This window comes from Schistosoma haematobium, chromosome 1 (genome assembly GCF_000699445.3).
Source record: "Schistosoma haematobium chromosome 1, whole genome shotgun sequence".
In the NCBI taxonomy this organism is placed as follows: Eukaryota; Metazoa; Platyhelminthes; class Trematoda; order Strigeidida; family Schistosomatidae; genus Schistosoma; species Schistosoma haematobium.
In genome coordinates this window covers 74,939,470-75,060,378 of record NC_067196.1, presented here as the reverse complement: position 1 = coordinate 75,060,378, position 120,909 = coordinate 74,939,470, and the positions used below count along the sequence as shown (strand labels likewise).

The 120,909-nt window shown below is 35.6% G+C and overlaps 3 protein-coding genes across 5 annotated transcripts; 2 read left to right on the top strand and 1 right to left on the bottom strand.

The window, feature by feature from the left end:
• The first annotated feature begins 12,714 nt into the window (after positions 1-12,714).
• Positions 12,715-42,332, top strand: SLC7A4_1 (Cationic amino acid transporter 4). Its single transcript, XM_051209682.1, has 11 exons — positions 12,715-13,023; positions 13,065-13,101; positions 13,149-13,964; positions 24,380-24,531; positions 27,052-27,233; positions 28,678-29,359; positions 31,575-31,796; positions 32,861-33,181; positions 35,439-35,547; positions 36,773-38,306; positions 41,766-42,332. Exons 3-10 carry the CDS (start codon positions 13,799-13,801, stop codon positions 36,919-36,921), a joined length of 1,983 nt encoding a protein of 660 aa, XP_051075143.1. The 5' UTR covers positions 12,715-13,023; positions 13,065-13,101; positions 13,149-13,798; the 3' UTR covers positions 36,922-38,306; positions 41,766-42,332.
• A 5,243-nt stretch (positions 42,333-47,575) lies between these two features.
• Positions 47,576-82,178, bottom strand: MS3_00002116 (uncharacterized protein). Of its 2 annotated transcripts, XM_051209681.1 has the most exons (14): positions 82,105-82,178; positions 81,920-82,059; positions 75,690-75,839; positions 74,302-74,481; positions 73,065-73,250; positions 71,306-71,494; positions 67,969-68,094; positions 67,014-67,064; positions 59,541-59,582; positions 57,382-57,595; positions 54,711-54,840; positions 51,557-51,716; positions 50,879-50,917; positions 49,028-49,798 (listed from the first exon to the last, which is right to left on the bottom strand). In XM_051209681.1, exons 1-14 carry the CDS (start codon positions 82,118-82,120, stop codon positions 49,655-49,657), a joined length of 1,767 nt encoding a protein of 588 aa, XP_051075141.1. In that variant the 5' UTR covers positions 82,121-82,178; the 3' UTR covers positions 49,028-49,654. The 2 variants fall into 2 exon arrangements, with proteins under 2 accessions (XP_051075142.1, XP_051075141.1); XM_051209680.1 differs by lacking the exons at positions 67,014-67,064; positions 67,969-68,094; positions 71,306-71,494; ... (3 more) ...; positions 81,920-82,059; positions 82,105-82,178 and having other exon boundaries at positions 47,576-49,798; positions 59,326-63,811.
• A 24,302-nt stretch (positions 82,179-106,480) lies between these two features.
• On the top strand, positions 106,481-114,991 carry EEF1A1_1 (Elongation factor 1-alpha 1). 2 transcript variants are annotated; one of them, XM_051209677.1, is made up of 2 exons: positions 106,481-106,746; positions 106,781-114,991. In XM_051209677.1, the coding sequence occupies exons 1-2, from the start codon at positions 106,603-106,605 to the stop codon at positions 108,032-108,034; spliced, it is 1,398 nt and encodes a 465-aa protein (XP_051075139.1). In that variant the 5' UTR covers positions 106,481-106,602; the 3' UTR covers positions 108,035-114,991. The 2 variants fall into 2 exon arrangements, with proteins under 2 accessions (XP_051075139.1, XP_051075140.1); XM_051209678.1 differs by having other exon boundaries at positions 106,481-108,076.
• The last annotated feature ends 5,918 nt before the right edge of the window (positions 114,992-120,909 follow it).

Sequence of the window (120,909 nt, the reverse complement as noted above, 5' to 3'; positions counted from 1 at the left end):
GTCACTCTAATCCACTGATTTTCCAAACATTTTGGTTTAAGTTGCTAGTCAATATCACTGCTGTTTCCCCAGGCCATTTGGATATCATACCGAGCCAATTCAGGGTGGATATCATTTTGGTGTTTAACTAACTCTTTTGATTGTTCCTGAAATATATTCTTGACTTTTTCATTATTAAGTTGAACTTTGAGAGACTTTCTTGCTATAGCTTTTCTACATTCAGTCTGACTCCTACAAATACGTGCTCGAACTAAAGCATCACCTGAGTCTAAACATGTGCTCCAGAATGAGTGATATTCCTCAATAGAGAAACGAAATCTGTTTAAGTCCATCGATGAGTCAATTGTGGAGGTCGTTACGTCAAATGACGTTTCTCCTAATGTTTAAATTTGTTGTTTGCAAAAATAGACTGTTATCACAGCATAGTTGCCGCAGACGATCACTATTATCTGTTTGCTGAGCCGCGACACCATAAGATCCGTATAAGTACCTTCTGGTTTGGTTTATTCTATCTGCTTGAGCATTGAAACCACTATTACTATATCAGAGCACTTAGCTTTTTGACGAACTTTGAATAGTTTAATATAAAATCCATCAATAACTTCGTCCGAGCTGTAGTCATTGGGTGAGTAAACAGAGACAAAGAAAAAGCAACAACATACGTTCCCGTATTTCTGAGTTTGTACCGTCCTGTTTAGCTGAACGACGAACAAGCGATTGTGTATTGGGATCCAGTCTCGAAGAGCCTGTTCTGCCTTAGAACTTAATGTTATACCTACACTAGAGAGGTCACAGGAATTAAAAGCTCTAACATGTAATCTATAGTCTGTTTTCAGGAGAACAGAAATAACACTTTGTGAGCTCGAATTATTAGCAGTGATGGAGTGCGGGGTAAGTTGTGATGATAGGACAATTATTAAAAGGTGGGGGATTCTGTCGTAAACAAGATGATCGTAGTAATTACTGCTTTTGTTGTTCCGTGCTCTCTAGTTCCGTCTGATTTTTTCTAGTTGTAGATTATTATAATCAATCCATTGTGGCACCGGAAATGATCACACATACACCGCTAACATATCAACAGAATGTCCACCTAAAGATTAGAGGTTTCCGGCTGATGCCTTTCATTCCAGTAATACATGTGAAAAATGTATTACCTAAACAAACAATCTATTAGCATTAACATATACATTTTAAAGTTGATTTTGCAAATGGTCTTGCGAATTAATTCTCTAATGATTTCCTTCTACATAAACACTTGTAAATCAATAATTAATTGTGTTTTTTTGAAACTCACCATGATTTTTCATTTATTTCGATTACTTGAAAAATCATTATCACTTAGTTAAGTGTAAAATATTTAAGGAATTAATAATCGAGTAATATAGGAAAATAGGTATTTACAATTGACTGATTACTGGGTGGTGATCAATTTCATGTATGTCAGGTTCTTCTCAATGCAGATCGAATCCTATCGACGAAGTTTCGATGTGGCAATGTGGCTGGGTGACACGGGATCGAATCCGTCAGAGAGTATCAGTTCCCTCAAGATTATAGGTACACATTGCTGACGAGTGCCAAGTAGAACGAAGCATAGGTCCAAGATTTCCTGTCAACTACCCTCAACCACCATCTTATAGGAAAATAAGTATATTTGTCTGCTTTATCAGAAATCAAAAGGTGCAAATACAAATGGTTCCATCGATAAATCAATAAAACAGAGAAATAAAAAATCTATCGATACTTATTAACACATGACCAAATTGAAAACTATCTGGTCCGAATATGAGAGGGAATCAAAATAAGAAGAATTATTGAAATCACTTATCCCAATGGAATATAAACGAAACAACATTAATTAAAAACTCCGCCTGTAGCTCTTCTAGAGTTACTGCCGGTCCCAAGCCCGGGTAAAGGAGGAGGGTTGGGCATGGAGTTAGCGACTCAATCCCGTAGGAAACTAACTCGCTAAAAAACGTTAACCAGAAAAAATAATTCAAACCATTTAAACCCTGCCCTGGGAGTTAGAAGGTCTTCATTTAGAAGAATTATTACGCTTCATGGTGAAAGCCGAGTTCCTTCGAAAGTCATTGGGGTGATGCCCCTTCTGACAACCAGAGCAACCATTAATTTAGGTACATGGAATGCTCGTATAATGTGGGAGGCTGGAAGACTAATCCAAGTTACTGCAGAAATGAAAAGACACAATCTGGAGGTACTTGGAATCAGTGAAGCACATCGGACGCAGGTTGGACAACAAAGGCTAAATACGGGAGAGATGCTGCTATACTCTGATCACGAAAATAAAAATGCTCCACACACTCAGGGAGTTGCTCTAATGTTGTCCAAAGTAGCACGAAATGCACTTGTAGGATGGGAATTTCACGGATCAAGAATCATCAAAGCATCATTCAAAACAAAAAAGGAGGGGATCACAATGAATATTATCCAACGTTATGCACCCACCAATGATAGCAACGACGACATTAAAGATCAATTCCACGAGCGGCTGCAGTCAATCATTGAGAAATGCCCAAGAAAGGACCTCACCATTCTGATGGGAGATTTAAACGCCAAAGTCGGAATAGACAACACCGGATATGAAGATATTATGGGACGAGATGGACTGGGAGAAAGAAACGAAAATGGAGAAAGATTCGCAAATCTATATGCATTCAACAAATTGGTCATAGGAGGCACAATATTTCCACACAAACGTATACACAAAGCTACTTGAATCTCACGGGACCACACTACAAAGAACCAGATAGATCATATCTTCATCAATAAAAAATTCCGAAGGACAATAGAAGATGTGAGAACCAGGAGAGGAGCTGACGTAGCTTCAGATCACCACCTAGTTGTGGCCAATTTAAAACTGAAGCTAAAGAAGAACTGGACAACTGGACAAACAGCACTACAAAGGTTCAATATAGCCTTCCTTCGAGATACTAACAAATTCAACGAATTCAAGATAGCTCTCAACAACAGGTTCCAGGCCTTACAAGATCTACTGAAGGAAGAAGAAACTACTATGGAGGACAACTGGGAAGGCATCAAGGAAGCATTGACTTCAACGTGTCAAGAGGTTCTGGGTCTAAAGAAACACCATCATAAGGAATGGATCTCTACAGAAACACTGGACAAGATCAAAGAAAGGAAGAACAAGAAGGCAGCAATAAACAACAGCCGAACACGAGTAGAGAAAGTCCAAGCACAAGCTGAATACATAGAAGCAAACAAACAAGTGAAGAGGAGCATTAGAGCCGACAAGAAGAAATACGTGGAAGAACTAGCAACGACGGTGTAAAAGCTGCAAGGGAAGGAAATATGAAACAGCTTTACGATACAACGACGAAAATAACAGGGAAATACAGTAAACCAGAGAGACCGGTCAAGGACAAATAAGGCAGGCCAATCAATGAAACTCAACAACAGCGGAACAGATGGGTAGAGTAATTCAAGAAACTCCTGAGTAGGCCGGCTCCAATGAATCCACCGGACATCGAAGCAGCACACACAGATCTTCCCATAGACGTCAACCCATCAACGACGGAAGAAATCAGAATAGCCATCAGACAAATCAAGAGCGGGAAAGCAGCAGGTCCTGACAATATACCAGCTGAAGCACTGAAGTCAGACATCGAAGTAACTACAAGTATGCCTCACCTTCTATTCAAAAAGATTTGGGAGGAGGAACAAGTGCCGATGGACTGGAAAGAAGGACACCTCGTCAAGATTCCAAAGAAAGGAGATTTGAGCAAATGTGAGAACTACAGAGGCATTACACTACTGTCAGTACCAGGGAAGGTCTATAACAGAGTGTTGCTGAACAGGATGAAAGACTCAGTAGATGCCCAACGTCGAGATCAACAAGCTGGATTCCGTAAGGATCGGTCGTGCACAGACCAAATTGCAACACTACGGATCATCGTCGAACAATCAATTGAGTGAAACTCGTCACTATACATCAACTTCATTGATTATGAGAAGGCATTTTACAGTGTAGACAAGAGGACGTTATGGAAACTTCTTCGACACTACGGAGTTCCTGAGAAGATTGTCAACATTATCGGGAACTCATACGACGGACTACAATGCAAAGTCGTGCATGGAAGACAGCTGACAGATGCATTCCAAGTAAAGATCCGAGACAGACAAGGCTGTCAACTCTCTCCCTTCCTCTTTCTTCTGGTGGTCGACTGGATTATGAAGACCTGTAAATTTGTGAGAAAGCACGGCATACAATCGACAGCTGAGAATCAATTAGACGATTCGGACTTCGCAGATGACCAAGCCCTTCTATCGCATACACACGAACTAATGCAGATAAAGATAGCCAGTGTAGCAGCAGTCTCTGCATCGGTAGGCCTCAACATACACAAAGGGAAAACCAAGGTCCTCAAACAAAACACGGAGAACAGCAATCCAATCACTCTTGATGGCGAAACTCTGGAAGATGTAGAATCCTTCACATACCTGGGAAGCATCATTGATGAACAAGGAGGCTCAGATGCAGATGTAAAGGCGAGGATTGGCAAAGCAAGGGTCGCATTCCTACAACTGAAGAACATATGGAACTCAAAACAACTATCTGTCAACCAATATCAAAGTGAGAATCTTCAATACGAATGTCAAGACAGTCAGTTCTACTGTACGGAGCTGAAACGTGGAGAACTACAACAACCATCATCAAGAAGGTGCAAGTATTTATAAATAGCTGTCTACTCAAAAAACTCAACATCGATTGGCTGGATACCATCAGAAACAGCCTTTTGTGGGAGATAACTAACCAGCTTCCAGCTGAAGAGGAAATTAGGAAAAGACGATTGAAATGGATAGGACATACATTACACAAATCGTCAAACTGCATCACGAGACAAGCCCTAACTTGAAATCCTGAAGGAAGGCGGAAAAGAGGAAGGTGAAAGAACACATTACGTCGGGAAATAGAAGCAAATATGCAAAGGATGAATAACAACTGGAAAGGATTGCTCAGGACAAGGTTGGATGGAGAATGCTGGTGAGTGGCCTATGTTTCTTCACGCGGAGTAACAGGCGTAAATAAGTAACTGAGGTTGTGTACCGGAGTAAACATCAACTCTGGAATGCAGGTACATCCAGCCAACGAGTCCCAAATAGGATGGAACGCGCATGCTGAATTCCACCGCTAGCCACTATCCATCTTTTATTTGTCGATAACTGCATTACGTTTTACCAATTTTTCTTTCAGTTGATGAAATGACAGTTATGTGCTGTGAAATATCTTTAGCGGTAATATGTGAATCTGATTTGTTGTCATATTTGGTAAAATAGATTAGTCTAAACTATCTTTACCTTATTTATTTGTATTTTTTCGTAAGCTGGATAAACATGGAATATTAAGATTCTAACTTCGATCAAATATACTGTGATGGACGTGGACCTCTGAGAATCGCTAAACTAGGATAAAACAACTGTTCTGTAGCTCTTAGCTTGTAAGAGATATACAGCTGAACTTGGTCAATGAAATAAACCTTCTATAAATAGTCAGTTGTTTGTTTTCGCTACATTTGATTTCGTTTTATGCATAACCACTTTTCAACTTGAAAATTCAAAGGTTACCAATTTGACTAATGAAAACTACTCTTAGAATTAAACATATTTATATATATTATTTAAAAACTTGATAAAATGAAAATGGCATGCATTGCAGACCATAAAGTTTTCAATGGGAGATACCAAAACCTGAAGCACATAACGATATTATTAAAACATTCTTGGATTTATTTCCTGAATACTCTGATTTGGTATCATAAATTTATCCTAATTAATTAGTCAGACTCGACAAATATCCTGTACCAGGACATCCGTGAAATCTGTGAGTGCAGTAGTTATATGCACACTCAAAATATCTGACTAGTTTGCAACCAGCTAAACGCCAGATAGACAGTTAACCAATACTTCTAGTCCTAATTCATATTTAATATTATGATCCAAGTGAAATACAGTCTGAATAACAAGTTACAAAAGTCTGTTATTCTTAGAATTTGAAATACCTTTAGCTAAATTTAATTTACACATGTAATATTGCTTGTTTAACCGTGATATTGTAAACTCATATTCAATTTAGAATATAACTTCCTATCACTTTATAAATCAATCCGCCTCTATCACATCCCACAGTACCGAGTGGTGAAATCCAAGATATGAATTCCATCCTATTTAGCACACTTTAGCTGAATATTAATACAGCCCAACCTTGGAGTTTCTATTGGTTCTGTAACACAGTATCCACTGATTTAAAAGTGAAAGTGGGTATATAAGCTTTAATTCTAAAACTACTTACATCTATTCAACACTCTTATGGATACCTTTCTAGAGATGGGTACTGAATTCAAGTTTCACTGGTAATTCGAACACAAATTCTACCGCATACAGCTCACAACTTACTAACGAAATGAAGAACTAATTTTAAAATTTTACTGTTACTTATAATTAAAACATCATTAAGATAAAGCCTTAGATCCTATAGAGACATACAAGTAAAAAGTCATATAAAACTGACCTAACTACAGGAGACTGGAAGTTTAATTACTGATTTCTCATAACCCATTAAAAAGTCAACTTTACCATTTCTGATTTCAATTCCAAACAACTGGTTTGTTATTCATTTTGTCAAAAAATTTCACTGAAATTTACTGAGTTATATATAAGAAAATACTATTTCTCCAAAAACAAAAAAAATTCTTTTTTCACTGATTGAAATCATGAGTCAATTGAAGCTTGACCACCATGGAATACTTAGAAGCATTGGACGGCCGTTTCGTCCTAGTATGGGACTCCTCAGAAGTGCGCATCCACTATCCCGCACCCCCCTTCGAGATTCGAACCCAGGACCTATCAGTCACATGCCAGGTGCTTAACCAACTAGATCACTGAGCCAGCATCCAACGGTGTTATTGTCTAACTTCAACCAATCCACAAAGTTACGCCACCGTACACCATTTTCTTCAGTGAGTTGATATCTCACAACAGACCTGGTTGAACTCCACTGGTAATGGCTTCTCACTAGAACTCCAGGAGTACCTGTTGAAGTCAGTCACTAGTGAGCAGATGATTATTATCTGATAATTCTTTTTTGTCAAACTTATACTGAATAGAAAATTTGACAAAAAATACAACAACAAAACAATTTATATACTTATCTCCAAAACAGATTTTTTGAAAAAAACAAACAAACAAACATCAATGTATCCCTTGACCTAATCAATTTTACAATCCTGTAAATAATAAATTGAAACTATTTACTGACTAAACTTTTTTTTTAAAACTACGCATATCATATTAGAGAAACAAGCACATGAAAAATAGCAACTATTGAATAAACTAACAAACTTCATTGAATTAGCCAAAATCATTAACGTTTTGTTTTTCTCTCTCTTTCAGGTCAGTTCTTTTTTTATGACGGTATATTCTAAACATAAAACTTTAGAAAAAAAATTTTTTTTTTGGAAAATGTTTAACAAAAGATGATCAGAAATACTTTTACATTCTGTAACATAATTATGACATATTTTAAAGTAACCAGTAACTTATTAAATACTATGCAAATATTTTGATTGAAACTATATAAGAAACAACAACAACAAAACAAAAAGGAACTAATGAGAAGTGAAAGTTAATATTTGAAAATAATGATTACAAAAATCAATCATACCATATAAAACTTATACAATTCGATAATGTTGATTATGTAACTGTGATCGACTATTATTTATTTTTTTAATAACAGAAGGGGGGGGTTGTGGATATTATAGTAATTTTAATAGTTGAGATTATGAGTTAATTGAAGCTAAACCAGTATAGAAAACCTGGAAGCATTGGACGGCTGTTTCATTCTATTATGGGACTTCTCAACAGTGCATATACACGACCTCACCTCGAGAGATTCATATCCAGGACCTATCGGTCTCGCGCGCCAACACTTAACCTCTAGACCACGGAGCTGGCATCTAACCAATGCTTCCGGGTTTTCATGGTGGCCTAGCTTCAAGTGACTTATGATCTCAACTATGAAAATTATTTTTTTCTTTAAAATTTCTCTGAATAATATTAATAAATCAACCACTAAATTATTCGAAATGTTAATAAACAATATTTTCAACTTACTATATAAGAACTTTTTTCTAAAGTAAACCAACAATTGATTGTATGAATAAATTGTTTGACAAAAATCGTTGTATGAACTATCTATCTATTTTCACAACGAGAAACTCAGAAGACAGTTTTTAATCAACAAACTAACTGAAGTCTAAGTAGAAATGATTTTTTCAAATATATTCTGAACTGAATATCAACTGTTCAGTGAATTCTTAATCAATATGATTATCACCTTCAATGTCGTTTCTTATTGCTAGTGCTAAGTTATTTAGCTTTTAGCTATAGATGGTATTAAGGGTGAAAACTTTCCTTAGGATCTACGATACACCAGTAAGGTTCAATCCTGTGTTCAGAAACTGATTAGTAAGAATTACAGTAACATTATTCATAACTCTTGTTTAGATACACTGTGTATCAGTTAAGCATAACAATAGACTAGTAATGACTTGCAAAATTCTATAAAATTCTCTTTTCTCAGGTCCAATAAATTGAGTTCATTTTGATGTCACTAGTTTTTAAATATAATAAAGTACTTTAAATCTAAATACATAGACAAAAGTGTGTTTTATAAGCACTTTAATACGACATAGCAGGTGACAATTATCAACTGTGGTGAAACCATCACTAACGACACAACCATCATGAGCTTGTAAGAAACGGAAAGTAATTTCAATTCATTATTCAATTTATTATCCAAAATAAAGATAAAGAACGATTTCGCTCATTTTCTTCAAAGTAAGTGAAAAAACTCACCTTAAGGAAGCTCGGCCATTTCAAATGACCTTCATTATACGGAGTCCCATACTAGGACGAAACGGCCGTCCAGTGCTTCCAGGTTTTGCAGAGTTGTCTAGCATAGATCGAATTATGAATTCAACCATTAAATTGTTTCCACTTCTTGATTATACAGTACATATTCAATAAAAATAATTTCAGTTCAGTGATTTTCTGTGTATCATCTACTTTCTGTCTACCGAAAAAAAGAAGCCTCCAGAATTCATTGCAACCTGTATAAAATTTAGCTAGGAATTCCTTACTGATATTGTCAAACTACTCATAGATAGCTTTTATCAATTTCGGAAAAAAGCAAATTGAATCTTTTGTCTATCAGACAGAAATTGTTGTTCAAAATTTGGGAAACTAAAAAATTCATAGTGGGACTCGTCAATATACACCAACATCATTGATTATGAAAAGGCGTTTGACAGTATGTATAGGTGAAAATTATGGAGACTTCCTCGACATTATGGAGTTCCTGAGAAGATTGTCAACATTATCCGGAACTCATACGACGGACTACAATGCAAAGTCGTGCATGGAAGACAGCTGACAGATGCATTCCAAGTAAAGATCCGAGACAGACAAGGCTGTCAACTCTCTCCCTTCCTCTTTCTTCTGGTGGTCGACTGGATTATGAAGACCTGTAAATTTGTGAGAAAGCACGGCATACAATCGACAGCTGAGAATCAATTAGACGATTCGGACTTCGCAGATGACCAAGCCCTTCTATCGCATACACACGAACTAATGCAGATAAAGATAGCCAGTGTAGCAGCAGTCTCTGCATCAGTAGGCCTCAACATACACAAAGGGAAAACCAAGGTCCTCAAACAAAACACGGAGAACAGCAATCCAATCACTCTTGATGGCGAAACTCTGGAAGATGTAGAATCCTTCACATACCTGGGAAGCATCATTGATGAACAAGGAGGCTCAGATGCAGATGTAAAGGCGAGGATTGGCAAAGCAAGGGTCGCATTCCTACAACTGAAGAACATATGGAACTCAAAACAACTATCTGTCAACCAATATCAAAGTGAGAATCTTCAATACGAATGTCAAGACAGTCAGTTCTACTGTACGGAGCTGAAACGTGGAGAACTACAACAACCATCATCAAGAAGGTGCAAGTATTTATAAATAGCTGTCTACTCAAAAAACTCAACATCGATTGGCTGGATACCATCAGAAACAGCCTTTTGTGGGAGATAACTAACCAGCTTCCAGCTGAAGAGGAAGTTAGGAAAAGACGATTGAAATGGATAGGACATACATTACACAAATCGTCAAACTGCATCACGAGACAAGCCCTAACTTGAAATCCTGAAGGAAGGCGGAAAAGAGGAAGGTCAAAGAGCACATTACGTCGAGAAATGGAAGCAGATATGAAAAGGATGAATAACAACTGGAAGGAGCTGGAAAGGATTGCTTGGGACAGGGTTGGATGGAGAATGCTGGTGAGTGGCCTATGCTCCTTCACAAGGAGTAACAGGCGTACGTAAGTAGGTAATATTAATTAAAACCAATAAAATTTCTAACATTAGACTATACAGTAGAATTGAAATTCATGTACCAAGTTTAAAAATAACTAATCATCCCTTTCTTTCATCATTCAAATGTAATCACTATGAAAATGAAATTAAAATAGAGGTTATCTATGTTGAATTGATATATGTTTTTATATCTGAATATGCATTCGTGAGACAAATACATATAATAGTGGGATAATACAGTGTATTTTAATGTACTCTATTGAGTTCTCTTAAGTATAGTATATGGGTGATATTCAAGAGTTTTGTTTCGCTAATACATTTTCAAGTCATTTTTTTATCATCATTATCTATAAGCTACTAAAAAGTGTACAATTGAGATTTTATGAATATATTATCATACTACTACTCAGTAGTTGACTTAAATAACACTAATTTCTCTATTCGATCATGGTTCTTAATATTTCATTTAATATATGCAATATATGGTGGAAAGTAAATAATTTTCTCCTCTGAAGTCATCAAATAGTTCAAAGTCTTGTAGAAATCAATTTGACAGAGAGATCAAAACGTCAATAATGTATAAAGATCGATAGCGAAAGTACTTTTTCTACTTAAAGTATTTAGGATTTGAATGACACCTGGTACGATGCCCGAAAATTGGGCTTTACAATCAGATCATGATTGATTGGAGAATAAAGAACCCACAAGCTAATTTTCTCCAGTCACCTATGACGTTTTATCATACTTATTTTGTGTTAATATTCTGTAAATAAGCAAGTTATTTTATTGCATCGACTATTTTTGCTAGTGGTCTTGTTTTTTATTTCAAATAATTGAATGTTAAATTCAATGATGAGGTCTCGCGAACAAACAACAGTCGGTCGCACTATATCATTTATCAACTTTCATTCCGCTTGTTGATTTCAAAATTAGAAAATACGTTCATGAAATCATCAAAAACCTTGTAGTGTCAGTTACTATGTTAAGCCCATATAACTTATTCTAGTTTCTGGACAAACCATTTTATCCATCCTCCTCAGGCTACATTTTGACCTTATTAATTATTGACTTATCAACCTTGACTGTTTTTGTGTAAGCTTATATGTCTCCATTTCTTATCTAAATCATCACATGTCTGTAACTTGCTTTTATCTGACCATAAATATCGATTAACGCTTGATTAAATGGTGTTGGCTTATACGCCTACTCCACTATGCGTCATTTGGCGTCGCTTCTCTTTATCTATCTATCTTCTTCGCTTCCTTTGTTCCGTTTCGCTGATTATCTGTGCCGATCAACGGTAGTACAAAAAGTACGTATTCAAAACTCCATTCTCGTAGCTGACTTATTTAATCCCGTTATTCACTAACGCGACCTAAGTCGATGATTTTATGCGAGGATTGGTGATATTTATATTTCAACAGCAATTAGAAACAATGAAACTAAAGTCCGATCTCGGGCCACTAAAACCTCCTCCATCACACACTAAATGCAAAATTGGGGAAAGTTATGGGAGATTGACAGCAGAACGTTGTAACAAACTGTTTGTTGGGGCATCTCATTCTTCCAATTGTCTCTCTTGTCCAAGTTTATAATGTTCTGTTCTTTCCTTTATTCTTGGACGTATGTGTCATTGATGTACCAGAGTCAAATCATGAGTACTTAATAAAATATTTATTTCAATTAATAAATTGCTGTTATACTTCCATGGTTACAAAGGTAATAATAATTTGATGCATAGCTACAAAAATATTATTTTCACATCGATTCAGTTTTCTAACTTGTGTTCAAATAGTGTTATCAGTGACACAGTTTCGAATACATTATTCAAGAACTAAATAAATTCAAGGTTATAAACACATTCATGTAATCAGTGAATTCTATTAAAACCAGACTTGTCAACGTGCGTAAACATGTTACCACAGTTGTTGTTATTACATTAGATCGGATTAATTCAAGGGGATAGGTATATTTGTTAAATAATATATTCAGCTTACGACTAACACTACACATGACAGCTAACTTAATTTACAAAATAAATTTGGATAGTTAATCACCTTAGAAATAAGGTTGCTGAGTGATCTAAACATATACAGGTTGGTACTTGAATGAAATAAAAAAAGCCTACAAATAACTTCTATAAGTGAGTAAATCATTATTCACTTTTGTCTACAAATGATCAGTTATATTGGATAGATAATGGAATAATGTACACAAACTATCAATATGTAAACATAAACCTCACTATTACTTATGTTTATTTCTATTAAAAAATTAACATTTTACTATTTAACGGTGCTGCTCCAAGACTATGATGCTTCCGTCTTATATAGCTACTGAAATTTTAAATATATAAAGATTATGACTTGTATATGTTAGGAAAATATAGCTAATGATTTAGGTAAAAAAAGGTTTTGATGAAGTTTTCTTCTCTGAGCTGGGTGGTTTGGTCGTGGAGCTTTTATCGTTCTTCTGAACGACATCACCAGCACAAAATCCACCACCTTAAAAAAGGTTACTATTAACCGTATATAAACTTTCATTAACTAAATTTTCATGACAGACAAAAAATGATACTGGAAACATGGGTCGTAAATTACAGAACGTTCATGTAAGTTCTATCATTTTCATCAATTTATTTTAGCGAATAAGAACCACTAGTCTAATGAATAAATGGATGTTTTAAATAGTAAACGAAGATTTCATCTATGTTTATTTCTTTTATCGTAAAAATAGAAAAATATATTTGTTTCGTAGCTCTTTGCTCCATTGAATAATATCCTGAAAATACTCTAAATCATAAATTGACTTCATTTATACAATCAGAAATTAGATGTTTTGTCCTGGAGGAACAAGTTTAACAAGCTAGGTTCTACTATCATTACAGTAAGTGATTTAAATCAACCTAAAACTATATTTCTAATGATAAAAAATATATGTACTTTCAAAGGTATACAAAACAAGCCCGTTAAAAATACCACAGACAAAACTTGTTTATTGTCATGTTTCATACAAAAAAAATAATGATTGATAACAATACGTACAAGGAAATGTACAAGCACTCAGGTTCATGTTCATTTCTCTCCAACTAAAAATCAATACTTAAAAAGGCATATAATAATTTGCTTCAAGCACATATGAGGTCAATATGTATATATACTCACTTAAAGTAAACAAGCTATTGTTTCCATTTCATATTATCCAATAAAATTCCGACTTCAAATACACCAATGAAAAGGAAGGGACTGCTTTTAGGAATATTAAAGTTCAATTTATTCAGATAATGTCACATAAACATATTACTGTGTATAAAAAGTGGATCAGATACATATTATTCCCTTATAAACTCTTATTAATTTTCCATCTATCGTTGGCCAAATATATTAATGTCCGATACAAAACATAAAAAATGTGAATGTTGTGAGGAGTATGGAAATGCTGTGGCTTCCGGATTGTTTCGTAAAAAGGAAATAGGACGTGATATGAAAGAACTACTCAAAACTGGTTTAAACCGATGTTTAACAACATTAGATTTAATAGCATATGGATTAGGTGAGTTTTTAGTCTATATACATATCAGTTTTGTGAGATGAATTAAAACAAATATTTACTAAATTGAAAATCGTAAATCTCTCATTCTATGTAACCAGCTACGTCGAAAATTGTTAAAAATCATTAGAAACTCAAGTTTTTAACTCCGCCTGTAGCTCTTCTACTATAACTACCGGTCCCCGAACTGGATAAAGGAAGATGGTTGGGCACGGAGACACCAACCCCATTCAGTAGAAAACAACATTACCAAAAAACGTTAACCAGAAAAAAACAATTAAAAACATTTAAACTATGTCTTCCGAGTTCAAGCATCTTCATCCAGAAGAATTATGACACCTCATGGTGAAACCCGAGATTCTTCGAAAATCATCAGAACGATACTCCTTCAACAACCACAGCTGCAACTAGTATGAGTACATGGAATGCTTGCACAGTGTGTGAGTCAGGGAGGACCAGTCGAAAAGCTACGGAAACGAGGAGATACAACTTCATGGTACTTACAATCAGTACAATCCATTGAAGCCAAACTGAACAGAATAGATTAGATTCGATTCGAGAGAGATGCTGAAGTGCTCTGATCGTGAAGAGGAAAATGCTCCAAACACTCACAGAGTTGCTCTGATGCTATCCAAACAAACACGCAAAGCAATTACAAGATAGCAATCTGATGGATCCACAATCATCGAAGCATCATTGAAAAGAGAGAAGGAGGATATTACAATGAATACTATCCAATGTTGTGCACCCATCAATGATAGAAACGACAACGATGAATATCAGTTTTACGAGAGACTGCAGTCGATCATGGTGAAGTGGTCAGGAAACGACTAACCATACTCACGGTAGATTTAAACACCAACGTCAGAATGGAAAACACCGGATATGAAAATATCATGAGACGACATGGACTGATTAGGAGGAATGAACGAGAATGGTGAGATATCTGCACATTTATGTGCATTCAACAAAATAGTCACCGGTGGCAAAATATTCTCACACAAACGCATACACAAGGTTACATAGATCTCACTGCACCACACTACACAGAATCAGATCGATCATATTTGCATCTCTTGGAAATTCAATAGGTCAATGGAAGATGTGAGAACCAGGAGAGGAGCTGATATAGTTTCACATCACCAATGACCCGGTGACTGCCAGAATGCAACTGAAACTGAATAAGCAATGAACAACTAGAGAAATAGCATTACGAATGTTCAATAGAGCCTTACATTCGACACACTGACAAACCCAACCAATTCATGATAGATCTCAACAACTGGTTCCCAGAATTACAGGATCTACTGGAAGAAGAGGAAACTACAATGGAGAACAGGTGGAAATGTATCAAGCAAACATTAACTCTTATGTGTCGAGAATTGCTGTGCTGTAAGGAGCATCATGGTAAGGAATGGATCTCTATGGAAACCGTGTTTTGTATTCAAGAAAGGAAGAACATGAATATAGTAAATAACAACAGCCGAACAACAACAACAGAGAAATTCAAGTCACAAACTGAATACACAGAAACAAACAAGCAAGTGAAGAAGAACATCAGAACTGACAAACAGAAATACATGGAACACATAGCAATGACAGAGTTAAAATCTGAAAGAGAAGGGTTTTTGAAACAACTATATGACACAACGAAGAAACTGACTGGAGGTTATGGTAAACCAGAAAGACCGGTCAAAGACTAAGTAGGCAGGACAATCACTGACATTCATGGAGAGAGGGACAAGTGGGTAGAGCACTTTGAGCAACTCATGAATAGAACAGCTCCATTCAAACCACTGGACATCAAAGCAGCACACACAGATCTTCCTATAGCCATCACTCCACCAATAATCGGAGAAATATGGATGGCTACCAGAAAAATGGAGCTTGAGAAAGCAGAAGAACCTGATAATATACCAGCTGAAGCAATGAAGTCGTACATAGAAATAACTACAAATATATACCGCGTTCTTTTCAGGAAGATTTGGGATGAAGAACAAGTGCCACCGACTGACTGGAAAGAAGGATACCTCATCAAGATACCAAAGAAAGGTGATCTGAGCAAATGTAACGACTAACTAGAGAAACATCATACTACTATCGGTAGTGGGAAAAGTTTTCAGCAGAGTGGCAGCAGCCCCTACATAAGTATGAAAAACCATCATCCTGAAATACAACACGGAGAACAACAATACAATCACACTTGATGGAGAAACTCTGCAATAGGTGTAAACATTCACGTACCTGTCTGGACAGTATCATCGATGAACGTGGAGGATCTGATACACACGTAGAGACAAGGATTGGCAAAGTAAGGACAGCATCCCTACAGTTGAACAACATATGCAACTCAAAACAACTTCCTCTCAACCAATATCAAAGTCACAATCTTCAATAAGAACGTCAAGACAGTTCTACTGTACGCTGCTGAATCTTCCAGAACTACTACAACCATAATCAAAATGGTACAGGTATTTATAAACAATTGTCTACGTAAGATACTCAATGTATGCTGACTGGTTATCATCAACAACAGTGTACTGTGGCAGAGAAAAAACCAGGTTTGAGCTGAGGAGGAAATTAAGGAATGGCACTAAAGGTGGATAGGAAATACGTTGAAGAAATCATCAAACTGCATCACGAGTCAAGCCCTAACTTGAAATGATGAAATGGAATGGAAAATTGTAAGATCAAATAACACTGTGCGTTGGGATTTGAAAGCAGACATGAAAAGGATGAATAGAAACTATAAAGTATTGTCCAGGACAGAGTTGGATAGAGAATGCTAGTAGTTGACCTATGCCCGTGCACGGGGAGTAACAGGCGTAGGTAAGTAACTACTTAATGTTGTGTTTATCTGACCTCCAACAGTAATAAATATTGTGGCCTTGATAATCCCGTATATTGTTTCTAACATCAGATGAAATCTGTTTACTGTGACAAATCACATTAAACTATGTTTCATTGAATTCGTTTTTACGTTTTCAGGGGTTGTCATCTAAATATAACGTATCTAGTTTTTTTAATGTCTCCTGGCTGTAGCTCATTAGAGATGGTTTGACTGACATTCGAAGCAGATCATTCATATTATTTGCTTGTAGCTGAGAAATAAAATATTTTTGTTAAAATTTGTTCATAGTTACGTGCATAAATCCGTGCAAGGAATGGTGTTATCTATAACCACTTTTATTCATAATGTACTAGATAAAACCGATTATGAATTATCTTTATAAGTATCTCAACATTAAACCTTTTAAAGGCTATGTTGCAGCCTGAAAGTGATTCATAAAGTTTGATGTATACACGCCTAACGAAATTTGTAATCAATAATCCTTATTACATTGTGTGAACAACTTAGGTGTGGCAAACTGACCATCTTAGCTACTTAAATAGAAATCAAACTATATTCAAATAATTGATTGGATACATAAGTATTACAAGTAATGAAAACCTTAACATTGTCTTATCTATTCCGTAAACAAATGGCTATAATATCCACTTAGCTGTATTTCTTACTATCACCACAAGATTGTATGAGTATGTTTGATGTTTATTTATTCCTGTAAACAATTTTATAAAATCTAGAATTTTCATTAAATTAGGTTAAGAAATGTTACTAAACAACTACTAGAATTTCTTTTAATCTGTCTTCATTTTATGATGACTATTCGATAATAATGATACCTTACGAATTATTTACAATCATAATCTCACAAATTCAGTATCCAGGACTCAAATCCCATATAATCTGAGTATTCCTAAAAATAATCGATATCAGAATTAAGGATGTATTTACTTCAAACTTTTATTTTAAACCATACTTAATATAGAAGTACGCAAAATGTCACTTACGTAATAATAAGTTTAATATGAACTATATTCTTGACAAGAATAAAGATTAAGTGAATTAGAAGCTACATAAATTACATTCAAAATCAATCAGTAAGCACTACATATTTTTAGTTAATAATATGAATACTTCTGATTGTTTCTACAACCAAGGTAATGAACGGTCACTCAAAGAAAATCCAATGTTATGAATCATGCATCGTTGAATGAATGAGGTTAAATTTTTTAGTACTATATAACACAGAAAAAATAATTGTTCAGTTTTAATTACTTTATGTAGATTCTGGAATCACAATACTGGTTGATGGAAAACACAAATCTAGTAATTCATTATTTTCATAATTATCTACAGATGTTTCATTTAGATTAAGTGGAGTACCAGTATTATTTATAATTCTTTGATCTTTGCAAACATTTCCACAACCTTCACATTTACTAGTATTAGCTGTTGACATATGTTCGTAAAGTGTTAAGTTATTGAATTGTTAATGACCATCTTCTGGAATCTGAGTGACCTCCGTCCAGTGCTTCCAGGTTTTCTATGGTGGTTTAGCTTCAATTGACTCATAATCTCAACTATTGAAATTAATACAATCTCCACAAAACCCCTTCTGATAATAGTTATGTTATATATTGTTTTTAGAAACAAGTATATATTCATAATTTTATTGTGGTTTAAATGTATTTTGTTTAAAATTCATCTACACACTTTCCTCCAATATCTATCAGCTGTTTTCGTCGTTTTTCTATGTAATGTCATCCAATTGAGTTACGTGATTGAATAAACTGTTTGGTGTAATATAATTAAATTATTCATTGATTAATTAATGTACTTAATCTAGTTTCATTTAGATAGTTTCGCTTTATAACTCTCTACCTTTTGAGAGCCATTTAATATGCTGTCAATAAAAGTGAATGTAGAATCATTGTTAGAAGTTCTTTATTACAAATTCTTTCATGAATTCTATAACTCATTAAAACAAAAACTTCAGTAAAACTTCTGTTTTTTCAAATATTTCTTCCTAAGAAATGTCTTTTCTCAAATCGTTAAATAACTCAATAAATTCGATATATAAACATTTACTTTACAAATGTCATTCAAATTATAAACCCTCATTTATGCTTCGAAAAAAACTTCAACACTGAATTCATATTTTGTTTCTTAAATGAATAAAGTAAAAGACATAAATGTTCTTTCTTCTAATATCTGGGTTTTTTCTTTGTATTTTTTTAAATGATTTTATTTTTCTGAATTTTATTTTCTAAAAATCTTAACTGAATTTGATTACAAATTATATGAGATCATTTGCTTATTCGATCTGGCACATGAAATGACCTTAATTACTCCGTTCATAAATCAACAGGCTGTTCATTTAAAAAAATATTAAAAATTCCCGTCTGATGCATTGGATCGTTGTAATACATGTACTACCTAAACAATTATTGAACTAGTATACTTGAAACTTACTTCTATCACATGTTTGTTCTGTACATCTAATGCTACTATCTATATCAAATTGATCATGCCTGTAAACTGGCGTGAATTCTTTAATTATTATTTTCAGAATATATAAATTATTATTATTATTATTTAAACAAAAAAATGAAATCCAGAACATAGAAATAATACTCTATAGATGAAACAAAAATTTATTTCTGTTTAAATGTATAATCACTATTATATGACAAATCAAGAAAACGGACAACTTTTATTTATTAATATATGGCCACTTGATTAAAGATCTTTTAATCTCCCTCAAAAAATCAATAAGATATCTATAACTATAATAAACTCAATAGAGTTCATAATTCATTGAGATTAATTTCATTTTATTCAGGCAAAATAGTTATATATATATGATATCTTTATTGTCTGTGGTGGGAAAAGTGACTTTATCTGTTTGTTTGCTCTTATGAAGCATTTTATACTGACTAAATAAAGCGTGTTATTTCCGTATTCATATATGACCACCAACTAGCATGGTGATCTAAAGATGAAGGCGAACCAACCAGTAGTTCCAATGCTGATTATCTCGTGAATTCTGATCATCTATCTCCAAAGAAATCTTTATTTTAAAACTATTGATAAAGTTATAAAAGCTAGTTGTTTAGGAAAGCCGGATAAGAAACTTATGCGTATCAAAGGATTTGCCAATTCATAATTTTAAGCCTGATCTTTTTATTTGTAAGCAATTTATCCAATTCGTTATCTTACCACGGTTTTTCTATCTCTTCTCGTATTTCATAACTTACTTTTGACTTGTATTCGTCATCTTTATCTTCTTCATATTCATTAAATGGATGACAACTTTTCCCATCTCTGCTCTATATTTTATTTTCATTCTTATTAAACTTTTGACTGATAGATAACTTAAAAACGTTTTATATTAACTTATAACGGTAAAGCTATAATTTATGGACGACCTTGGGACAGCCCTAAAAGGACCTTGAAACATCCACCTATTTACTATGGATAAGTAAGGGTTATAGATTAGTAAGAGGATTTAGGAATCGGATTAACCGTTGAACGTTGGGGTTAGGATTAAGATTTAATATTTTCATCACGAGCTGACAAAATAGTATTAAGCTAAATCAGTGAATGAATTTCGCACAAAAACCCAAGACCTGCTATTTTAAATCTGATTAGTTCGTCCATAAATTATAATCTCGCCACTTGTAATACTTTTCGGGATACAGTGGACATCTAGAATGCAGTTGGACGATCTAGATTTCGCAGATGATCTGGCCCTTCTATTCCAAACCCAACAACAAATGCAAGAGATGACGACCAGTGTACCAACAGTCTCAGCAACAGTAGGTCTCAATATACACAAAGGGAAAAGCAGAATTCTCCGATACAACACAACATGCACCAATCCAATCACAATTGACAGAGAAGATTTGGAAGATGTAAAAACCATTACATATGTGGGCAGCATCATTGATGAACATGGTGGATCTGATGCAGATGTGAAGGCGCGGATCGGCAAAGCAAGAGCAGCATATTTAAAACTGAGGAACATCTGGAACTCAAAGCAACTGTCAACCAACACCAAGGTCAGGATTTTCAATACAAATGTCAAGACAGTCCTACTGTATGGGGCGGAAACCTGGAAAACTACGAAAGCCATCATCCAGAAAATACAGGTGTTTATTAACAGTTATCTACGCAAAATACTTCGGATCCGTTGGCCGGACACTATTAGCAACAACGTACTGTGGGAGAGAACAGACCAGATTCCAGCGGAGGTAGAAATTAGGAAGAAGAGCTGGAAGTGGATAGGACACACATTGAGGAATGCACCCAACTGCATCACAAGACAAGCCCTCACATGGAATCCTCAAGGCCAAAGGAAAATAGGAAGATCAAAGAACACATTACACCGGTAAATGGAGATAGACATGAGAAAAATGAACAAGGATTGGATGTAACTAGAAAAGAAGGCCCAAGACAGAGTGGGTTGGAGAATGGTCGGCGGCGGCCTATGCTCCATTAGGAGTAACTGGCGTAAGTAAGTAAGTACTTGTAATACTTTTATTAAAGATTCGATAATTTTCTATCTTATTATAGACAATGCAAAAATGACTTCAAATATGATTGTACCAGTTTTCATAAATGATATCATTCAGAAGAAGATATTCTTCGCTTAACTGTCCCACTTTAATATCCTTAGAAGCATTTCATTTAAACTAGTAATAAAAAAATTAACTTTCTAATTCAATCAATAAATGTCGACACGTTTACACATGACAATCTTTATTTTCGTGAAATAGTTAGTATTTGTTTTTCTTTTTTAAATTAACTCATACATGTCTTTCTGAAATGTTTCCAGTAACGTCTTCTTTAGATTTCAAGTGTAATACTATTCACAAGTAAACATTTATGTATATCATCACTGGAATATACATATTACCTAAAAGAAGAATTAAGATGCGTGATGAAAAATAAATAAATAAGTAAATAAAACTTCATTGAGGTTAAAAATAGCATGTTAGCCAGCTTAGTTTAAGTTGTTAGTGAGGCGGACTTACTTTTTTCAGGTTTCCAAGAGCATTGTATTTTCAGCGACCTCACAAATTTTACAACTTAATCCAACATCTAGTGATTAGAATAAGTTAGGACAACTTTTAGCTGTCGTAAGATTTCGATATAACTTTCATTTCAATAACATGATCTACTTGCCATATTTAAGGGACATTCTACAAGCTTGTGAAAATCCTTGCTCAATGTTGTGGATTGAACTGGATGCTTGTTCAAAGACCTAGAACTTGAAGGTTCTCTAACGGTTCATTAAAATACACTGTCGAATAATCTCATACTAGGATGAAATGACTAACCAGTGCTTCCCAGTTTTTAATAGATATCTAACATGGACTAGTTAGTAATATCAGTAAATGTTTCCATAATTAAAAAAACTGTCTCTAATAGTCATTTTATCAGTCTTATTTCACACAATAAAATTTATTCTTGATAGTGTCTAGCTCGTACAATATACTTGGTTGTCATATTAGTCACTGTTGAAAAAGGCTCATTCATATTACTTTTTTTTTTTAAATTTATCAATTAACCCACATATCGAATTGTTGTTGTTGCTGTAGTTGTTGTTGTTGTTGATTAATATTCATTCGGTTTAATAAACTTCATTGATAAACTTCATTCACTTATTGATTTTATTAATATATGAACAACAAAAAATTACAAAATTAATACATTTAATTATCACGTATACCCTTATGTAATAAATTATTATTCATAAATGAGTAAGACAAAAAAAAACTTTTTGTAATATTGATTGTATGTTTTGGTTTAGTTAACTCTATTCCAAGTTGTAATTACTTCTATTTAAGCTACTTTGTTTTACTGGATGAATCGATTTGTGATTTTCATAAAATCATATAACTACTGATTGAGATAACAGATGAAATACGACATTCTGAGGAAGCGTTTGATGCTATGATATATATATATATATATATATATATATATATATATATTGCGAAGTCACTATTAAGCTTACCAGTAGAATATCAGTAAGAAGAAATATGTTTGATTATACTGTTTAGCTTTCAATGGTGGCTGAAACCTACACAATTAATTATTCATTGTAGCCACTAAGCTAGATAACGATGAAGATTTGTTCTCTGAGCTCAGAGAACAAAACTCCAGCAAAATCATCCACTTGAGCTACAAATTTTCTCCACCATCTTAAGCTATATTACATAACACTATAGAACATTGATTTCGGCATGAGATATTTGAAATCGCACAGTAGAAATTTCGAATAAAATATCAATATAGCTTTGTTTCTACCTTATAGCAATTAACTAACTATGAATAACTGACTGACAAATATTCATTATGCTAACTCAAAAATGTTACCTATGAAATGCTCAACAAAAGCTAATTATCTTCACATAACGGGTAGTAATCACTGATATACTAATTAGTAAAATGCTTTCAAATCTTATCATAGGCTAGCTTTCATAGATAATGACAAAATACACTTACTTTTAATGGGAATGATTCTCATCAAATGAAACTGACGGCAGTGGGACATTGAATTCAATGAGTTTAAACAATGTTGTTTGTTTAGTTTCAGTCTAGTTTCTCGACATCCAATTTCTTATATCGGAACATTATGTTCGATTAAGAACAACGTTAATAGTACTTAACATTATTAATTTCGAGATTATAAATTGACAGTAATCTGTCAGTTTTAATTTTGGAGGTATCTTCCATATAACAGTATTTCGTAATGCAAAATCTTTCTGTTTCTATTTAAATCACAAAAATTGTGTACATATATCCGTAACAATAACTGCTTCTCCTCCCCCTTTAATCTTTAATATTTCCTCGACAACTTTAATCCGTAAATATTTTATCTAAATCTAGAGGTGTTTTCATTAAAAGAAATCTTTCATCATAAGATGGCATGAAATGTAGGACTGGTAGATCATGTATTCGAAATAAATTAGCACCAAATTTAAAATCAGAAAGTGGTACATACATAAATTTATCCCCCCACCAAAAATCAAATTTATCCACTAACGGTCTCCTTGACGTACACAAACTAAAATGAGATCTAATTAAATTTGCTTCGTGAAAGTCTATCTGATGTTATATATCAAAACCTGTACAATTGCACGAGTTAGCATGCTAATTTGATGTAATTTGTTTAGGATAAATCGTTTACCAAGCACAAGTTTCTGTGTTAGAGCTAGTAATATTATCCGGCTGCCTAGATCAAAATAGATAGAATAGTATTCAAACCTGTGACCTGTTGAGTGTATGTCAAGTGCCTAAATCATCAATCTACGTCTTCATAGTTACATTATCAAAGGTTGCATGCTTGAAATTTGTACACTTTTATTTTCGAAACATACGTTTTCACCACAACAGCTGTTGCTTAATGAATTAGAGGTCTATATCAACTTATATAGTCGAATACTAAGTTTTGTCATGATCCAAGCTACATATTTTACTTGGGAGATTTGCGACAAATTCTCATTTGACCAGATTTATAAGTTTTACACACCTACAACGGAAACTATTAATTGTTTTTTTCCAGGATCCATGCTTGGCGGGAGTATATACGTACTAACAGGTGCTGTAATGAATAGACGAACTGGGCCTGCAGTATTTTTGGCATATATACTGGCTGGTTGCGTGGCGTTACTTAATTCTCTAAACTATTCTGAATTAGCATGTCGTATACCAAAGGTAAGAAAATTGTCACTTCTAACTTTCCTGAAATTTGCTGGCTGAAACTTTGTAACTGTACTAATTTATCGTCGACTGCTATATTTGACAATTAAACAGATATCATAGCTGATCATAATGAATTGATGATTAGTTTCATGATTCAAATTTGCATTTAAATAAGAGGCTGCTTTTCTGGTCAAAATATAAATAAAGTATTATAACAAGCATTACATTGGCTAGTCTATATAACATCGTTTACAGTACATCAGTTCTTTTATCACTGACAATTTTAGTGATGATTTATCAAGTGAAATCTAATGAACATGATAAATTCAGCCGATCACTACTTATATGCAGTTACACAACTTTCTTAACGATAGACAGTTGAACCTATAGTCATTAAAGTGGTATGTATTGTGATGAATAATTATCGTTGTAAACAAATCATAGGAAACTAATATACAATGAACCATCAATACTCCTTATATCGATTTCATACACCTGAAGAAAATTGAGTAATTTATTAAAAGTACAATTACTAAAAAAATATTATAATATACTTCCATAGGCTATATTTATAAAACTGTAAACACAACTGAGTTAGTCAGTTTTTAAACAGTTAAGTAACTGAGACATTTCTGTCAGTGAATTAATGTCTAATGAAAAATTGTCCTTAAGTAGAATGTGATCAAAACCATGATAATTTGGTCTCAAAATAATCATTGTATTTCAAAATAGCAGTGTATCTTTTCTATCTGTTACAACTCCAAGTTTAGTGTGGTCATGGTCCAATGCCACTACACAGTCACTACAATCCATTTGAAAATGAACCAATAGATTTTTACTGAACAGAAGAATAATAATTCACCTACCATGAGATATGAGTTTTGTGTGTTCAATTACGTGAGAGTTTCAGGATGTATACATCTGAAGAACAAATATCTCTTCAGTACCACAAACTTTAGACTCATATTTTAATGAACTATTGCCTTTGACAACTCCGCCTGGAATCCCTCCGGGGGCTACTACCGGTCCCAAGCCTAGTCCTGGTGATCGGCTGGATCATGAAGACGTCAACATCTGAAGGGAAACACGGTATACAGTGGACATCTAGAATGCAGTTGGACGATCTAGATTTCGCAGATGATCTGGCCCTTCTATTCCAAACCCAACAACAAATGCAAGAGATGACGACCAGTGTACCAACAGTCTCAGCAACAGTAGGTCTCAATATACACAAAGGGAAAAGCAGAATTCTCCGATACAACACAACATGCACCAATCCAATCACAATTGACAGAGAAGATTTGGAAGATGTAAAAACCATTACATATGTGGGCAGCATCATTGATGAACATGGTGGATCTGATGCAGATGTGAAGGCGCGGATCGGCAAAGCAAGAGCAGCATATTTAAAACTGAGGAACATCTGGAACTCAAAACAACTGTCAACCAACACCAAGGTCAGGATTTTCAATACAAATGTCAAGACAGTCCTACTGTATGGGGCGGAAACCTGGAAAACTACGAAAGCCATCATCCAGAAAATACAGGTGTTTATTAACAGTTATCTACGCAAAATACTTCGGATCCGTTGGCCGGACACTATTAGCAACAACGTACTGTGGGAGAGAACAGACCAGATTCCAGCGGAGGTAGAAATTAGGAAGAAGAGCTGGAAGTGGATAGGACACACATTGAGGAATGCACCCAACTGCATCACAAGACAAGCCCTCACATGGAATCCTCAAGGCCAAAGGAAAATAGGAAGATCAAAGAACACATTACACCGGTAAATGGAGATAGACATGAGAAAAATGAACAAGGATTGGATGTAACTAGAAAAGAAGGCCCAGGACAGAGTGGGTTGGAGAATGGTCGGCGGCGGCCTATGCTCCATTAGGAGTAACTGGCGTAAGTAAGTAAGTATTGCCTTTGTCAGAAACTGTACTCGAAATAACATTGTATGAAATGAAAAATAGTGACCTAGCAATTAGAATAAATCGAAAATGTTCATGACATGTGATACGAAAAGTGATAGGAAAAGTTGAATCGAAATTCAACATTATTGAGTGTTAACACTTTTTTCCCGAATTGATTATTATTGAATATATTTTAAAAATTGGAAAATCAATTCTCAATTAGTTGAGAGTTGAAACGAACTAAGAACAATACTGCAATATGTAAAGGTACATGAATTTTTCCCTCCCATTATTATACTCTAGTCTTTACAACGAAATTTTAATGACAAATCAAATATAGAATATTCATATATACATTATATACTGCAAACATTTTAGGTTGTTAGCTAATCTTTAGCATTGATATGGGTTTCTACATGAATTATCATTATTTTCATAATAATAGGTAAGCTGTACATTATTATATAGTTGTATAGTATATGGCAGGTTATTTAGTAATTAATATTACTATTGTTTGTTTTTCTTTATATAATAATGGAGTTCATGAATATGATTTTTGATTGATTCTTTTTTTAATTAACGTTTTGTTACTTTTCACTTTGTTCATCTTATTTAGGCTGGTTCTTCATATACATACATATATTTTATCATGGGTGAATTTCCTGCTTTTATAACTGGATGGGCAATACTACTCGAGTATATACTAGGTATATCACTTGTTGCAAGATGTTGGAGTAGTATGCTTGACAGTCTTGCAGACAATCATATAAGTAAATGGACAATACACAGTGTTGGTAGGTAGGTATACTCTTTATCTAATTTATTTGAAAATTTCCCTAGATTGTTAATTATAATTATAACATTAATTCTGTGAAAAATATACATCTCAGACTAATTCTAGCAAGGCAATTATTTTTTAAAAAATCATGGAGCACTAAACAGTTGTCTCACATTACTGCTCATCAAAACAGGATTATCAAGAATCAAAAACTACACTGTATATATCTTTTGGTAGATTTTATTGCTGAAACTTTACTGAACATATAATGTACATATAACAAATAGCTTCCTTGGGTAGGATGTAAGTACACCTACTTTCACTGCACATCGATTAAAGTAATCTCATAAAAAATACCTTTTCAGTAAGTGGAATAATTGAGAATGTGAACCAATCAATTTTAGACCACTATTGAAAATTTGGAAGCACTGGATGTCCGTTTCGTCCTAGTATGAAACTCTGCTATGTAATTCTAGCGTGATTATCGACTTCGATTTCACTCGAGTCTAAGCATATGTGGGTTGTCCTTCGATTATGCTTGGTTCTATCACCTTTACCTTGAGGTTTCTAAACTGTTATGTCATTTGATAGAAGTTCCAACACCCTGCTAAAATAATCTTACTATTTTCTTGGGACTAAGGTTATTTCCTTGTCTCATCGCCGTAGTAAAATGTCTTCTTTTCTGTTTATTTCATTAGATAGTTTAGCATGGTTCTTACTTAAATTCGGTAACTGTTTCAGTACAATATTGTTATCTAGTTAAATAAACTGTAAAAATGAAGCGATTTTATATGGAGCGTTTTCGTATTTGTGTGTTGTAACTTTAGGAACAAAAGATAATATATCTATTTAAATATATGTAAAGTTCACTGGTGAACAACTGTGTTCATGTTTTTTTTATCTACAGGGAGTATTTTCTAAACTTATATAAGTTAAGATCGTTTTAACAGTTGCATGTTTGTACTTTTAAATCTGCTTCAGACAACTGTAGCAGATACAATCCTCAAATCAAACATGTAAATCAAATGGTGATTCATGTAATAGATGTGATATGCATGCAATATACTTTCTATCTCTATACGAGATTAAATAACGTCTGAGCTACTGCGAGTATGACGTACATGAACTTTAGAGTTTACATAGAAACAGGGCTTTCAAACATTCTGTGCAGCATATTACGTTTCTTCACAGAGCAAATGTCATTCCTCCCTTGGCCAGAAAGAATTTAAGTCTACAACTAATTAATTAAAATTCAAGTGCTTTAACCGTTAAACAATTTCTTATTTTTTTTCGATTGACCTTATTAGTATCTTACTAAGGATTCAAAAAAATGCGGAAACTGTCAATCGGCACTTATAGCTGAATCTAAAGCTTTAAGTACCTTCGAATTGGCTAAGCTATTTATAAATATTTATTAAGATGACTTATCTCTAATGCTATTTGGTTATTTACTTTGTTTTACAGATTATCTCATCCAGGTGGTGTATTAGCTGAACATTATGACTTTGTCGGTGTATTGCTGATTATTATATTGTCGGCTATATCTTGTTGTGGAGTTCGTGGCAGTGCAAAAGTGACAGCAGTTTCAATTTTTGTAAATGTTGGTGTATTAACAGTAACATCAATCTATATGTTTGTATACAGCAAAACAGAATATTTATATATCACTTCACCTAATATTACAGTAGATAAATTATCGCCAAATCCAAACTTTTTACCATTTGGAATACCAGGCTTAATAGGTGGTACAGCAATTTGTTTTAATGTATTCATCGGTTTTGATGCAATATCAACGTGTGCAGAAGAAGCTAAAAATCCTAGTTACAGTCTACCTAGAGCAAATATTGTAGCCGTTATAATTGTAGCAATTTTGACCACACTATCTTCACTAGCACTAACTTTGTATTACCCTTGGTTTCTTATTAGTACCGAGAGTTCATTTTTAAGTGCGTTAAAAGGTAATACGCTAAATGGTGGACCAGAAAATGTACGAACTGGAATGTTTTATTTTGTTGGTGTTGGATCATTAATTGGATTAATTGCCTGTTTAATTACTTCATTAGTTGCTGCACCAAGAATTAGTTATGCTATGGCTCAAGATGGTCTTATTCCGACTATTTGTTCTCATCTTTGTCAACCTTTTAAAGTAATTTTATTATTCATATTATCGATATATATATTTGACGATAATTTGTTTCATTGAAATTCACAAGCCGGTAAACCGTCGAAAACCAGTAGAACACAATATAGTACTTTCTCTCTAAGTGTCCAAAACTAGGGTGGAAGAACAGTTTGATTTTTATCAGTTTCTAGTGGTGCTTAATACGACCTTACTCTTTCATACTTGAACCAATAATATAAATGCTGAGACTCGGTGACCCGATAAGTTGACGCTTATTGACCAACGTGGAAATTCAGTCCCCAAGCCTTAAAGACAACCGATATATTGTTTATTAGGTTGAATCTAAAATTCGGATGATTATATATACAGAATACAGGATCTCAACGCATCATAAATTAGAAATTGCTACATTTACGTAACTACAATATTTACAGCGAAAATGAGAATAAAACGGGTTAATAATTAATTTATAGTGATTTGAAGACAGAAAAATGTATAATAACACCTACTGTTTAAAATAACGATCTTAAATCGAGAACATATAGGCATCGTATAAAATGAATAACTCCACCTATAGCTCTTTTAGGGCGACTGGCAGTCCGAAATCCGAGTAGACGGAGAGAGACGGGCAAGAGGTTAGCATCCCCATTCCGTAGAAGACAGCATTACCAAAAAACGTTAGCCAGAAAAAAACAATTAAAAACATTTAAACTATGTCTTCCGAGTTCAAGCATCTTCATCCAGAAGAATTATGACACCTCATGGTGAAACCCGAGATTCTTCGAAAATCATCAGAACGATACTCCTTCAACAACCACAGCTGCAACTAGTATGGGTACATGGAATGCTTGCACAGTGTGTGAGTCAGGGAGGACCAGTCGAAAAGCTACGGAAACGAGGAGATACAACTTCATGGTACTTACAATCAGTACAATCCATTGAAGCCAAACTGAACAGAATAGATTAGATTCGATTCGAGAGAGATGCTGAAGTGCTCTGATCGTGAAGAGGAAAATGCTCCAAACACTCACAGAGTTGCTCTGATGCTATCCAAACAAACACGCAAAGCAATTACAAGATAGCAATCTGATGGATCCACAATCATCGAAGCATCATTGAAAAGAGAGAAGGAGGATATTACAATGAATACTATCCAATGTTGTGCACCCATCAATGATAGAAACGACAACGATGAATATCAGTTTTACGAGAGACTGCAGTCGATCATGGTGAAGTGGTCAGGAAACGACTAACCATACTCACGGTAGATTTAAACACCAACGTCAGAATGGATAACACCGGATATGAAAATATCACATAGCAATGACAGTGGAAACAGCCACATATGAAGGAAATATGAAACAACTATATGACACGATGAAGAAACTGTTAGGGAAATATAGTAAACCGGAGGAATCGTTCAAGTACAAAGAAGGTGAGACAATCACTGAGATTCAAGTACAGAAGAAACGTTTTTAACAGAGTGTTGCTGAATCGGATGAAGGACTGAATAGACATCCATCTTTGAGACCAACAGATCGGATTCCGTAAGGATGGGTAGTGCACAGACCAAATCGTGACACCACGGATCATCGATGAACAATCAATTGAATGGAACTCGTCACTACACACCAATTCCTTTGACTATAAGAAAGTGTTTGGCTGTGTGAATAGGAAAACACTATGGAAGCTTCTTTGTCACTATGGAATTGTGTGTTGAAAACGCAAATTTACAACTAATGAACACTTAATTTTGACGTTTAAGCATTCCTATGAGAGCTTCTGCAAAAAGCAAAAGAAGTAATAATATGAATTGATTGAAATCACGTTTTATATGTAGAAAATGCGTATAGCGTTTTAAATATGGTTTCCAGCCTTATTACAAAGTCTATACTTCCGCTTATTTTTTTCAGTTATCTGATTCCTGATATTTCCGATGGACTATAGCTTACCGTAAATAAGAATCAGAATAGAATAAGTCAATATCTGAAATTGTATTCATGATGATGTTTAAGTAACCATTTTGGGTTATTTTACATTCCGTAAAACCAAAACTTTTGATCTAATTTCAGGAATACTTGCTCAAATTTTAAAAAAATGCACCTAACTGACAAGTTAATCTCATTTTTAGAAAATGCTAAATAGAAATATGACTGACTGTGAAGGTTAACTTACTCAAAAATATATTGACAAAATACTATTTTAGTACTAAACTTTTCGTCTTATATTTTTATTTTAGACACCTACCATTTCAACAACATTCGTCACAATTATAACAGCCTTACTAACATTGATTTTCAGTGTGGATAGTTTAGCCGATTTTATGAGCTTAGGGACGTTAATCGCTTATTCCATTACTGCAATAGCTATTATATGTATACGTTACAGAAAACAATCTGATAGTCCACAAATATTGACTGAAACTGATCAAATAGAAACAGACAGCATTGAAAAGGATAAGGTAATTAATTTTGTTTGTCTGTTAATAATCTATTAAAATTGATGTCTTACTAGTGTACAAACAAGTTATAAACATGTTGTATAGGATACAAATGTGAATTCTGCTTTCTAGGTTGATTTGCCTATTTTTGATTGATAAATGGTGGAATTAAAGATCAACGTTCCTCGGAATCGTTTATTCAGACAGTTTATTCCAAGGAAAAATGAACAACATCATAAGTTGTATCCTCATATTAACCAGGTACAGGCAGAGATTCATGCATCACTATATCTGTTAGTAATTTCCTGCCAGTAGAGTACTGGCTGTATTTATCTAAAAATTTCAAATATATTTGGATTTTGTAGATTATCCGAAAATATTGTATGGTCAACATTAGTACGCATTAGTACTTGTTGCTGTCAAATCACCCAAACAAATAGATCTGTCTATATTAATATATATGAACTGACTATGCAAATGACTTAATACTGTAGAATAATTTACAGTCATATTATTTTACTTGTGGCTAACAGTAATTTTTGTGAATTGTCCTTGTTGATTTTCTTGTAAAATACTTACCAATCTCACTAACCAGTGCCTACTGACTTACTGTAATGATTAGTATTTATCACAATTAATGAATGTCATGCAGAATTAAATATATTTCCTGAATCTTATTGTAATGAACGAGAACACATGTAAGGACAAGCAATATCCTTTGGTCAAATATGAAAACCATACGTTCAATACTTCATTTATAAATCCTCCATCAATTGTATCAAACTGTATCGTTCCTTCATTACCGTAACAATTACTCTCTGTTCCCATTCTCTTCAACTCAATCTTCCCGACTTGCTGCCAGACCTTCCACTTCTGATGTCAACATAAGTAGCATACACCATAGTATTATTAATTCCAAATGAACAACTACTAGTAATCATTTGCTTTTCTCATGAAATCTAACATGCGATAATACAAGTTTTTTATTATAAATGACCTTTTCAAATGAATTAATTTATTCATCTTAAAAGAGTATTTCGTTTTGATAACATTAGATTTTTGTTGAATTATTACTTTTTTTAAAGCCTGTTAAACAAGTGGAACATTTCAAAAAACGTATTGATAAACCAGGATTTGTAAAATATCGTTATGCTCGTTGTATACCTAATTGTATATTGAAGATTTTCAATTCCGGTTCACCTGGTGATACAGTTGTTATGATCATGGCTACTTATATCGTATTAAATGGTGTTTTAATTATGTGTTTGACAATAGGAGCGAAACATGAATTATGGCCAATATGGAGAATTGTTTGTGTAGTGTTCATTTTAGCATTACTGATATCCTGTATTGTATTGATGAGCATTTTTAAACAATTTGGACCACCTTACAAAGGTTTGTTTCAAGTAAGTTTTTTCACGTTTTAAAATATGATATTGGCATAACTTCAGTGTAACAGAGAAGGGACCTAAACTTCGATGTAGACAATTTAAGTTGATAGACCTTTTAGCTCAGTAGTTATCAAAACATCACCGTTCAACCCCTTATCTTAATTAATAATATCGTTAGCACATTATTGTAAATTGATAAGATGAAAAAGGACACTCACTATGCAAGGATGATAACTTAGTTTGTTTTATGACTTGATTTCATACAAATTTAAAAGTATTTACAGGCTGTGTACTTAGTAAGTGATGTTATCTTTAAAGCTTTGATCAAAGTCCACAAAACAAGAAACTCAGTTTGATCACTTGCGTGGGTAACACTTTATTGCAGAATAACACTGATTGACTCATTATCTCAATCAATAACCCAACAATATACGCAACTCCATACTGATAACATCTTGTGTCAAATTCTAGAATGAGTCAACTCAAATCTTTGATCAACTGATCTTAACAAAAAAAGTGGAAAAAGTTTTATTCTAGAGGACTGAAGAAAACTGCCAACAAAATGACAAATTTAGTTTGTACCCTTGTAAAACTTGATCATTATTTTCTATTTGAAAACTATTGAGAATCTTTACACCTTATTGAGATATTTACGTTAATCATCCGAGGTGATCTTATAAAGGCATCGAAGCTGAATTGTTTAAACCAAATAAGCAATGAAAACATTAGTCATCATTTCCACTTTAAGTAAACCTTGTAGTTCAAATTAAAGAACTTTGTCAATCATATAAAGAGCCTGATTTCATAAATTGTTATGTTCACTAATATACATTCAAAAGATATGGTTAGTAGATGTTGATGGACTTAAATTTTATACATACTAATCAGATTTATGGCGTTAATTTATGTAAAGATAATTAGTCTATTTCCATTAGTAATTAAAATGTGTATATTCAATTTCTAATATGTAGCGGAAATAAGAGTTTCAATTTTTCACACAATTTTCATTTGTGTTACATTTGAACATTTGGTCTTATCAAAGATAATGAGAACTGAATGGTAATCTAATGCTTATCAGACAGTGTGCAGCTAATAATTCCAGTTAGTTACTTATGCAGTAGTTACATATAATATTACTATAAACATAGTCATTATAGAATAACTTATTATGATTGCAATTATGTACTTCCTATGTAAAATTGGATGAAATTTGATAACATATATCTTGAATGATAACTGTAAAATTCATTTTTATGTAGCCTAGTAATGGTAATCTATTTATTGAATAAACACGCAATCAAGCATCAAAAATTATCCATTAAACTATGGAGATTAGAATGATTTTAATCACAGTTATCTAACTGTATCCAGTTAATTAAATGTTTTCCGGACAACTCTTAATGGTTGTTTCAAGAGTATTCAACCATTTATCTCCTTGATCAGTGGACCTAATTACACGAGGATACTTTTGACAACTGAAACTTGTAGTTTCAATAACTTATCTCCTGGTATTGAACGATACGTTTTCATAATTAACAAACGTTCAATAAGCGTCAAATCCTCCAATAGTCAAGTTAGATCAACTGGCAATTTTATTCATAGATTATATGTTGATAAAGAACTATTTAACAGGCGGAATTATTTGAAATAAAACTATATCATTAACGATCTTACCAGCTGAAATTTAATAACTCTAACCTTTCGCTACCTAGTTTGATCCGAACTTTTACAAAAAAATAATCAAAATCAAAATTATCGAAGATATTTTATTGAATGCTTCGATTATTTTTATAGTTTACGTCACGAACTGACCTCACCATTTAAAACTAGGGAGAAATAGACATCTGTTTCATCGTGGTATGGGACTACTCAGCAGTGGGCATCCTGGACCCCACTACAGGGGATCAGATACAAATCTCGGAGCGATGACTTAACCAGCAAATCACTGTGATGGCATCCAATAGTGTGGTAGTGAAAGTAAAATATAACTAGTCGGTGAGCGTGGACGAACAGGCACTTAACCTACTGACTATTAAATATGTGATTTCCTATCCTCTCATTAATTTCCAGTCCGGACTCACTGAGTGTGACTGCTTGTAACTGTGTTGAATAAAGGATTATCTGGTGTTAATCTGGTTCTCTATTCTGGGTCATGAATCTTGGATCTGATATAACATGACTAGTCTCGTTATCCTATAACGTATTATCGTAGTATACCCGAGAAAAAGTTTTCAAACCATCTGTTATATCAGAGTTAATATTTTATTTACAGCTTCCCTATGTTCCGTTCATCCCATGTGCAACGTTAACTATAAACGTATTTTTGATCAGTGAGCTTTCATGGGTTACCTGGATAAGATTTACTATTTGGATAGTAATCGGTAAGTACTTTGTGTGTTGTTTTATAAATACAAGTGTGAGTTTGAAAACCCGTAAACTCTTAGAATGTGGTTAAACTCAGTCATAGAATTCTTCATTCTTAGGAAATTCACTCTAATACCGAACAAAATAACCTAGTATTTCTTAAAAATGCCAAGCGAATATAGCTACCTATTGTAGATAACGACAAGTCATTAGGTGCTAATCAATATTACTTTAATATAACACTAAAATTTGACCATTATTGTAAAGATATCCCATACTTAACCAACTAGTATTATCTGAGCTTCATTTCAAAAGATTATTTTTATTATGGTAAAAACAAACTAATCTTTGATATGAGTTCACTGTAAAATACCTATTTAAAGCTCATCGAGAAAGTGATTTTCGATACGATTAGTACATTGAGGCTAATTAAATAATTAATACATTTTTTTTCAAAATTGACTCTAAAACATTATGTAAATGAGTTGTGATTTAAATGAAATCCCGACGATACAATCAGTATATTAAATTTCGAGTTGCTAATTATGAGAATTGTTTCCAATTTATTTTATTCATGTTGAAATCTTCACTTAATTAACTAACAAATATTTTTTATAGATCATCCCTTCTGTCAGCATATTCTAAATTTCTATCAGTCGACTCACAAAATAATAATTAACATTTCAATGGTTAAGATCATGAGTCAGTAGAAGCTAGACCACCATGGAAAACCTGGGAGCACTGGACGGCCGTTTCGTCCTATTGTGGGACTCCTCAGCAGTGCGCATCCACGATCCTGCCCCCTGCGAGATTCGAACCTAGGACCTACTGGTTTCGCGCGCGAGCACTTAACCACTAGAACACTGAGCTGGTCAGCATCCAACGGTGTTAATGTCTAACTTCAACTAATCCACGAAATTGAGTGACTATGATATCTACAAAACCCATCTGATAATTAACATTTATTAGTGTAATTAAACTTTTGTATAATACAGGTTAATAAACTGGTTAAAAACAGAAAATCTAAGTTGAGAACGTAACTGACACATTTTTCTTCTCAAGTTTGGTTTGAATTTTATAGGCCTTAAATTTTCAAAATTATTCAGTGAAATAAAAAGTCATTTTCAGTAAACAGAAGTCAACTATCGACGATCATTCTTATACATAATTTAGATTGCATAATTTTAAATAATGTATCCTGAAGTTATAGTGAATTTCTTTATTGTTTCATATTTATACAAGGTCTGATACTTTATTTTGGATTTGGAGTAATGAACACATATCGACTATCTAAAGATAATGAAAGTGACAATTCACAAACTTATCTACATGATCCAGACGATGACAAAGAATTCGATAAAACTTACATATCTACAAACAAGGCCACATAAGACGTCCTTTATGAATAGATGGTGATCAAAAAACAGTTGGATTCAAATTTCTTGTATTTTTCTTTTCAAACTTGTTTATCTACTTAATTCCTTTATATTTTACCACAAATATTATGACTTCAACTGAAATTACTCCTACCATCTCATTTGTAGAAACCAAGAAATCGTCATCCTCAGTACTCAATGATGATAAATAATACTTATAGCAAGGCAGTGAATGATACTTTGAAGTTTTGACTTATCAAAAACCACAATCTCTACATTTTATTTTACACATACTACTAAATTTCATAGAACTATGATGGATTGTAAAAAAATTTCTTACTGCTTATTTTTGTGAACAAATTATAATTAATGAAGAGGGATAGATAAACCAAAATTCTCTGAGATTATGAACTATATTATTTATATAATCTATAAATAAATAACAAAAAACTATATTCAGCTTCTAGTATGTTATAAATTTTATTTATGCTGAATCAAATATATACATGTATAATTCCAGAACAATCGACACTTAGTTCTTTGCAATCTCTTCATTTGACTGCTCTTGCGAGGGAAACTATGACAAAACGTCTATACCCTGCATGCGAGGTCGTGAATGCACACTGCAGAAGAGTATCACAATATGACACGGAGGTCAGAAAGTGCGTCCAGGTTTTCATTGGTATTCTGAAATTGATCAGTTTATGAACTCAGTTAAAACGCGACAATGTCCATAACCCTATACCGTGAACGATGATTATTTCTCAGTCCAACAAAAATGACGCAAACAGATCCTCTGCTTCCCGAATCATTTATTCACTTACTTCCCTATATACGCCCGTTAATCCTTGAGGAGGATCATAGGATTATCAACAGCATTCTCCAGCCAACTCTGCCCTGAACAATGCTTTCAAGTTGTTTCCAAGTGCTGTTCATCATCCTCATATCTCCTTCCAATTACCCACGCAGTTTGTCCCTTCGTCTTACTCCTTTCCGTTACACTTCACGATTCGAAGTTAGCACTTGCCTAGTGATGCAGGTTGATTATTTCCTCAATGTGTGTCCTATCCACCTCCAACATCTTTCCCAATTTCCTCCTCAGCTCAAACCTGGTTTGTTCTCTGCCACAGTACACTGTCGCTGGTGATAGTCAGTCAACGGACATTGAGTATCTTACGTAGACAATTGTTTATAAATACCTGTACCATTTTGATTATGGTTGTAGTAGTTCTGGAAGATTCAGCAGCGTACAGTAGAACTGTCTTGACGTTCTTATTGAAGATTGTGACTTTGATATTGGTTGAGAGGAAGTTGTTTTGAGTTGCATATGTTGTTCAACTGTAGGGATGCTGTCCTTACTTTGCCAATCCTTGTCTCTACGTGTGCATCAGATCCTCCACGTTCATCGATGATACTGTCCAGACAGGCACATGAATGTTTACAAATATTGTAGAGCTTCTCCATCAAGTGTGATTGTATTGTTGTTCTCTATGTTGTGTTTGAGTATGTTTCTTCTGCCATCGTTGCAGAGGTTGCTGCTGCTACTACACTACTTGCTTTGACCTGCATTCGTTTGTGTGTATGGGATGGAAAGTGCTAGGTGATCTGTGAAGTTCAAATTGTCTAGTTGCATGCCAGTTGTCCATTGTATTACGTGCTTCCCGTCAGATGTGGAGGTCTTCCTAAGTCAATCGACCACCAGAAGTAATAGAAATGCTAGAGGTAAAGAGTAAGCATCGTTGTCTGACTCCGGTGTTTACTTAGAATATGCCTGTCAGCTGTCCTCCATGCACCACTTTGCAGTGTAGTTCGTCGTGTGAATTCCAGATGATGTTGATGATCTTTCCAAGTACTCATACCATAGTCTCGAAGAAGTTTCCATGCGGTTATTTTGTTCACACTGTCAAACACTTTCTTATAGTCAAAGGAATTGGTGTGTAGTGACGAGTTCCATTCAATTGATTGTTCATCGATGATCCGTGGTGTCACGATTTGGTCTGTGCACTACCCATCCTTACGGAATCCGATCTGTTGGTCTCAAAGATGGATGTCTATTCAGTCCTTCATCCGATTCAGCAACACTCTGTTAAAAACGTTTCTTCTGTACTTGAATCTCAGTGATTGTCTCACCTTCTTTGTGCTTGAACGATTCCTCCGGTTTACTATATTTCCCTAACAGTTTCTTCATCGTGTCATATAGTTGTTTCATATTTCCTTCATATGTGGCTGTTTCCACTGTCATTGCTATGTGATATTTTCATATCCGGTGTTATCCATCCTGACGTTGGTGTTTAAATCTAACGTGAGTATGGTTAGTCGTTTCCTGACCACTTCACCATGATCGACTGCAGTCTCTCGTAAAACTGATATTCATCGTTGTCATTTCTATCATTGATGGGTGCACAACATTGGATAGTATTCATTGTAATATCCTCCTTCTCTCTTTTCAATGATGCTTTGATGATTGTGAATTCATGAGATTGCTATCTTGTAATTGCTTTGCGTGTTTGTTTGGATAGCATCAGAGCAACTCTGTGAGTGTTTGGAGCATTTTCCTCTTCACGATCAGAGCACTTCAGCATCTCTCTCGAATCGAATCTAATCTATTCTGTTCAGTTTGGCTTCAATGGATTGTACTGATTGTAAGTACCATGAAGTTGTATCTCCTCGTTTCCGTAGCTTTTCGACTGGTCCTCCCTGACTCACACACTGTGCAAGCATTCCATGTACCCATACTAGTTGCAGCTGTGGTTGTTGAAGGAGTATCGTTCTGATGATTTTCGAAGAATCTCGGGTTTCACCATGAGGTGTCATAATTCTTCTGGATGAAGATGCTTGAACTCGGAAGACATAGTTTAAATGTTTTTAATTGTTTTTATTCTGGTGAATGTTTTCATCAATGTTTTTTTCCACGGACTGGGGATGCTTATCGTTCGCCCAAGCCTTCTTCTTTGCGAGGGCTAGGGACCGGCAGTTACCGTAGGAGAGCCACAGGCGTAGCTCATTATTAGAGTATATGGCTGAAAATTTTTTGCGGGATAAGCAAATAACTCCAGTTTATTTTTCATTTTCAGTAAATAGATGTTTTAAAATTCTCATTCCTCAACTCGTTTACTTCAGTTTTTACTATAACTATATTTATTAAACGACCAATTTATTTTAAATTACTGAACTTAGAGAACCCAATTAATAATACAATTCTTATAGATTGCTAGTGTACAAACAATCAGAAATAGAAGTTAAGCCTAGGTTTCAGTTTCTGAACGAAAAAAAAAACAGTTTACTTTTAATACCCTTCTTTATCGTAAATTTTCTTTTTTATGTATGCAAGTTCATCAAATAACTTGATTTGTCATGTCACCTAGTTCTGACCTAATTTGCGTTAGCTTTCTAAACCAGTAAAATTAACCAGATACAGTGCATAAATAACTGCTATTCATAGACCTTTATTGTCCAATTTACAGTAGATTTAGAACAGTTAAAATGTGGTAGGTAAATCTCACTATTATATTTATGGTATATACTATAGAGAGGAAGAGAGAGAGAGAGAGTAGGTCCTTTTGTTTCAGCAGTTTATCACATGAATATGAAAACTAATAAAATAAAACATGAATGATAGTTAGTAGTATCTATAAGTTTTCACGTTTATATATGTATAACTTCTTTTTTTCATGTTTAAACTAATCAATTAAATCAATATTTGTGAGATTATTCTCTTGCAAATTATTGAATGATTGTTTATAAGAATAAACGGTCATATGAGCAGGCTTGAAGTTATTATTATTATTACTATTACTTTTATTATTACTATTAATATAATTATCACTATTATTATTATTATTATTATTATTATTATTATTATTATTATTATCGGCTATTGTTTATACTCTTAACAAGTACTTAAAAAGGACTTAATTATAATTTCTTAAACATTGTATTTAAAAATTTATGCGACATTAATTATCGAATGGATACATGAAAAGCGCCGAATTTCATTCATTTAAAGCTAATAGCCCAATCTAAAAATACTGATTTATCTACAAGCTATATAGATAACTATGTTATTCTTAAATATCAAGTGGTTGTTTGTTAAGTTAATCAATGGAATTTACCAGTTCTTTCAAACCTCTAAGAAATTTATCAACTATGTAAACGTTGAAGAATAATTAATTAAGTAATTTTAATAGTTGAGATCACGAGTCAACTAAAGCGAGGGATCGTGGATGCGCATTGCTGAGGAGTCCTACAATAGGATGAAACGGCTGTCCAGTACTTCCAGGTTTTCCATGGTGGTCTAGCTTCAAATGGCTGGTGAATTCAACTGTTAAAATTACTATAATATCCACAAAAACACCTTATATTAATCAACAAATGCTCACAAGTGACTGGCTTCAAAAGGTATTTCCTGGAGTTTTAGTGAGAAGCAGTGACCAATGGAGTTCAACTGGGTCTGTTGTGAGATAGTTACTCACTGTAGCTCACTATTAAAATTACTATAATATTTACAAACACCCTCTGATATTAATTAATTTAGTATTATGTCTTGAAGCATTTGACATGGTGGATACCAGAACATTATGGCATCTTCGTCGACATTGCGATGTACCTGATAAGACTGTTACAATCATACGGAATTATTACAACTGACTATACAGCAAAGCTGTGTATAGAGGGAAGCTGACAAATACATTCCAAGTGAAGATTGGCATCAGACAATGCTACTTACTCTATCTCTCTAGCATTTCTATTACTTCTGGTGGTCGATTGACTTAGGAAGACCTCCACATCTGACGGGAAGCACGTAATACAATGGACAACTGGCATGCAACTAGACAATTTGAACTTCACAGATCACCTAGCACTTTCCATCCCATACACACAAACGAATGCAGGTCAAAGCAAGTAGTGTAGTAGCAGCAGCAACCTCTGCAACGATGGCGGAAGAAACATACTCAAACACAACATAGAGAACAACAATACAATCACACTTGATGGAGAAGCTCTACAATATTTGTAAACATTCATGTGCCTGTCTGGACAGTATCATCGATGAACGTGGAGGATCTGATGCACACGTAGAGACAAGGATTGGCAAAGTAAGGACAGCATCCCTACAGTTGAACAACATATGCAACTCAAAACAACTTCCTCTCAACCAATATCAAAGTCACAATCTTCAATAAGAACGTCAAGACAGTTCTACTGTACGCTGCTGAATCTTCCAGAACTACTACAACCATAATCAAAATGGTACAGGTATTTATAAACAATTGTCTACGTAAGATACTCAATGTCCGTTGACTGACTATCACCAGCGACAGTGTACTGTGGCAGAGAACAAACCAGGTTTGAGCTGAGGAGGAAATTGGGAAAGATGTTGGAGGTGGATAGGACACACATTGAGGAAATAATCAACCTGCATCACTAGGCAAGTGCTAACTTCGAATCGTGAAGTGTAACGGAAAGGAGTAAGACGAAGGGACAAACTGCGTGGGTAATTGGAAGGAGATATGAGGATGATGAATAGCACTTAGAAACAACTCAAAAGGAGAGAGGAAGATAGAGTTCCATGGGGGATCCTAACGTGAGACCTATGCTTTGTTCTTTATACTATTTAAACTTCCGTTTACTTAATGTGTTTATTCATGCTCTTGATGAAGTGACTGACACTGAGTTAAGAAACGTCAGAAAATTACATTTTCCTATCAACTGAGATATGACGATTAATTTATTTTTACTAGTATTCTTCTTACTGTTAGTTTTGTACCATTGGCTACAAATTACGGGAATTTTTAACACATCTAACTGGTAAAAACGATTGTTTATCATGTTTTGTAACTACTCATTTTTTTCAGAGTTTTATGACAGAATTGTTAATAAACAGATAGATTTAAAGGAAGTAGATCCTAAAAAATCATTATTCACTTGGATTTTATAGTACATCAAACTCAGTGATTGTAGGATATATGTTTGTCAATATTTTTAAAACTCAATGTAAAAACAAGAGAGAACTTTAAATGGCAAACAAAACAATCAAATTATTGAAGACAAAAAACCTGAAAAACAAGCAATATAATACATTGTTAGCTGTTGATGAAGTGTTTCAAAACAATAAAACATGAACAAATACATGTTCAATAATTGTTTATTGATTGATCGACAAAATATCGTAGTAGTAGGTATGATATATCTTAACATGTAAACAGTTTCTGGTGTTCATAACATACAAATCTAATCATATCAGATGATGTAATCTCAGCAGCTAAGTAAGACTAAGCAGCATGAACATAAATCCATACATTATTTCAATATTCACTGTAATCTTTAAAATATTATTGCATAGTACTATATTGATTAGAAACATCTAATTGATTATTTCGGTCCAAGGCAAACGTTAGATCATTGTAGCAATCAAATGAATAGCATACCCAAGCTAATCATTATATGAACATACAAATGAATAATGACTGGAACTTACGTATTAGACTGCCGAATACGAATACCTAACAATATATACGGTAGCTGATCTTACTGTCAATTGGATGTGTAACCAGAAAAACGGTAAAACCGAGAAAAAAATCATTGTTGATGGCATAACATGATAAAGAGCGGCCTGCTTGAGCATCTGGGCTACCTGTTCCTGCCATCTAGATATTTCAACAAGTTATCTATTTTTGTTTGTATTAATATATCATTATGTTTATTTATCGCATAACCTATTCTGCTGCGTTTCTGAAAAGTGTACAACCTTTCGTTGTCAAAGTTACAAAAAACTCAATAAGAGACAAGGTGGTTGCTGGCAATATACAACGAAAAGAATGCACATTATTCAGATGTTCATTTGCTGAACTGCTAACATCTAACTGGCGATCACTCAATACTTATCGCCAGGACCGACCAAGAAGAAAGAAACGGAAACTTGGTGAAATTTTTTGCGCTGAGAATTCTATATTGTACCAAAAATATAATATTGAATAAAGCTGATGATAATAAAATAAAGTATTAAATAGAAGGTTTGGATTCATACTTCAGAGCGTTGTTTCTGATCGTCATGTGTAGGAGATGTACGCGAAACCCATCATACTGTTAAATGTTATTTTGTAGACACTATTTATTGAAATTTAAGTTTACACTGAGACTGAATGTTCTCAATCGTAAATTAGGTTGATCCGATTTTCGTTTTCACTATCAGTTTTAACAAGTTCTTATGAATGTCTTGTAGCAATAGAGTAGGAACAGTGTTAAACTGGGTTTGAATTTATATGAACAAAGTTAATCTCCAGAAATATATTTCAGAAGACAATACGAAGCGTTGACTGCAGGTTATTACTACACAGTGCAAGTCACAAGACCAAACATAAGAAGCAAATACTAACAAAAGTGAGAATGCAAACGAATAAGTAGGATTTAAGAAACATAATTATATGAAACAATGAGTTATAGTGAGATTTGAGAAACTAGCATTTAAGCTAATAAGACGAATATGTGCAGGCTGTAACACATGATCAAGCCGACATGATTATAGAAGTATAATATAAATAAAATGTTACTGGCCTAATGACACTGTCCGTTAAACAAGTTAGTTGGATGGCTTGACAAAATTAAATGTATAAAGGCTCCAGTGTACGCGAAGTGTTATGTGATTTAAAATCAAGATTGGATATGCCACCACCAACTCATTTGAATGAAAACTTTGAAAATTGAGAGACCATCGCTCTAGAATATAAAACAAAGTGAACGAACAGTAGATTCGTGATAGGTTGGTGTTTTTTTTTTGTGCACATATTTTTCGTTTTATGAGCATCAATACAACTACCTTTTTGATATTTACCAAACAATAGCCAAGGCCTCAGTTGTTGTTTTGGTTTCACTTAAAACCAGTTATTTCCACTCTCTGAGATTTTTTTTATAAAAATTTCATTTTTAATAGCTTATACATGTTCAGTGCCTAACTAACGTGAATCTTTCGGGTAAACTGGACGAAAGTCCTTGTAAAAAAATAACTGCTTTATTTATTTCTACTTGTGTGAATTAAGTAGTATATTTATATTTCATTAATTTACGTCAGTGTTTGCAAACCGAATTACCAGAAACAAGTTGCTGGACTTCTATTAAGACACATATGTGCAGATTCAAACATTGAAAATGGAGATTTTGGTTTAGTGAATCATTTAAAAAAGAAACCAAACCTCAATATACAAGCAAACTAGATAGGCTCATGACCAATCGTTAATGGTATTTGAAAGAAATTTTTACCGGTTTTTATTGTCCCAATTATAATAAAACTATGGTAATAGAAAAAAAAGTAACACAAGGTATGGGCTAGCATAAAATTGAATTGGTCGACATTGAGATAACAAATAGTCAATGGTTGATAGATATTATGTTGAAACCATTAGTACGTGATCCAATAAAAACAAAAAAAACGCGATCTAGAAAGTTTGTAACTGTTCAAAAGTAATTACAATAGAACACACAACATCAACATGATATTTATTCATTTACATCACTAAAAGTTCACAATTCCGAAAGTAACCATAATAACAGTTTAAAAGTAATGATTTAAATTATTCTGTCATTAATCTGATTTAAGGTGAACTTTTCCTTATTCCAATAATCAAAAAATCAGATTAAAACTTTCTTGAGAAACTGATGAAAATAAGTAATTATTCAGATCAAAAGTTGTGACGATCTTGTGTCTACTTCACATATTATTTGTCGACATTCCCATATTTCAACGTGCTCAACTTCAATACGACCCTTATCAAAGAAATTCGATCAATATTTTATTGACATTATGAACCGATCAATGTTGGACCACGATTGTAAAATTGAAAGCAATGGACGGCTCTTTCATCCTAGTACGAGACTCCTTAGCACTTCGCACCCTTGATTCGACACACGTGACTGAATATCCAGGTGGTTTACTATGATGGATGTTGACGGCTTCAACTGTTAACAGCGGGTAGGTAGACCCATATTTTTCATATAATGATAATAATAATAATTTATATTCCGAAAGTAATAATTACAGAATTCACGCCAGTTTACAGGCATGATCAATTTGATATAAATAGTAAAATTAGATGTACAGAACAAACATGTGATAGAAGAAAGTTTTAAGTATACTAGTTCAGTAATTGTTTAGGTAGTACATGTATTACAACGATCCAATGCATCAGACGGGAATTTTTAATATTTTTTTAAATGAACAGCCTGTTGATTTATGAACGGAGTAATTAAGGTCATTTCGTGTGCCAAATCGAATTAATGACAATTATCTACAACTAGCGAAATTAAAACGAAAACAGAGGGCACGGAACAAAAAAGCAGTAATTACCAAAATATATCAATCAGGTCTAACAAAATGCATGTGTCATGTGACACAGTGATATACTGTTGATGTTATTCAAATTAGTTAAACTTCCTGGGGACGGTGTTAACATAAAGTGACAGCAAGTAGGTGGTTTTACTTAGGGAATACACTAATGAAAATGGCTAAACATTTAAAGTTCCTATAATATCATTTGTGCCATGAAATACATTTACGAGTGTTAGAACATTCAATGCATTTTCAGAGGAGCAGTATGCATCGATGCAGCGAACAAATAATGGGAGTGATTTTATCGTACGGATAGATTGTGGTAGGTTATTCCAGAGTTTAGAAAATTTACAGGTAGAGTAATCCATATAGAGAGATGATTTAGAATAAGTTTTTTTTCACTAGTGACAAGGAATTACGGATGTCGTAATGAGAAGTTTCTGCATATTGAATCACGTGATTGGATGTAAAGGATAGTTTATCAAATAGTTTGGAGAAAAAGATAAGATTTAGTTCGAGGTTACTCTTCCATAAAGGGTCGGGCCCAAGTTTATTACATCTAGAATTATAAGTTAAGGTACAGTCAGCTTCAAGAATACGAAGTGTAAATCGTCTCTGTACTGATTCCAGCCTTAATTTATCTTTTATGCTGAGAATAAACGTGTAATATTCTAGGAGAGGTTGAACACAAACTTTGTACCTGAAAATACGTGACTCATTGTTATGAAGGTTTCGAGTTGTGACCTACAAGACGTTGAGACTTAGAGGTCTGCTTCAATATCTGTTCTGTAAACGACAAGTCCTGGGAGTATCTAAGTCCTAAGTCTACTACTGTATGAAACCTAGATAACACTTCTCCATTTATGGTAAGGTCTAGGTTGAGTGATGTATCGCCGAAGCATATCCATCCACATTTAGCCGTATTAAGCTCCAGTTGCCATTTTAAGCACCACTGTGCTACATTGTTGAGCTCCATGCTGATGCAATTTTGCATATTTTTCAGCTCATGTGGAGAAAATGAATATACTACTTTAGGATCATCTGCATATAGAAGGGACTTACGCACACAAAAACTTTCACAAATATCATTGACCCATATCGCTTTAAGTATAAATTCTAAAGCTATTTATGAGTTATAAACTAGGATTCAACGATATTCAAAAAATATAAATTAGATACCGTGTTATGTGTACCAAGTGAGGAATTAAAATGCATTTACTACTCTCATTTATGCTTTCTTTAGTCATAAAACTAGTGTTGGAACTCTTTATAAACTCTATTCATTGATAAACAAAGACCACCTTAACTAGGAAGAATTGGTCTACAAAGACACATATCTATTTGGTGCCCTCCTGTACCAATGTTTATGTGTTTAAATAAAATAAATCAGAAAAATAAATCTAATCCAAAAGGTGTAACTGGTATCACATGAAAACGATGCTACGTAGTATTGACGATAGCATATCAATTTCATTCAATATGAAAGCGGTTAGTGTTTGTAATTATGATTTCAAATTTGGGTGGAAGCTGGATTAAATAAACCTACAAAATCCCTTACACCAAACATCTGTCTGAAGGACAAAAAAAATAATAGAGTAACAAAGATACGGAGTTTCATCACTGACTACTTCAGAGGATTAAAGATGTTTCTAAATATATGTTATTATGGAACAACAACTTAGTTCTTTTAACATATATAAACCATAAAAGTAATCTTAAAGCATCAGCTTACTTTAGATACACATTTATTTGCCTGTTATTCTTTCAAATATAATGCTTATCACCAATAATATGACTCATATACTCTATTTAAAACATTAATTTGTAAACATTTTCAGTCCATATAATCAGTAATCTAGTGAAACGGGTTCTGTATATAGTTCATCACAAAGAACTCATTCAACCCCCATGATGACAACTTGAAATATCCTAACAGATGTCTTCAAAATAATTAACGCTTATAAACTACTAATTTATAACAACATGTTCAACCGCTTCCTCAACCATGGACAACGTCAAATCCAATCAATCACTAGTAATCTTAACTACAACATGACCTAATCTCATTAACGTACATACAACATTTCTTAGTCGAATATAATTGTCGTGATTATTTCTATTCACATATCTTTGTATAATAATAATTATTATTATTATCATTTTAATATCGATTTCTATGCATTGGTTGTTTGAATCTTCCCATTGATGTTTAGGACTGTAATTTATCAGTTTCTTTTGGCACATATGTATCTCGTGACGATCACCACGATATTTACACCGAGTCACAAACGTTCTCATTATCATTGGTTCAACATCTCTACTACTCTCACAAACAAATGATTCATATACTCACCACTCACCCCACTTTATTAGTCTTCATCGAATTCATACAACTTTATACACAATATACACTAAACATTTGGTCCGATTCGTAATTGCATCAATATTTCTCTCACTCACATTTATTCTCATCATTAATCTCACAATTTCATTTAAAATTCAATATTGGTCACCTCAACATTAACAACTTTATGTTATTCTACTATCCGACATTCACATGCTATAACTTTAAACCACATACTTCACCTTAAATCCGGTCACCCTTTTTGGATTACTAATTTAGACATATATAATTGTAGAACCTGCAAAGGATCTATTGAAAACAATATTTTTCGTTCATATATTAGTGTTTTAATATGATGGGGATTAAAATCGATAAACTAAATGACCCAACACTTTTAAATTTACGAAGAGTAGACCACCTTTTGCATCCTATAAATTCGACCATATTTCACTTACTTTAGTTCTGTAATGAATTAATCACACATTAAATAATTCAGTCCTAACGAACGAAACGGATCTTAATATCCAGGGTGGCATGGATCAGTCACCTGGAAACTGGATGTACATACATCATGTTGGTGAGTCCCGATAAACAGAAAATCTTGGTAACAATAGCATTCCTTCAACTTTCGACAGTTATTCAAGACCTCTATAAGCAACTACAATCATAACAAAATTAGCAGGGAACAAAAAATTAAGCACCGCATATCTCAATATATATATTGTAAAAACTTTCTGCATATCAAACAATTCGAAATAAATGTGACTCATAGCAAAAAGATTAAAAACAGTGTGTAAATAGATCGATTGACAAAACGAAAATCATATTACTTCCCAATTGCCTACTATTCCATAAATTAATAAATAAAATGTAATTTAAGGCCAAATACACTCTGATAGTAGCATAACAACAATCTGGAAAAATATCATTATATTAAATACAAATACTATGGAAGTAGTAATAATAATAATAATATGGATGAATTAGAAAGACAAGATTTAATTGGCGAAAGGTTCTCTTCCTGCTAAGTACTGTTATTTGGCTAAATTATTTTTTTAAAATCCTTTTGTATCGTATAATTTCTAAGAAAGAACCATTGTATTATGGAGAGTTTTCTCATTGGTCGGTCGATTACCGCCCTCACCATTAATAGGAACAGCCGTGGCACCAACGTCAATCACTGAAAGAGATCTATCCATACTCAATGTAACAACTGTTGTAGGAGTCTGATAAGGCAAAAAAACAAGAGTATGAAATAAACAAATAAACATAAAACAAAAGTTATTTGGGGGAAAACGAAAGAGAATCAAACAGTTCGTTGTTTATAGTAGAGACGATTTGAAGCTGAGGTAGTCAGTGTAGTCTAGATTAAAATAGCTATCGACTATCGGTTTAGTGATTTGTTGTGCTATATATATCTATCTCATTAAATGACCATATAATTCCATCTTAGCGACTAAGTAGCGTTTCACTTTCACTTCATTCTTAGAAGAATTGTGAATGAACAATGCTGAAGATTCCTATCATAGAATGGAGCAAGTGTATAGTACTTCTTGATTTCCAATGGTTCTCCATCTGATGTCAATCCGTGATGAAAAATAACTACATACTGATCTTTATCCTCTGAACTAGCTACTTTTATATATGAAGCTTTCAATCTCATTCTCGGCAATATCAGTACACAGTTTAAAGAGCAAAGGCATTGTTCTATGTTATTTAAAAAGTGTCAGTAACAACAAGCAAACACATCCCAAGGTTTCAGAATGGAATGATTCGGAAATTGTAACATAATTTTAGAATAGCGTACTTCGACTTAGAGTCCAGGGTGCACAAACTCCAACGGAGAGTGATCGGATGCACTCCTCAATATCAACAATCAGGAAATATATAAACTCATATAGAATAATCTCACACTATCAGTTATTCAAAGCTAGGCAAACGTATAACTGTCACTTAAGATGCAACGATTATACTGCGCAAAAATTATTCTATTAAGAATGCCCAGTCACAACTAAGACTGGCAGAACAGACTACTAACAAAATCAAGGAAAAAAGCTTCACATAACAGTTTTCGTTGAAGAATTTGTGCCAACAATATATACTACAACAATGAACGCATTAACATTGAAAACAAACTGAAAGAGGGAATGTTATTTCTTCCTATCCAAACAAAGACAGAGAAATGAAAAGCCATAGAAAAACCGAAATCTAAATACGTTCATCAAATGATATTCAAGCGAAAAAGATATAATCCTTGAAAAAACAGACAAAATTATACCATCCAAATGCATACATGATCAACATACCCTTCTTGAACGCCATACATGAATAAATCCGAACCAAATCTAAATATATTAACAAAAATAAACAAAGTAATTTACACTTGAGAATAAATATTATAGAATCTAAAACAAAAGCAAATATGTATTAAAACTGGAAATAGATATAAATATCACTTAGAATTTATTAGATAATACACAATGTAATAGTTAATCAATTAATAATTTCAACAATAGGAACGTTTTAAAAGAATGCCAACTTTTATATTTCAAGTCAAAGTTTAAGCAAATAGTCCAATTCTGAATGTGCTAGTCAAAGTATCTAGTACTAGAGAAAATTAGAAACCTCTTTTCCTGTCATTATCAGTTATTCTGTAGTTTACATTATCCAATGATAATGTTCTTGTACGGGTTAGATAGCTCAATTGTGGATCATATACCATCGTTTAGGACAAAATCATCAATGACTTCCACCAGAGGTTTGTGCTGATGATGTTGTTCAAAAGAACAATGAAAGCTGCCCGACCAAAAAATCCAGCTCAAAGAACTAAACTACATCTAAATTAAAACCGCGTTTCCTAATAGCATTATCCGCAAAAACTTCGAAAAACAGAAACCAAGTACATAAGAATACAACTATTATTATTTATCAATCATTATGTTGAATTGAATTTTTAAAACAGAATAATACACGACAGAACTTACCAAGTAAAATACAAACCCTAAATAACATGCGAATAATAATCCCATGCCTAAATATACTGCCCAATGATGCGGTAGACGTGCTTTAATTACAACACTACCCAAGAATAGATTAATTGACACAACTGCTATGGATATTAAATTAGCAACAATTGAAACCGGACTATAAAGAAGGCAGTAGAAGAAGAAAGAGAAACAATTATAGACATTGAAATGCAAAACACAAACCATTGGTTATATTATGCAAGAAAATGTAGTAAAATTTCAATGAACAGTAAAAAGATGCATGAATGTGACAATTATAAATCATATTGTGAAAAAAACTAAAAAGATTGATTAGCATGCTGTTATGAAGAAAAATTAATGACAAATATTTACAAACAACAGATAACTACATAATAACTGCGATAGGTGACGATGTTCGCGGTGAGGAAATATGACTTAAAACTACAAATGTTAACATTATATATATAATCCGTCATCTACATCTCGTATAAGGATCCAAATACATTTTTAAGGTTTTCCATATTGTTCATAGAGTCAGGTACTCAGGGTTAAGGTTAGGAGGTTACGGTTAGTGTTTCCATTGCGAACTGACATTAGCTACAGTGCAAAAATGCTTTGTAGCCCTACAGATCAATAAATTTCCCGTAAACATTTAAGAGGAGCTACCTTAATTCTGATTAATTGATCCAAAAACTCGGAGTAAGTTAACAAAGTAAGGCAAATACTAGACAATTTTAGATCACTATTTGTTGAAGTATAAAAAGATGTATCAAATCAAACTGTTGATAGCTACATGATGGAAAAGCTGATATTCAGTACTAATCAATATTTGCATGTCAAAGAATCTACTGTACCACGTTATACTGGCAACATTTATTAACGCAAGTTTTCCTCCCATTCAGGAGTAAACAAGAAACTGTACATTTTAATTGTTCGCAGTGACAAGCAATCATTTTAAACTTTTAACAAAATTTGCTCGTTTTGATAAAAATAGACCAGTGAAGGAGGGGAGATGAAAATGTTATTTCATTTGATTCAATATATTACCAAAATCATTATTATAACAGAATAATGGAAAATGAGTTTAATCATTTAGTAAAGACTATAATAAAACTCAGTTACAAATTATCCAGAATGTAAAATAGTTATATGTAGTAGCATGCATTGTTCACCCCTACCTTTTTGTAAACATACGAAAAGGTTAGTTTATGCTTTAAAAGTAACAGAAAATAGGCGTGTATTTTTTTTAAACAAAAAAATCAGAAGACAATAATTGTACAAAAAATAGATTTCATATTCTTAAAAATATGTAGTCGTTCCAATATATACGGGGACTAAGATTGTAGAGACCTTATTTCACAAAATGTATGTAAAATCAACCTTATCTCTTGCGAAACACTGCCCCAGCTGTTCAAATACATTTCTCATATCTCAGTCCCCAATGTTAGAAGCAGCCTTTAAAATCCTCAAAGGTCAGATTCTTTATTTGTCTTATCGTTTCACACTTTATTATCTATCACTTGCTCTGTGATTTCAGCTTGATGTCCGCTTTTGGTTAGATGTCAACAACTTTAAGACTATTTCTAAACATAATTTCTTATCTCTGTGTAATCTACTAGAATGGTATTCACAGATATTTGTTCCATAATTCGGTTCGAAATAAGCAACTGGAAAGCAAAGAGACCAAATATATTTTGTGTTTTCATCAACATGCCCTCTTGAAAACTAATCGCCTTGGTAGTTCAGTTCGTGTATTTACTGGATAGAATATCTATAAACTATCAGAAATGAAGAGTTTACAAATATCCTGACATCTCATACTCGCTTTTTATGGTGATTGAATTTTTCAAAAAGGGATAAATATGGAATCAAGGAAGACTTACTTAAACCTTATCATCAAACAGAAACTACAACTCAATAGTGAGATTATCAACAAAATTCTAACACAGGGCTTAGTTCAGTGAACATCATAGGCTGATCTACTCAGTCAGAAAACGGGGATAACCAAACCTCCATAACAAACATAATATATTATAGTAGTTATTTGCTTTTAGGTTTGAATTATCTAGGACGGAATCAATAGTATTAGCTTAACTGTCGCTTTTCGTTTGGTTTCATAAGAAAATATAAATTTCTACTATCTGGTTAGTTTAGATTTACAATAAAATATTCATGATTATTTACCAACTCGAAATGGTAGTATAAATGTTTAAGCGTATAGTTTCAACCGCTTAGCTTAAGATATGGGCCCAGTTACAAGCAGTTGTTCAGTTTAAACATCCAGATGGTAAGATTGAGTATTATACAATACATGGTTTTAAAAGGAGAATGTATAACAGACACCAGTTTGATACAGGAGTACTGAATCATCTATGAACACGTTGCTCCGAAAAAGTCTTCCTTCAAAATAATCTATACAATCAAAGGAACCGGATCGAAGAGCGGTCGAATCAAAATCGTATGCAGTGTTGAGACGTTAGTGATCCACGTATTCAATCCCAAACGCCGCGTACAAAAACGATAAATCCAACCTCTCATCCTTCCATGGCCTTAATTCTCTTCTCCTGTATGTTTTGGTCTTGTTTCGTCTCATAATTTTTTTACAGTTATTATAATCCTTTACCGATCTTTCATGATTATTCAGTTGTTATTATAACCTTAACGTATCTCAATATTCTTCATATCTGTCAAATGGACAATATTCTATCATATTTCTGATCGGAAGATTATTTTCATCCTCTTATTCTTCTCTAACCCTTCCATCATTACGCGACCTCCTTTTGATATTTAAAATCTCGTATCACTTCATGATGTAACCTCATCTATTTTCCCATATAATTGTATATTTATTAAACGACTATAAATACAAAGATAGAGCTTGAGTATATGATTTGATCGAAAATTTTCTTCACTGAATTTTCATTACTTTCAGACTACATTTATTTAACTATAACTCATTGTATGTAAGTGTCATACATCTTAAACAAAGAACAACGTGCTAGATTTATTATGTTCTCAGAGCTAATCGGCTTAACTATGAAGCTTTTATTGTCCCTCTGGATAACATTGTCAACACATACACTATGGAAAAATACACATAAGATAACAAAGATTCAAGTTCTTTTTGTTAAAAAAAAGTAAAGTAACTTACAGAGAATTTTTAAATTCAGCCATAACTGATCTACTACTAGTGAACGTTAACAATGGAATAACAGCAAATGGCAGTTGAACACTCATTAGTACATTTAAGAAATCATTCATTCCAGATAAATCTTCAATGCCTGTTCCATAGATAATATATACATATATGTATGGTATAAGTAACAAACTACTCATAGATAGATGAATCAAACAATCATCATAAAATATAAATTATTTTATCATCCAGTTTGCCGATAGACTAAATCATACGAATGGTGCCGATAAGTTCATGGTTTCTTTTGATGTAACATCCTTGTTCACCAATATACTACTTTTTGAAACTATTGATATAATTTGTCAGAATTTATGATCTCCTACCTTCACGAGCCCCAGAATTGAAAAAAAACTGCTACTAATGTGCAAAACAGATGTTCAATTCCTATTATATCATCAGTTAAATTTCTATGTAAAATCAGTGAAAGAAGAGTGACTTATTCCATATTGGTTAATCAATGAGTAATAACAACCGTTAACAATACATAAAATTGTAATGTGGCTTTAAGTTTTAGCAGTTTGACACCGTGTACATTGTACTTTAACATCAGGTAGCTGGAGATAGTCAACAGCAAAACCTTGGACCTAGGTTTCGTGTGATTTGGCACCTGTCAGCAAGATATATTTATAACCTTGAGAGAACGAATGATCCCTCAAGAATTGAGGAATTACACAAATATGACATTCTCCACTACTCAGTGATTACTCAGATTTAAATATTTTAGTCGAACAAGAGACTAGTAAGATAATAGTGTGAATTGTAAATAATATCAGACTAGGTGGCTAGGATAGATAGTCCAAGTAGGATGTATGGTAAGGCCTTCTTTTCTATTGAGAGCAGTAGGATTAAGCAATATATGGAACGCTTCAGCTACTCTTCTTTCTTTGTAATTGGAAAAACCTTTTTGTAATATTTTGATGTTTTTGAAATCGATTTGGTGGTGGTTGAAAATGGCGTGAACTGCTATTGACGATTTAATTTGAGGTCTATCCAGTTCTACGGGATGATTAGGTTTCTTTGTGTACCTAATATGTTCTTTGGCACGAGTCAAGATTTCGCGAGATGACTCTTCAATATAGAAGGCATCACAATCGACACAACCTAATTTGTAGACGCAGTTCTGTGTTGACATGAATGAGTTTGTTTTTCTTTTAAGCGAACTAAAGTATTTCGAAGTGTGTTCGTTGGTTTGTAATATACTTTAATTCTGTGTTGTTTTAAGATTCTTTGGAGTCCTTCTGTTGTGCTATGACGGTACGGTAAAACTGCAGTACTAATTCATGGTACTTCATTCGAATTATTATTATCACACAATGAAACGTCAGAAGTTATTAAATTGTGAGATGCGAATTACATTCTTTTGTTCTTTTTGTTTATTCTCTTCTGATGTGATGATCTTCTTAGCTCTTCTAAAAAGATTTAGGGCTAGTGAGATCTTTGTACTGAAAGGATGTGCTGAATTGAAGCCAATATAACGATTAGAGTATGTAAGTTTTCGGTAGATGGATAGATTTAGAATTCCATTTAGATTTATTTTCACTAAGCAATCTAAAAATGGTAGCTCACCATGTTCATTTTCATTCTCGTCCGTGAATTTGATGTGAGATGAAAGTGTATTGATCCGTTTCGAAAAACATCTTAGATTAGTTTTTTTTATAACAACAAATGTATCATCTACATATCTAAGCCAAATTAGTGGTTTAACGTCGTTTGCAAAAATATTTGATTCTATGTGCCATAATCAGGTTGTCTACAATCAGGGACACGAAGGATCCCATTGCTACACCGTTAGTTTGTTTGTATAACGTCCCATTAAGGGTGAATAGAGTAGAATAGAAGCAGAGTTTTAAAGATTTCATGATTAGACTGATGATTAAAGGACATCTGTCAGAAAGAGTATTGTTGTTCTCTAGTAAACCACTCGTGAATTCAAAGTATTTATCAATAGGAATACTAGTGTATAAAGAAACAACATCAAAGCTTACCATAACTTCATTCTTTTTGGTAATTAATTCCGATAATTCTGATTTCAAGTCATATGAATCTTTAATCATATTATGTAAGTTAAGCTGCAGTAGCCTTAATATGTTGCTTAGATATTTCGATAATGCATATGTTTGTGTGTTGGTGAAGTCTACTATAGGTCTTAAAGGGACATCTGGTTTATAAATTTCAGGTAAACCATAAAACCGTGAAGTATTACATCATTCGGGATACAGAGCAAATCTAGAATTTTAACTATAGTTATTTAGTTAAATAATATAATAATAGGAAATAGATTGTATCTACTTTTTCAACTAAATATTAAAACTACCAAGATTAAAATACGACTTAACCAAACAAAAGTACAAATCAACATAAATGGCAGTAAATAGAGATATTATGAAAAAGAATATGTAAAGTTGTTTTTGGCTTCTTGAAATATTCTACTTATCAACAATACACTTCGATAAGCTTACTTGTAATTTTTAACAAAGTCTAATCTATGAAAGCTAGCTGAAAGGAAACCGGTGTGAATAAAGGCCTTGTATTGAACATTTTACATAGCCTACATTAAAATTTAAAATTACGGGCGATTCCGAATGCATGCATAAAAAAGTACTTCACGAATGTATATATAAATTACCTCGGAAAACAGTCGTTAAAATCGTGGGCAAAATAGCTATAGAACGCGTTATTAACACTCGTTGCCAGCGTTTCCATTTTAAGTTTAAAAAACCTTCCATAGCAAACTGTCCAGAATATGTCCCAGTCATTGTAGACGACTGCCCAGCAGCCAATAAACCGATAGCCCAAATGAAAAGACAGGCGAGACCAAACTCACAACCTAGAAATATTCCCTTGATGATAAGATTTGTTTAGAAATAAATCACAAAAGAATATTCATTATAATAAGGGTAGAGAATAGTAAGTAAACTAAATATTTATAATTATAACGGGAGAAAACAGATAAATTAGTTAAGTAAGCGAAGAAAATGTTTAAAGCATCAATTATTTAACATCTTATATACCAAACAGTCTGTACTTTAACGTTTATCTAAATCACTTATCGTTATTATAAACAGTTATTATTTCATGAAAAATTCCTGTTGGATACTAACTGTTCAAAATCGTAATTTAAAGGAGTAGAAAATTTGTAAAATGGATTTCCCCAATTATAAATTTTAATCCATAATGTAGTAATATTGCACATACCCATGCAAGTTAATCTACGTTAGCTAGAAAGTTTTTGCGCTGAAAACTAAGTTGACTAAATAATAAATACAATCAATATTAGTAGTAGATACTGACTACCAATAAAATAACCAATTACACTGTCAATCAGTGCTTTCATTAATTGAGATCGAGTTGTTTTAACCTCATGAAGACCAATTTGAATGATTATAGAACTACTTATTCCAACCATTGGGTTTAATTTCTTTATCAAAGTAACCAATCAGAAAATAAGTATACACATATATGACTATAAAAATAGGAAATCAATATTATTCCTGTAATGACATGTTGAAATATGAAACTAATGTGTATTTTATTATGCAATCAGAATATTTACAAAACTCAACAATCTCATGAATCTACTAATCAAACAGTGAAATACATAACCGTAGTATTAATAGTAGTAACTCATAATATACTATCAATGTAACCATGAAATTGACTGTTGAACTAATGTGATGTAACCAGACTACTATTCTATACTTGCTATGTAAATCGGTAGTAATATTCATCTATAAAAGTAAATATAATTTCAGTAAGAATAACCTGTAAATCTATAGTTGAAGCTCAACTGATTTTTTTAAACAGCTAAATAGATTGAATCAACGTGTTGTATTAGATGTATTCTATCTTCTTTATTCAACAAATAAATTAACGTGGTAAAAAGAATTATTGGATTGCTTAGATCGGAGTGAGTGAACTAGATTTCAACTTATTCTTACTGACCTGCGTAAACAGAAACACTTATTCATAAAAATATGAACCATCAAGATCTGTTCACCTAACTCAAAACACGTTTTCATTTTTCAACCACAATAATGCAACGCTAATGTCACCACGTTTGCAAAACTCAGTCTGACTAAAAGTCCTTCAAACCCAAATACAAATAACCATTCCGATTCAAAATCCAAAACTATGTGTACAAAAGATATATGTTCAACCTCTTCCCCAACCATGGACAACGTCAAATCCAATCAATTACTAGTAATCTTAACTACAGCATGACCTAATCTTTCTAACGTACATACAACATTTCTTAGTCGAATATAATTTCATTTAAAATTCAATATTGGTCACCTCAACATTAACAACTTTATGTTATTCTACTATCCGACATTCACATGCTATAACTTTAAACCACATACTTCACCTTAAATCCGGTCACCCTTTTTGGATTACTAATTTAGACATATATAATTGTAGAACCTGCAGAGGACCTATTGTAAACAATATTCTTCGTTCATATATTAGTGAGATGGGGATTTTTATGCATTTAAGTGAGAATAATAAAGTCAGTTTACAAAGTCACTTTCTGAACACAATAAAAGCGATCAATTTTGTTTACTCAACACACCTATTACGGAATGTGACTTGTTAATTGGATATGTTTGGTTCTTAAATGCCCGTCTCCGATCACATAGTTGAAAGTTGAGTATAAACTATTAAAATCCGTAGAACAATGTGTTTTACATATTGTTCTACAAGATCTCCCCATACACTGATTTCTGTTACAGTATATAACAATATAATCATAAGTGAAGTAATTGTTAGTACAGTAACTCAACTTACTCCTGTGTACAAATCAACACTGTTTGGATCAAAACTAGAAGTCTGGAAAAAAAATTGAAAATACAGTAAATTTGTAAACTACTGTAGATTATGGTGTAACTCGAACGCATGCCAAAATCACAAAATCAACATCAACATTAATAACGTTAATACATAACTACACATACCGTCTCTGCCAAAAATCATTACTTGACATGAAACTGATTAGAAAACTACGAACGACAAGAGTTTAGTGAAAGGCGATTACATGTTATCGACTAAGATATTCAAAATCGGTTAAACAAGAGTCGCACACCGTGGGGCTCAATCACCGCCTACCTCAACGTGTGATGTTTGCCTATCCGAGAGTAGGATGGAAAAATATTGGGGGAGATCAAGCCAAAACGTCGCACCAGTCCGTGAAGTGAATGACTGTTGAAATCAGCCATGTCAACAGATGCATACATCTTGGTTAGAGTTCGCCCAATTATTGTTATCAATGGCTAGAGACGTTGGATGATACGGTCAAAATTCGCCGCAGTGGCATAGATGAATTCACTCACGATCTTTCCTTCAATACAAAGTTCCATAATTATCTTTTTCATTCTGTAAACTCATCCCTCCTCAAATTATATCGTTTATGTTTAATCCTTTATACTACCACTGATACTATAACTATTTATACTACTCTGGAGTTTCTCATGGTAGTTTCATTTCGATGTTCTAATATGATGTTACAATTTGAACCGATACACATACGTGCTAGGTTCTACATTGAGTATGAGTAAGTGAGTACATTGCGAGGTCGTAGATTATAAATAAAGATTTGAAGTAATACAACTTAGAATCAAATTTAATGGCGTAAATTCGTTACCTTTATCTAAATTTTGAGCTAAGTATTACCCAATTTATCTTAGCATTTGATTTCATTAAGTTATTTTGAAAACTAATTTTGAAGCTCACTTTTCTATTACCGTAGACATTACTTTTTTCCTATGTTTTTCATCCCTTGATTTTTCTGTCTCAGAGTAGTGAAGCAACATAGATCGACAAACATTTATGTTCTGTTGAAGATTGTTTACCTTTGACTGATTGATGTGATTGGACAATAAACAACTATTCATAAACCACAGGTCACTATTAACATTCTTACGGGGGGGTTGAATTTTGTTTTAAAGCCTGTTGTATCGTTAAACGCATATCATAATACAGAGCTCAAGAATTCAGTTTACTGATGTACGCAAATGACACTAATATTGATAACAAAAAAGGCAGACTTATAAAGAAATTACACTAAATCGACAATAAAATATAAGTGTTTAATATCATATGTATTTGAGTTCGGGATGTTAGATAGACGATTTAATACAAAGTTAAATACGAAAGCTCAATATAGAAGTTAGATAAAATTAATCTTTATTGCTTGCATAGTATAATTTTTATGGAGATTATTAAATTCTCTCAGTTTGCATCACGGATAGATCTTAGTTAAACGATTATAAATCAGGGAGCATTGGAAAACCGTTTCGTCCTAGTATGGGATTCCTCAGCAGTGGATATCCACGGCCTAGTAGTCAAGAATTGAATCCATGACCTTCATTCTCACTAATGAACACTTAAACTCTAAACCACTGAGCTGGAATGTAATTTATACAACTCTAAGCCCAATCGATTCGCAATATTGTGTGACCACAATCCATTGCCTGATGTGGATAACTGTCTTGCACTGGAGATGGTCGAACCATACTAGCGACGGCTCTTCTTATGAATACGATCCTCCTCCATACCAGTACACTCTAAATATCTGTAACTTACTGTAAAACATATTCTAGTACCAGAAATGCGCAAGTTTCGCCTTTATTTCAAATAAACTTTTGGCAACCTGATCAAACCTAAGGCTCACTAATCTCATCAACTGCACAAATATCAAAATGAATGTTAATATTTTAGAGTTGCTTCGAGTGACTGGTTAACCGGATATACCAGCTTACAATATATCACGAGGTTAGTTAGTGCGAAATGTATGCGGAACTACACAGTGATTAGAACATCATTTTATTGTCTGCCGTCTGGAGAAACGAGAGGCAGTCACAATGCTATTCATCCATTAAATATATTATACGGCAAAAAGCAACTTTATGTGAGTAAAACTGGTTAAACATGTTTGCGAATAAAGAAAAATGATAGCTTGTTACCACTGAAGACTATATCTACTTACATGTTAAGTATGCATACAACCGGGGTTTACTATAATATTGGACAGCTTGTACTAAAAATCCTTAATTGTGATCAAATAAACAGTGCCACATACAGCGATTATTACTATTATTATCTCAAAAAGAAAAGCGCTTATTTATGATCACAATTATATTAAAATCTATTCTCGTCATATGAATACTTAATCGAGTGAAATCTGAAGACTTCTTAACAAACACACATACGAACACAGCGTTGAGGGGTTATACATTAGCACATCAAACAATATAAACCAGACGATTAGAAAAAACAGTGAAACAATTAGCATACAAAGTTGTTTTTATAGTTAGTTTAAACTGAATGTATGTCAAAGTGGAAAAACGCAAAATATACACATATCGATTACTAATTACAATCACGGCTAATGATCAACTTGATAAAATATCGAACGACTCAATAAAGTGGAAATACGAAACTTTTAATAGATTTTAGGGCAGTTCACTAAATGTTTGCTAATATCGAATACTGTTTCTACTCAATAAGTTTTAATACACCCTATAAGTAATAATATATTACTTAAGCTTCTAGAAATTAACAATATTTCCTTCTGATCCTTTATTTGGATTTGCACTTCCTATCATATTCACAGAATTCTATGTATTTCACTAAAAATAAGATGTAACTTATAGTCAAGTGTAGCACAAAACCTTACGTTTTGATGACTAGATTTACGCGTCCTGAAAATATTTCACAGTACTGAGTTCTAATTAAAAATCCGAAGCTTTATTGTTGTATATTTAATTTGGCTTAGAACTTGAATACGCAAATAACTTTGACAATGCCGGTAACGAGACGTATAGAGATCACAAACAAACAAGACAAATTAAACGAAACAGAATATCAAAATCCTTTATTTCCTTCGTTTAAGGTGAACTCAATTATGTTTGTAAACTATCACTTTCATGATGACAAACTCTGTAAGAGGTTATTAAAAATCAGACATGCACCAGATGACCTTTAAGGACCCGGACGAAAGTGGTGAGACGCCTGGATTTCAATCTAAAAGCGTAACTACTGATGCTGCAATGATAAACCAATATACCAACAAAGATTTGGACGATGCAATTGAACTTAAAACAGGAATTCGTCAGATCATTATTTACAACAGTTGAACTGCCTGAGATTAAAATTCTTAAATTCTATGGAACACTTCTCAAATTTTGAACGTTCATGAAACGATTTAAGGTTAATATCGCAGACGGGGATGGTAACGACGCTCAATGACTTATGCACCTATTATACTACTATAAAGAACTTGCTAATTAAGCAACAGAGCATTATGTTTTTGTTGGGATATTCAGGGAAATGTCTCAAAAATTATTCTGTTAGGTCTAACGCTATCCTTGGACTTGAAATGGTGTTATTTTCTTATTGGTCAATATTTATTTCACGTGTCGTTTTCCTACTGGTCAATACTATACAATGTTGTTTTCTATTTTATGGTACGATGTGGTCTGCCTGATTGGTATATAAACAGAGTATGTTTGAAATACAATGATTCATATCTCAGAGGCTGAGACTTGCGTTCTGGACTCAACTGGCTGGGCTAAACAGGGAAATGGGACCAATCAGAACTCTAGGCCGTCCTTACGTGTTTACGCGTCTTTGGTCCGATCGACAAATTCGCCCACTACCCTCTAATCAGCAGCATATCACGTTATAACAGTTTTATTGCCAGAAAATGAGTACATCAAAGTCATGAATACTTGCATAACCAGTTTGACAGGCCGTATGATACTCTAAAGGCATTTCTTGCTGAGCTGTTAATCTATCCATCATTAGAGAAGGACAACGTAACAGAATTAAAGAGCTTAATATGACAAGTGACTAACCGTAAGATAACTTTGTCGTAAATCAAACGAGATGCGAAATACTAACTATGGATAAATAAGTCCGTGATAGTATTGCATGCTAAAGTACAATCTTAGATCGTGAAAATAACATGTTTACACAATAAATAAATTAACATATTCCTAATATCCCAATGAGTAGAAAAATTAAATTTTCTGATGTTTCATGACTCAATGTAAGCCACTTCTTCAGAGAATAAATTATTATTATTATAAATGATATTATAAATATATTAATTTATTTATAACAATCTACACAATGTTCAATTTATTCGAAATCATCAAGTCAAACCTTGGTAATGATACCTAAGTTTACTCAATTCCTCCTATCTCAGCATTTAGCATGAAATTTCGTTATGTTTATTAAAGAAATAATCAATCAATATCTCACAAGAAACATTATTATTATTATTTTCAGAATTTAATATCTATTGAAGTACTTAAAATTTCTAAACAATTCATAATCAACCTATTCATGATAAAGTATTAAAGGTTAACAATTATCTATGTCGGTAGGAAGAAAACAGTTACTAACTAACTGAATAATAAATATAATTCATCTACTTTAAATCATCATTAATTGATTACTTCGCCTATATTAAAAGATAACAGAATAACATATAGGCCATACAAACAAAAAAGCAATATACATAGAAAATTCTTGTACTAACTAAAATTAACTGAGAAAATTATCAATATTAAAATTCATCATAAATGAATAACCTTATTGACTGATAATTTCTGATTACTTTGCTTAATGACGCAACACCTATTCTATTTAGTACTTGTTAAACTTTCGATAACTTTAATTACTCTCAAATAACACCTTTCCGTCTATGAATTTATAGACAATACTTGAAATCTGTTGATAATGTTTGTGACTACTTTGTTAAATTACGCAACATCACTCCATTTCTGTTGTCTTTTACAATCGATATTTGAATGAATTTTAACACTCTTCTATTTCACAGGTTGAAATCATGAGTCAGTTGAAGCTAGACCACCATTGAAAACCTGGAATACTGAATGTAAAAAATTACCTATAAATAGATCGTACAACGTAAGGAAATGGAATTGAAAACATTTTTCCTTGATGAGACGCCTTCATTCTTTGCAGTCTGCACCATTCAACATATGATTTGTTAAGTTAACCAAGATAATTAAGTGAAATGACACAAAGGTATCACCATCTACTGTGTGATTTAGTACATTTTTCATTAACTGATGATATTAAATGTAAGCTGACAAAGAAATTAACATCACATTATCGATGAAAAATTGACCAAATATAGGCAAATATCAACGGGTGTTAGATTTAAAAAGTAGGATACAACGCGGTTAACAAGTTATGATACATTTACACATAAACTGATTATGAAATGCAAGGCCATTACAGAGGGTTTAAACAAAAGCATTAGATATAAACTATAGAAGTAATATGTCGTTGAAAAAATCAGTGACGAATATTATATGTGAAAATTATATTTGAAACAATCACAGCGATTGAAATTTAAATTTTTTTGATCTTGATTTCGATTAGTACCCTGAAGAAGTCCAGACAGGCTTGCTGAACAAAACGTTTGAATTGTTTAGATTTCAATCGCTGAGATTATTCCCAACATAATCTTCACATACAATGACTTTGCCATAATCGGCGCCCAAATTTTGTCAAACTATTCGTCCTAATATTGACGAATATTTGTATAAATCAGTAACAAATAGTTAGACGATTGCCAACAACTGGCAAAAAATGATGTTGACTAACTAGAAAGACTAATTTCATACACATAGTTCCCTTTATTATCTTAAAGAGAGCAAGAACAAAGATTGGTGCAGCATTATATGATTTCATTAGGTTCTCATCAGCTGCTTACAACCTAAAATATTTGAAAATCAACGTTATTACGTATATTGACATACTTATACATAAGAGGGTAACTAAAGATGAATATATGTATCATGATGTAGTGAAGATTTCAGTAGAGTTAATAAGGTTATAAAAAATTTTGTTTCGGATAAATAAAGTTTGAGGGAAAGTTCCAGAACACTGAACTAGTGATTAGAACTCATGGAGTTAACAAACATTAGATGACTGAGTAATGAAGCAAATGAAAATAGATTAATGGTAATAAAGAAAGATATGAATTGCTATCAGTCAGTTATGAATTGAAGAAAAATGATAATGATGTAATTTAAACTTCAGAGAGTTGAAATAATGAATGACGTGATAAATAAAAAAGGAGGGTTTAATATTACCAGGGCAAAGAAAGATTTATTACTGCCTCTTTTTGGATACATAGATCTGCTTCTAGAAGTTTGATTGTTATCGCTTCGGCAAATTTCAAAAAGCCGGGGCTTGATTGTTTGTTAATCACCTTGAAGGACTTCAGTGTATCGACTTCGTGTCCTGTGTCAAGGAGATGTCTTGCGATGGCACTGTTGAATGCTTCTAATCCATTTGATCATAAACTTTTCGGAATATGTTCTTTGAATCGGGCGTAGGCTTTCTTTTCTGTTCTACCAATGTAACTGCCTTGGCAGATACTTGTAAATTTGTATACATAGTTGATGGTAACATGAAAGGGATACCCATAGAACTTTGATTGTGTCAAAGAATATGTTGTTTTGGACAGGACAATCAGTTAAGCTGCAGGATAAGTTCTTTTCAACGCAGTTTCTAGTCCCATATTGATTGATCCTGTGACATCACCTTTGAATTTAAGTTGAATAAAAATAGGCTTTTTATTTGCTGTAGTTTCTTTGAGTTTTTTATCTTCACGTTTTCCATATTTCTCAATAAATTTCAGTAGGTATCCTTTGTTCTTTAAACATTTTTTAACATTCTTAACTTCCTCTTCTAGTGTATCGGCAGTAAATATTATTTCTGTTCTGTGAAACAGTGTTTTGACAAGTGCCTTTTTGTAACTGATTGGACAAAAGCTATTGAAATTGAGATAAACACCATTCCATGTGTCTTTCTTATAAACTGAACATTTAACTATGCCATCCTTCCCTCACTTCATTGAGATATGCTGTAAGCAGCTGATGAGAACCTAATGAAATAAAATGAATTCAGATTATTCTGCGCCAATCTTCGTTCTTGCTCTCTTTTAGAAAGACTCAGTACGCACTCGTATTAAATATCTCCAACTGATATTTAACTTTCAGGCAATCAACTTGAGACTTTGATTTAAAATAATTCCTTTTCAAACATTTCAGTATATTATTCTTCAGGATTTTACAAAAGTCATCAAAAGAAGCGGATATCTCTAAACCATTAGATATTTTAATATCCGTTATTTATACTAAATTCATCTCAACAACATTGCATTAAAAGCTATAAACTTGGGAATATAACAATAATGTAATTGATAAACAAAAAACTTACAGCATTTGTAAAACGAACAGGAATTTTACCTTCAAGTGTGCAATTCTCAATCTAAAAAAGCATACCAGAAATTAAGAACAGGCAGAGTAACTTTGTCAAAGATAAATGGGGTTCATTAACTTAATCAATGGTAAAGTGATAAGTCGAAACAATCTAATTGTTATTAGGCGACTTTTAGGGAAAAAATCTTTAGTTTGACTTATTATTACTGAATAAGGTTGTACATATTTATTGAATATTTAGATATAGTAAACAATGGTTACGTTACTTTACAAGTCCGAATGATACTAACTTGTTAAACAATATAATACCAAGCACACTTAAATCTCACTAAATAAACTTATCATAATTCATAAATATTATGATGAATAAAAGAATGATTATTGCTATATTTGCCATGATCGAAATGTTATACATAACTTTCCAATGAAAGTCAGACCCAACTGTAGACGTTAATTCGACATGATGGTCAAACCTGTTCATTGAAAACGGCCCAACTAAACTACACTGATTTTAATATTTGTCTACTGAGGTCCTACCATACCGCGCAAATCAGCTAGATGGATGTAAGACCACAATTATCAAGTTTCATGTTACATGGTGAAATCGTTTTGTAAACTGTATAAGGATACGGCAACATTATGGGGTTTTTAACGAATAAGCAACCGTTTCAGTAACACAAACTTTTTACAGACAAAGTGGTTTATAAAAGGTCGGGCCTAAAGAATAGTATAACTTAATTTGTCCAACAGATTTTTAGGGCACCGATTAGGTTTGAAAATAATGAAGTTAGTATGATAAGTACTACTCCTAAAAAGGCCGTATGAAACTGGCCTCAAATTGTTGTTGGTCGGGAACGTTGGTGAAATCATCAGTACATTGATGGCTATGCCAAAAACAAGATGTTAAATCAGTGATATATATAAGGAAAATATTCAAACAAAATATAACCTACCACTTGTTTAACATTTTTACCATAGAACCCAGCACCAAATACTGATACAACAAATATATTTATCATAAGAGAAACGAATAATGCAATGGTTGATTCAATGAAGTAATACATGTTCGCTTCACGAACCTATAAACAACCTCCCCCACAAGAGAATAAAAACACATTTTTAAACAAAAGCATGACACTAGCAACGAGAAATTAGAAATTAACTTTCTATGTATAACTAGAAAAATAATGAACAAAGCGTATAAATATAAACTCGACACACAAGAAAAAAAGTTATACGTGAAAAAGGGTCACACAAACGAACATCTACTCCTATGACAGATACACACCAAATGGATGGTGTCTTATTTTGATACTCATTAGCATTATAATCACGAAAATCATAAAATATATCCCTATCTTATGACTGATTTACTGTTGTTGTTGTTGTTGTTGTCTTTGCTCTAGGTATATTTGTTTTAATTAATACCTCGATGGCTAAATGTTGTATTGAAATCAATGAAATTGTGATGATTTCTAAAATTTACAATTCAAGTGAAATAAACTTTTTAACCTTATCACGTTCAAATGAAAAATAGAATGCTCCTGGAACTATCAACCTAAGTGTTAGCCTCATACTTTAAATGAACAGAAAAAAGTTAGTACATACTGACTAAATGTACAACTGCATCGGTGAGAATAATTAAGATGACAAACATTGATTTACCTCGATCTCTTCATATACACTAACATTAATTTACATTACCTGAACTTTAAATGTTTCAATACAAAGTACTCCAATACAAGCTTGAAATATAGAATCCGTTCATCCTCGTATGTTGGAACATCGAAATCGAAAGGAAAAATCTAATGACTATGACCATTTTGGTGTATTTAACTTAAAGTAATTATTTGCACTATAAACAAGTTATAATTAAAAGATACCTATATGTTAATTCCGGTGAACTTAGCAATTCGTACCTTATAATAATTGATAACTTACAATTCCCTATGCTATTACCTGATTTAAAAACAAAGTACTGAATATTTACACGCTTAGTTCTTAACCACCTAATACTATTTTTGCAATTCTGAGATTATCGTCTCACTCACTCGCGCCGTTCATCCACCCCATAAACAAAACTATAGCAGTATTCTAAAACAGCACATAATATTGACCCTATTGGTGAAATAGTATTTTTCGAACTCTAAACTCTAATATTTGATACCGTTAAAATCAAAGTCTACTTACTAATTCACATTTGCTAAAAATATTAATGTTTAACATTTATTCATACAACCTATGGTATTATCATTTATTGACAATAATATAAATAAATAGGCCATTAAGTACACTATCCAAAAAAATTACGTTGAATGTGATATGAAACAAATTGCTGAAAGGTTGCATAATAATGAAATACGAATTTTAAAAAATAATAAATTATACAGATCAAATAGAAATGTTACTTAGACGAATTTCATTCGACTCAAAATTACACTTTATTATTTGTCGAGGAAACAATCTTCTATATTGAATGATGTATTGGTAACACTTCAAACAACTAAATTACAGGGACCATAGAATCTAATCTAGCAAGTAGAAATATTTATATCCTTCATTTAGAAGCATCACACAACTGACTGATCACTTATCCGCTTTCCTACTGAGTCTTAACATACAAAACTTGGTACAGGAGATTCACTACATTTCATGTGAAACAGGACGAAATTAATGAAGTCCGTGTTTGAAGACTGCACCAAATAATTGATAGTTTCTACTGTGCTTGAAGAAATGTCAGATTTTATCACCAATTGTTCAGTTACGCCTCAAATCCAAGCAATCTGTCTAAGACAATGTTAACCAGAAACAGAGAGGAGCCGAACATTCTCAATTCGGAGACCAGGTTTTACAGGCACAGAGCAGTACTACTGTCACCGTGTTATGCACTCGAACTTTTACAATCGAACTGAAATCATGACTGTATCTAAGTTTACCCGAACCGGCATAAACTATCCTACTTCTCAAGCATACGCAACTTGGCTCTATCTCCTACTCCATCTTACTAACTCCCAGATATTTTAGAGAAATCTTGGATATCAATGTTGAGCGTAGGTAATTAATGAGCAAGTTTGTTTTCTATTGTTGCTCAAGAGAACAAATTCATAACCGAAATTACTGAGAAATGGGAATACAATGCTACCAAAAACCCAAGCATCTCTATTGTAAATCACCAGCGGACAAACCAAAAACAGAATCAGATGTCAATGCCCACCATCTTATTGATATTGGACACGATTTCTACATTCAGAAATCCTTCAAAACAATCAATGTGCACGTCACGAAGTCATTACTATCAAAATGCCTAAACTGAATTTCTCTATTTAAAAGAACACTAATATCAGTCTTAGATTGCCCTACTGACTTTAGTTTACAGCAGTCAGTCAGTCAGCTACAACATGGGACCAGGTACATATATGCATCGGTCCAAGTTGCCATACCTCATTAACACAACAAGAGGGACACCGAATTCATAAAAGTAGTTAATTCAGAGGTGGTAATATATAAAAGAAATATTGCAATAAGGATATAGTATAGGAAGAAGGAATTAGTTCATAGAAAGAAAGATATGAAGCGATTTTAATCTCTTAGTTTAAGGGAAGACAGAGAGTGTATACACCGACGCCATTGTGATCGATTCTGAGCCATGTCACCAAGAGTCTCCAATGATTGGTGACAGCAGCACTTAATTGCGTAACATCTTACTTCACCCCTTCAATTATCAATTCTTTTTTATCGTTACTACATCTTATCTGAGTTATACTCTCCTAGTCAACTTAACTTTTCAAGTCATTAGTACATAACTTTTCAAGTCATTAGTACATAACTTTCGTCACTAACTTATCATTTCTAAAACCCTGACTTCATACGTTTCAAAATTTCCTTCCAGACTATTAACACCAGTTAACATATAGATAATCAATTATATAAACAGTTCTTATAATTTTGATACATTTATTGCATAAATTTATTCTCCTTCATTAATGACGAGTTTTCTGTTAAGAAGATATATAGTAAATATTTTTTTAAAGAATTAATACTGTTATTTCTAGATTATAAGCAGCTGAATAAAATCCATGAAATAATTGAATTCAGATTATTCCGATAAGATTGCTGTTCTTAAAAGCAACTGATATAAAAATACTATCGGTTATCATAGAAATTAATTTGAAAATGCCTTGTTGAAAAGTACACATATAGATTAAGTAAAGATAATCATTCGACAAACCACACAGTATTAACAATATATGTTTAATGAAACATAAACCATAGAGAAAATTAAGAACATACCAAAAATGGATTACTTCGATCTATATCACGTGATTTAACAAGAGCAGAATGTAAGTAAAAATTATGAGGCATTACAACAGCACCGAGGATACCAACAGCTTGTTCCAATTCAGGCCAACCACAACCAGGACAAGAAGGCACAAATAATCCGCGTAAAAGAGATACTTGATCGGGTTTTACAACAATATACTAAATGGAAAAAAATTAAATATGGAAATTATGTAGTTATTTTAATGACATGATTCTGTGAGTAAATAATTAAGACAAAAGCAGCCATTACGGGTAAGAAAACCTCTTAGGTCAATTAATCACAATTAACGTAGTTTGGTACATACATGTATCAGGCAAAGTTTCCACAAGGCATCAGCAATTATCAAGATGAATACCAAAGTAGTAGAAGTATCAGTGACAGTAAAGAACATCATAATACTGAATACACAAATGGATAGAATAGTAAGAGATCATGTTTTCCTCTGTTCACCTATACATCAGTAATTCTCACTACAGATAACTGAATCCTATCCTTTCTAATCAGATTGTTTCGATTCGTCTATAAATGTACGATATAGGTTATCGGATTTTCATTATAAGACCTGAAACCTTTGTGAAGGATTTTATTTCCATTGAAGTTAATTAATTTTCGTAAGAATTTTAGAAATCTTTGTAACAAAATAATGATTTATTTGTGACATCCCAACGAATAGAAATTAGAATTTTTAATATTTCGTGAAATCATGTAAACTATTTCTTCAGAACAAAAATAAATCTTATCTTCATATCTATTGTCTTTTATGTATAGATGAGTGTTCGTCTAAACATTGGCGAAAGTTCAAATAGAAAAACCTCAGTAGAGGATAGTATTTTTCTTTTTTTTGGAGATTTCATACATCGTGATCCCTTGATTAATTTAAATAAAGCGATAAGAACAAGATATGTATAATAACATGAATTCATTATATTTCAATTCCAAATGGTCTAAATTTACACTAGTAACGCTACCATATATCAATAAAGTTTAGTTAGAAACAAGAAGAAGAAACAACATATTTAACATAATAATATATGTTAAAGATGAAATCTCAAAAAGATGAAAGTGAAATTATTAATGATACTAAATACATAAATGAATAAAAGGAATTGTTTACATTCCTAGTAGATCAGTACAATAAATGAATCCCCAAGGTTTCAAATGGACTTAATGTATAATTTTAAATTAGGAAATAATAGTTATACAAAAACTTTGACTATTATATCAAATTAACAAGTGAAAATTTTGATTATGAAATAGTTTAAACCATTTATCATTATATACTTAGAAGTAAATGGTTGTATAAAATGAAAATATCCTATTTTTATTAAGATATATTCATCAAAGTGTTTTGTTTTTATTTACATTGACTCTTTATATGTTTCTGTTAACTATACTGTATTGTTCTTTTTTGTTTTCCAATTTGTTTACATTTATTCCTTTCAACTAAATAGGACAAAGTAGAAATTGTATTACGCTATTGATCTTTCGGTGGGTTTGTTTTAAAGAAGTTCTAATCTGATATGCCCATTAACTTTATTATTATCATTATTATAAGAAATTTCGCTACAAAAATTTATTTTTGGAGTATAAATCAAGTTTCTTTTTTCCTGTATTCGAAAAACAAAATTTTTTTTTGGAATTTTACTTGAAAAATATCTTTGGGAATTTTTTTTAATATCATAAGAACAAATGATAATTAAAAAATATTTGGATATAATATTAACTAACCTCATAACCAAATGTCACAGCCATAATAGTTATTAAAAGTCCAAAAAAGAACTCTAATTTACGTAAACCATATTTATCAAGAAATAAAAAAGTGAAAGTATCCAAAATAGTGATAAGTACACCAGCCCATAAAGGTATATAACCAAAACTTAATAAATTTACAGCTATAGCAGTACCAATCACCTCCTAGAATCAAACAAAACAAAACAAAAAAGGAAGAAAATGGTCACAAGAAACTGCTTTGCTAACAACAACGATTGAGATTGAAACATTTAAACATATTAATTTTTATATCAACTTTATGTTGAAAATTCGAAAACACAATAGTACCATTTAATTCATAGGGTTCAACAAATACATTAACACGATATATATATATTGTAAATTAAGCTAAGAAATTGTATAGTCAAATTTTTACCGTTAGTCTTTAAAACAAAACTGAATGTTCAGACGTAGAAAGAGTAAACTAGGACTTTTGTGATTGATTTTGAATCATTTTATTCAGAATATCAATAGAGAGTCTATCGTTTTATGGATATAGCCAAGAGAACTACACTCCTATATCTTCTGAAAGCTCACATCAACAATTAAGTCTTGTGAACAGCTTTCATTCAACCAACTATATTGAATACTACCCCCCCCCATCATCAGTAGTTTAGCATTTTGCCCAAATGTGTTTTTCATTACTGTGTGGACGGTCGACGGGTGAACTTGAGGAAGCTCTAAGAAGCTCAGAAAGAGCTGAAGACATTCCATCTAATCATTTTTTGGAAGAACATTTCAGAATATCTACGTGTAGCTTCCCTATTGGGAAAACGCTAAAAACCCTTTTATGTAGATTGGATGACTATAATGATGACATCGCTTTTACAAAAAAACTATAAATACACGAGAGTTTTGTACCACATTTGACAGTCACAAACTCGAAAACATATTCTTTATAACAGGGTTTAGGTATGAGCATGCAGTTGAAACTCAAATACCTAACCCGCTAAACAATCACTCTTTTGTCTCACTGAGCAGTATAAAAACCTAAACTTATGTATTTTAGAGTGTCAATATGAACAATTTTTTATAGAGATCTACAATCAAACACTTTTGAGTTTAGGTACTCGTTCAAACAAATGACTAACCACTGTAGGTAGTGGACTGTTGCACAATAAGTGGAAAAATGATAATGACATGTTATACTGCAGAGAATTCTAATAAAATTCGTAACAAAATAAACAAAACTTACTTGCATATCTGACCCAATAATTGCAACCTCAACCATAATCCATAGTATAATACGTGCCGGTGTAGGATATTCATCATAGCATACTTCTGCTAAATGTCTACCTGACACTACACCCAAACGAGCAGCCAGACGTTGTAGAAATAATCCCATCAATGTAGCTAGGAGTAAAAGCCATAGAAGCTGAATGTCAGTTAGAAAAGAAAAACACGGTACTTAAAATGAACCCGCCAAATTTCTCACAATAAATATTGTTAACAAATAAGCTATGTTACGGTAAAACTTGAATTAACAAATTCAGACGTTTAGACTGGTAATTTGAAATTTATATATTTGAATCCTGTCAATATTCAGATTTTCTTCCAACCACAAACATCATCCTTAGAAATAAAAAGGTAGTTCACTAACCATCTAACATATATAGTAATTATATCAGAGACTGCAGAAAAACGATGAGCTACCTGCAGTCTCGACTAAAATAACAAAAAATTATATAAAACAATAAGAAAGATTAGATTTTATAATACATGACTTTCGTGAAACATAAAATATTCTTGAACATATTAAAGAAGCAGTAAGTAAACAATCGCGACTAAACAGAGACAAACACTGACAAGTGTTAATAAAGGGTCTAGTTTCCGATAACAGTAACTGGAATAGAAACACGTCGTGCACATCATAGACAAAGATTAACGACCAATTACAAAGTACCAGCAAGCCTTTGGTTCATTGTCAACTGAATCAAGGTAGACGTAGTAAAAATAAACCCTATGATCTAAGTACAGATTAAAGATAATCACATATTTAAAATAGTGAAAATTCCCGTTTTGACATTTGGCAAATAAAGAAGGAACGAATTGAGCGAAGTAATTTCCTTTCATGAAAACATGTTTAAAAGTTGAGAAGCCACAGTTTCACCAAAAATAAGTCGAAATTTCAATATTTTATTGATTTTCCAAAAAGAACGGAACTTATTCGACATAAAGATGTAGCTTAAAGATGTTAGGATACTCAAGCGTCAATCAGTTTGTCAAAAAATGAGATCATATCACATACATTGAAAACTGAGAAACAGGACAGTATTATGATTCTTTACAAACAGACGAGCTACAGATCCCGTATACGTTCATTCAGTTGCTCGATTATTCCACTACCCACTGAATGCAGTAAGTGTCGATAACTTAAACTACAAGTTCAGGTACCTTGGGAGTGTCAATAACCCCAATCTCTCTCAAACAACAGGAAAACAACTATCTACCACAATATATTCTCTAAGGATTTACAATAGGATTTGATTTCATAATGACAAATCATATTTAATTCTTTTTAAATAGCCTAGTTCAATAATAAGATCAATCAGAACAAATTTTATAAACATGGTAATAACCTACTCTATAATTAGCGATTGCACCACTTTGCAAATCTGACTCTATATTTCCAGGATCCAGATAGGCAATACTCATTAAGAATCCAGGACCTGTGAACGTCCATAATCGTTTAAAACTGAACACGTTTCTCTCCTTTAACAGAAAAGGAGGACACTATCATAATAAGAATTGAGACAAATATTAACATATTAAAGTGAAGGAAGAAATAATAGTAATGATGATGATGATGATGATGATGATGATGATTACAATAATGAACACAATTAAAAAATAACAGGAAAAATAATAAATATAATATACATAGTTTGTTTTCACTAAGAATTGATAGGAATTGGAGCAGCAAAGCTTTAGATAATTATTTTTATTTTAATAATAATCATACAACTCACGTAATAAGTTTATGTGTTCAGATTTGAGCTATAGTGTTTACATTAGGGGGGTCAGTGAAACTGTGGTGTGTATCAGGAATTCGACGTAGAAGTCACACTGACCGAAGAGGAAAATGAAAAAAGAGAAAGGAAAACGGAAAGCAATCGAAATAAGAACAGGAACGGAAGAACGATGTAGTTTGTGAAAGGGACAATTCAAGGAAGATGTGCAAATAGTGTATTTAATTTATTGTTTTTATATTTTACAAGAATACTGTGTAATTTTGCTTAATAAAGCTGATTTCCCCTGCCGAAGTCCCTAGTCATTACAATAGTACCTTGCTGACCAAACCAAATTAAGTAAAGCGGGGTAAAAATCTGCAACCTACTGGCTGAAAGTTGAATGCTTCAATTTCTAAAACAACACTTAGTTTAGAGCTAATAATCAATGTCTCTACCATCAACCCAACACCGGTGATTAAACCCGACAATCAGTGAAAAATATTAGTTACTACTTCTGACTCAGTTGACAATACAAAACAATATTTACCACCATATATTCAATAAAACTGTTTAATATTCATTGGTTGTTGTATAAGGGAGGGAGAGAAGTTTACTAAAAATAAACCTAAATTGTGAAAAAAATGAAATGTTCCCCTACAGAACTTGAGCAAACTCATTTGGTTTAAAACGTGAGATGAAATAAAAGACCTAAAACTTTACTTTATACGAATTAACTAAAATTTACTTCAAGTAGAAATATTTAGTAGAACACACTTAAAGATAAAACACGGAACATAAACAAGCATGATTTACCTACCATCGTATAGATTTACCAACAGATTCGGTTATCAGGACATTGACAATATATACAATCTCAGGATGTTATCACGATGGGATGGCTATAGTAGCAATACTACACTTCCACGCCCTCTTGTAATATAAGTCTGAATGAATATCAATGTAATTTTACTGGCACAAAATTACTCTAAAGATTTACTCAATTTTGTTTTCCGGATATACATTTATAGAATAAATCTTACATAAAACACACAAAAATAACCTGATTGGTCACATACCACGTGAATAGTGTGCATGTCAAGCCATTTAATTAAGGTTAAATATGAACAAATTGTTCAACAGATATTTTAATCTCAACTAATCAACAATACAACTAAACCAACCAAAACAAAAATATAACAAAATGCAGAATAAATAGTCTAAATGAACAATAAGAGAAACGGATTTCAACTGTATGTATTACTTTGAATGGTTTGATTTTTGAGTATATTAAAATTTAATGACACGAATTTACTGCTGAGTGTTGTAGGTATATCACCCTCAAACATAGACCTAAATTTTATTCCGTAAAATAAGGTCTCATTAAAATTAACAGTACTGTTAATCTACATAGCTTTGTTAGTTAGTGCAATGAAACTAGTACGTAACACTGAAAAAAAACCTCATATATTAAAATAACTCTCAAATAAGCGTTAATTACATTTATAAATTGAATTTTGTCTGAAAAATTATAAGATTTTTGAAAATGATTGGCAGGAGTTAATTATACTACCTTATATAGCTAAGGTAGTTAACAACAACTGTGTAATTTGAAAACCTCCATGTGTCTTCACTTTCAGCGGGTACTGTTAAAGTTAGACCGGTGGTTTTAGACAAGACATCTAAATCTTCCGGTGAGGTTTTGAAATAATATCAAAATTAAAAGATCTGATAGCAAGAAACATAACAGAAATATGAACATTTTAAACCATCTAAAACCTGCACCACGATCTTACGCTGAGTTTACACAGACATTAGGAAAAGTTTATTTGAGTGACATTTATGCAGCATGAAATTATCGAATGAAAACTGAAATGCTACAAATTTCACCATTTTCATCAAAAAGGATATGAAATAAAAGTATATATTGACTTCTTTAATGTATACGTTTAGACATTTAGCTAAATATAAGCCATATCTTTCCTAGATCGAAAACCATGAACAGGTTAAATAAACCTAATTAAATATACACGAAGCCTTAACCTGATCGCTCGGAGAACTCTACTTCAACTACTGGATAACAAAACTACCATAGACATGTAGGATTTTACGAACCCATCCAAACCATAACCTCATTTACAAATAGCAGATGGATTTTAAAAAAGTACTATATTTGCAAAACAATATATAAAAGTCACCAAATTCTTTAATCAAAAGCAATAAGAACTATGCAGTTAATAGGTTAGATTTATTTAATTACAATTCATACCAGTATGACAACAGTCAAGATGCAAGTCGACCCCAGGAAAGTACGCATTACAGGCTTAGCCGCAGGTTTCAACCGAAGTGTTGCTTTCATGGCAGAACACCGACCCAAGCCAGGTTGGAAAATAGACTAAAACTGCGTCACTAGCTTTCTCGTATATGCTTCAGGGTCATGTGGTTGTGATATCAGGTGGCATATGATATTCAATGGGACATCAGCTAATTTTAGCTGGTCGAACCAATCTAAACCAAGTAAATTTAGACCAGCTGGAGTTATAAAACATACCCTAGTAAACGATGAATCTCGGAAAGTAACTTTACATTCTAATTGTCCTAATAAGCGAAGGTAATTACAATATGCAGTACGAGGCAAGTACGAGCAAAAGTCTCCAGAAGAAATCCTGATGGGAAGAAAACTGAAAACGATTCACAGCCTAATGTATTCGAGTAATGCATCAACACCAGTACAGACAAAGTCTGTAAAGCAAGCCACGTACGAAGTGGGATGTCCTGTGTTTGCCCGTGACTACATAGCAACCCGTGGTCCATGGATAGAAGCACGAGTGGTCAGAAGAGTAGGCCGTGTCATGTACGAAGTAGAGTTAGGAGGCGAAAGATGGTCACGCCATCAGAATCAGATACGCAAACAGCTAGCCCCAGACCGCCCATCAACAGGAGTAACTCTCCCCCTTGACATCCTGCCTGATACCTTCAAATTGCCGGTAGCCCCATCACGAGAAAAAGCTCAAAAACAAGCCAATCTCTGTTCCAGAAGGTGGCCTCTCCAACACTGGTGAACAACAATCAAGATGCAGGTCGACCCCAGGAAAGTAGGTTATTAAAAAGGGGAGATGTGTTGATCAAGAAGTCTTGATGAGGCGTAGAGAAGCACCCAGAAAATGCGAGTTCACTAAGCACATAAATCAAGCTTATTTATACAATGATAGAAACGCACTTGGATTGCTCATTTCGGTCCAAACTTTACGTGAAAGGATGGTAACATCTGATGCCGTATCAATCTGCAATCTAAACAAATGTCCATTAATATTAAGAGTAATGAATTTCCTCTCACCCCGGGGATGGGATTTGACAAGAAGATACTAGGCTCAACGAAGTGGTACAGGATTTAGGAACAGTCTTTTTGGTACTTCTGGATCGGTTTGGCTTCCTCTTAAGACAAAACCCATCTTTATGACCGAAGACCTTAAACTTCCTGCATCGATGTTGCCTAAATGGGTAGTTTCGTACATAGTGCCAGCAAGGAGCAGGGGGATTCGTTTTAGTCTGTCGGACTGAGCTGTGGTGGGACGGACTGGGTGTAGCAGAGGCACATTTATTCTGGTTAAGTGTCTGTTGCACTACTCGTACTTCAGATCGACTAGACCCACCACTCTGAACCATAGTCGTGTCTCGTTGCAGATTAATGAGGCGTTGGTATTCATTAGCCATGTCACTAAGGGTAAGTTTAGGATCTTGATCCGATCGATACAGTAACCATGTTCTTATGTCACTGAAGTTTTGGGACTGGAGGCTGCAAATGAGGATGGGGGCTTTGAACTGGTCTTCAGACAAAGACTTCAACCGGAAGCGTTCGCATTCACGGTTGAGGATACCCACATGTGTAAGAAAATCATCGTCTACGTTCATAATTAGTTTCAAACATCGATAACGAGTATTAAACAATGATGAGTTGTCGCCGAAATGTTGGCTTAATGTCTGGACTGTGTCTGAGAATGAGCGATCACGTGGGTTCAAGGGTAGGATCAAATTACAGTGCCTGTCCAGCTCACTTGCATCCAACTTTCGAAGTAGCAGTTTGTTGATAACTAATTTATCCAATGAGATACAAAAACTAGGGGTGATCCCTGATTGCTAATAAGTAATATAGTCATGAAATAAGAAAACTAGCATGCACTATTGAGAGGTTCGTAAGTAGTACAAAACAGCTCTTTAATATTTCTTGGTATTAGAGTAGTTTCCAGCTAATATTAGTTCGAAATAACTGCGAATCCAATATTAAACTTTATTTCTCTCCAGAATAATGTAAAAATGAAATTTCATTATCTATTAGTTGGAAATGTTACTCTGACAATCCAATTCAGAATCAAAAGAGAGAACTAATGGTGGTGGTCTGATGTTTAAATTACTGAGCTAATTTTCACTCAAGTTACACATATTATTATCCGAATACATTATTTTCCATTGTTCTTCTTATGACTCCTACTATAGTTATTCCCAATTTTTAGACGGTCATTTTACTGATTCCTTTTTACCGAGTTATCGTTTAAGACAACGAGCATAACAGTTCACAACTCAAGCAAGAAATAATCTTTATTAGTTTAAATAGCAATACAAACTTTTCACACTAAAAGTACTAACAGATTCGATCAATGTTTGAAAATATGGGGACTATAGTAGCAATAATACAACCGATGGAGCAACAGATAAAATTAATTAGGAAAATTTCATGCAATTAGTTCCCTTTATGAATTTAAATAAAGCAAGAACAAATATTGATGCAGAATAGTATTCCTTTGTCATTCCAGTTATTTACATTCATTTATGTCAATTGTTTCACACTATTTCTTATCTCAATGTAAAATTCTAATACATATTTGGTTGTAAGCAGCTGACGAGAAACCTCGAAATATTATGAATTCATACTATTCTGCATCAATATTTGTTCTTGCTTTATTTAATTAGGAAAAGCTTTGTTGGTCTATCTACTCTATTGTTTGAAAAACAAACTCTGAAGCACAGTCGCTATGGAAGCAGTGGTCTAGTAATTAAAACATGGTTTCCGACCACTAGATCTCAGATCCGAACTCTACTCCATTACCATCTGAGTGACAGAGGATTGCTAGCCTTTCAACAAAATGTATGAATCAAAGCCAAGTGCATAAATTTGAACCTGGTAGATGAGTCACATAATTTATTTGCAATCGATAATGGCTAAGAGGAAAAATTATATTTAGTAACGCCTTGAATGGTTCACGCCGTCTTTTAGATAGCTGAGGTACTAAATTAACAAAAAATTATTGATATTAAAGTAGGGCCACCAACAGACTGACCTTGATTCCTTCAGTAAGTGTTATAATATAGTGGTGGTGCTGTGAACGACCACCAATTGAGATAGTTATGAAATGCGTTACTTAAAGCAATGAATAACCCGAAGTGAAACAGTAGCCAGCATAGGATTACGTTAAAAACAAAAACGTCTGATATCTGCTGGGCCACGAAATAAAATCTGTCCATGAAATTACTGCCTATTGTTCTGAACTGTGCAGAAAGATACAGAGTTCTTGGTTAAGCTGTGAGATAATCGTTATCTATGGTTGAAGACCTTAAGTGGCATGCCCGAATGTAGGTAGTAATGGAATAAATGTATTCACTCTTTGAAGCCCACTCTAGATTTTGAGTTTCAATATTCTCCTATATTTTCCACTTCAACTACTTTTGATATTATTTTGACTGTGCAGCTTTTTATGCTGATTCTCTTTCATTATGGTGACGAAGTGTGATAACATGAACCGACATGTATTTCTACCCAGCTTTAAGTTATTTATGAATGAATCATAGAACATAAATGACCTAACTTACCCCGGGGTCTATATTGACACCAATTTTTTGAAAATCATCTGAAGGTGAAGAATTTCGTGGTCTGCGACTTTGATGCGCTGAAATAAGTTGTACTGTCCTTGATTGATCATAAAGTAGTGGAGTTCTGCCTTCGTTTTCCTCTCCATCCGTTGAACAAATAATAATTAACTAAATAATAAACTTACCTAAACAGTGATGCATAATTAATAGCGTTACACACACTAATGACCACGACAATGACTATGTGAACGGGTACGCTAAAATCAAAATATTCATATTCCCATGATCGAAACAAGGCAACATATTAAACAACGAAAATTCCGGGATAATTATAGGAATAATAACGGAATGAAGTGCATGCATATAGCATACAACTCTCATTGAGCCTAGCACACTGTCAGTTATTCATTTACAACATAAAACCAGGACATATGTGCATCGGTCCAAGTTGCCATAACTCATTAGTACAAAAAGATGAACACTGAATTCATAGAAGCAATTAATCAAGTGGTAGCAATATATAAGAAAAAGATTGCATATCAGAATATGATCCCAAGCAACACAAAAAGGGGAAATAAAGGCGAAGAAAGGGGAAATAAAGCGGACGAAAGCGTAACTAAAGAGGAAATGTCGCTTTTTCGCCTTTACGTCGGTTATTTAGGGGAAATGTCGCTTTTTTCCCCTTACGTCGTGTATTTGGGGAAAATTTGTCGACAATTCTACGTAACGTACAGTGTTTGAATGAGCCTTCAGTCTTCAGTAATAAGGATAGGAGGTCTGTCGACCTATATTAATCCTTGCAGTTTGTAATACTATGGAGGTCCAATCTCGTTTTGAATATATTAACAGACGGTGCTGATATTACGTGTTCCGGTAGGGAATTCCAGTAATTCACTACTCGGTGCGAGAAACGGAACTCCAGACGTAAACGGTTTGATCTCGGTTTTTGAACTTTCTTCGAATGTCCTCTCAAATGATCGGTTCTAGACGGAAGCAAGAGATAAGACATGTTAATACCAAGGTCATCGTTCAGTATACGATAAGCCAATATTAGATCACCCCGTACTCTACGGTAAGATAACGGAAATAAGTTAAGGTGTCTCAGTCTGTCTTCATAAGATAGGCCAGCTAGACCTTGTACCATCTTAGTAGCTCGTCGTTGGACTCTTTCTAGAATATCTGCTTCATATTTGAAACAAGGACTCGCTGCTTGAATCCCGTATTCTAAATGTGGTCGCACATAAATCGGGTATAGTAATCCAAACATTTCATCATCTAAATACTGAAAAGACCTACGAATTGACCATAATACCCTATAGCCTTTTGCAGCAGCAGCCTTACAGTGACTAGTCGTTTTGAGATCATTGCTTAATATAACTCCTAAGTCTTTATAGTTTCTTGCTTTGGGTAGCACGAGTCCACGTAGTGTATAGTCATACGATTCATCAGAGTTATTTAACTGCATCACTACACTCTTATTAGGATTTACTTCTAGTGACCACCTGTCTAACCATGCCACCAATGAGCTAAGATCGTCCTGTAGTACTATTCTATCCGACATACTATGTATGGGCCTCCAAATCTTTATGTCATCAGCGAAGAGTAGAACGGATGATTTTGCTACAGTTGGCAATTCATTTACATAAAGTAAAAAGAGAAGAGGACCTAGGATTGTGCCTTGGGGAACCCCACTTTTTACAGATACCCACGAGGAGAGAGCCCCATTAACCCTTACCCTTTGTCTCCTGTCATGGAGAAAGTTACTTATCCAATCGACGACTGTGTTATGGATTCCAAAACGTTTCAGTTTGAATTTAAGACCAGAGTGTGAAACCTTATCAAAGGCTTTACTTAGATCTATGAAAATTACATCCACAGGAGCATTCCGATCCTTTGCCGCAGCCCACTCTTCTCGTGCAATGAGAAGATTTGTCAAGCAAGATAGGCCTTTCCGAAAACCATGTTGTGCCCTGGAGAAAAGATTTTGCCCTTCAACATAGTTTATAACAGCTATCCGAATGATTTTCTCCATCAGTTTCACAACTGCACTTGTTAAGCTAACGGGTCTATAGTTACTAACTAAATCCCTACTCCCAGCCTTATACACCGGACTTATTATGGCGTCTTTCCAGTCTCTAGGAAGTCTGGACTGTCTCAGAGACATGTCGAATAGTATCGCTAATGGTTCAGCAATTTCATCTGATATGGCTTTCATAATCCTAGGATGAATATCATCGCGACCACTGGACTTATCAGGTTTGAGATGCTGAAGTAGCCTTAAAACAGTATCTTTCTCAATGACTACAGGATCCATCAGCGAGCCGTCACGGTCACGATGAATCATTGGTCGTTCCTCATTACCGATAGAAAACACTTTACTAAAATATCCCGATAAAGCTTCAGCTTTTTCGGCATCATTCTCTGCTAAGATTAACGGATTGTCTCGTATCAAAAGTGATGGAATTCCATCGCTTCTCTTAGTTCGCCTTTTTATATACGAGAATAACCGTTTCGGACTATATCTAGAATCCCTAACCAATTTTTTTTCGTATGAATGTCTAGTCTTGCTTATTAACGCTTTACAGGCATTCCTAATCTTACAATAACTGGATCTGTATTGTTCTAAGCCAGTAGAGATGAACATATTCCAGTGATTCTTCCTTTTTCTAAGGAGTTTCCTGACCGTTTTAGTTATCCATGGTGGACTATTATTCGGTCTTCGCGGTACCAGGTATGGTATGAACGGGGACGTAACTAGTCTAAATTTACCTTTAAATACAGACCATGCTTCTTCAACTGATATGCTAGTATCTTAGCAGCGCATTCCTGAATGGCTGATATGTTAGCTTTCCATACATTTGGGCGCGGTGTAACCTGATCATATAATATGTCCCTAGTTCTAAACGCGAATGACAAAACAGCGTGATCGCTGTTTACTAACGGTGGAAGAATATTTAAGTCGACAATATCCTCAGTCTCATGAGTGATTACCAAATCCAGCAGAGAAGAACCCTGGTTAACACCAAAACGTGTGGGTTGGGATACATGCTGCACTAATGCATGCTCCATTATTGTAATCAGTAACCTACTATCAAAGGAGTTTATAGATCCTTCTGTGGTCATATCAGTCCAACTAATATCAGGTGCGTTAAAGTCTCCTATTATCAAGCACCTGGTATTATCACTCCAAAGATGAATGTGCTCTAAAACAAAGTCATCAGCTAAGCAGATTGGGCTCCGATAGATGACACCTAGCATAAATGTACTACATCCTATTGCCAACTTACAGCTAATGACTTCACAAGTGCCGCTATCATGGGATTCGCTAGTAGAGGAGCGGATATTTATGCCATTGGCTATATATAACAGGACGCCGCCTCCTTTTCTACATCTATGCCTATCACTCCTGATGCAATGGTATCCGGATAATTCTGGAGTAATGTCTAAGTCATGGACTAACCAAGTTTCTGTCACTGCTACTATGAGTGGCTTTAACCTGTCTACTAGTGCTTCTAGTTCATAGAACTTATTTCGTAAACTACGAGCGTTGGCATATAAAACTCCTAAGTAGAACAGCCTATCCACACAGGCCTTGGTAGCATTCGCTTCCAAGACCTGACTATCCGAAAACCCACTAGTCGGAGATTTTCCTCGCCGTTTTGCCGACGGGTTTCAAGTTCAGCTAGTGCTTTCTTCCTCTTTATTCTATCTTCGAGAGACATGTCAGGTCTAACTCGGATGTCAGAATTGTCGTGACAACGAGCGCTACTTAACAAGAGATCCCGTTGCTTCTCCGATCCTAGGATTACCTTAAGGAGTCTGCATGGACGGGGTTCAACATTGTCCTCGGTCCTCTTGCCTATTCTTACCAATTTTTTGACCTGAACTCCTTTGGAGTTATCTGGTAAAATACTACGAATGCATTCTCCTAGCTTTTCTAAGTCATGCGCGTGTCTAATTTTCGGATCAGGGTCGTTTGACTCCCGCAATTTGCTCACAATAATATTCGATGTTATTAGATTTTTCTTCTCAGTCACGCCAGGATGGGTTTCACTCTTACCTTCAGATTTTGGTAGTGCAATTTGTGGCTCACAATTTGGGTCCACCAGTGAGTTACTAACTACCTGTGTACTGCTTACAGCTTTTTTCTTTTCGTTTCGTTTCCTACGTACCGTAATCCATTTTTCATCCCTCATAACACTGGGACTATTTGGAACGGTGACTGTTTTATCCAGATCTTCGGTTCCCATTAAAGGTGCATTATTAACAATGTCAGTACCAGGTGGTACTACTCCCCCTGTTAATGTCAACGAAGATTCCACTTTTACGTCAGTCAGAGTCGGTTGTTTGAGGCGTCGCGTAACAGCAGGTACTACACTGACACATTCGTCGCTGTCAGTGCCCGTGTTGTCGGCGCATATGCCATCGTTCTTTTTACAGGCCAAAGCCAACAGGCTCATAGCCTCCTGTATTAGTAATGCCTTGTTGGCACAGCAAAACATGCAAAGCCAATGTGAGTTAGGCTTCGAGCATCTTTTGTATGCGGTGGGACTTAAGCGGGTGCACATTTTGTGGGACCACTTATGGCATTCGTCACACTGCATCCCCTCTTCCACAGGGAACAAACAGTTTGGTTGCCCACATTTGTGAGTCTTACCAACCATTGTAATTCGATTTAAAAGGTTTAAAAACAAAAAATGATAACAATGTGAACACAAGTGATAGTCAAGGACTAAAAACAGGTACTCAGGACAAAATGTAGCAAAAAATTTCAAACTTTAACCAAAGAACTCTTAGTTAAAGTCGACCAAGAATGCTTTTTAGTGCAATAAGTACCAAAAGCAAGTATAATCACCACAAGTACAAAATGGCAACGCTCCTAGGGTATCGTCCACTGAGCCGCATCCGGAACTGAAGTTTTCATAAACTTCGACAAATTAAGGCACCGCTTAATAAAAAAACAAAAATATTGTCATAGAAACAATGTACAAATACGGAACCAGGCATTCGGTTGATACGCATATAGAGTGACTTCGTTTGTTCTTTAGCTAAAGTGTCCCGACATGCTTTGGAGCCATCACAAAAAACTTACGTGATGCAGGTGAGTGACGTGCTCTCAGATTTTCATGTTCATTGTAACTGATTACCTTGTAAGGCCAATACTATGAGTTATATTGAAGTCAGTGAGAATGTTCGTAGACGTAGGGCCACTGTGAACTTGTCACGTTCCCTTGGCTGTCATAGATCCACTTATAACAGAAGGTGGAATAAAATGAAAGCTGCTTCCATGAAAAAATATGACTTTCTTTCGTTCAGTGAGTTTGCTAATGAAATCACCGTAAAAGGTAACTCAGTTCAACAATGTTGTTTATTAAATTGATAGAAGTAAAGAGAGAAATCAGTTGTAATGAAAGTACTTCAACTATTACACCGTCCACTAGCAACATCAATCAAAGGCTTCTAGATAATAGCGGTATGGACATTAAATTCGTACGTGAATATATATCTTGTAGGATGTACTGAAGTGAACTTGTGCTCTCAAAAGTTCGTGAATCGCAAAGAACTGATGAACGACTTTATGATGTATATAATGTCAAATACATCTCTGAGCATAAGAGATGCTGATCGGGTTCTGTATGGTCTACGATTTCTTATCCCGGACATACCGAAAAGCATCAGAGGTGTCCTAAAGACGTGTCCAAGTGTTCAACCAAAGTTCATCGGCAGTGGGGTTTACTACCATCTTGGATTGAAAACCAATCTGCTAATGATGTCTCCACTAAACAAGTAATTATGTTTAACAACAGTAAAATAACTTCATGTCAGCCTGATAATGTAGTAGTAGTGAACGGCCAGCCAGGTTTAGTCACTGATATAAAGGAGGATGGACTACTAAAATTTAGGACTTTCACTGACCCACGCAATTACTTTGAAGATCCTTTCCCATCTACTGATATTGGAATCTTTAGGTGCTCCGTAGTTAGCCATGAACACACATGGATCTCGGTTAAGGACATAGATTGTAAATGTATGGCCATAAATTGTAGGAATTATCTAGTTTTAATCCCATTGCTGCATACTTGGCTGTAAATGCATTTTGTTTCACTAGTGTTTAATAAATGACGACAAATAATAATAATAATAATAATAATAACGACACTGTATTACAGTGAGAAAAAATTAGTTCGTAGAAAGAAAGGTATAAAGTAATTTTAATATCATGGTTTAAGGGAAAACAAAGAGTGCATAGGCCTACCCGATTGTGATCGATTCTGAGTCATGTTACCCAGTCTCCAACCACCTATTATGATAGCTACGTGGCCAACATCCAAGTAGTCCACACCCATCAACATGGCTCAGACCAGAAGTTAGTGACTTGGTTTGGTCACCCCCAACTTACTTAAATCTGTCTCCAATACGAATCATCGTAGCCCACCATCGCAGTCGTGGTTCGACATGCGTAACACCAACCATCTCAATCGATGGAGATTCACAACCTACTTACTTACTTACTCCTGTTACCCCTCGTTGAGGACCATAGGCCACCCACCAGCATTCGCCATCCAACCCTGTCCTGAGCAATCCTTTCCAGTTGTTATTCATCCTTTTCATATCTGCTTCCATTTCCCGACGTTATGTGTTCTTTGACCTTCCTCTTTTCCACTTCCCTTCAGGATTCCAAGTTAGGGCTTGCCTCGTGATGCAGTTTGATGATTTGTGTAATGTATGTCCTATCCATTTCCATCGTCTTTTCCTAATTTCCTCTTCAGTTGGAAGCTGAGTTTTCCTCTCCCACAGAAGGCTGTTGCTGATGGATCCGGTCAACGAATATTGGGTATCTTGAGAAGACATTTGTTTACAAATACTAGTACATTTTGATGATGGCTGTGGTAGTTCTTGAAGTCACAGCTCCGTACAGGAGAACTGACTGTCTTGACGTTCGTATTGAAGATTCTCACTTTGATATTGGTTGAAAGTTGTTTTGAATTCCGAATGTTCTTCAAATGTAGGAATGCTGTCCTTGCTTTGCCAATCCTCGCCTTTACGTCTGCATCTGAACCTCCTTGTTCATCGATGATGCTTTCCAGGTATGTGAAGGGTTCTACACATTCCAGAGTTTCGCCATCAAGTGTGATTGGATTGCTGTTCTCTGTGTTGTGTTTGAGGACCTTGGTTTTCCCCTTGTGTATGTTGAGGCCTACCGATGCAGAGACTGCTGCTACACTGGCTATCTTTATCGGTATTTGTTCGTGTGTATGCGATAGGAGGGCTTGGTCATCTGTGAAGTCCAAATCGTCTAGTTGATTCTCAGCTGTCGACTGTATGCCGTGTTTTCGCTCAGATGTCGAAGTCATCATAATCAAGTCCACCACCAGAAGAAAGGGGATAGTAGATACCCATGTATGAATCCGGTCTTTACTTGGAATGTTTACGTTAGCTGTCCTCCATGCACGACTTCACAACCTCACCGACTGATCCACCATCATTACCTAATACCTCGCGTCTAACCTCACTATTACTTACCAGGTGGTCCCAACAGATGCGAGCAATATTTCTAAGGCATCTGTTGTCAAATACTAGTAGCTTACAAGTGTCTTCTACTCTTAATCTCCATGTTTCACTGCCGTAAAGTAAGACAGAACTGACTGCCGCGCAGTATACTCGTCCTTTTATTGATAGACGAACTTGAAAATCACCAGAACGTCGTCGGAAAATACGACGGGCTAGGTACCCACCTCCAATTCAGCCTAAATACCTTGATATGACCGACGGTGGGGATTTACCCTCCCTCTCAAAACGCTATCGTAGGCCGCGTGCATATAGCCACTACTAAGTGAGTCCTATTCACTGCCAATGTTGTGTCTGGTACTATGTCAAGCCCACATTGGTTATTCCAGCTTCCGGATAGACTAGTTTATTCATTCTTCTTGAGTCACATTCTAACCTTGTCAAGTATTCGCTCAATAAACTTGACTGTTTTAATATTAGCGTGTGTGTATTGTTTATCCTACATATCACATGTCTGTAGAAATAAGTGAACATAAATATTGGTACAAAGAGGCACTGAATACACATGTGCCAAACAAGTCACTTGATTTGTGTGTGGGTTGTGAGACTACCCGGGTGACCAAACCGAAGCAAGTGATTTTCTTAGTGGGCCACACCCGGAGCATTTTGAGAGGGAGGACGGGCCCACCCCACCCTCGTCCATACCAGGGCATTTGGGGGCAAGCACGAGGCCTCGCCGAGACTCGAACTCGGGTCACCAGATTCAAAGGCCAGAGTGCTAACCGCTACACCACGAGGCCACACAAAATAGCAGCGCTTACCCACGACCCTGCTCGCGAGACCTGAACCCAGAGCCTTCAGTCTCGCGCGCAAATGCTTAACCTGCCTGACCACTAAGATACAGACATAGACTGTTCCCCCATCTTTGCAGACTACATCTGTATTAGAAGTGATAGTTTTAGGTCGCAAGGGAGGCGGCATAATGTTACACGTTAGGGATCACCTTCGTATACAATCAATCATATCGAAGGCGCATGTTAGTGGTACATGTGAGGTGGCATATTGTGCAACTAAGTCTAGAAACGGGTTAGTGACTATAGGACTAATATACCGCAGTCGGTGTTGTCTTGCTGACGACTTTATCATGAGACACATTTGTTCTTGGAGTAAGGCACAATGTTGTCTCATCATTGGAGACTTTGTAACAGCTTAGGTTGGTTGGTTAAGAGTCGACCCCAAACAACCAAGCATATGCCATGGATGAATTGACGAAATATTGCTTCAATATATCATACATACTTAGACCAAACCAGAAAAGAGTATTTGACACAACTGTACTTAATCCTCATAATCTACACAATTTTTCCCTCCTTAACCGTATATTCTTTTCCGTTTTGTGGAGTACAATTATGCACCCCTGGTTACGTACCTGGTTATAAAAGGCGGTCGTCATATGCCCAAGGTCATACATTTGATCGGGTTTGACAATGAGTCCAACTTCTAGCAAGTTTACACTTTTACATATATGCATTATAAAGAAGTATTTTTTTGTTTTCATACCTTTTCGTACACAAGATAGCTACACTATGTCTATTTCCTTCCAGAATACCAATCCTTTCTGGAGGCCAATCACTTACATGGAACCGAACAATTATCAATTATATTTATGTATTTCCATTTTGTATCTTATTATTTTATGCAGGCAGTGGAGCAGTTCTTCAGGTTTGCTTGATTTTCACCATTACCTTTGAAGTAGATTCTTCTTTACCTTTTACTTGAGGGCGACTCAAGAGGCAGGTGAGTAAACACCTGATAGCCGGTCTGAGCATGGAAAAATCGTACCTCACCAACACGGTGTTGGGTAGCCCGCTCGCGGCACTTCCTCAGATATTCTTACTCCACATTCTCACACTCTTTCTCTTGAAAGCACGCAGCAAACCGTCAGCGATAGTTGTAGAATAGATCACATGCTACAAAATAAGATGACAAGCTAGTAAATGAGGAGACATCCATGGACTATCGTTGACAGCTGACAGCGTTAGTCGTCACCGATTGTAAGTCAAATAGTGAGGGAGTTGATAATTTTCCCTTGGGATGAAAAATAGAACTAAGGTGTTTTCGATAGATAGGTTAATCGAACCGACGTTCCTATGGAAGTCGATTCTAGGGGGAAGCTAATGTAACAGCTTAGGTTGGTTGGTTAAGAGTCGACCCCAAACAACCAAGCATATGCCAAAACAGTATTGCTCAAGTATCCATTCACTTCCTTATTTTTTATAAGCGTTATATTCCCTATTATCTTATATTGAATGTTGAGAGCCTTTGTTTGTCTGAACAGATAATCCCACGCTCCACTGTGACTGCGAGAAGATCGAAATAAAGACCTATTCACTACTTGTCTGGTTTCTTCTGCCAATAGCACGAGGGTTACCTTGAGGCACGAAAACTTCAACGCACCGCATATCAACTGGATAGATCTTACACCTCCAGGTGGGGGTTTCGATAGCGACCTTCTATCAACCATTATTCAGTGTGCACTTGTACAATGTATCGCAAAACCGACACATATTGACTTGGAACATGACCCGTCACTGTTGGACCTTGTCCTCACACAACACTTATTTATTTATTTATTTTAACACATAGATATTGGTACGAGGAGGCACCAAATACATATGCGCCACACAAATCTCATTCGATATGTGTGAGCGCTGTGATACTGCCCGGGTGCTCAGACCGAAGCAGGTGGTTTTCTTAGGGGGCCACTCCCCGAGCCTTCGACCTGAAGGTCTGATCCACAAGGCAGTGGAACATCGTGAGCAGATGCAGTCCCATGGAAGCCGGTGACCAACAATTGTTTCGTACGCCATTTGTTCCCACAGGATACTGGAGCCCATATGCGTCATTGGTTTGGAATCCTGTCAAAGCGCCGGACATTCGCTTTTCGTCCTCTCAATTTCGTAAACAATACATACCCCCGCCACGAGAAGGCGGTGAGTAGGACTTTCCTGGCAGAGGTTATATACGCACGGCCATGTGAGAGCATTTCGAGAGGGAGAGTGACCCCCCCCCCACCTTCTCGGCCGTACCAGGGCATGTGTGGACTCACACCACTATGAGGATGCCATCGGCATTCAGCACCTTGCCCCACTAGAGAACAATGATGACGTTGTACTTTAAGTTTTGGACACGTGGTATACAATTTGTATCTGATTCACCCCGTCCCAATATCTGGCGAGCTAATATTCCTGCAATCAGAGACTGTGCTATCTCGATCGTTCGATGAGAATGGATCGATCGAAGACGAACTGAATAAGTTTAAGGCTACTGACTGACTGAAGGCTACATTCGAGTTCGTAACATCACCGTTTATCCCATGGTCAACACGTAAGTTATCACATTGCCCTCCATGGATTATTAAAAAAAACTCGGAAGCTGTTGGAGCGTAGGAAACACTTCTGGGACTTATTCTTGTCAACAGAACACGCATCATTTAAGTGTGAACACCGAAAAATCTGGAATATATGTGAAAAGACTATAGCTAGATGCCGTACTATTTACGAACGACAGTTGGCATATGATAGCTGTACTTGTCCGAAACGATTGTTTTCGTATGTTAAACGGTGAACATGACGTAGTGACGGTATTCCCCCGTTACTGTTACACACAAATTCAGATTTACTAGCTGAATCAGATCGGGTAAAAGCTGAGACATTTTCAAACTATTTTAGCGGAGTCTACTCTACGTGTATTGTTACAAATACTTGTCCAAATCACATTGAGATACCAGCCATAGGATATGTACATATGACTGAGAAAACTGTTCTTTCATTGATAACTAACCTTAAACCTTGTAAGACACCGGGACCTGACGGGTTACATCCACGACTGCTGTCATCTCTTGCGGATATTACTTTAAGACCACTATCGACGCTCTTCAACACGTCCCCTTCACTAGCTCAACTCCCTAGAGACTGAGAAGACGCTATAGTCAGTCCTGTATTTAAGGATGATCAGAGACAAATCGCATCTAACTACCAGCCTGTCAGTTTAACCAGCATAGTCGTTAAGTTACTTGAAAAGATAATTCGGGTTTAGTTAATAATTCACATAAATTCGCACAATATGCTAACTCCCGAGCAACATGGGTTCCGTAACAAGCGTTCATGCTTGACTAACTCGATAGTTGTCCCTATCTTTAAAAATGGTTCACGTCGTTCCTGTAACAACTATCGGGGGATAAGTCTACTTCCGATTGCGTCCAAGCTATTGGCTTCCGTCATACTTCGTAGGTTGTTCAAAACCCGAGAAAGATTGACTCGCGAAGAGCAGGCTGGGTTTCGTTCTGGTCGAGGATGTACTGATCATATCTTCACCCCCCTCCAAATGTTAGAACACCGCCATACTTACCAAAGGCCAGCAATCGTAGTGTTTCTTGACATCAGGGCTGCCTTCGATTCGTTGGATAGGACTGTTCTCTGGGATTGTCTATTGAAGAAGGGTGTGTCTGAGAAGTTTATTAACGTCTTAAAGGCCCTATACACAAACACCTCAGGCAGAGTGAGGGCATACAACCACCTCTCTCCATTGTTCCATTCGAGCAGTGGGGTTAGGCATTGTTGCCCCAATCTCACCATTCCTCTTCAACTTTGCCATCGATGACATTCTGGAAACAGCTCTGATGGATGAAAGTAGTGGTGGTGTGGATCTGTTGCCTGGAGAAAGACTTCTCGACCTTGAGTATGCATATGATATTGTCTTACTGTGCGATAATGCCCAAGACATGCAATCCGCACTTAATCAGTTGGCAATCAGTGTCCGTAGGTACGTTATGTGCTTTGCACCTTCGAGGTGCAAAGTACTTCTACAAGACTGGCAGGATCCTAATCCTGTACTCACCCTGGATGGTGAGCAGATAGACGTAGTTGAGAAGTTCATGTATCTGGGTAGCTGGATAAGTGCTGGTGGGGGTGTGAGTGATGAGATCAATGCACGTATAGTGAAAGCCAGAGCGGTTTATGCCAATCTGGGCCACCTTTGGCGCCTTCGTGATGTTAGTCTGGCTGTAAAAGATCGGATCTACAACGCGTCGGTGAGAGCGGTTTTGCTCTATGCTTGTGAAACCTGGCCTCTCCGAGTTGAGGATGTTAGACGACTCTCTGTGTTCGATCATCGCTGTCTCCGAAGGATTGTTGACATCCAGTGGCAACACCATGTTAGTAATGCAGAGGTTCGGCATCGTGTGTTTGGGCACAGAGATGATAATTCAATTGGTGTCACCATCTTGAAACACCGACTTCGGTGGCTCGGACATGTTCTCCGAATGTCGTCCCAGAGAATTCCACGTCGTGCATTATTTGCCGACTCTGGGACTGGTTAGAAGAAGCGGAGAGGTGGTCAGTGCATGACATGGTGTCGTGGTATGAAAGAAAGCTGCAAAGGACTGTCTTCTGTCGGTCCTTCACGGCTCCCTGGTTGGGGTCCTAGAGATGGTGCAACACAGTGGTTAGAGAGGTTATCAGATATGGCTCAGAATAGAAGCCAGTGGCGATCCTGCTGTAACCTTCTTTTACTTTCTTCATAAAAAGTGGTTGTGTCTCCCTTACCTGAAAGATTTCTTCTGATTGTACCTTTCCGTTCCCCCATTATTACTATTATTATTACTACACTACCTTGCACCAACCTCTTCGTTATTGTTCTCTTTTTTTACGCCCCTTACCTTTTTTTCTTTCTCTTCGAATTCTCATTGTTTTGTGTGGCGCATATATATTGGCGCTCTCTTGTACCAATATTTATGTGTTCAAATAAATAAATAAATATCCATAGATTTTGTCAAAGCATTTGACAAGGTTTCACACCTAGGTCTTATGCAGAAGCTCTCGAGCTTCGGAATAACAGGTGCTATACAGGAATGGATGAGAAACTTCGTATGTGACCGCAGACAGAGAGTGAGGGTGAATGGAACGCTATCCGAATGGAAGCCAGTCAAAAGTGGTGTACCCCCTCTCTACGTTAACGAATTACCGCTGTTGCTTAAGTCGTCGACTTTATTGTTTGCGGATGATGTCAAAATCTGGAGAACAATAAGAAGTGAGGTTGATCATTTTGATCTCCAAGCTGACTTAGACGAATTAGATAGATGAGCTCGAGGTTGGGGTTTAGAAGTTAATTCTAAGAAGTGTGCTCATGCGAATCGGACACGGTAATAGTTAACACTATACTAGTGATGGTATATCTCTTCCACGTGTTTAAGAACATAAACTTAGGAGTAATAATAAGTCATGACTTGAAAACAACTACGCATTGCAACGCAGCTGCAGTCAAAGGTTTTCGTGCCTTATGGACACTTCGCTGTGCATTTAAATGCTTTGACGAGGAAATGTTTCGAATTTTATATCCCACCTATGTAAGACCACACTTGGAGTACTGTATCCAAGCTCCCGACCGTTGTTGCTACCTTGACGTGGTGGTCGGGCTTGCCTATTGTGATGAAGCAACCGAGCTATACTGGCTGGAACAACCGTTCCTCAAGGTCCTATCATGTCAGACAATTCGGTTGAGGAGCGGTAAGACTAAAAGCAACAAACCCAAGGTTCGAAGGCGAAGTCGTACTGCTGACTATATAGAGATGTGACGGTGGTAAGCTGTTTCTTTTAGACAACCAGCATGACAGTGATGCTGCCTTCCCACAAGGAGGGATGGGGTTAGAAAAGGTCGACCCTAAAAATGCACACCTCGCCTTATCCCACGGATATCCGTCTCCGGCGGCAAGGTCTCAACAAGTACGGAGCTAACACAAAAATACCCATAAAATGGTCGTGTGTGACCGACCTCAAGCAGTTGTCACTTGGGCACTGCGGTCACGCTCTCAGGTCACTACTTACTTACGCTTGTTACTCCCAGTAGAGCATAGGCCGCAGACCATCATTCTCCAACCCACTCTGTCCCACTCTGCCTTCTTTTCTAGTTCCATCCAATTCTTGTTCATTTTTCTCATGTCTATCTCCATTTTCCGGCGTAATGTGTTCTTTGATCTTCCTCTCCTCCTTTGACCTTGAGGATTCCATGTGAGGGCTTGTCTTGTGACGCAGTTGGGTGCTTTCCTCAATGTGTGTCCTATTCACTTCCAGCGCTTCTTCCTGATTTCTTCCTCCGCTGGGATCTGGTTTGTTCTCTCCCACAGTACGTTGTTGCTAATAGTGTCCGGCCAATAGATCTGAAGTATTTTGCGTAGACAACTGTTCATAAACACTTGTATCTTCTGGATGATGGCTTTCGTAGTTCTCCAGGTTTCCGCCCCATACAGTAGGACTGTCTTGACATTTGTATTGAAAATCCTGACCTTGGTGTTGGTTGACAGTTGTTTTGAGTTCCAGATGTCCTTCACTTGTAAATATACTGCTCTTGCTTTCCCGATCCGTGCCTTCACATGTGCATCAGATCCACCATATTCATCAATGATACTGCCCAAATATGTAAAGATTTTTACATCTTCCAAATCTTCTCCGTCAATTGTGATTGGATTGGTGCATTCTGTGTTGTATCGGAGAACCTTACTTTTCCCTTTGTGTATATTGAGACCTACTGCTGCTGAGGCTGCTGCTACACTGGTCGTCTTCTGCATTTGTTGTTGCGATTGCGATAGAAGGGCCAGATCATCTGCAAAGTCTAGATCGTCCAGCTGCATCCTAGATGTCCACTGTATCCCGTGTTTCCCTTCAGATGTTGACGTCTTCACGATCCAGTCGATCATCAGGAGAAAGAGAAAGGGTGAGCGTAAGCAACCTTGCCTGACACCGGTCTTCACATCGAACGACTTTGTCAACTGTCATCCATGCACAATTTTGCAGTTTCATCCGTCACAGGAATTCCGTATGATACTGACTACCTTCTCAGGCACGCCGTAGTGTTGAAGAAGCCTCCATAGTGTTGTCCTGTCCACGCTATCAAATGCTTTCTCGTAGTCAATGAAGTTAATATAGAGTGATGAATTTCATTCAATTGATTGTTCCACAATGATCCGTAGAGTTGCGATTTGGTCTGTACACGATCGATCCTTACGGAATCCAGTCTGGCGTCTACGGATTCCTTTATTCTGTTTAACAACACCTTGTTAAAGACTTTTCCCGGTATTGAGAGAAGAGTGATGCCTCCGTAGTTCTCACACTTGCTGAGATCGCCTTTCTTCGGTATTTTGATCAGAAGTCCTTCTAACCAGTCTGTTTGTACTTGTTCTTCATCCCAAATCTTATTGAAGAGAATGTGGAGTATCTTTGCATTTACTGCTACATCTGCTTTCAGTATCTCTGCTGGAATGTTGTCTGGTCCTGCTGCTTTGCCACTCTTGATTTGCCTGATGGCCAAGCTTATCTCTTCAATTGTTGGTGGGCCAAAATCGATTGGGAGGTCCGTAGGTGCTGCTTCGATGTTGGGTGGGTTCAGTGGGGTTGGTCGATTCAAGAGTTCTTTGAAGCATTCTACCCACCTGTTTCGTTGTTCTTCAATGTTGGTGATTACCTCGCCTTCCTTGCTTCTCACTGGTCGTTCTGCTCTATGATAATTTACAGAGAGCTTCTCTGTTGTATCATACAATTGTCTCATGTTTCCTTCTCTTCCAGCCTTTCCTGCCGTCATTGCTAGATCTTCCACATATTTACGTTTGTCAGTTCTGATGCTCATCTTCATTTTCTTGTTTACCTCTGTGTATTCAGCTTGTGCCTCGGCTTTCTCTGCTTATGTTCGGCTGAAATTGATTTCTACATTCTTGTTCCTTCTTTATTGAATCTCATCCAGTGTATCAACAGTGGTCCATTCTTTGTGATGGTGCTTCTTGTGGCCCAGAACCTCATGACATGTTGAAGTGATTACCTCCTTCATCCCTTTCCAGTTGCTCCCTATAGTAGTTCCCTCTCGACTGAGTAGATCATGAAAGACCTGGAACATATTGCTGAGGGCTATCTTGAATTCGTTGGGTCTGTCAGTACCTCGAAGAAAGGCCATATTAAAATTTTTTGATATTGTCCGCCCCGTTGTCCAGTACTTCTTGAGTTTCAATTTCATCAGCTCCTCTCTTGGTTCTCACGTCCTCCATCGTCCTCCTGAACTTTTTGTTGATGCAGATATGGTCGATTGGGTTTTGCGTAGTGTGATACGGTGAAGTCCATGTGATTTTGTGAATGCGCTTATGTGAGAATAAAGTGCCGCCTATGACCAGTTTATTGAAGGCACATAGGTTTGCAAATCTCTCACCATTTTCGTTCCTTTCTCCCAGTCAGTCCATGTCGCCCTATGATGTCTTCATAACCGGTGTTGTCCATTCCAACCTTGTCATTGAAATCTCCCATCAGAATGGTCAGGTCCTTTGTTGGGCACATCTCGACGATTGACTGCAGCCTATCGTTGAATTGATCTTTAGCGTCTTCATTGTAGTCGTTGGTAGGCGCATAGCATTGGATGACGTTCATTGCAATGCCCTCTTTCTGTGTTTTGAAGGAGGCTTTGAAGATCCTTAGTTCATGAGATTCCCATCCCATAAACGCTTCTTGTGCTTGTTTTGATGGCATCAATACAACTCCTTGTGTATGTGGAGCATTTTTTTCTTCATGACTGGAGTACAACAGAAGCTCTCTTGAAGCTAATTGTTGTCCAACCTGCGTCCAGTGAGTTCACTGATTCCAAGCACCTCCAGGTTGCATCTCTTCATTTCTGCAGCAACTTGCGAGACTCGCTCGGTCTCCCACATTGTACGAACATTCCATGTACCTAAATAAATGGTTGCTCTGGTTGTCAGAAGGGGCATCGGCCTCGTGACTTCCGAACGAATTCGGCTTTCATCATGAAGCGTCATAGTTCTTCTAAATGAACACCTTCTGACTCCCAGGGCAGAGTTTGAAAGGTTTGAATAACTTTTTCTGGTTAGCGTTTTTTTAGCGAGTTAGTTTTCTACGGGATGGGGACGCGAACACCATGCCCAACCCTCCTCCTTTACCCGGGCTTGGGACCGGCAGTAGCTCCGGAGGTGCTCCTTACGGAGTTTTCGTAATTACTTTGCACGACCAAAATCGTAACACAATAATGCGGAGATTGAATCTCGTGTGTAACGTGAACGCGATGCCACATTGGAGAAGATTTTGAAGATTACTCAGTTTATCTGAAGGATTGAACTGATATTCACTTTTATAGACCATAACTATTTATCATGCATACTGTGAAACGATAAATGTTTATGGATCATGACTGTAAAAGTGGAGTGTACCTGCCATTTCAGAGATATATTATTATTACTTGGAAGCGAAAAGAATCCAGGCGAGTTTTACCTTTTTTTCCCTGGTTAATTTACCGTTTTTTTAGCACTTCATAAATTACATAGATTTTTTCCGCTAGACTGGTTGTATGTATCTCATACGAGCCATTCCCAAGAGTTCTGGGTATAAGAAATATTTAGAAGCTTTATACTGCAACAGACTGTTAAGAAAAAATGTGTTGTTTAACCTGACCCGTACATGCGTTGCATTATATCTCTATGTCTATATACTACGACTTGAAGCCCTCTAGAAAAGAAGGCTTAGGTACACTTTGATTTACCACTTCAACCTCCTCAAAAATCTTACTTACTCAACTTGTGATATAATTATTACCCAGGACCCACATATATATGAGCTTCGAGATAAAGTTTCTTCGGTCGAAGTTGGAAATTACAGTTCCAAAACTCGAGAAAACGTATTCCTCATCAATTATGGATTATTATGGATAAGTCTTTCCTCAGAAATGTGCATGGCAAATGGATTACATAAGTTTGTACCACTTCTTGATGAAGCCTTCGCTTGCACTGACATAGCGTGTGCAAACAAATTTGCACCCTACTCAGATATAATAGGCTCTCTACATGCCTAAATCATATCATACTCTGAACTTAGTTTCCTTTTCTCTCCCTCTTTGCAGCTGTATTTGATGTCTCCTGAGCTATATGCCCCTCCTTAATTTTTCCTTGAGGTAAACAGACAACTCACCTGACTTGTCGATACTGCCCAACTTAAAAGAGAAATTGGAACGTTAGATGAAGAAAGATTATGATAAGGTCCAGATAAACATTCAGTCCTTGCTTACGTTGTTAGTCAAGGTATATTTAAGTTATTAACAGGTCATATTGCTAGAGCTTGAGGTCTTACGGAGTTTATTTCTCTGAAACATGTAAATGCTATTAAAGCTTGTTAATAAACCATCTTAGCTGATAATTAATATAGATGACCGGTTATTATTATCGACTGAGTTAGAATGTTCTGAGTATTATTCAATATGACAACGATAATACATGTGAGCATTATTCAAAAGACTGATCGAATAATGGGTTAACATAAGTAAAAATCGATCGATAAAGTTAGAATGGGATGAAAGATTAATAGTATTAGGTTGCGTTTCTTTAATCGGGCTTACCAATGTAGAGTTATGGTCCAATTCGTTATCAGTACTGCTATAATATCAGACCCAGTCCTAAAATTGTAGATTTTTTATGATGTTATTGCATAATATATAAGATCTTACATGGATTTCACATCATTATCTATCCTGATTCACTGCGTTATAATAACCATCAATATATGGTGAAGAACACACTTAGGTTAGAGATATAACAGTATATTTAATATGGATAAAAATGACGTTACATAAGACCACGCCTGCAAAGCCGAGCCAAGTCATCCGATCAATTCGAATTCATTAATTCATTCTCCACGCCCTTTACATCGTTGGGTTCTTCTCCGCGTTAAATGTTGAACATCCATTTTCCCAGTTGTCTCGGCTTCAGCTTTGAAGATTGTGTGGTTAGGGCCCAATGCCACTACAATGTCACCTGCGCCAGAACGTGCAGTCTGCTTAGAGGTTTTGATGACAGTGTTAGTTATGTCAATTACTAACCAATCAAGTTGTTGCTTAAACGCCCATCACGTCAACCTGGTCTGATATGTCTGTAGACTATTCCCGTTGTATGTGACTTCCCAACTGAAGGACATTATTATCCTTCTATATTAGTGTGACTCATAATTTTTATTCATTTCGATAAGACACGCGATACTGGTCGGTATGTTTGTGCGTTCCACTTAGTGACTATAATTCCTCTAATTATTGCACTAATCGGATTGGTTATACGTTTAAAAATAGATAAAATTTAGAGTCAAGTTGTCCGTGTTCTAACTATAGCTTTCACATATACTCTGGGGTCGCCAGTATCGCGTTCACAGTTCTAGTAGAATATCTATTGGACAAATTAAATCCTACTGGTGGTGTGCAAATCCATTACTGCCAATGTCTGGGGCACGAACTTTACTCGCATCGTAGGAAAACCGTTCACTTAGTAGTTCACATATGATAATTTAGTCATAATACGTCACACCATCGTACAGTATGGAATGAATGTTGTGATCTACACTCTTACTTATGCGCTCTTCATGGAGGTGACATAAGTTTTCGGATTGGGAAACGGTAGTAGGCACAGTACGGTCCTCTGCCTGTTTATTCTTCTTGTGACTTCTTGGCATACTCATGTACAGAATATATTTGGTGCAGGTCACTGAAGTCTTTTAATACGCAATAAACTCTTTTTAGTTTTGATAGCTTAGCCCTGGTTTTTTAGTCGATATAAAGAGTTATTGATTTGAAATCCTTTTCGAAGGGTATGATGGTACCTAGTGCAGATTTAGTGGTGAAATTGAACATTTCCAATGTTTCTTGGAGTTTATCACTAGTAAAGAAACTGGTAAAGAAAGTGTATATAGTCTCTTTATTGGAAATGCGTAGTTATTGTTTTGAATTTGTTGTATTTTGCAAGGAACGGTAGAGTGCAAAGGACTGTCTTATGGTCGCCATTGTGAAACTCTTCGCCAACTTCCACAGATGCTAGTGCGACAATGTGACAGAATATCAAGTCGAGAATGTTGTGGTTTCATGTAGTCAGGTTTATATATTGCTGCCAACCGTGTATGTCTAGGGAACTAAGTATGCTTTCAAAGCACAATGAGCCAGAGTGTCTTCCAGTTTATGCTTGGGAGGTTGAAATCACCACATAAATTGTGTAGGCAAAATTAGGGGATGTAGATTCAGAAAACAACTCACTTCTAGCTCGAAACATACGTCCAATAAGTGTTTTACATTTTCGAGCATGCACAGTAAGCCATATCGAATCAGGTAATTTGCTGTGTACAGCATTGCTATAGATTTCCGCCCTCATATGTTTAGATTAATATATAAGACAACTACCACCCTTCTTAGAACCTGGATAGCAGTGGAAGGGCTCATAGGTGTCTATTTGAAGGTATGACTCTGTGGAATCAGAAAACAACCATTTTCCCGTCATCAGGACAAGTGGAGGATTGTTTAAAAGCATCAGGGTGCGTAGGTGGTCGTTTTATCTCGTATAGATCGAGTATTGATTAACATGGGTCTCAAGTACGATGAGTATTTGCCTAATAGAGGGGCGCGATGAATACCTAGTGGGTTGTTTGTTATTTCGTAGAAAAAAGAGGAAGAAGTAGGTGTATCTGTTTTACATTCATGTCCGTTTTTTCTATTATCAGTATCGCTATTAGGAAAAATGTAGTTGGGGGGTAGCTTGAGGAAAGAGGCATATCTGGGAGTGAAAGATCAAATAGTAAGTCAAATGGATGTGTAGTGCATTTTAAAGGTAGTCAGGAGGTTCAGTCAAGAAGCTTGGAAGACCAGGAACAGTTGTCGGCGAAAGAAAGATCACTTCCCATTAGGTAGAAGTCAGTCAGCTACAACGTAGGATCAGGCACATATATGAATCGGTCAAAGTTGCCATACCTCATTAGCACAACAAGATGAAAACTGAATTCATAAAAGTAGTTAATTCAGAGGTGGTAGTATATAAAAGAAAGATTCCAATAAGGATATAGTACAGGAAGAATGAATTAGTCCGTAGAAAGAAATATATGAAGTGATTTTAATCTCTTAGTTTAAGGAAAGACATAGAGTGTATACACCTACGCCATTGTGATCGATTCTGAGCCTTGTCAACCAGAATCTCCAAACATTGGTTACGATAGTCACGCGGACCCCAACCAAGTAGTCTGCATCTACCAACATGGCTCAGACTAGAAGTTAGTGACTTCAAGCACTGATGCCACGTTTTGGTTTGGCAGCCCCTAACTTTCTTCCAACCACCTCCAACACCGGTTAGCATTCCACGTCGTGGTAATCGGTGTTCAGGCATACGTAACACTTGGCCCAACCATCTCAGTCGATGAAGATTAACAACCTCATCAACTGATTTACCATCATTACCTAATACCCTGCGTCTAACCGCACTATTGCTTACCCGGTGATCTCAGCAGATGCGAATTATCGCCCTCAACGGTTGAAGACCCCATAGAAAGACTCTCAAGGCGGAGAGAATTAAGAAAGAATGTCACCAAACATAACACACGAATAGACAGTCATGGGTGAGTCCCGTGGACGAAAATATTATGGCAATTCTCTTTGGAAGTGAGGATTCGGCCATCTGATGCGGAGACAAACCCTAACTAGTCTTAATGTCTTGTCATATTTTGAATAGTCTGATGCTGCTAAAATAGGTAAAGACTGGTGGCCACATTGCAACATGATCGATAGCATTCGATCTGCACTAATAAGGACTAGACAAGCATGACATTGATCACCACCCAGTGGTCAATCAATGTGATTACATCTCAGTCCTACAGGAGGTCAGTCACGGCTCGGATAGCTCAGTGGTAACGTCTCTGACTGTGAAGCTGGGTGACACGAGATCGAATCGGCCAGGGAGCACCAGTTCCCTCAAGATTACAGGTACACCTTGCTGACGAGTGCCAAGTAGCACGAAACCCGGGTCCAGGGTTTCCTGTTGACTACCTCCAACCACCATCTAATCTCAATATATAGTGCCGGCAGTTTCGAGTCACCTAAACTGGTGGCCACATTGCAACATGATCGATAGCATTCAATCAGCACTAATAAGGACTAGACACACATGGCATTGATCGCCACTCAGTGATCAATTAATCGGGATCGTAGTGAGTAAGTAACAGGTCTGAAACCAGTGGTTTGTTTAATTTCTTCAGAAGCAGCTTGACAATCTGTGGACCAATCTCATTTTATATCCCTCGTCAGAAGATTCTTTAACGGAGCACGTAAGCGATGAAGGTTCGGTAGAAAGGCTACATGATTGCTAACTAGTCTCAAAAAGATCGTAGTGTGGGGACATCTGTCGGTATAGGCATAGCTATTACTGCCTGGGTATTCTCTGGGTCTGGTCGTTTGCCATCTTCACCGAAAAATGACATATATCCTTCCATAACAGAGAGCATTCTCTTCCTATCCAGGTGAAGTTCCTCAAGTACAACCAAGTCATTGTTTCTGTCCAGAAAGGTTTGGAGCTTGGAGTTTATTTAGCGTGATGTTCTCACACTCGCTAAGCCGGGGCATATACCGGAAATCTGGAAGCTGGCTCACATCGCACCAGTTTTCAGAGGAGGTCAACGCAGCGAACCTTCGAGCTACTGACCGGTGGCTCTTTTCTCTTTATTTTCAAAAATTATGGGGTCCCTGATATGCGGCGGTATACATGACTATTTATTATCTTTAAATTTCTTCTCACCCCAACAGCATGGTTTCAGGGAGGGGCATTCTTGTATAACCAACCTGCTGACTGCGGTGGACAGATGGACAACCATCCTTGATCGCAAGGGGAAGGTTGACGTCATTTACCTTGACTTCTCAAAAGCATTTGATGGGATCAACCATATATGTCTTATCAATAAGCTCTAATGATCAGGTATCAAATCACCTTTGATTGATTGACTCACTTCACTTCTCAAAAATCGACATTTTAAGGTTAGGGTTAACCTCACTTTCTCTCAGGCTATGGAATGTCCTAGTGGGGTCTCCCAGGGTTCAGTGCTAGGACCCCTTTATTTATTGATTTATATAAATGATCTTTCACAACGGGTGTCGTCAGACTCATCACTTTTGCCGATGATGTGAAACTTTGGAGAGAGATACACAACCAAGAGGATATACTGGCACTTCAGGAGGATCTGACTCGACTTCAAAGTTAGGAAGACAACAACGGACTTGCCTTTAACTCTTCAAAGTGTAAAGTAGTCCGTCTGAGACATGTTGCAGACTACAGTTACAACTTAGGAAACTCCTCTCTAGAAGTATCCCAAGTTGAAAAAGATTTAGGAGTGCTGGTACCCTACGATTTGAAGTCTTACGCTAACTGTGACAAAAATGCCTTTCGAGAAAACTTTGCACTGGTAACATTGGAGCGCATTTTGGCCAGTTTGAGGGAAGAACTTTCCAAATAATCTTCAACAGTTTCATTCGTCCCCATTTAGAGTACGGGAACATAGTATATCGTCCCTCACTCCAAAAGGATAAGGAGCGTATCCGACGGCGAGCCACAGAATTACTTCGGGGACCCAAATTCAAGCCTTATGGGGAGCGCCTCCAGTCACAAAGACTTTGCCCAATAGAGTACGGGCGTCTTAGAGTTGACCTTCCAATGGCTTACAGCATCATTAACACTTCTGGACATCCCCTTAAACATCTACATAAGTTTAGCTCCAACACAAACTTAAGGGGTAACATCCAGAAACTAGCGACAAAACACAGCAGAACGGACTGTAGGCACAACTTGTACTTCTTAAGAGTTGTCGAATGTTGGAATTAGCTGCCGGCTGATCTAGTTCAAGCGACTTCTCAAGAGTCCTTTAAGAGGCAACTTGACCTATTCTTAAGGATTAATGATAGTACTTTACTATGATTTACCAATTTCTTTTCCTCTTTTATCGTTAATATACGTAGATTCCTACTTAGAGGTATTGGTGATCCACTGCTACTAGACACGGAAGCCGGTTAGGCGTAAGTTTATATTCCGTTCAAAACCATTTTGATCATTTAGACCAAAAACCTGTCTTCTACGTCACAAACGCTCTGATTCTATGTTCAAATATGTATCAAAGATTTTCTTTTGCAACTTGTGTTGTGTACAATGAAACCTTTCATGATTGATTGATTGGAGGTTGAACCACTTTGTCTGTATTAGGGTTTTGTTTATCCTAACTGATCTTCCGCCTGCCTCGGCAATTCAGTAGAGTTGGTTGCGTGCTGTTGGCGTGTTCCCTTCGTTTCACTGTGCGAATATGAGTGCTCAGCCTGATCATATCAACGCAGTGGTTATAGGACATGTAGATAGTGGGAAATCCACTACTACCGGTCATCTAATTTACAAATGCGGTGGCATTGACAAACGTGCTATCGAAAAGTTTGAGAAAGAGGCTGCTGAGGTAAGTGTATCATATCCTAGTCACACTGCTTTAGATGGGTAAAGGTTCTTTTAAGTATGCTTGGGTACTGGATAAACTGAAGGCAGAACGCGAGCGTGGTATCACAATCGATATTGCACTATGGAAGTTCGATACCAATAAGTACAAAGTCACAGTTATTGATGCACCTGGCCATCGTGACTTCATCAAGAACATGATCACAGGAACAAGTCAGGCTGACTGTGCAATGCTGATTGTTGCGGCTGGTGTTGGTGAGTTTGAAGCTGGTATTTCCAAGAATGGTCAAACAAGAGAACATGCATTGTTGGCATACACGTTGGGTGTCAAGCAGTTGATTGTCGCAATTAATAAAATGGACTGCACTGAACCACCTTTCTCTGAAGATCGCTACAAAGAAATCGTCAAAGAAGTGTCCGGCTACATTAAGAAAGTCGGGTACAATCCCGCTGCAGTTCCATTTGTGCCGATCTCTGGCTGGCATGGTGATAATATGGTAGAAAGGAGTACAAACATGCCTTGGTTTAAGGGTTGGGAAGTTACTAGAGTAAAGGATGGAAAGAATGTTACTGACACTGGCTACACATTAATAGAAGCAATAGATAAGATGAATCCACCCACAAGAATGACTGAAAAACCATTGAGAATACCACTACAAGATGTTTACAAGATTGGTGGCATTGGTACCGTTCCTGTTGGTCGCGTGGAAACTGGAATTATAAAACCTGGTATGGTCGTCACCTTTGCTCCGCAAAATTTGTCGACTGAAGTCAAGTCAGTCGAGATGCACCATGAAGCACTCACCGAAGGTCTCCCCGGAAGCAATGTTGGATTCAATGTGAAGAACGTGCCTGTCAGTGATATCCATCGCGGCAATGTTGCAGGTGATTCCAAAAATGATCCTCCTAAAGCAGCTGAGAGTTTCATGGCGCAAGTAATTGTCATGAATCATCCAGGTGAGATCAAAAATGGCTATTCTCCAGTCCTTGATTGTCATACTGCACATGTTGCCTGCAAATTTAGTGAAATAACCGAGAAGCTTGATCGACGTTCAGGGAAGGTGATTGAAGAAAATCCAAAGTTCATTAAAAATAGTGACGCTGCGAACGTGAAACTTGTACCGTCCAAACCCATGTGTGTTGAGACATTCCAGGAGTACCCACCGCTCGGTCGCTTTGCTGTTCGAGATATGAAGCAAACAGTAGCTGTCGGTGTCGTTAAAAGTGTCGTCAAGAAAGCTGATGCGGTTAAAGTTACGAAGTCCGCTGCAAAGGCTTCGAAGAAAAAGTAACTTATACTTTTTAGTATACCAATTAAACTTATTGGATAAAAACTGCTTTTCTAAAATTGCTTGATCAAATCTTGTGTTTAGTATTGTATGTGTGATTAAGTAGTTTTGTCGACTGTTTAGGTTATGTCGAGCGGATTCTTGTTTATGCGTCACTTATGTAGTACTCAGTCGAATGGGGCCTTGTTAAATTAGGTCTGGGTGACACGGTCTGAGTTTTGGATCTCAGTGTGCGTTATTCCAGGGTTCTGATGCTTTGCTAATCAAGAAAGTGTCGTTTGCTCCTGCTAGTGTAACAAGAATGCGTGTAGGCCGTCTAAAGTCTTAATCCCAGGTTGTTCAGCTGTCGTATGCGTGGATAAACCGTTTCGTTGAAACAGCGAACCTAACTGAAAGATTTTTTGTACGGTATTGTCGTGAGGGTACTTTTGATGTAAATTGCTGTGTCTCTACTCGTATAACATTTCAGTTTGAGAATGCATCCTCGGGTTTCCAGCTATTTATACCGTTGTGCCGATAGATAATGACACCAGGAAAGTATGATGGCTTTTGTTAATGGGATTAAACCTCCAGACCACTAAGTTTCAGGTTGGGACACGGTATTAATTCCCGTTTCCTGAAGGTATGTTGTGTTGCACGAGAGGTTCGTTAGTTAAGTATTCAGCCTTGAGTGAGTTCTGGTACGCAATATGGATCCATGCATAGAAGGTCATCAGGCATTCTAGGATTTCAGTTCTTCTGGTGAAATCATTCTAGGGTGAGTTGTGACTTGCTCGCTTTATAGGTAGTTGGACCTAAGCTGTTGGCAAATCAATGCTAGTCGTGGTGACGGAGGTCGTTTCCTCAACACCGCGCACTTATATCGAAGGCAATTATCGTGTACGATTTAGGTCAGTACACTTTAGAGATTATTATTAAGCACTAACTTCTGGACAGTCCAAGCAATTCGTTCAAATCATTTTGGAGATCTGTCCTGTCGGTGTCACTACAGATTACTTGGCGAATATTTACATAGTCTTCAAACAAAATTGAGAAACGTCCCACTCCGTTAGCGTTGAGTAGTGTTGTAGTGAGGCACTGGCACACCCCTCTCCATCCAAAAGCACTCAGTTTATTGATATTCTCATCGGTCTCACAGTACGTGCTTGGTCCAGGCTTTTATTATGTTATTCTCAAGTTAGAAGTTTTGTGCATAGGTCCTACAGAGGTTCCGTATCGAATGTTTATTAAAACCGGTAAATATTACCGGAATTCATCCGTGCCTGTACCTATGGATTGGGATAACAAAACGTAAAGGACTTATTCCCTTGACGTGCTTGAAGTCAATTTGTCAGAATTCACTTTTCTATCAGTGTACCTCAGTAATGTATAAAGATAATTTGGTGTCGTCAGTGATTTCCGTTCCGCGTCAAACACAGTTGTTCGCTATTCTCAATCAGAAAGCCTAATGTTTCAATTTAAAAAGCTTCAAGAGCATAAACGCTTAGGAGTAGTGATAAGTCGTGATTTAAAAACAACTACGCATTGCAAAGCAGCCGCTGTCAAAGGTTTTCGTGCGTTATGGTCGCCTCGCCGAGCATTCAGATCTTTTGACGAGGAAAACGTTTCGGATTTTATATCCCATATATGTAAGACCACATTTAGAGTACTGTATCCAAGCAGCTAGCCCGTGTCTGGTGAAGGATACTAACTCCCTTGAGTGTGTCCAGCGTGTGGGAACGAAATTAGTGAAGGTTGTTTCTAGACTCCCTTACGATGAGCGTTTAAAACGCCTAAATCATTCCCCCTTATCTTATCGTAGGACACGAAGTGACCTTATACTGGCATTCGTATCTCTAATTATGATTTGGGTGTTAATATGTCTTATCTTTTTGCTCCCCCAGCACTAATAATCTCCGAGGTCATAGTAAGAAGGTTCATAAACCACGATCTAATAAACTTAAAGTGGGGTCCCGTTTTTCTCATCGAGTAGTCAATCATTGAGACGCCTTACCCGAACAAGTGGTATTAGCCCCATCAGTGAATACTTTCAAGGAGATGCTGGACCTTCACTGGAAAGCGATGTGTCAATATTAATACAGGTTCACCAACCTACTATCCTTATTACTGAAGACTGGGTGGTGAATCCAATTATAGAAAGCGGATAGGTATTTGTTCAGTCACTATTTAATTTCCCGAATTCATTTCAGGGTATTAAAAAGATGGTTAGTAGTTCTAAAACTTGAAGTTATTGACGAAAATGACTTATAGTACTCAGTAATATATTGTACAACTGTCCAAATAAAAAAAACGGTGTTAGCGACAAGTGTTAAGACTGTAGACAACTATTTGTTTTTATTCCGAACTAGTCATCTCAGTGCGTGTCAATATTTTATGTAAGATGGTAATCCGGTGACCTATTTCAAACGTTATACGATTGTTTTTTCCGCTGTCCAAACAATCGATAATATATAAAATTGTTTTAGAAAACCAATTTATGAATTATCAGTTCAGTGCACTATCAAGTAAGCTGAATGACATAAACAGAACACTAGTATTTTAACTAAACTAAATGATGTAAAGTGGGATTACCCCAATTATCTCATCGGCATTCACTCAACTTAGAATTTAATATCGATCGGCCGGTACTATTATTAATAAAACAAGCTATCACGTCCGACTGATCGCATAGTGTTTTTTTCATTATTAAACTCAACTCTGCAGGCAAGAAAATGATGTATGTAGTGGTTTTGTTTTGGAATGTCTGGGTGGTATATATATCATTCCCAATAGTGTAACATGCTTGGAAAGTGCCATAGGACTGACCTGAAAATAGTTTCTGGTGCTTTGTACAGAAATATCTTGGAAAATTCAAACTTCTTTCAAGTGTAAAGAAAATACGTTTACCCTACGGTGGTGTGACAACTTATTACTCCCATAATGTATCGTCTCCTTAACATTTCGAAATATCATTTTGTTTACATGGAATGAACAACATTGATGAAAAATGGAAAAGAGTAACGAAAACTGATTACCGATTAAAGAAACAGACTAAAAAGAGCTGTGACCATGGAAGAATGAAAGATCGTATGTGCTACTTTTGCACACAAAATTCAGGCTTGAATTGTTAAAGCTTCTGCAGTGCACAAGGTTTTAATTTCTGCTCCCTATGAGCCAGCTTGTTTGGACGTGTATATTATTCAATTGGGATAACCTGACAAGAATTGATGAGAAGTTACTAGGCTGATGATCGTGTTACATTCTCCTTTTAAGGGCTAATCAAGCTACAGTTCTGAGATGAGTTTTGGTGAGCACTTACTGTTTTCTATCAATTTAATTTGTCCCACAAGAACAAGTAAATTTATAGATGTACATGATTTAATGAAGATGCTTATCCTTAGCACATCCGTGGCTGATACTACGGATAGCGAAGACAATATAAAAATTTACATAGTATGAAGTCATCCTCAAAAATTTCGGAATTCAGTTTTCCAGAATGTTTATATGGAAGGAATTTTCTCGTGCTGCCAGTATCAGTTGATAATGTTGATACTATTTATCACAAAACTAAGTACTATTATTCGTCTTTTCTTTAATGATCTGTGTTCGGAATGTAAGGTTTGGACCTGATATCATTTTAAAGCGCAACATGTATAAATAAAACAAAGTTAAACTACAAATAGACTGTAACAATGTTTCTTCTCATTACGGGTTTCGGTCACTTCAACTTAATGTCATTAGTGTTTTCTACCCGAAAGCAATTTAGACCCAACCAATTCTTCCTTTTTGTCATTCATTCAAATACCACTATATGATCAGTCAGTGAGCTAAAATGTAGGACCAGGCACACATATACATCTGTCAAAGTTGTCACACATTAACACAACAAGATGAACACCAAATTCATTGAAGTATTTACTTCAATGATAGTAATATATAAAAGAAAAGTTGTGTTTAAGGATATAATACAGGAAGAAGGAATTAGAAAGGTATGAAGTAATTGTAATCTCACGGTTTAATAAAACACAAAGAGTGCGTACACCGATGCCATTGTGGTCGATTCTGAGCCTTGTCAACCAGAATCTCCAAACATTGGTTACGATAGTCGCGCAGACCCCGACCAAGTAGTTTGCATCTGCCAACATGGCTCAGACTAGAAGTTAGTAACTTCAAGGACTGATGCAGCGTCTTGTTTTGGCCACACCTAACTTTCTTCCAACTATCCCCAACACTAATCAGCATTCCACGTCGTGGTAATCGGTGTCCAGGAATACGTAACACTTGGCCCAACCATCTCAGTCGATGGAGATTTACAACCTTACCGACTGACTTACCATCATTCCCCAATACCTCGCGTCTAACCTCACTATTACTTACCCGGTGATCCCAACAGACGCCAGCAATATTTATAAGGCATCTGTTGTCAAATACTAGTAGCTTACAAGTGTCTTCTACTCTTAATCTCCATGTTTCGCTGCCGTAAATTAAAACAGAACGGACTGCCACGCAGTATACTCGTCCTCTTATTGATAGACAGATATCTCGCCTTCGCCATAGGTGACGTAAGTTGGCAAAAGACAAACGAGCTTTTCGAATCCGTGCAGAGATTTCGTCAGACACCAATCCATTAGGGCTGATCAGACTTCCAACATAAGTGAAGTTGTCAACGCGTTCGACTACTTCACTCCCTATCCTTAATTCAAGTGTTCACGCAGACCAGTCCTGAAGCAACAGCTTGCATTTAGAGGTGGAGAAACGCATCTCAAACATTCTGGCATTGTTGCTTAGTGCTACCAAAAGACTGCAATTTATCAGTGTTTCCACCAAACTGGACTATGTCATGTGTATATTATAAGTCAATAAGTGGATCTCCTGTTAGATCAAGTCCCGAAAATTCAGACGAAGATAACGTTATTCCCAGTAATAGATTTATGATGAAACTAAGCAATAATGGAGATGATGGACAGCCTTGCCAGACATCACTTGGGGTTCTAAATTCAGATGGCAGTTCACCGTAATCTCTGACCCGACTGGTAGTGTTCGAGTAAATAGCCTGCACAAGGTTTATGTACTTCTGAGGTGTACCTTTCAATGACAGTCACGGACACAGAACCTCTCAGTCTACAGTGTCAAATGCTGCCTTTAAGTCAAGAAAAACCACCATTTTCGAACGCTGATAAGTATGTCTGTGTTCTAGAACCTGGCGAATGGTGGATAAGTGGTCAATACAGCCACGATCAGGTCTGAAGCCAGCTTGATTTTCTCGTATTTGCAGTTCATGAGTCTTTGTTAGGCGTCCGATAATTATTGAGGCTAGCATTTTAGATGCTATATTAGTCAAACCAATCCCTCTATGGTTGTCACAGGATGATTTTGACCCTTTCTTATATATTGGGACAATCAGTGATTGTGACCAGTCAGATGGGATTACGTCCAACTCCCAAATTCTAGCCAAAATATTGGTCAGCCTAATCGCTAAAATTGGACCACTATCCTTAAATACCTCTGGAGCCAATCGATTTGGACCATCTGGTCTTCCTCGTTTCAGATTAGCTATAGTTTTCTGAACTTCAGCTAGATTTGAAAGTTAACGTAGGAGGGATAATAGCAATTAAAGAAGGAGATTGATTATGAATATAGTGGTCTTGAGTGCTGTTAGAGGTCTAAGGGCAGTCATCACTTCTCAGCTGCCCACACAGTGGAAGGGTTCTTCTGGAGGTATCTGGAAAGGAAATTGGGTTAAAGTTGGACCTGAGAGCGTGACTGTTGTGCCTAAGGTACAACTGCTTGAAATCGACCACGCACAACAATTTTTGTGTTAGCTCCGTATTTGTTGAGACCTTATCACCGAAGACGGACATCCGTGGGATAACGCGAGGTGTGTATTTTTAGGAACGACCTTTTCTAACCCGGTCCATCCTTGTGGGAAGGCAGCACCACTGTTATGCTGGTTTTCTGAATGAACCATCATACTGCCGTCACACCTCTGTACCGTCAGGAGTACGACTTCGCCTTCGCACCTTGGGTTTGTTGCTTTTAGTCTTACCGCTCCTCACCCGATCTGTCTGGTATGGTAGGACCTTGAGGGACGATTGTTATAGCCAGTATAGCTCGATTGGTTCATCATGATAGGCCATCCCGACCACCCCTTCAAGCTAGCAGCAACGGTCGGAACTATATGATCACAAACTTAGAAAAGGTAACGAAAAATGTGTACAATTTTGAAGCTGAAATTAGATCAGAGGTTGACTCACTCAATTAGTTTGGTAACTATTTTCTGGATTTTAATCAATATTTAAAATCTCTCACACAATACTGATTCATAGTATAATTTTGGTTTCAGTCATAAACCGTTCTTATTTAAAAAAATAGTTTTATTCTAGGGATTTTGACAGTACGCTTCGCTTACTCAGTACTCAGTACAATGTGGGAGACCGAGCGAGTCTCGCAAGTTGCTGCAGAAATGAAGAGATGCAACCTGAAGGTGCTTGGAATCAGTGAACTCACTGGACGCAGGTTGGACAACAATTAGCTTCAAGAGAGCTTCTGTTGTACTCCAGTCATGAAGAAAAAAATGCTCCACATACACAAGGAGTTGTATTGATGCCATCAAAACAAGCACAAGAAGCGTTTATGGGATGGGAATCTCATGAACTAAGGATCTTCAAAGCCTCCTTCAAAACACAGAAAGAGGGCATTGCAATGAACGTCATCCAATGCTATGCGCCTACCAACGACTACAATGAAGACGCTAAAGATCAATTCAACGATAGGCTGCAGTCAATCGTCGAGATGTGCCCAACAAAGGACCTGACCATTCTGATGGGAGATTTCAATGACAAGGTTGGAATGGACAACACCGGTTATGAAGACATCATAGGGCGACATGGACTGACTGGGAGAAAGGAACGAAAATGGTGAGAGATTTGCAAACCTATGTGCCTTCAATAAACTGGTCATAGGCGGCACTTTATTCTCACATAAGCGCATTCACAAAATCACATGGACTTCACCGTATCACACTACGCAAAACCCAATCGACCATATCTGCATCAACAAAAAGTTCAGGAGAACGATGGAGGACGTGAGAACCAAGAGAGGAGCTGATGAAATTGAAACTCAAGAAGTACTGGACAACGGGGCGGACAATATCAAAAAATTTTAATATGGCCTTTCTTCGAGGTACTGACAGACCCAACGAATTCAAGATAGCCCTCAGCAATATGTTCCAGGTCTTTCATGATCTACTCAGTCGAGAGGGAACTACTATAGGGAGCAACTGGAAAGGGATGAAGGAGGTAATCACTTCAACATGTCATGAGGTTCTGGGCCACAAGAAGCACCATCACAAAGAATGGACCACTGTTGATACACTGGATGAGATTCAATAAAGAAGGAACAAGAATGTAGAAATCAATTTCAGCCGAACATAAGCAGAGAAAGCCGAGGCACAAGCTGAATACACAGAGGTAAACAAGAAAATGAAGATGAGCATCAGAACTGACAAACGTAAATATGTGGAAGATCTAGCAATGACGGCAGGAAAGGCTGGAAGAGAAGGAAACATGAGACAATTGTATGATACAACAGAGAAGCTCTCTGTAAATTATCATAGAGCAGAACGACCAGTGAGAAGCAAGGAAGGCGAGGTAATCACCAACATTGAAGAACAACGAAACAGGTGGGTAGAATGCTTCAAAGAACTCTTGAATCGACCAACCCCACTGAACCCACCCAACATCGAAGCAGCACCTACGGACCTCCCAATCGATTTTGGCCCACCAACAATTGAAGAGATAAGCTTGGCCATCAGGCAAATCAAGAGTGGCAAAGCAGCAGGACCAGACAACATTCCAGCAGAGATACTGAAAGCAGATGTAGCAGTAAATGCAAAGATACTCCACATTCTCTTCAATAAGATTTGGGATGAAGAACAAGTACAAACAGACTGGTTAGAAGGACTTCTGATCAAAATACCGAAGAAAGGCGATCTCAGCAAGTGTGAGAACTACGGAGGCATCACTCTTCTCTCAATACCGGGAAAAGTCTTTAACAAGGTGTTGTTAAACAGAATAAAGGAATCCGTAGACGCCAGACTGGATTCCGTAAGGATCGATCGTGTACAGACCAAATCGCAACTCTACGGATCATTGTGGAACAATCAATTGAATGAAATTCATCACTCTATATTAACTTCATTGACTACGAGAAAGCATTTGATAGCGTGGACAGGACAACACTATGGAGGCTTCTTCAACACTACGGCGTGCCTGAGAAGGTAGTCAGTATCATACGGAATTCCTGTGACGGATGAAACTGCAAAATCGTGCATGGAGGCAGCTAACAGACTCGATCGAAGTAAAGACCGGTCTTGATTTGGTTCTTTATTTTAGGTCGTGAATCCTGGTTCTGATATAACGTGATTAGTTTCATTAACGTATTACCGTAATATACGCGCGAGAGGGAAATATATCAAGAATATCAAACAATAAAAATATTCATTATAAAAATTGAATATACGTTAAAGACTATAGTACTTGATTTTATATAGGGCACTTGATAACTCAACTAGACTTATGGTTAAAAAATTGAACCAAAATCTCTCATCTTGTAGTTATATTTAAAGTTTAGTCTTACAAGTGTCTCATAGTTTCTAATCAGTCGGAATACTTATTTATCTTTATTTAGACATCACCATGATCCGCACTGGATGATTTCCACTCATGCTAAACTTATTCATAACTTTCATTTTCTCACCAAATATATGGTCGTACAACTTCTGATAATGAGATAATCAGAGAGGAGAATTTCTTCCTTTGAAAATTTATTTTAACTCAACATTAGTTTGATACAGAAAGATTTTCATCTTAAAAGGTTATGTTGTCCTGTCTACTTAAACTTATGAATGCCATTTTGGGATTAAAAAGCAGTCCCATAAACGAAATACTCCTTATTGCATTTTGTCTGCTAACTACATATGTAGAATAGAAGATATCGCACTTATGTCTTTATAAAGTCACTTTTGTGGGTTTCAGAGAAAATACATAGCTCGCAAATCAACAGACAAAGTTCATGTTCAAATGAACAACAAGTTCATATAAAGACCGGTAGTTATAAAAAAACATGCAATTTAACTATTGTCTGCTGTCTTCACATAAGTCAGTAGTATAGACATGCATATGAAGACATATGGAGGGTTGATATCAACACTAATTGATTGTTTAATCGATACACTCATAACCTGTAGTTGTTTAGACAGGACTCTGTATTATGTGACTTTCATCAATATGGTTTAGGAAGTTGTTTGATCACCTGCCAACGAGAGATTTGATTTATTATGCTAAATCGCCGGATTTGGTTGATGTGGTTTTTATTATTATGATTACTGGTAACAATAATGCGACTTAGATCTAACAAATGTCTAGATATTTTTTTAGAAATATCGAAACAATAGTGTCTATTAAATATATTGTTATTACCAATATCGATTTTTGTCCACCAGACAAGGTAAACTATTTAGCATTTTATCAGTGGATTTTTCTTGGCTCTAAAACAAGTATTTGACCAGTTAGGAAAATTTTAGAACTGTTACCAACCTAATGATAGTATTTTTTTCTTAAGAAAACTGTAATTTTTCAGCTCAGTAAGAAATGTAGTTAGGGTCTAATCAGTGTTTGCTGAGCGTCTCAATGCGAGTCAGTTGACCGTACCCAACTTTATTTTCAATAATACACATCTGAAGTAAGGATATTTTTTGTCAACTGTGACACAAATTAACCTCTACAAAATGCGTCTAGAATCTCAAGTGTTTTGATATCCTCTCGGAGATTTGAAACTGCATTATTCAACACTGTACTCAAAATTATCTCCCCTCGGTACTCTAAATAGTCAAAATCTAGCAATTTTAGTTTATTTCAATCCCATGTCTTATAGCTAAGTTAGTGAAGAAGCATCTAGTCAACGCAGGTGGTCAGATAACAAGGAGTTAGTTGTAATCTAGTGAGAACTTAGTGAAATGATGTCTGGAGTTATCCACAACTCTATTCTGAAAGCACATTCAATCCACTTCATAAGAAACATAAATGTTATAAAACTTAGGGCTTGAAATGAAATGTTTGATGAAAGCTGCTTTATGACATCCGACACTCACCCAGAAAAGGAACGCGAAAAAGCGAGTGTGCTATGGAAGACATATATAGTAGCCATAAGAACATTGTAGATAACCTCAGTCGAAATAGCCAGTTCCTCATCTTTTTTCTAGCTGTAAATGTTTCGCATATAGAACCATCTAATGGTTGTATCCTCAGATTATCCAACATATATTTACCTGTATCTAATGATTTAATTGAATAATTGTTAACAGTTAATCCTTCGACTACAACAAAATCAACGAACATATCAGAATTAAATTAATTTCTTTTATTTCATGGGTTTCCCTCAGGTCCTTACAGACTAGAAACAATTAATAATTTAGAAAGTAATACAGTACACATAATTTATATGAATGAAGATCTCGATTGAAATTAGATTTGGAACCCAAATGTAGGTTAGTGGGAAACAATAGTCGTAGAGGAATCTAAAAATTTGCTCGTACAATTACCAACTTATACGACTACCCATAGCCACTCCATTAATTTGAAAATATAAGACATTATTGAATTGAAGTCGAATATCTTTGATACAAATGAGTAAATCTACTTGAATCCGTCCTCTGATATGGGAGGTAGGACAGCGTGTTGATGTATAATTTGTATGGTTTCTCCTAATAGAATTGAGGTAAACAATGATGATTTATCAAACGAAACCATGAATTTATCAAAAAGTTCAAACTTTTCCAGAATTTGAGTAAATTAATTAGTGTCTTTCAAGTTGCAGATAGATAAATTTGAACGAACCAGTTCCAACTGATTAGTTAACCATCGAGAAATCACGTCGGGCTCACCAATGAAGATGCCACAGGTATTTGGAGTTTGACAACGCTTTAACCAGTAACACCTAATATGAATCGTACCCACTAAGTGAAATCAAAAGACAGAAGCGAGGAGGTTCGAAGATATATTTGATAGGCTATAAATATATCGAGAATCGTCTGATCTAATCTGGCTAGCGAATGCAGTAGATGTTGAGCACGGCGTTCCCACACGTGATCTGGTGCGGATGCATGACCGAGCGCCTTCAGCTAGGTGAGTCGATTAAAACTAATATGGTCAGCACCCAATGTCGAAAACTTACAGAGCTATTTATTTTGGGGATTTATTTACCGCTACAGATCTTATGAAATTGAGAATTAATCGGTGATAATGGTGGTCTAACTGGAACATTAGGCTTATGTATTTTTACTATTTCATACAAAAATGGTAACCTAGATCCTTGAGGTGTCAGTTCATCATATATTATATAATCGATTGACTTTTTTCTTCAAAACTCGCCCAATTTCATTCTGACAAAATTTTCTGCCTACTCAGTCATATCTTTCTTCGAACCACCAGCTAGGAATTTCAATAAGTCATCTAGGAGCCTATTGCCTTTATTCACATATGTTTTTGTCCATTATATTTTTATTACTAAGGTCACTGCATGGATGACCTTTCATTTGGTCAATAAAAATAAATCAAAACTTAGGTCACAGTGAATGCTCGTGTTTTGATGTCTAGTTCTGGTAACCTTATCAGATTATAACTGCTATTAGCTTACTATTTGGTCAATGATGAATTAATCTTATGAATGATGACGTGAAGATTTAAAAGAAAAGAAGGAAAATATAATTTTATATTCATGTATTAAGATTTCGTAAGAAGAAATGAAGAACCTGAAAGGAAGTGAGCAAATTAGATTTGTGCACGAAGACCTGGAAAACTATTATTTACATGTAAGATTGATACAATCCAGAGGAGACCCATTAGAATAATGTTTTGATTGATTTGATTTTCTAAATAATAACAAATACTGAAATTGTAGCTATGTGTTGTCGTCTAGAGATAAGAAAAGAGTGGATCAATAATTCCGTGTTCACTATAATTAGATCGCACTGGATAGTATTCAGAAACAGAAAAAGAAAATTTCATTGATAGAATACTGTATAAGAGCAAGTGATAATATTCACACTCATAGAATCAGTCAATCTTCAATAACCGGTCATAAAGAGTAGATACACTAGTATTTATTCATTAAAGAAAAGGTTTGTATAACTGTAAATTTGAGTGTTCTGGACACGCTAAATAAAATCATTTTATAAATTCGACAGTTAAAACACCTCAGTTTATACATGATTAAGTAATCCTCACAAGGAGCATACGAAAGTTTGCATGCACAAAAAACAGATTACTATCATCAAACAATTCCATATCCACTTCAGATTCCCGACGCAGTGTGTTCTTTGGCCTTCCTCTTTTCCAAGTCTCCTCAGGATTCCAAGTTAGCGCTTGCCTAGTGATTCAGATTGGTGATTTCTACAATGCATATCCTAACCACCTCCAACATCCTTCCTTAATTTCCTCATCAGCTGGAAGTTGATTTGTTCTTTCCCATAGTAGTTTATTGTTGATGATGTACGACTAATAAACATTGAGTATCCTGAGCAGACATTTGTTTAGAAATACTTGTACCTTTTTGATTATGGTTGTGGTAGTTCTCGAAGTTCCAGCTCCGTACAGTAGGACTGACTGACTGTCTGTCTTGACGTTCGCATTGAAGATTGTGACTTTGATGTTGGTTGAGAGACAGTTGTTTGAAGTTGCGTATGTTTTTCAACTGTAGGGATGTTGTGCTTACTTTGCCGATCCTTGTCTCTACGTGTGCATCAGATCCTCCTTGCACATCGATGATGATGCTGCTGACCAGGTGGGTGGAAGTTTCCACCTGTTGCAGAGTTTCTCCATCGAGTGTGATTAGTTTGATTG

Excerpts from the sequence above, each read along its gene's own strand:
- SLC7A4_1 (XM_051209682.1), top strand. The coding sequence starts at position 13,799 with ATGTCCGATACAAAACATAAAAAATGTGAATGTTGTGAGGAGTATGGA. Across the intron at positions 24,532-27,051 it reads TAGCATGTCGTATACCAAAG|GCTGGTTCTTCATATACATA; the intron begins GTAAGAAAATTG and ends CATCTTATTTAG. Across the intron at positions 35,548-36,772 it reads TACTATTTGGATAGTAATCG|GTCTGATACTTTATTTTGGA; the intron begins GTAAGTACTTTG and ends TATTTATACAAG.
- EEF1A1_1 (XM_051209677.1), top strand. The coding sequence starts at position 106,603 with ATGAGTGCTCAGCCTGATCATATCAACGCAGTGGTTATAGGACATGTA. Across the intron at positions 106,747-106,780 it reads TTGAGAAAGAGGCTGCTGAG|ATGGGTAAAGGTTCTTTTAA; the intron begins GTAAGTGTATCA and ends ACACTGCTTTAG.
- MS3_00002116 (XM_051209681.1), bottom strand. Across the intron at positions 67,065-67,968 it reads GTAAAAATGTTAAACAAGTG|ATTGAGAATTGCACACTTGA; the intron begins GTAGGTTATATT and ends ATGCTTTTTTAG. Across the intron at positions 49,799-50,878 it reads ATGTATGGCGTTCAAGAAGG|ACTCCTACAACAGTTGTTAC; the intron begins GTATGTTGATCA and ends TTGCCTTATCAG.